Raw genomic sequence first — 144,179 nt, 5'->3', positions numbered from 1 at the left:
CGATGGTCGCGACGTGTGGCCAGCCGTCGCGATCGGCCGCTAATACAAGTCTATGGGTACAAAACGCATCCCGCGAGCACATTTGCAGGATCCGTTTTTTTTCGCCGGATCTTTTTTTTTCCGCCGTATTTTTCTCATAGAGTTGTATTAGCGCCGGAGTATGCCTGATGGCCACACGTTTCATCCGTTTTTTGCTAGATCCGTCGCTGTGCATTTTTTCGACGTACCAAAAAACCGTTCCTCTCTATGTGTTTTCCGTCCACCGTATGACAGGTGAAGCAGGCCTTTTTATAGGGTCTCTATCACGACCTGGGCCCTATGTGTCACTGTGCCTCCCGGGTGTAAAGCGGACAGGTAACTTGCAGTTCAGCTGTCCTGCCGGTTTCTGCTGTGCCTATTAGGCCAGAGTCACACTAGCGAGTTTTACGGACGTATGAGCGCAGAAAATACGTCCAGAAAATACGCATTGCACACAGCCCAATGATTCTCTATGGGGCAGCTCCTATCTGCCATATATTACGCATCCGTAATATACGGTATTCTACGGGCGTAGAAAACCGCAGCATGCTGCGTTTGTCAGCGTATTGCGCAAAAAATATGCCAATGCAAGTCTATGGGTGCGCAAAAAATACGGAATGCATACGGACCATGCGTGTGACTTGCGAGAAATACGCTAGACTCTGGCAGGTGCCAGGAAATGTCCCAAGGCCTCAATCAGAAAGCTGAGACATGCTAATTAGCTGAAAAAAGCCAGACAGAGATCCCGGAAGTCTGCAGCGCGCCTCCACGGAGTCTGAATCAGCATGGCTATAATCATAAATGTAGACATGCTCATAATTTTGGTCCAGGAAAGTCCCAATATTTGGGACCAGAGAGATCCCAAATATGCCAACAGGGCACAAAAAGAGGCAGCATGGAAGAGTATATGTGGGTCCCTATTCACAAATTATGAACAGCGGCCACGTGAGGCAAACAGGCAAATAAGTAAGTACACTCATGTTTGTACATTGATCTTTATGTGAAACAGCAGAACCTAACTCCTTTAAAGTAATTTTAAAATTATTTATAAGTATTGCATATATTAATTTCTATAACAAAATTAATTCCATAGTGCTGTACATGATAAACGGGTTACATACAGGGTTATTCTAGATGTCCCTTACAGTGTACAACTGAAAAAAGACATACTGGGATAGAGGGGAGAGGACTCTGTCCTTGTGGCCTTACATTCTATGATGTTCATTTTTCTTGTGCAAATAATACAAAATTTATAGTAAACAAATGCAGCTTCCTAAGCTACACTACAATCTGTGTAGTCAATTACACCTTGTGTGACCACTGTGCATAATGGCGTAATACATTATTTTACTCTCTTTTGTTGCAGTGGATGATGTTATGAAAAGATGGTGGAGCATCCGCGATCAGTACAGAAGGGAGAGGGAGCAGCGGGACAGGAGTGGGTCAGGCGCACCACCTAAAAAGAAAAAATATATATCTATTTTGATAGATTGACCTTTTTAAATCCCAGTATGGATCTCAGACCGTAAGTACAAACATCACAACATATTATACACATATGTTTAGATTGGTCAGACATTTATAATTTTTTTTTTTTCAAACATACTTTCATAACAGAACCGCAACCTCACAGAGAGGGAGACAGGATCCGAATCTGAGGTGGTCATAGACTCAGTTGGGGAAGGAGAAGAGGTGGCTGGCCCATCTTATGATCCGTCATGCTCCATCCCTCCAGGATCCTCGTCACCTGGGCATCCAGCTCCAGCAGCACCTGGCCAAGATGAGGCCCCACCACCAACAGCAGCAGCAGCATAAGCAAGCCAGGATGATCCTGACAACAGCAGCAGCCCTACTGTTCCCCTGGAGACCTCACTACACGCTGCTGTGATGTCACGGCGTGCTCGCCGAAGGAGATAGCTTCTCCAAAGTAGGAGGAATGTGGATGCTGGGGTCCTGAACTATCTTGCATGGGTTACTGCGGATGATGGGGAGGAGGGCTATTCGAGGAGCCTGGCCCGGTACTTACGTCCCCTAGCCCGTGAGGTGAGGCTACGTGTGAGCGGGTGTTTTCAAATCCTTATTGATACATGCACCCCCCCAAATGACCCATATGAGCTGATGGAGTTTATTGAGAGTTGGCAGCTGTCATCATGTAACATCCTGCGGCTGCCAAGGTCTCAACAGGTGCATGCTCAACAGGGAATTGAAGCACCTCCTTCACGTGAGCCTACTCCTCAACCCCTACCCACACAAAACCCACCATGGCAACCTCAGTACCATATGCCAGACTACCATCAACCTTCCCAATATGGCCACTTGTCCAGACCCAGTGCTGGAAGCGGGTCCCCACCAGGGTTTGGATGACATGGCCATATTGTGGGTGGATATGAGTCAAGGCCATATTTTCAATAACATGAGGGCTACAGTCAGATTCCTTATGGCCAATACACAACTGGCCCATATGATCAAAGGCTGAATATTCCTCTGGCCCACACAGCATCCACACAGGGTGAAGGACAATTGGCCCAACAAAGGCCACCTGAGCAGGACCCTGAGCTTCCCCCATCACCTCCACCTACTTACAGAAACCTGTAATTTTTTTTTATGTTGTTTTGGGGTTTGTGAGACATAAACATGTGTTCTATATGTGTGTGCTGTCATAGCACTTTGTTATGCTGTTCATGTTGTAAAAAAACTTTGCCAAGTTGAATTGGCTGAAAAAACCATATTGAAAAAATATGGATTTGAGTTAAACACAAAAGGCTTTTTCGTTAAGTAAAAAATATAAAAAGCCAAATTACGTTTGTGGGACAATCATTGTTACATCACACACATATGCTCTGTTCATAACCATATGTGAATTAAGTAAATACAACACACAGAGTTCAGAATATAATTTTTTGGGGGGTAAACTTTGAATATAGTTTGAAAGTAAAAAATCACAAATGAGAAACATCATAATCTTGCCAGGGAGTCGCACCCTGAATAGAAACAAAATAATTGGGGAAAACATCCCTAACTTTAATGCCAGAAAGGGGACGGCCCGGAGGATGGCCATGTGGTGTAGACCTAATCACATTGCTCAACATGTGTTCAGCAATATCAGCTGAGGAGCAATCATGTATGCTGGTAAAATTGTGCAAAATAACACAGGCTTTTATGACTTCATTGATTGTAGCCTCACTAAGCTAAATGGCAGACTGGAGGACACGCCATTTGGCTGCCAGAATACCAAATGCGCACTCCACCAGTCTCCGTGCCCTGGAAAGCCACAAATTAAAGACCCTCCGCCGGTGGTCCAGGTTGTGCCGGGGATATAGCCTCATGACGAGCCTCGTCAGTTGGAACGCCTCATCTCCAACAAGAGCAAAAGGCACTGCTTCCGCATTGGAGCCTGGGAGTTGTTGTGGTGGTGGGAGGTCTAACTGGTTGTCACGTAGCCGCCGACCCATAATGAACGAATTGAAGACCCTAGAGTCTCCAGTTTGGCCATAGGCCCCAATGTCTACAATTATAAACCTGTAGTTACTGTCAACTACAGCTAACAGAACTAAAGAGAAAAACTGCTTATAATTGTAGAATTGGGAGCCAGAATTCGGCGGCTTACGCATCCATGGCTCCAATGCAGTTTGGGAAGTCACAAGTGTTCTGGAAACCAAGGGCTACTTTGAGCCAATCAGCCTGTTTTGGCTCAGGCATCACAAGTTCCTGGAGTTTAGCCCATATTTGACTACAGGTTGACCGCACAATGCCCGAAATTGTCGACCGCCCAATCAGAAACTCCAGGTGTAGTCCTACATACGACAAGCCAGTGGACAGGAAGCTGAAAGTGAAAAAAAAGTAATATTAGGTAGGTAACAAGAGTTCACACAAAACATGAAGAAAAAAAAAAAAAAAAGAGCATGAACCGCACATCCCAAAATCATACGTTGATCTAAAGCCGCTAGGCAAAAAATAATATAACTGAATATGAGGTTTTCAGTTTAACATTCTGATCAGACTGTATGAAGCCCACTGCCCCTTCACGGCAAACCTCGTAGTGGGTCCTATCGCCCTAACGGAGCGGAGCCGTGCGGCGCCCACCGCCACAGCGGTCATGCACCAGCCTCATATTCAGTTATATTAATTTTTGCCTAGCGGCTTTAGATCAACGTATGATTGTGGGATGTGCGGTTCATGCTCTTTTTTTTTCTTTTTTGCAAAGCATGTTCTAGACTTCTTCTTGGACCAGCACTCCTCCCATTTGGCTCAGGTGATTTTAATTAGCAGGAGACTGCAAAGTAAGGGGTGTAGCCCATTTTGGCTCTCACTGAAGAGCTGTAGGAAGGTGAGTTTAAGTGCTCCTTTCATTTTGGTGTTGGTGCTGTGTGGCGGCCATTGTTGCTGTGGCTTTGTGCTGGTGGGGCGGCGCGGTCTGGAGTCTTGGGGACTCAGTCTTGCAGCATGGGTGCTGTGGGGCAACAGGCCGTCCGCCCTGCTGGTGCATGGCCGCTGTGGCGGTGGGCGCCGCACGGCTGCGCTCCGTTAGGGCGATAGGACCCACTACGAGGTTTGCCGTGAAGGGGCAGTGGGCTTCATACAGTCTGATCAGAATGTTAAACTGAAAACCTCATATTCAGTTATATAAATTTTTGCCTAGCGGCTTTAGATCAACGTATGATTTTGGGATGTGCGGTTCATGCTCTTTTTTTTTCTTTTTTGCAAAGCAAAACATGAAGAAGCACAAGTAGATTGTATATTTTCAAAAACATGATTAACGCTGTAAAATGAAAAATTTACCTAGGGTACTTAACTATAACATTAGACACACTTTTTTGGATTTGCTTGTGCCCTAATGTACACATATACTTGAAAAAAGCTGCTAGAACACAACACATTAAAAAAAAAGATGATCATCATACAGTATGTGAGGATGTGGAATACATACTATAAGGTAAGGAGAAGACGTTCCTCTGCGGATATGTCTTTGCGCATCCTTGTGTCCTGATAGGTGATACCTGGACGTAATATCTCCAACAATATATCAAAGATTCTGATGATCGTGCGACAGTGCTGATAGAACTTGTCAGGATGTGCCCTCAGAGCTGTATAGAGCCTCTCAAAATGTCCTTTAGTGAGGCGTTTGGTCAAAAGAGGATGCACCCACAATCTTCGTCTCCTCCTTCGCGGATCAACAATAACGGGATATGGCAGCCCAAATCGACGCGACAAGACCCAGTAAAACAACACCCGCTGAGTTGGGGTTAAATACAGTAGGTGAGACATGGTTTTAAGGTAATACCAACACACCCAAGAGATGCACACCAACTAAATGGCCAGATGGGAGGGTCTCACCTGCTATAGAGGGCTTAAATAGGGTTGATGATGATGATTTAAATTAATTTCAGGCCAGAAAACCGTTAAATGTCCATTTTGTGATGTTGCGTGTAAAATACGCATTACGGATTACATACGGATCACATACGCAACATTACATGCGCAAAATACGCGGCCACACTTTTGCAACGGATTACCTACGGAACACTATTTCTGAGACATTTCTGAGTATTACGCGCCTATTACGGCTGTAAAAAATGGTCCGTATTGTCTGCTCTCTTATCTGTCTGTCCCAGACTGCTGTCTGGCACTAATTGAACTGAACTGAGCTCCTTCCCTTCAGCACCACAATGATAATAAAGTGTCGAGGTAACGTTTCGACCCCGTGATGGGTCTTTATCAAACCTCACTTAAAGGAAGAGAGAAACAAGAGGAGGAGAAGATGCCACGCCATAGATAATTATAGAGGTTCCTGGAAAGAACTAAGTGTAGAATTCAGGGGTCCAGTAATGCACAGAAGGGGAACACGATCCCAAAGGCGGCTGCGGGTCCAGAGCGTGGAGCTGACTGTGGATACACGCACAGGCAGGAAAATGATGCTCTCCAGATACATGCACAGGTAGGAAAGTGATGCTCTGCAGATATACGCACACGTAGGGAAGTGATGCTCTGCAGATACATGCACAGGTAGGGAAATGATGCTCTGCAGATACACACACAGGTAGGAAAGTGATGCTCTGCAGATACATGCACCATAGCTCCCAACCGTTCCTCATACTGCGGGACTGTTTCCCATTTTGAGGCTGTGCACCACAGTCCCGCATGGGACTCTACTTCTCCCGCACAGCCAGCAGGAGAAGATGCCAACATGTCCCCTTGTATTAGGCCACGCCCCTCCGCATCTTCTTCCTGTGCAGTGGTTCAGAAAGGGAGAGAGGACATTCTGAGGTACGTGTGTGTGTGGTGTGTGTACTGCACACATACATGCAGCTGGCCCTGATGTGCTTAAAGTACAAGGCATTATAAACAGGAGTAGTGGCAGCAGTTAGAGCAATCCAGTGCAGCCTGTTAGTCATAGGCACAGTAAAAATATATATATGTATCCTTTATATACTACAACAGTTCTGGATTGGAACCAGTAGATAGTGGTGTTGTCTGAGTGCATGCAGAGCTTGCAGAGCTGGGCTACATTGCAATGTGCAGTGTCTGTGAGGCAGCAGTGTGGACAGCGACAGGTGGTGAAATCTTTGCCTGCATTGTAAGCAGAGCTGCTGGGACACATCTACAGACCGACTGTACACTGGCATCATCATGTGGGGCCATTATACTGTATGCAGCATCATGTGGGGCCATTACACAGTATGGAGCATCATGTATGGCCATTATACAGTATTGAGCATCATGTGGGGCCATTATACAGTATGGAGCACTGTGTGGCCATTATACAGTATGGAACACTGTGGCCATTATACAGTATTGAACATCATGTTAGGCCATGATACTGTGCGCAGCATCACGTGGGGCAATTATACAGTACGCAGCATCATGTGGGGCCATTATACAGTATGGAGCATCATGTGTGGCCCTTATACTGTATGCAGCATCATGTGGGGCCATTATACAGTATGAAGCACACTGTGGCCATTATACAGTATTGAGCATCATGTGTGGCCATTACATAGTATGGAGCACTGTGTGGTCATTATACAGTATTGAGCATCGTGCATGGTCATTATACAGTATGGAGCACTGTGTGGCCATTATACAGGATGGAGCATCCTGTGTGGCCAATATACTGTACGCAGCATAATGTGGTGCTATTATACAGTATGGAGCACTGTGTGACCATTATACAGTATTGAGCATCATATGTGGCCATTATACAATATGGAGCACTGTGTGGCCATTATACAGTATTGAGGATCATGTGTGGTCATTATACAGTATGGAGCATTGTGTGATCATTATACAGTATGTTGCACTGTGTGGCCATTATACAGTATGGAGCATCATGTGTGGTCATTATACTGTACACAGCATCATGTGGAGCCATTATACAGTATGGAGCACTGTGTGACCATTATTGTTGTGAATTCTGTTGTCGAACTCCCTCCTGTGGTCGTGAATGGTACTTCGGCGAGTTCTGTCCATGGACTCCCTCTGGTGGCTGTGAGTGGAGCTGCTGCTTCTGAGGTTCCTTCCACAGGTGACGTGATTTATCCTTTGGTTGGCTGCTCTATTTAACTCCACTCAGATCGTTACTCCATGCCAGCTGTCAATGTTCCTGCATTTGTTCAGTTCGCTCTTGGATCTTTCTGGTGACCTGTCTACTTCAGCAGAAGCTAAGTTCCTACCAGTTATTATTTGTTCATTGTTGCCTTGTCCAGATGGATATCATGATTTTGCCTTACTAGCTGGAAGCTCTGGGATGCAGAGTGGCATCTCCGCACCGTTAGTCGGTGCGGAGGTCTTTTTGCACACTCTGCGTGGTCTTTTATAGTTTTTTGTGCTGACCGCAAAGATACCTTTCCTATCCTCTGTCTGTTTAGTAAGTCTGGCCTCCCTTTGCTGAAACCTGTTTCATTTCTGCGTTTGTGACTTTCATCTTTACTCACAGTCAATATATGTGGGGGGCTGCCTTTTCCTTTGGGGAATTTCTCTGAGGCAAGGTAGGCTTTATTTTCTATCTCTAGGGCTAGCTAGCTCTTAGGTTGTGAAGAGGCATCTAGGGAGAGTCAGGAACGCTCCACGGCTATTTCTAGTTGTTGTGATAGGATTAGGGGTTGCGGTCAGCAGAGCTCCCACATCCCAGAGATTGTCCTGTGTCAGTTTAACTATCAGGTCGTGCCGGGTGCTCCTAACCACCAGGTCCATAACACATTATACAGTATTGAGCATCATGTGTGGCCATTATACAGTATGGAGCACTGTGTGGCCTTTATACAGTATGGAACACTGTGTGGCCATTATATAGTATACTTCACTGTGTGGCCATTATACAGTATTGAGCATCATGTGTGGCCATTATACTGTATGGAGCACTGTGTGGCCATTATACAGTATTGAACATCATGTGTGGCCATTATACAGTATGGAACACTGTGTGGCCATTATACAGTATTGAGCATCATGTGAGGCCATTATATTGTGTGCAGCATCACGTGGGGCAATTATACAGTACGCAGCATCATGTGGGGCCATTATACAGTATGGAGCATCATGTGTGGCCATTATACTGTACGCAGCATCATGTGGGGCCATTATACAGTATGGAGCACACTGTGGCCACTATGCATTATTGAGCATCATGTGTGACCATTACACAGTATGGAGCACTGTGTGGCCATTATACAGTATTGAGCATCCTGTGTGGCCATTATACTGAACACAACATTATGTAGGGCTATTATACAGTATGGAGCACTGTGTGACCATTATACAGTATTGAGCATCATGTGTGGCCATTATACAGGATGGAGCATCCTGTGTGGCCATTATACTGAATGCAACATTATGTAGGGCTATTATACAGTATGAAGCACTGTGTGACCATTATACAGTATTGAGCATCATGTGTGGCCATTATACTGTACGCTGCATCATGTGGGGCCAGTATACAGTATGGAGCACTGTGTGACCATTATACAGTATTGAGTATCATGTGTGGTCATTATACAGTATGGAGCACTGTGTGGCCATTATACAGTATGGAGCATCATGTCTGGCCATTATACTGTACCCTGCATCATGTGGGGCCAATATACAGTATGGAGCACTGTGTGACCATTACACAGTATTGAGGATCATGTGTGGTCATTATACAGTATGGAGCACTGTGTGACCATTATACAGTATTTTGCACTGTGTGGCCATTATACAGTATGGAGCATCATGTGTGTCTATTATACTGTACGCAGCATCATGTGAGGCCCTTATACAGTATTGAGCACTGTGTGACCATTATACAGTATTGAGCATCATGTGTGGCCATTATACAGTATGGAGCACTGTGTGGCCATTATACAGGTTTGAGCATCATGTGTGGCCATTATACAGTATGGAGCACTGTGTGGCCATATTGTTTTCTGTTTTATAATTATTGTTTATGAAACATTGTGATCAGCAGTGCTAAATGGGTGTGGTTTGGGCATGGATATGGGTGTGACTAGTAGTGAAAAGGGTGTGGTCAGAGCTGTGTCATAAAATTTGCTGCGGCACGATGCGCGCACCGCTACCTTTGTCCCTCTTTGCCTTCTTCAAAGGTTGGGAGGTATGCATGCACAGGTAGGAAAGTGATGCTCTGCAGTTGCATGCACACGTAGGGAAGTGATGCTCTGCAGATACATGCACAGGTAGGTAAGTGATGCTTTGAAGACTTTGCAGATACATGCACAGGTAGGGAAGTAATGCTCTGCAGATACATTTACAGGTAGGGAAGTGATGTGCTGCAGATACACGTAGGGAAGTGATGCTCTGCATATATATGCACATGTAGGGAAGTGATGCTCTGCAGATAAATGCACAGGTAGTGAATTGATGCCCTGCAGATACATGCACATGTAGGGAAGTGATGCTCTGCAGATACATGCACAGGTAGTGAAGTGATGCTTTGCAGACTTTGCAGATACATTCACAGGTAGGGAAGTGATGCTCTGCAGATATATGCACTGGTAGGTAAGTGATGCTCTGCAGATACATGCACACGTAGGATGTAATGCTCTGCAGATACATGCATAGGTAGGGAAGTGATGCTCTGCAGATACATGGACAAGTAGAGAAGCAATGCTCTGCAGACTGTCACCCTGCATGTCCCTGTGTGCAGTGAGGAGTGCAATGCTCTGCAGGAGCTGTCCACACATACCCCTACTCCCCTGATGACCCCTCACACTGTGGGTGCAGGACCTGCCATGGTGAGAGGAGAGAGGTCCTGGCGGCTCTCCTCCCTCCCTATTAGGCTGGCTCTTTCCCAGGGACACAATGATATCCCGGGTTCGAGCTCTCTGGTTACAGTATAGAGCTTACGTTGTGTACTTACTGACTGAATGTGCTCCTGAATGCGCGCCTTGCACCTTATAAGCCCGCCCCACCCTGCCCTGATGTACCAATCAGCATCAGACCAATTGCAGCCGGGCAGTCAATCAAAGCACTGAGCTGCACAGCCAATGAGCGGCTGCAGCTCCAAGAGACTGCCACTCCCCTGACACGCCCACTACTACAACCTCGCGGGCCCGCACTGAGTTTGCTGTGCATATCCATTAGGTGGCCGGCCCTGTACAGCTGATGGGGGAGCAGCCCGGGGGCATTTGCCTCACTGCCACCCGGCCCAGCCTGCCGCTGACATGGCTCCTGCAGCATGTTATGAAGGGGTTAACGTGCGTCACTCTCAATACTAGCCCTATCACCGTTGTATTCTCTTTTAGCACCTTTGAATATTACTCTGGCCTTAACGGATATGGTTCATCGATATTTCCTGCTAGGTCACAAATCCTAAATATGTGAGTGCCAAAACTGTAGAAAAAAAAGACAGACCACACATCCAAAAACTCATAAGTTGATTTAATTCTGCTAGGCACAGATTTAGAAAACTAAACAGGAGGTTCTTAGTTTAACATTCTGATCAGACTTTATGAAGCCCACTACCATGTCACAGTGAACCTCTCAGTGGGTCCCTAGACTAAAAGGTGCAGCATGGTGTTCAAACCATCATCGCAGCGATGATACACCAGCAGGGCGGGCGACCTGGTGCCTCACAGCACCCATGCTGTGAGGCTGAGTCCCCATGGCTTCAGGTCACAACACCCCACAAGCACAACACCACAGCAACAATGGCCACCACACAGCACAAACACCAGTGATAAATTGTAAAAAACTCACGTTCCACAAGCTCTCAGACTGTGGACTGAGAGCAAAAATAGGAGGAACTCCTCAGTCTCCTGCTAATATAAAAACACCTACACTTTTGGCCTAAATATGTGAGTCACTTTGTACACAGCCCACTCCTCGCACTGGCCATCTTTCTTCCATTATGCATGGCCCCTGCTCACACCCTGCACCATATGTCTAAACTGGAAGTAACGTCTCAGTTCACTCAGGGTCTTCTTTTAGGAATGACAGGTTTTTTTCTATGGCCGGTGATCAACATCTGACTTTTATGGCTTGATCTGCGAAGTCGGTCTTCAATGTTTTACCTAAAAACTCCGTCTTTGGTGCTTGAACTACGTAGATGAGACGTCCCCAGGATCAGACTGCTCTGAGGTACAATGAGAACAATGTCTTCCACAAGCCCGTCCTTTTGCCCTGACTTGTGCTTCACCGTCCCAGCCTTTTATATTTAGCGACTGTGCCACAGATGTCACTTGACCCAATGTCCCCCTCAAATTATTTCCTCTAGGGAACACACTCTCCATCCTTCAGTTCCTGTCTATCCAGTGCAATCAGCAGATGGTGGCATTTACTTGCAGGTGCTGTGCAATGTTGACTGAATGCAGCTTCCATTTGCCAACCCTTTACAACTGAATACAGATTTGATAGAATTTTGATTGAATTGAGATTGAAAGGTCAGTCCAGGGGAAGAAGCACATTTCACTGATAAGATATATTGCATTTTCATTTGTACTATTGATTAACAAAATTAAAATGACGGTTACTCTTTGAATACTGTGCAATTTATATTCTAGCAACATTGAAGTATATAATGCCACCTAGACTGATATACAACCAGTTCCACATTTTGTGTGCCACTTTTAAATCGTCTTTAATCATCTTCATTTTTTAACACAACACAAATGTACCCCAATGTACTTCTTTGTAAGGAAATATGCTTATAAGCAGCCATGTGTTCAGTGACTATAGAAATAATCCCTCCGCACAATGAAATGTATATTCTGTGTTATAAAGATCCATAGAGGCTCAGATACACTGCTACATATTATTCACTGACTTCTTTATTTGTTTTTTCAAGGTGTTCAATGTAAAAGTTCTCATAGAAGCCAAAGTAATAAATGTTTGAAATGTGGCCCTTATGATGATGACAAAGGGCCCTTGACTCACAAAGAGTCAACCTTCAGCAGGAAAGGAAAACCCCCAATGGAGGAAATCTCTCTAGCAAACCATGGCTGAAGGATTGCCTTTCATTTAGGCTTTAAGTGTTTTCAGTGGTGGAGAACAGAGACCGAGCCCGGAATCTGCCTCGTTCTGCAGTAGGAAACTCACTGTGTTTGTGAGTGCATCTAGATGCGGAATGTCCGGTTATGTCGTATCAAATGGTGGAGAACAGAGACCGATCCCCGAATCTGCCTCGTTCTGCAGTAGAAAACTCACTGTTTTTGTGAGTGCATCTAGCTGCGGAATGTCCGGTTATGTTGTATCCAATGGTGGAGAACAGAGACCGAGCCCGGAATCTGCCTCGTTCTGCAGTAGGAAACTCACTGTTTTTGTGAGTGCATCTAGCTGCGGAATGTCCGGTTATGTCGTATCCAATGGTGGAGAACAGAGACCGAGCTCGGAATCTGCCTCGTTCTGCAGTAGGAAACTCACTTGTTTTGTGCGTGCATCTAGCTGCGGAATGTCCGGTTATGTCATATCCAATGGTGGAGAACAGAGACCGAGCCCGGAATCTGCCTCATTCTGCAGTAGGAAACTCACTGGTTTTGTGAGTGCATCTAGCTGCTGAATGTCCAGTAATGTCATATTCAGTGGTGGAGAACAGAGACCGAGCCCGGAATCTGCCTTGTTCTGCAGTAGGAAACTCACAGGTTATGTGAGTGCGTCTAGCTGCTGAATGTCCAGTAATGTCATATTCAGTGGTGGAGAACAGAGACCGAGCCCGGAATCTGCCTCGTTCTGCAGTAGGAAACTCACTGGTTTTGTGAGTGCGTCTAGCTGCTGAATGTCCAGTAATGTCATATCCAGTGGTGGAGAACAGAGACCGAGCCCGGAATCTGCCTCGTTCTGCAGTAGGAAACTCACTTTTTTTGTGAGTGCGTCTAGCTGCTGAATGTCCAGTAATGTCATATCCAATGGTGGAGAACAGAGACCGAGCCCGGAATCTGCCTCGTTCTGCAGTAGGAAACTCACTTGTTTTGTGAGTGCATCTAGCTGCGGAATGTCCGGTTATGTCATATCCAATGGTGGAGAACAGAGACCGAGCCCGGAATCTGCCTCATTCTGCAGTAGGAAACTCACTGGTTTTATGAGTGCATCTAGCTGCTGAATGTCCAGTAATGTCATATTCAGTGGTGGAGAACAGAGACCGAGCCCGGAATCTGCCTCGTTCTGCAGTAGGAAACTCACAGGTTTTGTGAGTGCGTCTAGCTGCTGAATGTCCAGTAATGTCATATTCAGTGGTGGAGAACAGAGACCGAGCCCGGAATCTGCCTCGTTCTGCAGTAGGAAACTCACTGGTTTTGTGAGTGCGTCTAGCTGCTGAATGTCCAGTAATGTCATATCCAGTGGTGGAGAACAGAGACCGAGCCCGGAATCTGCCTCGTTCTGCAGTAGGAAACTCACTGGTTTTGTGAGTGCGTCTAGCTGCTGAATGTCCAGTAATGTCATATCCAGTGGTGGAGAACAGAGACCGAGCCCGGAATCTGCCTCGTCCTGCAGTAGGAAACTCACTGTTTTTGTGAGTGCGTCTAGCTGCTGAATGTCCAGTAATGTCATATCCAGTGGAGGAGAACAGAGACCGAGCCCGGAATCTGCCTCGTTCTGCAGTAGGAAACTCACTGGTTTTGTGAGTGCATCTAGCTGCTGAATGTCCAGTAATGTCATATCCAGTGGTGGAGAACAGAGACCGAGCCCGGAATCTGCCTCGTTCTGCAGTAGGAAACTCACTGGTTTTGTAAGTGCATCTAGCTGCTGAATGTCCAGTCAGTAATGTCGTATCCAATGGTGGAGAACAGAGACCGATCCCGGAATCTGCCTCGTTCTGCAGTAGGAAACTCATTGGTTTTGTGAGTGCATCTAGCTGCTGAATGTCTAGTAATGTCATATCCAGTGGTGGAGAACAGAGCCCGGAATCTGCCTCGTTCTGCAGTAGGAAACTCACTGGTTTTGTGAGTGCATCCAGCTGCTGAATGTCCAGTAATGTCATAGTAATGTCATATCCAGTGGTGTAGAATGTCCAGTAATGTCATATCCAGTGGTGGAGAACAGAGACCGAGCCCGGAATCTGCCTCGTTCTGCAGTAGGAAACTCACTGGTTTTGTAAGTGCGTCTAGCTGCGGAATGTCCAGTCAGTAATGTCGTATCCAATGGTGGAGAACAGAGACCGATCCCGGAATCTGCCTCGTTCTGCAGTAGGAAACTCATTGGTTTTGTGAGTGCATCTAGCTGCTGAATGTCTAGTAATGTCATATCCAGTGGTGGAGAACAGAGACCGAGCCCGGAATCTGCCTCTCTTTGCTGATGTAAAATCGTCTCCCTCTATTTGCTGATGTAAAGTTGTCTCCAGCTGGATCCCATGTTCATAGTGGGTTCACAGCGAGACCCCGCCCTGCCTCACCTGCAATAGAAATGTCACAACATTAGCAAAACAGTAAAGATGATTATATGGATATGGAGACAGATTTTAACGAGCAAGACAGATGGAAAAGTTTATATGTCATTCATTATTTCCAGATTATATTGCTTGTGGAGAAAAACAAGTTGGCATATGGAGACTTAAAGGCCAGGCAATGCTTCCCAGGCAATTTGAATAATAGCCTCTTCTGAGAGGAAGAGGACGAGAACTCTCTCAAATTCCCACGGAAGAATTGTCTACAAGGAGAAAACTAAACCCTTAAACCCCATGTCAGACGTCTCTTACGCAGAAAAATCAGATCTCCTGCTTTACACTGATAAGAAGCAAACACCCCGAAACACATATCGGCGATGGGAATTTCTGCTTTGGCTTCTTATCCTAGGTTATGTGGCAAGGTTTTTTAAAGAGTCGATATTGACTTTTAAGATTGCTACTTGGAATAGGTGTTCATGTCCTCTGCCTCTCTGAAGCGGCTTCTTACATTATATTACAGCACTAGTCTTTACACGCAATGAACTGATCCTAGCCTTACAGGCCATCCTCTGACAGATTGACTACTAGATTATTGATTAGTCTCTTATTGAAAGGAAATAGATTTTAGAAACATTAATAGAACCAGTCTGGAAACTCCCCTCGGTATCAGTCTGTCATTGTTAGTTTCAGTTTGCTTACTGTATGTGATAGCTGTAATTTGTATATAACCCCTTCTCATGTACAGCACCATGGAATCAATGGTGCTATATAAATAATAATAATAATAATAATAATATGTTGCTGGTACCAGCTAGACTCCATAGGCTAAGTTCACATTTGCGTTGTTGGGCGCAGCGTCGGCGACGTAACCAACGCATGTACACAGCGCAGCGTTTTGCGATGCATGCGTTGTCATAAGATCGTACAGAGCAGGAATTTCGGCGCAGGGAAAACGCTACCAGTAGCGTCCTCTGCGCCCTGTCTATGCATCAATATGATGCATGCGTCGTAAAACGCAATACAACGCATACCGGCGCATGTCCGTGCGCCCCCCATGTTAAAGATAGGGGCGCATGACGCATGCGTCGGTATGCGTCGCAGACGCTGCGCCCAACAACACAAATGTGAACGTAGCCTTACAAAGACCTGTTTTGGCTCCCAGTCTGAAGCTTTAGCTTGCACAAATAAAAATATTGCTATCAACATTTAGGTCTCGAGTGATCAATTTCTAACTACTTATCCGACTGCATGTTAATGCTAGAACATAACATACTGTATATCATTAAACATATATTTAAGTCTTAAGAACTTACTGTCGGTTTTGGCTGAGGCGGGCTTTATGTCCCGTGAAGCAATTAGGATGTTCAGATGTTTTTCTTAAAACAGGCAGAGAAGGTGGAATATGTCTTTCGTGCTCTTGATGTTCTGTAAAATACACTGTTAGTGAGACTAGTTGATCATAAAAGGACGTTGATTCTACTCTACAGTCATCCTGGGATTGGAGACCCCCAGCAGACTAGGAAATTACTAAAAGGGAAACTGTCACTATGAATACACAGTTCAATCTGCAGACATCATATAATAGATCTGGGGGATGAGTAGATTGATATATAATGTAGTTGTGTGAGAAAACATTTAGTATTACCTGTGTTTTAATAATTGATTCCTTTGCTTTTTCACCAGTTGGCGGTACTATCACTAACTGACACATTTCTTTGTACAAGTATGTATACAGAGGTAGCTGTCAACCACGGATAGGACTGCCCACTGGACCACAAATTCCAGAAAGGGCAGAAGTTTGACCTATGATATATATATATGTCATAGTTTGTGCCCTGCATTACATGCAGGCTACTATTCTGAGCCCTCATGTTTTTAGGAACATGAGAGCTGATCTGATCAGCTGTCATGTGCCCCTAACAGCCGTGAGTGTAATCACGATCCACCCATAGCTGTTAACCTGTTAAATGCTGCTGTCAATCTTTAAAATGGAGGCATTTATCATGGTCACGGCAGAAGCGCATCACTAATCTCGCCCATCGTCATGCCCGTCACATAAATATGAGGTGCTAATGGGATAGCATGACAACCCGAGGTCTGCAAGAGACCCCTGTGGTTGTGATTGCTGATCTGCTATGAGCGCCGCCCTAAGGCCAGTGCTTATAGCAAATGATCAATTCTGCTACAGGTAGCAGGGCTGAAGCAAACAGATGATTGCAGCTTCAAGTCTCCTAAATAGACTATTGAAGCAAGTAAAAGTAGAAACAAAAAGGTTTTAAAATATGAAGAGAATTAAAAAAATAAAAATTCAAATCACGCTCTTTTGCCCCGTTCAAAATAAAGTGATAAAACAAAAAAATAAAATACACACATATTTGGTATTGATGAATTCAGAAACGCCTGAGCTATCAAAATATAAAAATAATTAATTTGATCAGTATACGGCGTAATGAGAAAAAAAAAATCTAAATTTCAGAATTAAGTTTCTTTGGTCGCCGCAACATTGCAATAACAGGCAATCAAAAGATCTTATCTGCATTAATATGGCATCAATAAAAACGTCAGCTTGGTGCGCAAAAAATAAGCCCTCACCCGGCCCAAGGTCCTAAAAATTGGAGACGTTACTGGTCTAGGAAAATGGTGCCATTGGTTTTTTCTTTTTTTTTTTTTTACAAACTTTAGATTTTTTTTTACCACTTACTGTGAATAAAAAAAAAAATAGACATATTTGGCGTAAGAGAACTCATAATGAGCTGGAGAATCATAATGGCAGGTCAGTTTTAGAATTTAGTGAACATGGTAAAAAAACACAGTTGTGGAATTGCACATTTTTTTTGCCATTTCACCGCACTTTTAATTTTTGTCCTGTTTTACAGTACACAATATGGTGTCCTTTTGTTGTTGATCCAAAGGAAAAATTGTCCCACACAAAAAAAGCCCTCAGATGACCATATTGACTAAAAGATAAAAAAAATTACAGCTCTGGGTAGAAAGGGAGATAAAACAGAAACGCAAAAACAGAAAGTCCAATGTTTTAAACAGATTAAAAAATGTTTTTTTTCTGAATCTTTCCTCACAAAACTATAAATCAATCTACTCCGCCTCCACTCCTGTATTTTCTTGGTGACAGGTTCTCTTTAAAGGGAACCTGTCTCCCCCAAAGCTAAGCCCACCGGAATCAGGGGCTTATCTACAGCATTCTGTTATGCTGTAGCTGAATAGGCCCCCACTGTATCCTGAAAGATGAAAAAATGAGGTTAGATTATACTCACCTGGGTGGGCGGTCCCATCCGATGGGCGTTGCAGTCCACTCCTGGGCCTCCCATCTTCATAGGATGACGTCCTCTTCTGGTCTTCACGCTACGTCTCTGTCGCAGGCGTACTTTGTCTGTCCTGTTGAGGGCAGAGCAAAGTACTGCAGTGCGCAGGCGCCGGGAAAGGTCAGAGAGGTCCGGCACCTGCGCATTGCAGTACTTTGCTCTGCCCTCAACAGGACAGACAAAGTATACCGGAGCTGGAGCCGCAGCGTGAAGACCAGAAGAGGACGTCATCTGATGAAGATAGGAGGCGCCGGAGAGCGACGCCCATTGGACCGGACCGGGACCACCCCCCTGGGTGAGTATAATCTAACCTCTTTTTCTCATCTTTTATGTTACATTGGGGGCTTATCTACAGCATTCCAGAATGCTATAGATAAGCCACTGATGCTGATGGGCTTACCTCACCCTCGATTTTGGGGGTGACAGGTTCCCTTTAAAGAAGACTATTCACCAAAAATATTTTATGTTGAACTGGACTCCAGATCTGTCAAGTTTCGGCAATGGTGGACAGGTTGGAGTGTGATTGATTGAGTGTGTGGACAGGTGTCTTTTATACAGATAACAAGTTCAGACAGGTGCAGTTAATACAGGTAATGAGTGTAGAGTAGGAAAAATTCTTAAAGAAAAAACAGTTCTCCGAGAGCCAGAATTCCTGCTGGTTGGTAGGTGATCAAATACTTATTTCATGCAATAAAATGCAAATCAATGATGTAAAAATCATGAATTAAATCCAGAAAATCCCATTGTAAGAATCTGTCTCTCACAGGTGAAGTGTACCTATGATAAAAATGACAGACCTCTCCATTCTTTGTAGGTGAGAAAACGTGCAAAATAGTCATTGCATCAAATACTTATATTCCCCACTGTAAGTGAGATAAATATATAAAATAAACATCATATAAATGTTATAACCTCTAATTGGTGCAGTGATGTATAAAAAAGATGGACCAAACCACTAGAGTTACCTCTGTGTCTAGGGTTTATTCACTGACATTTTCCTTTAAGAGACTTTTTTATGAGGGCGTTTTGCCATTAAATTTATGTCATAAATGCCCTGAGTACTTACTGTCAGAGTTGACGATCGCGTTTTGATGTGACTTGAATTTGATGATTACATCACCAATCACAATGGGAGAGAATGTGATGTTTTTGAGGTTGTCCCTTTTTTCAGCCAGGGGTCCTCGAGGAGCTCCATGATCTCCAATATTCAGTTTATTCTCATGTTTTCCTGTAACAGAAACCACAGAAATCAGTATTTTGATAACAAACACTTCTCTATGTTGTTTCCCATAGATTATTAACTCTACGTCTAGGGATCTTTTACCGACAAGATTCTTTAAGAGACGATTTTTACAAGGTTGTTTTTCTTTTCATTGTGTTTCTAATATATTTTCAGAAGGGGAGAAAAAACAGAAATGCAAAAAGAGAAAACCTCAATGTCGTGACGGGATTAAAAAATGGGTTTTACTCAATCTTTCCTCACAAAACTATATTTCAATGTGCTCCTCTTCCTCTGCTCTATAATATGGAACCTGCATTTTACACTGTATTTTCTCGATGACAGGTTCTCTTTAAAGAAGACTATTCACCACAAATGTTTCTTGTTGAACTGGACACATGATGGAATATTGGCAGTAAAGTGGAATAAAACTTTTTTTAAAAAATTGCCTCAGTTAAGTAGAATTTAATAATTAAAATACTTGTCGTTACTAAGGTAACTTTTGTGAAATCAGAGTGGGAATTGCCAGAGAGTTTTCACTGGGGGTGTACTTCTTTTCCCTCTATGATGCTGGCCACATCTAGATTATGGGATCCAGTTTAAGGCTGCACATTTAAAAAAGGATATTCAGAAATTAGAGTCAGTTCAAAGGTTGGAAACTAGATTATTACATGAGATGGAAGGCCACTCATAGGATGAGATGTGGAAAAGTTGGGCTTCTTACATGAGATCTCATTAACATATATAAATATATGTGTCGTCAATACAAAGGTTTAGTACATTACTTATAAATATATGTGTTGTCAATACAAAGGTTTAGCACATGACTTATAAATATATGTGTCGTCAATACAAAGGTTTAGTACATTACTTATAAATATATGTGTCGTCAATACAAAGGTTTAGTACATTACTTATCCCTTGCAAGGACCATACTTAGGACTAGGGGGCACTTATTACTGATGGAAGAAAGACGATAACTGCAGCTAATTAGGAAAGTGTTCTTTACAGTTAGAGCAGTCAGACTTTGGAATGCCGACCACAAGAGGTAGTAATAGCAGACACTATTACCACTTTTAAAAAAGGGCTGGATGATTTCCTCAATACACATAACATTGTGGGTTATAGTTAATTTAGTGACAAAATGCACAATTGGTGGAGAAAGGTTGAACTTGATGGACCTAAGTCTTTTTCAACCTATGAAAGAAAAAGCATAAGCAACAAGCAACACATCAGAAAAAGAACACAGCCCCACAATAGCTTAGAGCAAGTTTCTCAAAGTGTGAGGTGTGAGGATACAGCCCTAATCTCCTGGTCTAACCTTCTGCATGAGTCAGTGTGGAGGCAGAGGCAGCACAACTGAGTTTATCTGTGTCACATTACAAACCCTTCTATCAGCTTTCATCCTTCTTTGATAGCACAGTCACCATCTCTGCTGTCCTGCCTCTTCTCCACACTGTCTGTCCAGAGATCCATCATTCATCACACTAATGTCTAATGTAAAATAAAAAAAATAGCAAAATCATTTAATTTCACTTTGCAGTCACTCATCATATGACCAGTTCAACCACAAAACTTTGGTGAAAAGTCCTCTTTAAACTGCAAATTAATAACATATTGCTATAAAAGCCAAATGTTTATTTTATGCAAGCAAAAAAAATTAGAATAACAGCTGTTTTGGGATTTTTGGTTGGTGATGTCAGCAATCTTTTCTATCAGGGTCAAGGCAAAATTAACGTACTGTCAGGGGCGGTGACGGCGTCCTCATCTGGGCCCATGTTGATTACTTCATCACCTGTATCAGGCATAGGGATCATGGTGCTTTTGAGGATTTCTCTCTTTTCCACCATGGGTCTGTGAGAAGCGACATCAGTCACAATATTTGTTTTGTCCTCATGTTTTCCTGTAAAGTAGAATATAGAAATTAGGTTAAAATCTCACCAAGAACAACATTTGCAAGGAGTTTGTGTGGGTTTCCTCCGGGTTCCTCCCACACTCCAAAGACATACTGAGGGGGAATTTTGATCGTAAGCCCCAATAGGGACAGTGATAACAATGTAAGTAAAATGTTGTGGAAATAATGGCGCTACATACAGTGGGGAAAGTAAGCTTTTGACACACTGCCAATTCTACAACTTTACCCACGTACAAAGAATGGAGAGGTCTGTAATTTGTATTGTAAGTACACTTCAACTGTGAGAGATAGAATTTTTTAAAAATCCAGAAAATCACATTGTATGGTTCTTGCACAATTAATTTGCATTTTAATGTATGAAAAAAGTATTTGATACAATAGAAAAACAGTAATTAATATTTGGTACAGAAACCTTTATTTGCAATTACAGAGGTCACATGTAGTAGTTCTTTCCCAAGTTTTCACACACTGCAGCAGGGATGTTGGCCCACTCCTCCATACAGATCTTCTCCAGATCTGTCAAGTTTCGGCAATGGTGGACAGGTTGGAGTGTGATTGATTGAGTGTGTGGACAGGTCTCTTTTATACAGATAACAAGTTCAAACAGGTGCAGTTAATACAGGTAATGAGTGTAGAGTAGGAGAAATTCTTAAAGAAAAAACAGTTCTCCGAGAGCCGGAATTCCTGCTGGTTGGTAGGTGATCAAATACTTATTTCATGCAATAAAATGCAAATCAGTGATGTGAAAATCATAAACTAAATCCAGAAACTCACATTATAAGAATCTGTCTCTCACAGGTGAAGTGTACCTATGATAAAAATTACAGACCTCTCAATTCTTTGTAGGTGAGAAAACGTGCAAAATAGTCATTGCATCAAATACTTATATTCCCCACTATAAGTGAGATAAATATATAAAATAATCATCATATAAATGTTATAACCTCTAATTGGTGCAGTGATGTATAAAAAAGATGGACCAAACCACTAGAGTTACCTCTGTGTCTAGGGTTTATTCACTGACATTTTCCTTTAAGAGACTTTTTTATGAGGGCGTTTTCCCATTAAATTTATGTCATAAAAGCCCTGAGTACTTACTGTCAGAGTTGACGATCGCGTTCTGTTGTGCCTTGAATTTGGCGACTATATCACAAACCAGAACGGGAGGGAGGATTTTGATGTTTTTGAAATTGTCACTTTTTTCAGCCAGGGGTCCTCGAGGAGCTTCATCATTTCCAATATTCAGTTTATTATCATGTTTTTCTGTAACAGAAACCACAGAAATCAGTATTTTGATAACAAACACTTCTCTATGTTGTTTCCCATAGATTATTAACTCTACGTCTAGGGATCTTTTACCGACAAGATTCTTTAAGAGACGATTTTTACAAGGTTGTTTTTCTTTTCATTGTGTTTCTAATATATTTTCAGAAAGGGAGAAAAAAACAGAAACGCAAAAAGAGAAAACCTCAATGTCGTGACGGGATTAAAAAATGGGTTTTACTGAATCTTTCCTCACAAAACTATATTTCAATGTACTCCTCTTCCTCTGCTCTATAATATGGAACCTGCATTTTACACTGTATTTTCTCGATGACAGGTTCTCTTTAAAGAAGACTATTCACCACTAATGTTTCTTGTTGAACTGGACACATGATGGAATATTGGCAGTAAAGTGGAATAAAACTTTTTTTTTAAATTTGCCTCAGTTCAGTAGAATTTATTAATTAAAATACTTGTCGTTCCTAAGGTAACTTTTGTGAAATCAGAGTGGGAATTGCCAGAGAGTTTTCACTGGGGGTGTACTTCTTTTCCCTCTATGATGCTGGCCACATCTAGATTATGGGATCCAGTTTAAGGCTGCACATTTAAAAAAGGATATTCAGAAATTATAGTCAGTTCAAAGGTTGGTAACTAGATTATTACATGAGATGGAAGGCCACTCATAGGATGAGATGTGGAAAAGTTGGGCTTCTTACCTAAGATCTCATTAACATATATAAATATATGTGTGGTCAATACTGAGGTTTAGCACATGAGTTATTCATTGCAAGGACCATATTTGGGACAAGGAGGCACACATTACTAATGGAAGACAGACGATAACTGCAGCTAATTAGGAAAGGGTTCTTTACAGTTAGAGCAGTCAGACTTTGGAATGCTGAGACCACAAGTGGTAGTAATGGCAGACACTATAGCAGCTTTTAAAAAAGATCTGGAGGATTTCCTCAATACACATAACATTGTGGGTTATAGTTAATTTAGTGACAGAATGCACAATTGGTGGAGAAAGGTTGAACTTGATGGACCTAAGTCTTTTTCAACCTATGAAAGAAAAAGCATAAGCAACAAGCAACACATCAGAAAAAGAACACAGCCCCACAATAGCTTAGAGCAAGTTTCTCAATGTGTGAGATGTGAGAATACAGCCCTAATATCCTGGTCTAATCTTCTGCGTGAGTCAGTGTGGAGGCAGAGGCAGCACAACTGAGTTTATCTGTGTCACATTACAAACCCTTCTATCAGCTTTCATCCTTCTTTGATAGCACAGTCACCATCTCTGCTGTCCTGCCTCTTCCCCACACTGTCTGTCCAGAGATGTATCAGTCATCACACTAATGTCTAATGCAAAATAAAAAAATAACAAAATCATTTTATTTCACTCTGCAGTCACTATTACATCATGTGACCAGTTCAACCAGAAACAATTTGTGAAACGTCTTCTTTAAACTGCAAGTCAATAACATATTGTTATAAATTGTTTATTTATGCAAGCAAAAAAAAGTTAGAATAACAGCTGTTTTGGTGTATTTTGGGTGGGTGATGTCAGCAATCTTTTCTATCAGGGTTAAGACAAAATTAACTTACTGTCAGAGGTGGTGACCGCGTCCCCATCTGGGCCCATATTGATTACTTCATCAGGCATAGGGATCATGGTGCTGTTGAGGATATCTCTCTTTTCCACCATGGGTCCTTGTGGAGCGATATCAGTCACAATTTTTGTATGTTCCTCATGCTTTCCTGTAATGTACAATATTGAACATAGTATTAAAAGCTTCCGAAACAAAAGCTTCCAAATGTTTATTGAAAAAAAAAATTTAAACATTGGCTCAGTGGTTGGCACTACAGCCTTGCAGCAATGAGATCCTTCGTTAAAATCCCACCAAGGACATCATTTGGAAGGGGTTTGTGTGGGTTTCCTCTGGGTTCTTCCCACACTCCAAAGACATACTGATGGGGAATCTTGATTGTAAGCCACAATGGGGACAGTGATGGCATTGTAAGTAAATAGGTAATACTGTTTTTATTAAGCTTTTTTTACCGTATATACTCGAGTATAAGCCGAGATTCTCAGCCCACTTTTTTGGGCTGAAAGTCCCCCTCTCAGCTTATACTCGAGTCATACCCAGGGGTCGGCAGGGAGGGGGGCGGGGGCTGTGAAATTATACTCACCTACTCCTGGTGCGGTCCCTGTATGTCCCTGCTTCCACGGCGCCGGCAGCAGCTGCAGATTCTTCCTGTACTGAGCGGTCATATGGTACTGCTCATTACAGTAATGAATATGCGGCTCCACCTCCCATAGAGGTGGAGCCGCATATTCATTACTGTAATGAGCGGTAATGGTGACTGCTCAGTACAGGATGAAGCTGCAGTGTCGGGGAAGCAGGGACCTGCACAGCGCCAGGAGCAGGTAAGTATACGGGGAGGGGGAGCGCTGTGCGATAGTCACCTTTCCTCGTTCCGGGCGTCACTCTGTCTTCAGCAGTGACGCTCAGGTCAGAGGGCGCGGTGATGTGGTCAGTGCGCACCCTCTGCTGAACATCAGTGCTGAAGATGGAGTGGCGCCAGAACAAGGAGCAGGTAACTATTGAAAGTGCTGGGGGCCTGAGCGACGGAGAGGTGAGTATGTGATTTATTTATTTTTATTGCAGCAACAGCAAATGGGGCAAGTGTCTGTATGGAGCATCTATGGGGCCATAAGGTTTGTGCAGCACTATAAGGGGCCATAACGTTTGTGCAGCACTATATGGGGCCATAATATTTGTGCAGCACTATATGGGGCCATAACATTTGTGCAGCACTATATGAGGCCATAACATTTGTGTAGCACTATATGGGGCCATAACATTTGTGCAGCACTATATGGGGCCATAACATTTGTGCAGCACTATATGGGGCCATAACGTTTGTGCAGCACTATATGGGGCCATAACGTTTGTGCAGCACTATATGGGGCCTTAACGTTTGTGCAGCACTATATGGGGCCATAACATTTGTGCAGCACTATATGGGGCCATAACATTTGTGCAGCACTATATGGGGCCATAACATTTGTGCAGCACTATATGGGGCCATAACATTTGTGCAGCACTATATGGGGCCATAACATTTGTGCAGCACTATATGGGGCCATAACATTTATGCAGCACTATATGGGGCCATAACGTTTGTGCAGCACTATATGGGGCCATAACGATTGTGCAGCACTGTAAGGGGCCATAACGTTTGTGCAGCACTATATGGAGCCATAACATTTGTGCAGCACTATACGGGGCCATAATATTTGTGAAGTACTATATGGGCCATAACGTTTGTGCAGCACTATATGGGGCCATAACATTTGTGCAGCACTATATGGGGCCATAACATTTGTGCAGCACTATATGGGGCCATAACGTTTGTGCAGCACTATATGGGCAAGTGTCTGCATGGGGCCATAATTAACGTTTGTGGAGCATTACGGTATATGGGGCAAGTGTCTGTATGGAGCATCTTATGGGGCCATAATCAAGGTTTGTGCAGCACTATATGGGGCAAATATCTTTATGGAGCATCTTATGGGGCCATAATCAGCATTTGTGCAGCATTATATTGGGCAAATGTGTCTATGTAGCATCTTATGGGGCCATTATTAATCTTTATGCAGGATTATATGGGGCATATTTTAATATGGAGCATCTTATGGGGCCCATCATAAACTTTATGGAGCATTATATTAGGCTCCTGATTCAATATGGATATTCAAAAACACTTAACCTAATGACGTCTCAATTAATTTTACTTTTATTGGTACTTATTTTTAGTTTTGACATTTACCGGTAGCTGCTGCATTTTCCACCCTAGGCTTATACTCGAGTCATTAAGTTTTCCCAGTTTTTTGTGGCAAAATTAGGGGGTCGGCTTATACTCGGGTCGGCTTACACTCGAGTATATACGGTATATTAAAAATATGTCATAAAAGCCCTGAGAACTTACTGTCAGAGGAAATGGCCACATCCTTATCTGTTTCAATATTGATGACAACATCAACTGGACCTGGAGTAGAGATGTTGGCGTTCTCAAGGACATCTCTCTCTTTGACCATTGGTCCATCCTCATGTTTTCCTGTTAAAGAAATCAAAGAAATCATAACTTTTTGAAATAAAAGTTTCTCCATGTTTCTTATTACATCTACTGTTAGTGCTTATCTTTGACAAGTTTGAGACAGATGTCTATGCTGGAGATGCCTGTCTGTGGTGGCATCTTGGTACTTTTATTCCTAAGATTCGTAAAGGGACCCAATCCCTCCCTTGTGTTGTTTTCTGCCAACAAGCCAGCCAAGGCCCTATAGCCCTCAATTTCATCATCCTGTAATCCCAATCTTTCACATTCAATTTGATCATTACGTGCAAAAACTGTTTCCATTTAAGCTTCCTACAGAAGAGATTGATGTCTTTAGTCCAACCAAAGCAATCATATTTATTGGTAGGAACATAATTTAGGCCTTTTTTCAAAACACTATAATCCTAAGTGGATAGGGTGTAGGTGGACAAATTAATTATCTGACCCTGATTTAAACCACTTTGGGTCTCAGATAATACCAGGCCCTGGAATTCCTCTCTAAAAAAAAGGAAGAGGAGGCTGAGAATAAAGTATTGTCTCCAACAATGGGTCCCATCGTATTCTGTTGTGATAAACCACCTCTTTGGGGTCCTGTTGTGTTGTATTTCCCTCTGCCTCCCCCTTATCTATGATTCTCCCACCACCTAAGGCAAATGCCCGGATTATTGCGTTCAGTATCAGATGTCTCAATATCTGATGAAGAGATATCAGAAACACTGTGTGGCTGAAAATTATAAGCCTGATTGTCCCCAAAGGTTTTAAGGTCCCTCTGGAACTGTGGCTGTTTCCTATCTTTTATAAAGGACTGGTATTTCTCAATTGAGGTTTGTAAAAGGCCCTCCCTTCTATTGAAATCAGGATCTGCCTTATGTTTCAAGATGTTATCTAAATCTATTGACTTATTTAGTTGTTTTACAGATAAGTCAAAAAGCTTTCTTTCTTCCTCCAACAGTGTCTACATAAACCTCAATGATGAGTCTACTGACTAACCCCTTAGTAAGCAACTCTGGAGATGCAGTTCTGGGTGATGGATTAAGATTAACCCTGAGACCTCTGGGCACCACTCTGTTTTTATGTTATTTTCCAGTGCCTTTATTTCCCACCAGGATTTGATATGTTCTTTATAATCAATATATAAATCACCAAAGAGAGACTTAAGGGACCGATTGGTATTAACAGTTCATAAACAGTTTGTATAAATGGGTGGGTGACGTCAGCAATATTTTCTATCAGGGTTAAGACAAAATTAACTTACTGTCAGGAGTGGTGACAGCATACTCATCTGGGCCCATGTTGATTACTTCATCACCGTCATCAGGCATAGGGATCATGGTGCTGTTGAGAATATCTCTCTTTTCCACCATGGGTCCGTGAGGAGCGACATCAGTCACAATTTTTGTTTGTTCCTCATGCTTTCCTGTAAAGTAGAATATTGAAATTAGTATTAAAATATTCCCAAACAAAAGCTTCCATATGTTTATTGAAAAAAAACATTGAAACATTGGCTCAGTGGTTGGCACTACAGCCTTGCAGCACTGAGATCCTTGGTTAAAATCTCACCAAGGACAACATTTGCAAGGAGTTTGTGTGGGTTTCCTCTGGGTTCTTCACACACTCCAAAGACATACTAATGGGGAATCTTGATTGTGAGCCACAATGGGGACAGTGATGGCATTGTAAGTAAATCGTTAATACTGTTTTTATTAAAGGGAACCTGTCACCCCGTTTTTTCAGATTGAGATATAAATACTGTTAAATAGGGCCTGCGCTGTGCGTTACTATAGTGTATGTAATGTACCCTGATTCCCCACCTATGCTGAGAAATACATTACCAAAGTCGCCGTTTTCGCCTGTTAATCAGGCTGGTCTGGTCAGGTGGGCGTGGTGACATCGCTCTTTTCTTCCCCAGCTTTCCGTTGGTGGCGTAGTGGTGTGCGCATGTCCAAGTTCCGAATTCCCTGCGCGCACGTGAAGAAACAGCGCGCGATCTGCGCTGTTATCCCTTTCATCGGTGGGGATGGAGTGCTCTGCTGCACGGGGCTTCAGGAAAATGGCCGCGGGATGCCGCGCGTGCGCAGAAGAGATCGCGGTGGCCATTTTCCCAAAGCCGAGATGCAAACTCAGCATAGGTGGGGAATCAGGGTACACTACATACACTATAGTAACGCACAGCGCAGGCCCTATTTAACAGTATTTATATCTCAATCTGAAAAAACGGGGTGACAGGTTCCCTTTAAGCTCTTTTTTATATCAAAAATATGTCATAAAAGCCCTGAGAACTTACTGTCAGTCGAAATGGGCACATCCTTATCTGTTTCAATATTGATGACGTCAACTGGACCTGGAGTAGAGATGTTGGCGTTCTCAAGGACATCTCTCTCATTGACCATTGGTCCATCCTCATGTTTTCCTGTTAAAGAGATCAAAGAAATCATAATTTTGTTTAAATAAAATTTTCTCCATGTTTCTTATAGATTATTACGTTTTCTGTTTGTGCTTATCTTTGACAAGATACTTTAACAGTTTCACAACCGCCCACTGTAGATAAACGTTGGCGCTTGCTGGGCTCTGTGCAGCACCAACGTTTGTAAAGACATAGTCGGTGGTCCCGCAGCACTCATGACCCCCAGGATCCTGCAAGCACTGTAATTCCAGTGCAGAGTGATAGCTGTGACAGGTATCATCATTCCTGTGAAACACCTGAAGGGTTGATAAACTTTTTGAATTTGGTTTTGAGCATTTTGAGGGGTGCAGTTTTTAGAATGGTGTCACTTTGGGGTATTTTCTGTATTAAAATCTCCCCAAAGTAACTTCAAATGTGATGTGGTCCCTAAAATAATTGTTTTTGCAAATTTAGTTGGAAAAATGAGAAATCGCTGATCAACTTTTAACCCCTTTAACTTCCTAAGAAAAAAGATTATGTTTCAAAAATTGTGCTGATGATAGACGTGTGGGAAATGTTATTTATTATCTATTTTGTGTGACAACACTCTGGTTTAAGGACTTAAAAATTAAAAAATTGCAACATTTTCAGAATTTTCTTCACATTTTGAATATTTTCAGACATAAAAGCAATTTATATTGATCAAATTTTACCATTATAATGGAGTACAATATGTACCTAAAAAACTCTCTCAGAATCGGTGGGACCCGTTGAAGCGTTCAAGAGTTATTACCACATAAAGTGACACAGGTCAGAAGAATGAAAAAAATTGGCCTGGTCATGAAGGCAAAAAAAGGCTCTGGCGCAAAAGGGTTAAGAGACCATTTTTAAAAAGATGTTCTTCTATTAATTACATATCAAATGTCCCCAGAGTAAGTCATCCACGTCATAAAGCTGTTACCAAGTTGTAAAAAAGCAAAACAATAACTATTTGCATATAGATTTTATAGTCTTGTCCAGGGTTAGAAAAATATAATTGGTTTGTTTGAAAAATACGACCACCCCTGTCTCCAGGTTGTGCCTGGTACTGTAGCTCAGATCCAGTGAAGGGAATGCTACAGAGCTGCAATACCATGAACAAGCTGAAGATTTTGAAAGCACAGGGGTTTTTTTGTTCGTTTTATGGCAGCCATGTTTTTCTTATCCTGGAGAACGGCTTTAGTGTCAGATTGGTTAGGCTGTACTTACCAAGAGGTTTAGCTGTAGTCTCTCTATCGTCATCAGTAGAACATTGAGACTCATCATTTCTCCTGGATTTATCCTTTTTCAGATGTCTTTAAAATAGTAAAATGTAAGGTATATTGTGAATTACAAAGTAACATATCTTTATTCTGCAGAATGAAATATAGACTCATATGTTTCTTCAGTCATTTTGTCTGTTACATTCTGCAGAAACATTGGAAATGAGTAAAATTTTGGTATTTATCAACCATTTTTCATGTACATGAAAGTTCAATATGTGTGGATCATACTGGATTGTAAGGTCATATGAAGATTAGACATGAGTGGATTTATTTGCGTGGAACTGAATTCTGCTCATATTTACAAAACTCAGAATTTTGGAGAACACAGATTTTTTCTAATTCACTCCACGCGAATAAGGTAAAGTGGAAGCTATCTGCAGCCGCCAGCTTGCGGAACAGTAGAGCGCTGCTCTCCTCTCTGACCGACTTCTGCGCTTTATTCTCGATGGCCAGTTTTCCACACCACCATTGTACCGCGCCTCTGGCCAAGTGTTCCCTTTGGATTGGAACTTTGGCTACAAGCTGGCCCAAAAGGTCTTTGCAATAGAAAGTCCCAACCAAGAGTCAACAATGGGCCAGAGTTGTGTGCAGAGAGCAGTGGGGACTTCCGGAGAGGGGCTTGGTGATGTATGAACTTTATTTTCTTCTTACATCCTTCATTTATTATGATCTGGGACTGGGGAGACCCCAGAGCATAATAGGGAACAATCAATTTGTGAAGAATAATTTTGCTGTGAATCGAATCTCTAAATAAAATCTGCATGATTTGGCAGAATTTTGTCAGAGCCTCTCATCTGTAATAAAGATGTAATTTTTTTTACAGACTCCCATGTACAATATAAATCATCCTCTACAATACTCACCTATATATGATACTACAGATGACACCAATGAATATTCCAAGGAGGAATATGCTGATGGAAACTACAATATAAATGATGTATTTATTATTCCAATCGATCTTTGTAGGAACAATACCATCCACTGAAAAAGAAGAAAGAATATGTATGTTATATATATTCAATAACTTGTCTGTATTACACTATGCCATTATTATCAAAGCAGTCCTACAAAGGGAATCTGTCACCAGGTTTTTGCCATGTTATCTGAGAGAACCATAATGTGGAAGCATAGACCTTTATTATAGCGATGTGTCAATTACTGGACTGTTTCAATAGAATCACTGTTTAACCAGCAATTGATTATCACCGCAGGACAACTGGTCTTGCGCCTCCTAGTCCAGCCAGGCCTCCAGCACTGATTAGCCACTTTCTGTCAATATACAATGTAAACACAAAACTGTGGCGGGGTTATACATAGCTCAAAAACTGAGATCTGCTCAATCTGCAGCAGAGAAATCTGTGACTCTATCATATATTCTATTGGACTGTAGGACCCGGCAAGACGATTAAAAATATGGGACTTTAGTTTTGCAAAACTATGTCTCAGGGATGATGCCATATTAATATATAATAGACTAGCTGAAGAGCCTGGCGTTGCCTGGGCATAGTAAATATCTGTGGTTAGTTATAGCACCTCACTTCTCTTATTTTCCCATCACGCCTCTCATTTTCCCAATCACATCTTTCATTTTCCCCCTCACATCTCTCATTTTCTCCCTCACACCTCTCATTTTCTCCCTCACTCCTCTCATTCCCCCCTAACACTTGTCATTTCAACCTCACATCTGTCATTTTCTGATCACTCCACTATTTTTCCTCACTCCTCTCATTTTGCACTCACACCTTTTCATTTTCACCTCACACCTCTCATTTTCACGTCATCACCTCAGTATAAACATGTTTGTCATCTCCCTTATATATAGTATACATCTGTATGTCATCTCCTGTATATAGTATATACCTGTATGTCATCTCCCCTGTATATAGTATATACCTGCTGTGTGTCATCTCCCCTATATATAGTATATACCTGGATGTCATCTCCTTCTATATATAGTATATACCTGTATGTCATCTCCTCCTGCATATAGTATATACCTGTGTGTCATCTCCCCTGTATATAGTATATATCTGTGTGTCACCTCCTCCTGTATATAGTATATACCTGCATGTCATCTTCTATATATAGCATATACCTGTATGTCATCTCCTCCTGTATATAGTATATACCTGTAGGTCATCTGCTCCTGTATATAGTATATACCTGTGTGTCATCTCCTCCTGTATATAGTATATACCTGTGTGTCATCTCCTCCTGTATATAGTATATACCTGAAGGTCATCTGCTCCTGTATACAGTATATACCTGTGTGTCATCTCCTCCTGTATATAGTATATACCTGTATGTCATCTCCTCCTGTATATAGTATATACCTGTATGTCATCTCCTCCTCTATATAGTATATACCTGTGTGTCATCTCTCCTGTATATAGTATATATCTGTGTGTCATCTCCCCTGTATATAGTATATACCTGTGTGTCATCTCCTCCTGTATTAGACCTCATTCACACGTTATTTGCTCAGTATTTTTACCTCAGTATTTGTAAGCTAAATTGGCAGCCTGATAAATCCCCAGCCAACAGGAAGCTCTCCCCCTGGCAGTATAAATTAGCTCACACATACACATAATAGACAGGTCATGTGACTGACAGCTGCCGTATTTCCTATATGGTACATTTGTTGTAGTTTGTCTGCTTATTAATCAGATTTTTATTTTTGAAGGATAGTACCAGACTTGTGTGTGTTTTAGGGCGAGTTTCGTTTGTCAAGTTGTGTGTGTTGAGTTGCGTGTGGCGACATGCATATAGCGACTTTTGTGAGATGAGTTTTGTGTGGCAACATGCGTGTAGAAACTTTTTGTGTGTCGAGTTGCATGTGACAGGTTAGTGTAGCAAGTTGTGTGCAGCAAGTTTTGCGCATGGCGAGTTTTGCGTGTGGCGAGTTTTATGTGTGGTGCCTTTTGAGTATGTGCAAGTTTTGTGTGAGGCAACTTTTGCATGTGTTGCAACTTTTGTGCATGTGGCAATTTTTCCGCATGTGCAAGTTTTGCGTGTGGCGAGTTTTCCATGAGGTGAGTTTTGCACTTGTGGCGAGTTTTGCAAGAGCCTAGTTTTTGCATGTGGCGAGTTCTGCGCGTGGCGAGTTTTGAGCGGCGACTTTTGTGTTTTGACTTTTATGTGGCGAGGTTGGTGTATTTGTGGTGAAATGTGTGCTGAGGGTAATATGTGTTCAAGCACGTGGTAGTGTGTGGCGCATTTTGTGTGTGTGTTCATATCCCCGTGTGTGGTGAGTATCCCATGTCGGGGTCCCGCCTTAGCAACTGTACGGTATATACTCTTTGGTGCCATCGCTCTCATTCTTTAAGTCCCCCTTGTTCACATCTGGCAGCTGTCAATTTGCCTCCTACACTTTTCCTTTCATTTTTTCCCATTATGTAGATAGGGGCAAAATTGTTTGGTGAATTGGAAAGCGCGGGGTTAAAATTTCACCTCACAACATAGCCTATGACGCTCTCGGGGTCCAGAAGTGTGACTGTGCAAAATTTTGTGGCTGTAGCTGCGACGCCTCCAACACTTTTCCTTTTGCTTTTTCCCCATTATGTAGATAGGGGCAAAATTGTTTGGTGAATTGGAAAGCACGGGGTTAAAATTTCACCTCACAACATAGCCTATGACGCTCTCAGGGTCCAGACGTGTGACTGTGCAAAATTTTGTGGCTGTAGCTACGACGCCTCCAACACTTTTCCTTTCACTTTTTTCCCCATTATGTACATAGGGGCAAAATTGTTTGGCGAATTGGAACGCGCGGGGTTAAAATTTCGCCTCACAACATAGCCTATGACGCTCTCGGGGTCCAGACGTGTGACTGTGCAAAATTTTGTGGCTGTAGCTGCGACGGTGCAGATGCCAATCCCGGACATACACACATACACACACACACACACATACACACATTCAGCTTTATATATTAGATATAATGGACAATATAGAGATCTATCCAGTTGCTTAGGTAGAGGCCGATGAGTCCCGGTGAAAAAATTTGACCTGGGCCCCCACCTGCATATTTGTCAGATGTATGGTCCCTTGTAGCATTCCAGATCCTGTGAAGACATATGTGTTTGCCCCCTCATGTACAGTGTCCCCATCTTGTAATAAAGTCCCCAATTCTTCATATAATAATAGCACCCATCCTGGCCCCTTACCGTAATAATGTCCCCATTCTAACCCATTCCTGTAATAATGTTCTCCATCCTTGACCTCATTCAGTAATAATATCCATCATCTTGATATAAAGTCTATATCCTTGGCCTCTTCCAGGTATAATGTCTTCCATCCTGGGCCCTTTCCTGGTAAAATGTCTCCCTTTCCCGGTATAATGTCCTCAATCTTTTGCCTCTTCCTGGTATAATGTCATCCATCCTGGGCCCTTTCCTGATATAATGTCTCCCTTTCCTGGTATAATGTCCTCAATCCTTTGACTCTTCCTGGTATAATGTCCTAAACCATTCCTGTAATAATGTTCCTCATCCTAGACCTCATTCAGTAATAATATCCACCATCTTGATATAAAGTCTTTATCCTTGGCCCCTTCCTGGTATAATGTCCTCCATCCTGGGCTTCCTCCAGGTATAATGGTCTTCCATCCTGGGCCTTTTCCTTGTATAATGTCCCCGATCCTTTGCTTCTTCCTGGTATAATGTCCTCCATCCTGGGCCTTTCCTGTTATAATGTCTCCCTTTCCTGGTATAATGTCCCCGACCCTTTGCTTCTTCCTGGTATAATGTCCCCGATCCTTTGCCTCTTCCTGGTATAATGCCCCCCATTCTGGGCTCCTTCCAGTAATTTATATCCCCCATCCCGGCATATTTTTCCAGTAATAATGTCCCTGTTCTACAGCTCTTCTCTAACAAAAGTAAAAAATGAAATAATTCTATTTAAATTCCCCCACTCCCACTACTTGTGACATCTTCTTCCATAGCCGGAGCAGAAGGCGGCAGCTGACTTTAGCGTGAAAGTGACGGGAAGTGCATGCCATCACTAGTATGCGTCACTCGGTGAAGATTTGTGCCGCAGTGAATCTCAGCTCAATGTATGTCTGCAGGGCCCACCTACCCAGGCCTGGTCGCACTCACTGTGACCTCGATCGTTAGGCCCTTGATCTATCTTTCTATATCCAGGCATGTAAACATATCAAAAGGACCTGTCTGTCTAGAGGAAAAAAGTTTAAAAGACATCTGGAGGCTTTTCCATAAATAGATAATATTACTAGATATCTGCTCTTGATTACTGGAGAAGAGGGATGGATCCAGGAGTGGAGTCTAATTGCAGTATTTATTAGGAAGGAACATTGGCTACAGAACATTGGGTTTACTACAAATAGATAATAGATAACCTATCCACGTAACTATGTGACTTACATCCACAATCCTCAGGTCCTTTGCACTGTTCCGTGCGGAGAAAACACTTGTCCTGTCCGTTTTGGCAGCCTCTGGTGTTATAGACCACCCTGGTACCAATGCCTGAAAAGAATGAGACATGAATTAGTTGTAGGAAAACACTGTAGGAACTTTTCTCAGTAGTCTTCTAGTGGAGGAGAACATCAGATGTCTACAGCTACTAATATATACATTATTCACTGCACCTAATTTACGTATCCAGACCTAGGACCATTTCTTATAAGTAACTCTAGGACTGCACAGATCACAATTATAGGAAACCCCAACATGTTGGACAAATTAGTCCCCACTAGTCATAAAACTGTGTTATTTCCCTTGTGGTAATGATGAAATCACACGACTGACGATCACAGACACAAGTGACTCCATTATTCCATACGGGAAGATCTACATTTACTCTTACAATTAGTTTGAGAGCCAAGAATAGGGAATACAGGATGGGAGGGGGTAACACATGAAGACTCCGCCATGAAATGTATCATGTGACTTAATAACAATCTCAGCCACTCAATAAAAGTTATATAAGAGCAAATATTCGGTATCTCTAATGAAGCAGAGTCCGACACCCATCAGATTACACTGGGTCCTATTAGGGATTGTCAGAAGGTTCTGGTGCCAGATGTGAAATGTTGTATGTGAAGGTTAGATCTTAATTGTGAGTTACTTACCGCATGTTTTTGAGCACGGACCAAAGATCAGGTGATTAGTGTTGCCTAGAAATGAAAAGTAGACATTAAAGAAGATATCTGCTGACAAAATCAGAAGTGAGATGTATTTCCTATACCTCCCTTTTATTACATGTAGAAGTTATTGTATCCAGCCCGCAGTATTACACCTCTATATCTTATCTATGTATTATTTGATTAAACGCTTGTATCAGTCCTGGCCATGTATTTAGCATTTGTTCCCTTATGACCTTTGACGTACATGTACGTCATAGGTCGTGTCCTTGTCTTTAATGCCCTTCCCATGTCAAGCCTGCATGTCTCCCAGTAGTTAATGGCTGATTCATGTGATTTTAACAGTTGTGGGTGGAGTAGTGCTCCGCCGATGGGTGTTAACCTGTTTAATGCCGCTATGAATCTCTGATATTTGCATTTCACATGTGCCGTGGGGGGGTCATATCAGAAGCTGATCGGAATACCCGTGACATGATTGTGGGGTGACGATGGGTTGCCATGACAGCCGAGGGTCTGCTGAAGATGCCGTGCTTGTTGTGAGGATCCTCTTGTGAAAGTCAGCCTGTAGCTGGCGTTCATAGGAGAACGTGGTTTGGGCTATACATGGCAGTGTTTATCCACTGTTATGTATAGCACAATCAACCAGACAATCGCAGCTTCAAGTCCCTAAAGAGGACTATTGAGTAGAGTAAAAATGCAGTAAAAAATGAAAAAAGGTCATTAAAAATTAAACACTTAAAAAAAATAATTCTAAATACACTTTTGTTATCGCTGCATTTTTAAAAGTTCAATCTATCAAAATCTAAAATAAATTTTATGCTGTAAACAGCATAAATGAGAAAAAAAATTCGAAATTACCAGAATAAAATTTTTTGGCAACCGCAACATTGCAATAAAAAGTGACCAAAACATTGAATCAACCCCAAAAGGGTCTCTGCAAAAATGTCAACTCAGGGGGGCAAAAACTAAGCCTTCACCCAGCCTAATGGGGTAAAAGCACTTACCTGCTGGGATCGTATGCTTGGGCCAGGAATCATGGCGGCGGATGATGACAGGCGCGCCTTCCACAGATGCTAATAGCACACTCACGATTAAAAGAAATCGAAAGAGCATTTCAGCCTGGAGAAATATCGCTTAATGTGTAATACACAGTGAGCTTCTCCAGACAAAGCCTCTTCCTGCAGCGTCGCTGCCTTATAACCACACATTCCGTGATGTCACATTGGACAACACAAGAAGCGGAACACGAGGAGCGGAACACGGGTCAGATAACTGCAACCACTAAACATGGAGCAGCTCCATCAATCTATATAATTAGTATAATATTAATGGACAAGGACCAAGCCGCGTTAGAGGGAATTATGAATGTATGGGGGCCGCATAGAGAGACATTATTCATGTGTTGGGGCACAGGGAGACATTACTACTACTGGGCCACATAGGGTGACAATATTAACTCATGATGAACACATGGGGCACAGATTTACCAGATGAGTGCCACATAGGGGCCAATATTAATGTATGGGGGCAGCATAGGGGGACATTATTACTATATGGGGGCCAGAAAAAGGGACAAAATTACTGTATATGGGTCACATAGGAGGAAATGATTAAAAATTAAAATCGCCAAAGTAAAATTTTTGGCAGCCGCAACCTTACAATAAAAGGCGATCAAAACATTGAATCGACCCCAAAATGGTAACAGTAAGGCTATGTGCAAAAGTTCAGGATTTCTCGCAGAAAATTCCTGAGAAAAACCTGACATTTTCTGCAAGAAATCCGCATGCGCTTTTGCCACGTTTTCGGTGCGTTTTTGATGCGTTTTTTACTGGACATTTCCCAATGCATTTTGTAGTGGGAAATCCGCAAAAAAAACGCAAAATTAATGAACATGCTGCGTTTTTTACCGCGATGCATTTTTTTTGCGGAAAAAAACGCATCTTGTGCACAAAACATGCGGAATTCATTCTAAATGATGGGATGCTTATTGTATGCTGTTTTTTGCAGTTTTATAGCGTTTTTATCGGGAAAAAATACAAAAAAACAGCAACGTGTGCACACAGCCTAACAATGTCAACTCAGGGCGCAAAAAGTAAGCCTTGACCCAGCCTAATGAGGTTTACCCCATAATATGTGAATATTTGGAAAAGTACTTACCTGCTGGGATTGTAGGCTTTGGCCAGGAATCATGGCGGCGGATGATGACAGGCGCGCCTTCCACAGATGCTAATAGCACACTCGCGATTAAAAGAAATCGAAAGAGCATTTCAGCCTGGAGAAATATCGCTTAATGTGTAATACACAGTGAGCTTCTTCAGACAAAGCCTCTTCCTGCAGCGTCGCTGCCTTATAACCACACATTCCGTGATGTCACAATGGACAACACAAGGAGCGGATGATGTCATCAATCTATATATGATTAATATAATATTAATGGACAAGGACCAAGCCGCGTTAGAGGGAATTATGAATGTATGGGGGCCGCATAGAGAGACATTATTCATGTGTTGGGGCACAGGGAGACATTACTACTACTGGGCCACATAGGGTGACAATATTAACTCATGATGAACACATGGGGCACAGATTTACCAGATGAGTGCCACATAGGGGCCAATATTAATGTATGGGGGCAGCATAGGGGGACATTATTACTATATGGGGGCCAGAAAAAGGGACAAAATTACTGTATATGGGTCACATAGGAGGAAATGATTAAAAATTAAAATCGCCAAAGTAAAATTTTTGGCAGCCGCAACCTTACAATAAAAGGCGATCAAAACATTGAATCGACCCCAAAATGGTAACAGTAAGGCTATGTGCAAAAGTTCAGGATTTCTCGCAGAAAATTCCTGAGAAAAACCTGACATTTTCTGCAAGAAATCCGCATGCGCTTTTGCCACGTTTTCGGTGCGTTTTTGATGCGTTTTTTACTGGACATTTCCCAATGCATTTTGTAGTGGGAAATCCGCAAAAAAAACGCAAAATTAATGAACATGCTGCGTTTTTTACCGCGATGCATTTTTTTTGCGGAAAAAAACGCATCTTGTGCACAAAACATGCGGAATTCATTCTAAATGATGGGATGCTTATTGTATGCTGTTTTTTGCAGTTTTATAGCGTTTTTATCGGGAAAAAATACAAAAAAACAGCAACGTGTGCACACAGCCTAACAATGTCAACTCAGGGCGCAAAAAGTAAGCCTTGACCCAGCCTAATGAGGTTTACCCCATAATATGTGAATATTTGGAAAAGTACTTACCTGCTGGGATTGTAGGCTTTGGCCAGGAATCATGGCGGCGGATGATGACAGGCGCGCCTTCCACAGATGCTAATAGCACACTCGCGATTAAAAGAAATCGAAAGAGCATTTCAGCCTGGAGAAATATCGCTTAATGTGTAATACACAGTGAGCTTCTTCAGACAAAGCCTCTTCCTGCAGCGTCGCTGCCTTATAACCACACATTCCGTGATGTCACAATGGACAACACAAGGAGCGGATGATGTCATCAATCTATATATGATTAATATAATATTAATGGACAAGGACCAAGCCGCGTTAGAGGATATTATGAATGTATGGGGGCCGCATAGAGAGACATTATTCATGTGTTGGGGCACAGGGAGACATTACTACTACTGGGCCACCTAGGGTGACAATATTAACTCATGATGAACACATGGGGGACAGTTTTACCAGATGAGTGCCACATAGGGGCCAATATTAATGTATGGGGGCAGCATAGGGGGACATTATTACTATATGGGAGCCAGATAAGGGGACAATATTACGGAATATGGGTCACATAGGAGGAAATGATTAATATATTAGAGGCACATAGAGGGACATTATTTTTTTTTTATTTAATTGTTTCTTGTATGTGGTAGTATTGGTACACTGTGTGCAAAACTATTAAAGGGGTTGTCAGGGACTTTAACACTGATGGGATATCCTTACATAGTAACATAGTTATTAAGGTTGAAGGAAGACTTTAAGTACATCTAGTTCAACCCATAGCCTAACCTTACATGCTTTAACATGTTGACCCAAAGGAAGGCAAAAAAATCCCATGTGGCAAAGAGTAAGATCCACATTGGGGAAAAAAATTCCTTCCCAACTCCACATACAGCAATTCATAGTTTCACTGTTCTTACAGTAAAGAATCCGCGTCTGTTATTATGCTTAAACCTTCTTTCCTCCAGACGCAGAGGATGCCCCCTTGTCCCTGTCTCAGGTCTATGATTAAAAAGATCATCAGAAAGGTCTTTGAACTGTCCCCTCATATATTTATACATTAAAATAAGATCACCACTTAGCCTTCGTTTTTCCAAACTAAATAGCCCCAAGTGTAATAACCTATCTTGGTATTGCAGACCCCCGAGTCCTCTAATAACCTTGATCGCTCTTCTCTGCACCCGCTCCAGTTCAGCTATGTCTTTCTTATACACAGGAGGCCAGAACAGTACACAATATTCTAAGTGTGGTCGCACTAGTGACTTGTATACAGGTAAAATGATGTTCTCCTCATGAGCATCTATGCCTCTTTTAATGCTTCCCATTATTTTATTTGCCTTTGTAGCAGCTGCCTGACACTGGCCACTAATTGTGAGTTTGTCATCCACCCATACACCCAGGTCTTTTTCATTGACAGTTTTGCCCTGAGGTTTAGAATTAAGCACATAATTATACATCTTATTACTTCTACCCAAGTGCATGATCCTAAATTTATCCCCATTAAAGCTCATTTGCCATTTATCAGCCCAAGCTTCCAGTTTACATAAATCATCCTGTAATATAAAATTGTCCTCCTCTGTATTGATTACCCTGAAGAGTTTAGTGACATCTGCAAATATTGAAATTCTGCTCTGTATGCCCCCTACAAGGTCATTAATAAATATGCTAAAAAGAAGAGGTCCCAATACTGACCCCTGTTGTACTCCACTGCTAACCGTGACCCAGTCCGAGTGTGCTCCATTATTAACCACCCTGTTGTGAATTCTGTTGTCGAACTCCCTCCTGTGGTCGTGAATGGTACTTCGGCGACTTCTGTCTATGGGCTCCCTCTGGTGGCTTTGAGTGAAGCTGCTGCTTCTGAGGTTCTTTACACAGGTGACGTGGGTTATCCTTTGGTTGGCTGCTCTATTTAACTCCTCTCAGATCGTTACTCCATGCCAGCTGTCAATGTTTTTACATTCGTTCAGTTCGCTCCTGGATCTCTCTGGTGACCTGCCTTCTCCTGCAGAAGCTAAGTTCCTTATAGTCTTATTTTGTTCTCTGTTTTCTTGTCCAGCAGGTTTTCATGATTTTCTCTTGCTAGCTGGAAGCTCTGGCCCCTCCACACTGTGAGTCGGTGTGGAGGTCTTTTTTGCACACTCTGCGTGGTCTTTTGTAGGTTTTTGTGCTGATCGCAAAGTTACCTTTCCTATCCTCTGTCTATTTAGTAAGTCTGGCCTCCCTTTGCTGAAACCTGTTTCATCTCTGCGTTTGTGACTTTCATCTTACTCACAGTCAATATATGTGGGGGGCTTCCTTTACCTTTGGGGAATTTCTCTGAGGCAAGGTAGGCTTTATTTTCTATCTCTAGGGCTAGATAGTTCTTAGGCTGTGACGAGGCGCCTAGGTCTGGTCAGGAGCGCTCCACGGCTATTTTTAGTGTGTGATAGGATTAGGGCTTGCGGTCAGCAGAGCTCCCACATCCCAGAGCTCGTCCTGTATGAGGTTTAATTATCAGGTCAATCCGGGTGCTCCTAACCACCAGGTCATAACAGTACAGCTGGCCCAAAGTATTAATGCATCTCAATAGAGGGATAAGAGAACTTCTGAGACCATTTTTTTTTCTTTGCACTGTGTTTTGTCTTTCTTTTCCCCTAGACCTTTGGGTGGTTCAGGACACAGGTGTAGATATGGACATTCAAGGTCTGTCCTCTTGTGTGGATCATCTCACTGCAAGGGTACAAAACATTCAAGATTTTGTGGTTCAGACTCCTATGTTAGAGCCTAGAATTCCTATTCCTGACTTATTTTCTGGGGATAGATCTAGGTTCTTGAATTTCAAAAATAATTGTAAACTGTTTCTAGCTTTGAAACCCCGCTCCTCTGGTGACCCCGTTCAACAGGTAAAAATTATTATTTCTTTGTTACGTGGTGACCCTCAAGACTGGGCATTTTCCCGTGCGCCAGGAGATCCTGCATTGCGTGATGTTGATGCGTTTTTTCTGGCGCTTGGATTGCTTTATGATGAACCAAATTCAGTGGATCAGGCAGAGAAAATCTTGCTGGCTTTGTGTCAGGGAAGGGATGAAGCGGAGGTGTACTGTCAGAAGTTTAGAAAGTGGTCTGTGCTTACTCAGTGGAATGAATGTGCCCTGGTGGCAATTTTCAGAAAGGGTCTTTCTGAAGCCCTTAAGGATGTCATGGTGGGATTTCCCACGCCTGCTGGTCTGAATGAGTCTATGTCTTTGGCCATTCAGATCGATCGGCGCATGCGTGAGCGCAAAGCTGTGCACCATATGGCGTTATTCTCTGAGCATAGGCCTGAGCCTATGCAGTGTGATAGGACTTTGACCAGAGCTGAACATGTTGTGAGTTCTGTTTTTGGGCTCCCTCTGGTGGTTACTGATGGTACTGGGTGACTTGTCTTTCCTGGGTTTCTGGGTTCCACCTGTTCCATCAGCATATGGGAGTTTCCTATTTAACCTGGCTTTGCTGGCATTTCCTCGCCGGTTATCAATGTATCCAGTGTGTCTTGTTACCTCTGCTCCCTGCTCCTAGAACCTTCTGGACAAGCTAAGTTTGGATTTTCCTGTTTTGTGTTTTGCTTAATTTGGTTTTTAGTCCAGCCTGCAGATATGTGATTCTCTGCTGCTGGTTGCTCTAGTGGGCTGAAATTGCTTTTCATGTACCATGAGTTGGCACATGAGTTCAAGTAATTTCAGGATGGTTTTTTGAAGGGTTTTTCGCTGACCGCGCAGTTCACTTTTGTATCCTCTGCTATCTAGCTTTAGCGGGCCTCATTTTGCTGAAACTTTTTTCATACTACGTATGTGCTTTCCTCTCATTTCACCGTCATTATATGTGGGGGGCTGCTATTTGCTGTGGGGTATTTCTCTGGAGGCAAGAGAGGTCTGTGTTTCTTCTGATAGGGGAAGTTAGATCTTCGGCTGGAGCGAGACGTCTAGGATCATCGTAGGCACGTTCCCCGGCTACTTTTATTTGTGTGTTAGGTTCAGGGTCGCGGTCAGCTCAGGTTCCATCGCCCTAGAGCTTGTTTGTATCTGTGCTTGTCCTTTTTGTGATCCCCTGCCATTGGGATCATGACAGTATAACCGGCCCACAAAGTGTTAATTGTATTGGCTGAAGTAGGAGGATAAGTAGTCTGAGGAAGTTTTTTTTTTTTTTTTTTCCCCTCAGAGTTTGCTGCCTAGCCTTATAGCAGCCTGGCTACTTCCTCCTCCTCTTAATCTTTGAATGGCTCTGATCTCAGCTGTTTATCATGGACGTCCAGAGTTTGGCTTCCAGCCTGAATAATCTTGCCACTAAGGTTCAAAATATACAGGATTTTGTTGTACATGCTCCTATGTCTGAACCTAGAATTCCTGTCCCAGAGTTTTTTTCTGGAGATAGATCTCGTTTTCTGAATTTTAGGAACAATTGCAAGTTGTTTCTTTCTTTGAAATCTCGCTCCTCTGGAGACCCTGCTCAGCAAGTCAAGATAATTATATCTTTCCTGCGGGGTGACCCTCAGGATTGGGCATTTGCATTGGCACCAGGGGACCCTGCGTTGCTTAATGCAGATGCGTTTTTTCTGGCATTGGGTTTGCTCTATGAGGAACCTAACCAAGAGATTCAGGCTGAAAAAGCTTTGTTGGCCCTCTCTCAGGGGCAAGATGAAGCAGAAATTTATTGTCAAAAATTTCGGAGGTGGTCGGTACTTACTCAGTGGAATGAGTGCGCTCTGGCTGCAAAGTTTAGAGATGGCCTTTCTGAGGCCATTAAAGATGTTATGGTGGGGTTCCCTGCGCCTGCTGGTCTGAATGAGTCTATGACTATGGCTGTTCAGATTGATCGGCGTTTACGGGAGCGCAAACCTGTGCATCATTTGGCGGTGTCGTCTGAACCGTCACCTGAGATAATGCAATGTGATAGAATTCAGTCCAGAAGTGAACGGCAAAAGTATAGGCGGAAAAAAGGGTTGTGCTTTTATTGTGGTGATTCAGCTCATGTTATATCAGCATGCTCTAAACGCACAAAAAAGGTTGATAAGTCTGTTGCCATTAGTACTTTACAGTCTAAGTTCATTCTGTCTGTGACTCTGATTTGTTCATTATCATCCATTTCCGTCGATGCCTATGTGGATTCAGGCGCTGCCCTGAGTCTTATGGATTGGTCATTTGCCAATCGCTGTGGGTTTAGTCTGGAGCCTCTGGAAGTCCCTATTCCTTTGAAGGGAATTGACTCTACACCTTTGGCTATGAATAAACCTCAGTACTGGACACAAGTGACCATGCGTATGACTCCCGTTCATCAGGAGGTGATTCGCTTCCTGGTACTGTATAATTTGCATGATGTTCTAGTACTTGGTCTGCCATGGTTACAAACTCATAATCCAGTCCTTGACTGGAAATCAGTGTCTGTGTTAAGCTGGGGTTGTCAGGGGGTTCATGATGATGCACCTCCGATTTCTATCGCTTCATCTACTCCTTCTGAGATTCCTGTGTTTTTGTCTGACTATCGGGATGTTTTTGAGGAGCCTAAGCTCAGTTCGCTTCCTCCTCACAGGGATTGCGATTGTGCTATAAATTTAATTCCGGGCAGTAAATTTCCTAAAGGTCGTTTGTTCAATCTGTCAGTGCCAGAGCATACTGCTATGCGGGATTATGTTAAGGAGTCCTTGGAAAAGGGACATATCCGTCCATCTTTGTCCCCTTTGGGAGCAGGTTTTTTTTTCGTGGCCAAGAAAGATGGTTCCTTGAGGCCTTGTATAGATTATCGTCTTTTGAATAAGATTACCGTAAAATATCAGTATCCTTTGCCATTGTTGACTGATTTGTTTGCTCGCATTAAGGGGGCTAAATGGTTCACTAAGATTGATCTTCGGGGTGCGTATAATCTTATACGAATAAAGCAAGGTGATGAGTGGAAAACCGCATTTAATACGCCTGAGGGCCATTTTGAGTATTTGGTAATGCCTTTTGGACTTTCTAATGCTCCTTCAGTCTTCCAGTCCTTTATGCACGATATTTTCCGTGAATATCTGGATAAATTTATGATTGTGTATTTGGATGATATTTTGGTTTTTTCTGATGACTGGGAGTCTCATGTTCAGCAGGTCAGGAAGGTGTTTCAGGTCCTGCGGGCCAATTCCTTGTTTGTAAAAGGCTCAAAGTGTCTCTTTGGAGTTCAGAAGATTTCTTTCTTGGGGTATATTTTTTCCCCTTCTACTATTGAGATGGATCCCGTCAAGGTTCAGGCTATTTGTGACTGGACGCAGCCTACATCTCTTAAGAGTCTACAGAAGTTCTTGGGCTTTGCTAATTTCTATCGTCGTTTTATAACTAATTTTTCTAGTGTTGTTAAGCCTTTGACGGATTTGACTAAGAAGGGTGCTGATGTTGCTAATTGGTCTCCTGCGGCTGTGGAGGCCTTTCAGGAACTTAAGCGCCGGTTTTCTTCTGCTCCTGTGTTGCGTCAGCCAGATGTTTCGCTCCCTTTTCAGGTTGAGGTTGATGCTTCCGAGATTGGAGCGGGGGCGGTTTTGTCACAGAGAAGCTCCGATGGCTCAGTGATGAAGCCATGCGCGTTTTTTTCTAGAAAGTTTTCGCCGGCTGAGCGGAATTATGATGTTGGTAATCGGGAACTTTTGGCCATGAAGTGGGCATTTGAGGAGTGGCGTCATTGGCTAGAGGGTGCTAGACATCGTGTGGTGGTCTTGACTGATCACAAAAATTTGATTTACCTTGAGTCTGCCAGGCGTCTGAATCCTAGACAGGCTCGTTGGTCACTGTTTTTCTCTCGTTTCAATTTTGTGGTTTCATACCTGCCAGGTTCAAAGAATGTGAAGGCGGATGCTCTTTCTAGGAGTTTTGTGCCTGACTCCCTTGGAAATTCTGAGCCTTCTGGTATCCTTAGGGATGGGGTGATTTTGTCTGCTGTCTCCCCAGACTTGCGACGTGCTTTGCAGGAGTTTCAGGTGGCTAAACCTGATCGTTGTCCGCCTGAGAGACTGTTTGTTCCGGATAATTGGACCAGTAGAGTCATCTCCGAGGTCCATTCTTCTGCGTTGGCAGGTCATCCTGGAATATTTGGTACTAGAGACTTGGTGGCCAGGTCTTTTTGGTGGCCTTCCTTGTCGAGGGATGTGCGTTCTTTTGTGCAGTCTTGTGAGGTTTGTGCTCGGGCTAAGCCTTGCTGTTCTCGGGCCAGTGGATTGTTGTCACCTTTGCCTATCCCGAAGAGGCCTTGGACGCACATTTCCATGGACTTTATTTCGGATCTCCCTGTCTCTCAAAAAATGTCCGTCATCTGGGTTGTGTGTGATCGCTTTTCTAAAATGGTTCATCTGGTACCCTTGCCTAAGTTGCCTTCCTCCTCTGAGTTGGTCCTTCTGTTTTTTCAGAATGTGGTTCGTTTGCATGGGATTCCTGAGAACATCGTTTCTGACAGGGGATCCCAGTTTGTGTCTAGATTTTGGCGGACTTTCTGTGCTAAGATGGGCATTGATTTGTCCTTTTCGTCTGCATTCCATCCTCAGACGAATGGCCAGACTGAACGAACTAATCAGACCTTGGAAACTTATTTAAGGTGTTTTGTTTCTGCTGATCAGGATGACTGGGTTACCTTTTTGCCGCTGGCCGAGTTTGCGCTTAATAATCAGGCTAGTTCTGCTACCTTGGTTTCTCCTTTCTTTTGTAATTCGGGGTTTCATCCTCGTTTTTCCTCTGGTCAGGTGGAACCTTCTGATTGTCCTGGAGTGGACATGGTGGTGGATAGGTTGCATCGGATTTGGAGTCATGTGGTGGACAATTTGAAGTTGTCCCAGGAGAAGGCTCAGCAGTTTGCTAATCGCCGTCGCCGCGTGGGTCCTCGACTTCTTGTTGGTGACTTGGTGTGGTTGTCTTCTCGTTTTGTTCCTATGAAGGTCTCTTCTCCTAAGTTCAAGCCTCAGTTCATCGGTCCCTATAGGATCTTGGAAATTCTTAACCCTGTGTCGTTTTGTTTGGATCTCCCGGCATCGTTTGCTATTCATAATGTGTTTCATCGGTCGTTGTTGCGGAAGTATGAGGTACCTGTTGTTCCTTCTCTTGAGCCTCCTGCTCCAGTGCTGGTGGAGGGAGAATTGGAGTATGTTGTGGAGAAGATCTTGGATTCTCGTGTTTCCAGACGGAAACTCCAGTATTTGGTCAAGTGGAAGGGTTATGGTCAGGAGGATAATTCTTGGGTGGTTGCCTCGGATGTTCATGCTGATGATTTGGTTCGCGCTTTTCATAGGGCTCATCCTGGTCGCCCTGGTGGTTCTCGTGAGGGTTCGGTGACCCCTCCTCAAGGGGGGGGTACTGTTGTGAGTTCTGTTTTTGGGCTCCCTCTGGTGGTTACTGATGGTACTGGGTGACTTGTCTTTCCTGGGTTTCTGGGTTCCACCTGTTCCATCAGCATATGGGAGTTTCCTATTTAACCTGGCTTTGCTGGCATTTCCTCGCCGGTTATCAATGTATCCAGTGTGTCTTGTTACCTCTGCTCCCTGCTCCTAGAACCTTCTGGACAAGCTAAGTTTGGATTTTCCTGTTTTGTGTTTTGCTTAATTTGGTTTTTAGTCCAGCCTGCAGATATGTGATTCTCTGCTGCTGGTTGCTCTAGTGGGCTGAAATTGCTTTTCATGTACCATGAGTTGGCACATGAGTTCAAGTAATTTCAGGATGGTTTTTTGAAGGGTTTTTCGCTGACCGCGCAGTTCACTTTTGTATCCTCTGCTATCTAGCTTTAGCGGGCCTCATTTTGCTGAAACTGTTTTCATACTACGTATGTGCTTTCCTCTCATTTCACCGTCATTATATGTGGGGGGCTGCTATTTGCTGTGGGGTATTTCTCTGGAGGCAAGAGAGGTCTGTGTTTCTTCTGATAGGGGAAGTTAGATCTTCGGCTGGAGCGAGACGTCTAGGATCATCGTAGGCACGTTCCCCGGCTACTTTTATTTGTGTGTTAGGTTCAGGGTCGCGGTCAGCTCAGGTTCCATCGCCCTAGAGCTTGTTTGTATCTGTGCTTGTCCTTTTTGTGATCCCCTGCCATTGGGATCATGACATGAACAGCAAGAACACAGACGTCGGAATGGGCTGTGTTTTTACTGTGGTGAATCCACTCATGCTATCTCCGATTGTCCTAAGCGCACTAAGCGGTTCGCTAGGTCTGCCACCATTGGTACGGTACAGTCTAAATTTCTTTTGTCCGTTACTCTGATTTGCTCTCTGTCGTCCTATTCTGTAATGGCATTTGTGGATTCAGGTGCTGCCCTGAATTTGATGGACTTGGAGTTTGCCAGGCGCTGTGATTTTTTCTTGGAGCCCATGCAGTATCCTATTCCATTGAGAGGAATTGATGCTACGCCTTTGGCCAAGAATAAGCCTCAGTACTGGACTCAATTGACCATGTGCATGGCTCCTGCACATTAGGAGGATATTCGCTTTTTGGTGTTGCATAATCTGCATGATGTGGTCGTTTTGGGTTTGCCATGGCTACAGGTCCATAATCCAGTGTTGGATTGGAAATCTATGTCTGTGTCCAGCTGGGGTTGTCAGGGGGTACATGGTGATGTTCCATTGCTGTCAATTTCGCCTTCCACTCCTTCTGAAGTCCCTGAGTTTTTATCAGATTACCGGGATGTATTTGAAGAGCCCAAATCTGGTGCCCTACCTCCTCATAGGGATTGCGACTGTGCTATTAATGTGATTCCTGGTAGTAAGTTTCCTAAGGGCCGTCTGTTTAATTTATCTGTGCCAGAGCACGCCGCTATGCGGAGTTATATAAAGGAATCCTTGGAGAAGGGTCATATTCGTCCGTCATCGTCACCATTGGGAGCAGGGTTCTTTTTTGTGGCCAAGAAGGATGGTTCTTTGAGACCTTGTATTGATTACCGCCTTCTTAATGAGAACACAGTCAAATTTCAGTATCCTTTGCCGCTGCTGTCTGATTTATTTGCTCGGATTAAGGGGGCTAGTTGGTTCACCAAGATAGATCTTCGTGGTGCGTATTATCTTGTGCGAATTAAACAGGGTGATGAATGGAAAACGGCATTTAATTCGCCCGAGGGCCATTTTGAGTACCTGGTTATGCCATTCGGGCTTTCTAATGCTCCATCTGTGTTTCAGTCCTTTATGCATGACATCTTCCGAGAGTACCTGGATAGATTCATGATTGTATATTTGGATGACATTTTGGTCTTTTCGGATGATTGGGAGTCTCATGTGAAGCAGGTCAGAATGGTGTTCCAGGTCCTTCGTGCGAATTCCTTGTTTGTGAAGGGGTCAAAGTGTCTCTTTGGAGTTCAGAAGGTTTCATTTTTGGGTTTCATTTTTTCCCCTTCTACTATCGAGATGGACCCTGTTAAAGTTCAGGCCATTTACGATTGGACTCAGCCGACATCTGTGAAGAGCTTACAGAAGTTCCTGGGCTTTGCTAATTTTTATCGTCGCTTCATCGCTAATTTTTCCAGTATTGCTAAACCGTTGACTGATTTGACCAAGAAAGGTGCTGATGTGGTCAATTGGTCCTCTGCGGCTGTAGAGGCTTTTCAGGAGTTGAAGCGTTGTTTTGCTTTTGCCCCTGTGTTTTGCTGCTGTTTTTTCTAATTTTTGGAGGATCTCTGAATCCTCTTTTTGTGCTTTTGCTGTTTAGAGATAGGACTCATAAGCGTGAGGACCCTTGACGTGGGTTATGAGCTTGCGTATTTTGGCCAGAATATAAACCAATACCTCACATAATATTTTTTTTATGTGTTTTTTGCACTTTTTTTCGGGGTGCAGTTGGGCCCATTTTCTGCTTGTAAACTGTGGTGTCTGTGCACATGGGGTGCATTTGGATAGCGCTGGGCAGGCCCGCCTGATCTAATAGAAGGGTGTCACTACTAGGCCTGCCTGGATGCTGTGCATCTCCATTGTGTGAACAGCGCCACATACAAGTTTTTATGTGCAGCTATGTGCCAAGCAGCCACCCCCTCCATTAGTTTGGTAGCTGGTGAGTGGCTGCGTCATCGGTTATGCTGCACCTGTGTTTCTATTTTACCACATGGGTCCACTGCATCCTGTTAGTGCATTTGTTTGGAGGCCTAGGCAGGTAAGAACCTCTGCCGTGTTTTGCTGGTGTTTTTTCTAATTTTTGGAGGTTCTCTGAATCCTCTTTTTGTGCTTTTGCTGTTTAGAGATAGGACTCATAAGCGTGAGGACCCTTGACGTGGGTTATGAGCTTGCGTATTTTGGCCAGAATATAAACCAATACCTCACATAATATTTTTTTTATGTGTTTTTTGCACTTTTTTTCGGGGTGCAGTTGGGCCCATTTTCTGCTTGTAAACTGTGGTGTCTGTGCACATGGGGTGCATTTGGATAGCGCTGGGCAGGCCCGCCTGATCTAATAGAAGGGTGTCACTACTAGGCCTGCCTGGATGCTGTGCATCTCCATTGTGTGAACAGCGCCACATACAAGTTTTTATGTGCAGCTATGTGCCAAGCAGCCACCCCCTCCATTAGTTTGGTAGCTGGTGAGTGGCTGCGTCATCGGTTATGCTGCACCTGTGTTTCTATTTTACCACATGGGTCCACTGCATCCTGTTAGTGCATTTGTTTGGAGGCCTAGGCAGGTAAGAACCTCTGCCGTGTTTTGCTGCTGTTTTTTCTAATTTTTGGAGGATCTCTGAATCCTCTTTTTGTGCTTTTGCTGTTTAGAGATAGGACTCATAAACGTGAGGACCCTTGACGTGGGTTATGAGCTTGCGTATTTTGGCCAGAATATAAACCAATACCTCACATAATATTTTTTTTATGTGTTTTTTGCACTTTTTTTCGGGGTGCAGTTGGGCCCATTTTCTGCTTGTAAACTGTGGTGTCTGTGCACATGGGGTGCATTTGGATAGCGCTGGGCAGGCCCGCCTGATCTAATAGAAGGGTGTCACTACTAGGCCTGCCTGGATGCTGTGCATCTCCATTGTGTGAACAGCGCCACATACAAGTTTTTATGTGCAGCTATGTGCCAAGCAGCCACCCCCTCCATTAGTTTGGTAGCTGGTGAGTGGCTGCGTCATCGGTTATGCTGCACCTGTGTTTCTATTTTACCACATGGGTCCACTGCATCCTGTTAGTGCATTTGTTTGGAGGCCTAGGCAGGTAAGAACCTCTGCCGTGTTTTGCTGCTGTTTTTTCTAATTTTTGGAGGATCTCTGAATCCTCTTTTTGTGCTTTTGCTGTTTAGAGATAGGACTCATAAGCGTGAGGACCCTTGACGTGGGTTATGAGCTTGCGTATTTTGGCCAGAATATAAACCAATACCTCACATAATATTTTTTTTATGTGTTTTTTGCACTTTTTTTCGGGGTGCAGTTGGGCCCATTTTCTGCTTGTAAACTGTGGTGTCTGTGCACATGGGGTGCATTTGGATAGCGCTGGGCAGGCCCGCCTGATCTAATAGAAGGGTGTCGCTACTAGGCCTGCCTGGATGCTGTGCATCTCCATTGTGTGAACAGCGCCACATACAAGTTTTTATGTGCAGCTATGTGCCAAGCAGCCACCCCCTCCATTAGTTTGGTAGCTGGTGAGTGGCTGCGTCATCGGTTATGCTGCACCTGTGTTTCGATTTTACCACATGGGTCCACTGCATCCTGTTAGTGCATTTGTTTGGAGGCCTAGGCAGGTAAGAACCTCTGCCGTGTTTTGCTGCTGTTTTTTCTAATTTTTGGAGGATCTCTGAATCCTCTTTTTGTGCTTTTGCTGTTTAGAGATAGGACTCATAAGCGTGAGGACCCTTGACGTGGGTTATGAGCTTGCGTATTTTGGCCAGAATATAAACCAATACCTCACATAATATTTTTTTTATGTGTTTTTTGCACTTTTTTTCGGGGTGCAGTTGGGCCCATTTTCTGCTTGTAAACTGTGGTGTCTGTGCACATGGGGTGCATTTGGATAGCGCTGGGCAGGCCCGCCTGATCTAATAGAAGGGTGTCGCTACTAGGCCTGCCTGGATGCTGTGCATCTCCATTGTGTGAACAGCGCCACATACAAGTTTTTATGTGCAGCTATGTGCCAAGCAGCCACCCCCTCCATTAGTTTGGTAGCTGGTGAGTGGCTGCGTCATCGGTTATGCTGCACCTGTGTTTCTATTTTACCACATGGGTCCACTGCATCCTGTTAGTGCATTTGTTTGGAGGCCTAGGCAGGTAAGAACCTCTGCCGTGTTTTGCTGCTGTTTTTTCTAATTTTTGGAGGATCTCTGAATCCTCTTTTTGTGCTTTTGCTGTTTAGAGACCCTGTGTTGTGCCAGCCAGATGTTTCGCTCCCTTTTCAGGTTGAGGTTGATGCTTCTGAAATTGGAGCAGGGGCTGTTTTGTCGCAAAGAAGTTCTGATGGCTCGGTGATGAAACCCTGTGCCTTCTTTTCTAGAAAATTCTCGCCTGCTGAGCGTAATTATGATGTGGGCAATCGGGAGTTGTTGGCCATGAAGTGGGCATTCGAGGAGTGGCGACATTGGCTTGAAGGAGCTAAACATCGTGTGGTGGTCTTGACGGATCACAAGAATTTGATCTGCCAAACGGTTGAATCCTAGACAGGCTCGATGGTCGCTCTTTTTCTCCCGTTTTGATTTTGTGGTTTCATACCTTCCGGGATCTAAGAATGTGAAGGCTGACGCCCTGTCAAGGAGTTTTGTGCCTGACTCTCCGGGTGTTCCGGAGCCGGCAGGTATTCTTAAAGAAGGGGTAATTTTGTCTGCCATTTCCCCTGATTTGCGGCGTGTGCTGCAAAAGTTTCAGGCTGATAGACCTGACCGTTGTCCTATGGAGAAACTGTTTGTTCCTGATAGATGGACTAGTAGAGTTATCTCTGAGATTCATTGTTCAGTGTTGGCTGGTCATCCTGGAATCTTTGGTACCAGAGATTTGGTGGCTAAATCCTTTTGGTGGCCTTCTTTGTCACGGGATGTGCGTTCTTTTGTGCAGTCCTGTGGGACTTGTGCTCGGGCTAAACCCTGCTGTTCTCGTGCCAGTGGGTTGCTTTTGCCCTTGCCGATCCCGAAGAGGCCCTGGACGCATATTTCCATGGATTTTATTTCTGATCTCCCTGTTTCTCAAAAGATGTCGGTCATTTGGGTGGTTTGTGATCACTTCTCTAAGATGGTCCATTTAGTACCCTTGTCTAAATTGCCTTCCTCCTCTAATTTGGTGCCATTGTTTTTCCAGCATGTGGTTCGTTTGCATGGCATTCCAGAAAACATCGTCTCGGACAGAGGTTCCCAGATTGTTTCGAGGTTTTGGCGGTCCTTTTGCGCTAAGATGGGCATTGATTTGTCTTTTTCTTCGGCTTTCCATCCTCAGACTAATGGCCAAACCGAACGAACTAATCAGACTTTGGAGACATATCTGAGATGCTTTGTTTCTGCTGATCAGGATGATTGTGTGTCCTTCTTGCCTTTGGCTGAGTTCGCCCTTAATAATAGGGCCAGCTCGGCTACTTTAGTTTCTCCTTTTTTCTGTAATTCTGGTTTCCATCCTCGTTTCTCTTCAGGGCAGGTTGAGCCTTCGGACTGTCCTGGTGTGGATGCGGTGGTGGACAGGTTGCAGCAGATTTGGACTCATGTGGTGGACAATTTGACATTGTCCCAGGAGAAGGCTCAACGTTTCGCTAACCCCCGGCGTTGTGTTGGTCCCCGACTTCGTGTTGGGGATTTGGTTTGGTTGTCATCTCGTCACGTTCCTATGAAGGTTTCCTCTCCTAAGTTTAAGCCTCGATTCATTGGACCATATAAGATTTCTTAAGTTCTTAATCCTGTGTCATTTCGTTTGGATCTTCCAGCTTCTTTTGCCATCCATAATGTGTTCCATAGGTCGTTGTTGCGGAGATACGTGGCGCCTATGGTTCCCTCCGTTGATCCTCCTGCGCCGGTGTTGGTCGAGGGGGAGTTGGAGTATGTGGTGGAGAAGATTTTGGATTCTCGTGTTTTGAGACGGAAACTCCAGTACCTGGTCAAGTGGAAGGGTTATGGTCAGGAAGATAATTCCTGGGTTTTTACCTCTGATGTTCATGCTGCCGATCTGGTTCATGCCTTTCATTTGGCTCATCCTGATCGGCCTGGGGGCTCTGGTGAGGGTTCGGTGACCCCTCCTCAAGGGGGGGGTACTGTTGTGAATTCTGTTGTCGAACTCCCTCCTGTGGTCGTGAATGGTACTTCGGCGACTTCTGTCTATGGGCTCCCTCTGGTGGCTTTGAGTGAAGCTGCTGCTTCTGAGGTTCTTTACACAGGTGACGTGGGTTATCCTTTGGTTGGCTTCTCTATTTAACTCCTCTCAGATCGTTACTCCATGCCAGCTGTCAATGTTTTTGCATTCGTTCAGTTCGCTCCTGGATCTCTCTGGTGACCTGCCTTCTCCTGCAGAAGCTAAGTTCCTTATAGTCTTATTTTGTTCTCTGTTTTCTTGTCCAGCTGGTTTTCATGATTTTGTCTTGCTAGCTGGAAGCTCTGGGATGCAGAGTGGCCCCTCCGCACTGTGAGTCGGTGTGGAGGTCTTTTTTGCACACTCTGCGTGGTCTTTTGTAGGGTTTTGTGCTGATCGCAAAGTTACCTTTCCTATCCTCTGTCTATTTAGTAAGTCTGGCCTCCCTTTGCTGAAACCTGTTTCATCTCTGCGTTTGTGACTTTCATCTTACTCACAGTCAATATATGTGGGGGGCTTCCTTTACCTTTGGGGAATTTGTCTGAGGCAAGGTAGGCTTTATTTTCCATCTCTAGGGCTAGATAGTTCTTAGGCTGTGACGAGGTGCCTAGGTCTGGTCAGGAGCGCTCCACGGCTATTTTTAGTGTGTGTGATAGGATTAGGGCTTGCGGTCAGCAGAGCTCCCACATCCCAGAGCTCGTCCTGTATGAGGTTTAATTATCAGGTCATTTCGGGTGCTCATAACCACCAGGTCATAACACCACCCTTTGTTTCCTATCCCTGAGCCAGCTCTTAATCCACTTACACATATTTTCCCCTATCCCCATTATTCTCATTTTATGTATCAACCTTTTGTGTGGCACCGTATCAAAAGCTTTTGAAAAGTCCATATACACTACGTCCACTGGGTTCCCTTGGTCTAATCCGGAACTTACCTCTTCATGGAAGCTGATCAGATTAGTCTGACATGAATGGTCCCTAGTAAACCCGTGCTGATACTGGGTCATGAGGTTATTCCTCTTCAGATACTCCAGCATAGCATCCCTTAGAATGCCCTCCAGGATTTTACCCACAGTAGAGGTTAAGCTTACTGGCCTATAGTTACCGAGTTCAGTTTTTGTCCCCTTTTTGAATATTGGCACCACATTTGCTATACGCCAGTCCTGTGGTACAGACCCTGTTATTATGGAATCTTTAAAGATTAAAAATAATGGTCTATCAATGACTGTACTTAGTTCCTACAGTACTAGGGGGTGTATCCCATCTGGGCCCGGAGATTTGTCAATTTTAGTGATTTTTAGACGCTGCCGTACTTCCTGCTGGGTTAAGCAGGTGACATTTAATTGGGAATTTTCGTTATCACTAGTCATTTTGTCTGCCATGGGATTTTCTTGTGTAAATACTAATGAAAAAAAGTCATTTAGCATATTGGCCTTTTCCTCATCCTTATCCACCATTTCACCCAGACTATTTTTAAGGGGGCCAACACTATCATTTTTTAGTTTCTTACTATTTATGCAGTTAAAAAATATTTTGGGATTATTTTTACTCTCTCTGGCAATGAGTCTCTCTGTCTCAGTTTTTGCTGCCTTGACTTGCGTTTTACAGAATTTATTTAGTTTTCTGTCTTTATTTAATGCCTCATCACCACCTACTTCCTTTAATTCCCTAATGCTTTCTTTTTGTCACTTATTGCGCCCCTTACAGCTCTATTTAGCCATATTGGTTTCCTCCTATTTCTAGTATGTGTATTCCCATATGGTATATACTGTGCACAGGTCCTATCCAGGATGCTAATAAACGTCTCCCATTTTCCCCTATTGGACAAACAATCAGTAGATTTGGTTTCCAGTACCATCTCTATGCTGATGACACCCAATTATACACTTCTTCTCCTGATATCACGCCGGCCTTTTTAGAAAACACCAGTGATTGTCTTACCGCTGTCTCTAACATCATGTCCTCCCTCTATCTGAAACTGAACCTGTCAAAAACTGAACTCCTTGTGTTTTATTCCTCTACTAACCTACCTTTGCCTGACATTGCCATCTCCGTGTGTGGTTCCACCATTACTCCAAAGCAACATGCCCGCTGCCTTTGGGGTCATACTTGATTCCGAGCTTTCATTCACTCCCCACATCCGATCACTGCCTCATTCTTCTTATCTGTATCTCAAAAACATTTCTAGAATTCGCCCTTTTCTTACTTTCGACTCTGCAAAAACTCTCACTGTTTCATTCATTCATTCTCATCTGGACTATTGTAACTCTATACTATTCGGCCTCCCTCTTACCAAACTCTCCCCTCTCCAATCTGTCCTGAATGCTGCTGCTGCCAGGATCATATTCCTCACCAACCGTTACACCGATGCCTCTACCTTGTGCCAATCATTACACTGGATACCCATCCACTCCAGAATCCAGTACAAAACTACTACCCTCATCCACAAAGCACTCCATGGCTCAGCACCACTCTACATATCCTCTCTGGTCTCAGTCTACCACCCTACCCGTGCCCTCTGCTCCACTAATGACCTGAGGTTAGCATCCTTAATAATCAAAACCTCCCATTCCCGTCTCCAAGACTTTACACGTGCTGCGCCGATTCTTTGGAATGCACTACCCAGGTTAACACGATTAATCCCCAATCCCCACAGTTTTAAGCATGCCCTAAAAACTCATTTGTTCAGATTGGCCTACCGCCTCAACGCATTAACCTAACTATCCCTGTGTGGCCCATTCAAAAAAAAAAAACTTAAACCATAATCAGGTTCCTCGCATCATGTTCTCATACACTTTATGCAGTTAATAGCCTCTGTGCCTGTACTGCTACATACTTAGGCAGTGAACTGTTTCATGAAGCTTTACATGAACACCTGAGTCTTAGGGTATGTTCACACGTTCAGGATTTCCATCCTTTTTTTTTCAGGACAGTTTTTTTAAAAAACTGCAGCTCTTGGCAGAAAACGCAGGTCCTTTTTTTGTCCTTTTTTGATGCGTTTTTGATGCGTTTTTTGATGCGTTTTTTGATGCGTTTTTTGATGCGTTTTTTTATCCTTTTTTTACTGTGTGTTTCCTAGGAAGCTTTTTAGGGCTAAAATGGCTGAAAATACCCTAACCCTACCCCTAACCCTAACCCTACCCCTAACCCTACCCCTACCCCTAACCCTACCCCTAACCCTACCCCTAACCCTAACCCTAACCCTACCCCTAACCCTACCCCTAACCCTAACCCTAACCCTACCCCTAACCCTACCCCTAACCCTAACCCTACCCCTAACCCTACCCCTAACCCTACCCCTACCCCTAACCCTAACCCTATTCTAACCTTAGTGGAAAAAAAAAAAAAAATTCTTAATTTTTTTATTGTCCCTACCAATGGGGGTGACAAAGTGGGGGGGGGTGTCATTTACTATTTTTTTATTTTGATCACTGAGATAGGTTATATCTCAGTGATCAAAATGCACTTTGGAGCGAATCTGCCGGCCGGCAGATTCGGCGGGCGCACTGCGCATGCGCCCGCCATTTTGCAAGATGGCGGCGCCCAGGGAGAAGACGGCCGGACGGACACCGGGACGCCGGGTAAGTATAAGGGGGGGAGATTAGGGCACGGGGGGGGGGCATCGGAGCACTGGGGGGGGCATCGGAGCACGGGGGGGGGGCATCGGAGCACGGGGGGGCGGGATCGGAGCACGGGGGGGCAGCCACACTCCGCCCACGCACTTCCGCCCGCTCCCCCGCACTTCCTGCTGCAGCGGTTCTGCACATCAAATCGCAGTAAAACCCGCAGATATATTTTTGATCTGCGGGTTTTACTGCGATTTTGACCTCACAATGGAGGTCTATGGGTGCAGAACCGCTGCGGTTCAGGAAAAAGAATTGACATGCTCCTTCTTTTTTACCGCGGCTATTCAGCGCGGCTTTTTACACTAAATTCCGGATCATGTGCACAGCAGTGACTGTTTTCCATAGGGTTACATTGTTATGTACCCTGCATGGAAAACAGCTGCGGAACCGCAGCGGCAATACCGCTGCGGTTCCGCAGTAAAAAACGCACTGTGTGAACATGGCCTTACACTATGGCTGGTCCGAATAACTAAAGCAATTGTTACCATCCACCTCTCCTGTCTCCCCTTTTTCCTCATAGTTTGGAAGCTTACGAGCAGGGCCCTCATTCCTCTTGGTATCTATTTTGAACTGTGATTTCTGTTATGCTGTAATGTCTATTGTCTGTACAAGTCCCCTCTATAATGTGTAAAGCACTGCGGAATATGTTGGCGCTATATGAATAAAATAATTATTTTTATTTGTGTATTTTTATGTCTCAGGATATCGTCCCAGTTAATTGCACTAAGATCATCTCTCATCCATTGGAAATTTGTCCTCCTGAAGTTTAGTGACCTTGTAACCCCTCTACTGCACATCTTATTAAAGGATGCATGAAAACTTATTATTTTGTGATCACTATTCCCCAAGTGACCTCCAAGCCTTATATTTGCTATGCGGTCTGGCCTGTTGGTTAATATTAGGTCTAGCAGTGCCCACCTTCTTGTTGGGTCCTGAACCAGCTGTGAAAGGTAATTGTCTCTCATAGTTGTCAAAAACCTTTTCTGGAACTGCAGGTTTCTGTTCCCTTATCTATTTCAGGGTAGTTGAAGTTCCCCATAATAATGACTTCTCCTGAGTCGCAGTTTCAATTATTTGCTTTACAAAGATATTCTTTGTTGCTTCTATGATTTTTGGAGACTTATAACTAACCCCTTTCAGTAATTTATTATTTTTTCCCCCTTCCCTTATCTCCACCCACAGGGACTCTACATTTTCATTAGATTCACCTATATTATCACGCAGGATGGGTTTTAAGGATGATTTTACATATAAACACACACCTCCTCCTCTCTTATCCGTTAGGATGAGTCATCAATGTCTGATCCTTGGGGGTGCGTCACCTGGTACACCTGCAGATCAGCTGTTCCTCGCGTCAGTTAAGGAGCCAAGGGGTAACGCTTCTCCTTGTGGAGAGTGACATGTTCAGCATGCCAAGATGAGGAGACTGTTAAGCCGCAATGTTCCTCTGGGAAATATGCAAATTGTCTCTTCAGAGAGGAAGAGAACTAGAACTTTAGTGCCATTTATAGAAAGTAGCCATCCTAAAAGTCCATGTTGACCCTTTGGGAACTGCACAGCTCCATGAACTGTATAGTGGCCACAGCAGAGTACTGCACATCCACCAGCAATTCAAGGACAGATGTGCAGTACCCGGCCGTGACCACTTTTCCATCAACAGAGCTGTGCAGCTCCGAAATGAGTACCGTAGTTCCAGTTGCCAAGCTGTAATGTGACTAAAAGTAGATGACATGCACATCCGGCCACATCAACATAAAAAATGTAGATACTTTATTGATATACACAGAACAACACAGAATAATTTAAAAGACATTTAAAAGTCAAAAAGACACAAATGCTCGCAAAGGGGCTGTGACTTGCCTTTCCTTCTACCACAAAAAATAAAGATGGAAAATACTAGAGGCTCTTGTCCAGAGATTTGTGAAAATAACACTATGATCAGCACCAAACTGTATGTACTCTATAAGCTTAACAAAGTAGTACACCCCTCATAAACTAAAATATAGATATAGGTGTGACATGTAATCATGCAGATTCTCACTTATAATCCATCAAAATAAAGGTGATGGGCTCAGTGTCTCCTATGTGGTAAATGTAAACTCAAGCCATTAAATCATCCAGACATTTAAAAGGCAACATGAGGCCCGACACATAAGATATTTCCACTTGCAGGACTGAATCATAAATTAATCCTTCAGGCCAGAGGCGTAGCTAGGATTTTGGTTCAGGGGGGCTAAATTTCTGAGGGCCCCTAACCAGGTAACCTTGATTAAAACTGGGTGATGTACCCTAACAGTGGAGGAGAACCTCAGCAGATGACAGCGGTGTTACTGAAGATAATCTCTATATTAAGACCAATATTGATATTACAGCCATAGGGTCAGTGGTAGATACCAGTCCTACAGAACATATAAGACATCACAGCTAGTGTTGAGCGATACCGTCCGATACTTGAAAGTATCGGTATCGGATAGTATCGGCCGATACCCGAAAAATATCGGATATCGCCGATACCGATATCCGATACCAATACAAGTCAATGGGACATCAAGTATCGGAAGGTATCCTCATGGATCCCAGGGTCTGAAGGAGAGGAAACTCTCCTTCAGGCCCTGGGATCCATATTAAAGTGTAAAATAAAGAATTAAAATAAAAAATATTGTTATATTCACCTCTCCGGCGGCCCCTGGACATCAGCGGGAGGATCCGGCGTCCGGCACGGCTTCTTTCTTCAAAATGCGCGCCTTCAGGACCTGTGGAATGACGTCCCGGCTTCTGATTGGTCGCGTGCCGCCCATGTGACCGCCACGCGACCAATCAGAAGCCGCGACGTCATTCCTCAGGTCCTAGAAGGCGCTCATTCTAGGACTTTAGCTGAGGAATGACATCGCGGCTTCTGATTGGTCGCGTGGCGGTCACATGGGCGGCACGCGACCAATCAGAAGCCGGGACGTCATTCCACAGGTCCTGAAGGCGCGCATTTTGAAGAAAGAAGCCGTGCCGGACGCCGGATCCTCCCGCTGATGTCCAGGGGCCGCCGGAGAGGTGAATATAACAATATTTTTTATTTTAATTCTTTATTTTACACTTCCGATACCGATACCCGATATCACAAAAATATCGGATCTCGGTATCGGAATTCCGATACCGCAAGTATCGGCCGATACCCGATACTTGCGGTATCGGAATGCTCAACACTAATCACAGCACAATTACAGATAATGACTTACCGCTGGAATCGTTCATTTTTCCCATCTGGCCCAGACCGACATGATAACTTCTTCCAGCCACGACTCGGCTGTAGAGAATACAACAAAGACACATTTCACTTCTCACATTCCAGCCCCACCACCATCTATTCCCAACCTGCACAAACTCCTCATCCTGCTGATACCCCAATATTGAGCCGCTGCGGTATGTGTCCCTATTACTGCCCCTGCTGTGTGGTTCTCTGTGCCTTCTAAATTCTAAAGCACCCCTCTATAATATAGTAATGCCGGATGCAAGTACCCTAGAAAACAGTGCCCACATTTTGCCCCCTAAAAAGTAATAATGCCATGTGTGCCCCTTTGATAGTTACAGTAACCTGAGTTCCCCTATAACCATAAGTGCCCACTTTACATTTAATGATGTCCCGAGTCTCCCCCTTGTACAGCTTCCCTATACACAGTATGATGCTCTCTTATACACAGTATAATTCCCGTATAGTACCACCCCCACAGTATACTGACCCCTTAGTAGCCCCCAAATTGTTTGATGGCTCCAACACTGTATGATGGCCCCCTCACTGTAACCTGCACACTGTATGAAGGCCCCTCACTGTAATCTCCACACTGTGTGATGGCCCCTTACTGTAATCTCCACACTGTATGATGGCCCCTAGATCACCTCTATATAGTATAATGCACCAGATAGTCCTAAATATAGTAAAATGCACTCCCCATAGGCCTACTCTATGTTGTATAATGCACCCCCATAAGCAGACTCTAGAGCACAAGGCAGCACCCCCATAGGCAGACCTTGTAGTATAAGACAGCACCCCAGAGGCAGACCTTGCAGTATAAGGCAGCAACCTCCATAGGCAGACCATGTAGTATAAGGCAGAACCCATAGGCAGACTTTAATATAAGGCAGCACCCCCATAAGCATTCCCTTCTCACCATCTAGAGAGCGTCTGTGCTGTTATGATCCGGTGACCTTGGAGCCGCATGGAACTTTCTCTGGAGTTGGTGGAAACTATACTGACCGCATATCCTGAACTTATCACAGCAACTAGAAGTAGCCGTGGGGTGTGCCTAACAAATCCTAGACACCTCGACACAGCCGGAGGACTAAATACCCCTATAGATGAAAATAGGAACACTACCTTGCCTCAGAGCAGAACCCCAAAGGATAGGCAGCCCCCACAAATATTGACTGTGAGTAGTAGAGGAAAGACACACGCAGGCAGGAAACAGGATTTAGCAAAAGAGGCCACTCTAGCTAAAATAGGAAAGGATAGGATAGTATACTAAGCGGTCAGTATTAAAACCCTTCCAAAAATATCCACAGCGGAAAATACAAAAAACTCCACCATCTAACTAAAGATGTGGAGCGTAGATCTGCAACTCAAGAGAATCCAGCAAGACAGAGAAAAACACTGACTCAATCTAAGCTGGACAAGAGAAAACAAATGAATAGCACAGAATTATTAAGCACACAGCATGTGTGCCACAGAAACAAACACCAGACACTTATCTTTGCTGAAATGGCAGCAAGGCTGGAGGAACCAGACAAAGATCCAAAACCTCCCAGAACCATGGACAACTGGCAAGGACTAATGAATCCTGCACACCTAAATATCCCAGTCAGAACTGCAATCAGCAGACACACCTGGCCAGGACTGCGACTCAGGGACAACTGCATTCCCACCTACAACCACTGGAGGGAACCCAAAAGCAGAATTCACAACACTGTGCACACAGCGGTAAGCTTTGCGGATACTATCTCAGTACGCGCCTTGTGTTATTTTCTCATATCTGCTCTGCAGCACTTCATAGCATGGCATAGTGTGTCTTTTTTATTTCCCATTTGGGCTGCACCTGGCTTTGTGCCGGATCTTACTTGTTACTCTTGCCGCTCTTCGCAGATTACAGCCATAACTATAAGCATATTTCACTGGCGATGTGGATATTGTTGTAAGCGCTCTCTATATGTCAACTTATATGCACTATTTATTATATAGAGCCCTGTAGCATAGTACAGCGTGTATTGAGTTTACGCCCACCTGGGCTGTATCCAGCTATATATTGGAATTACCTGCCTCTCTTGCCGCTGTTTACAAACTATAGCCACAACCATAATATTTAACCCCTGTGTCAGCGTTTTATACATAACTGCTATGACATAACATTGTGCTGTGGTTATTAAGGCTGGGCTCTATATTACTGCATGACGTGCACTTATTTTTATATGTATCCGCCGCACTATTTATGTTGCTCTTAAAGGGCTGAAGTTATATGATAATTACGGTATATCTTGATATATAACTACTGTTAAAACTTTGTTATTGGCCTGCTGTGTGCACATTACCATATACTGCATATCCTGAAACCTTATCATATCTTATGTGTTTTTAAAAAAATATTTGTTTAAATAAATTTCTAATTTTTTCTATATAATATGATTCGAGTCACTCCTCTATTTTGCTCCTGAGTCCTATAGTATCTATGGGGTCTGAATCGCTCTTCATGTGTTGGGCTACTACTTAGTACCCCCAATATTATGCACCTGGATTCGTTTGTATATCTGTAGTATAAGGCAGCACCCCCCATAGGCAGACTCTGCAGTATAAGGCAGCACCCCCAATAGGCAGACTTTTCAGTATAAGGCAGCACCCCATAGGCAGACCCTGTAGTATAAGGCAGCACCCAACAGCACCCTCATAGGCAGACACTGTAGTATAAGGCAGCACCCCCATAGGCAGACCCTGTGGTATAAGGCAGCACCCTCATAGGCAGACCCTGTAGTATAAGTGCCGTTAAAGAAAAAAACAATAAATAAAGACTTCTCTTTGTCCTTGTTTCCACGGTGCTCTGAGCACTTACTCATCTCTTGACGGCGGGTGCAAGGTAGTGACATGATCGTGCCCGCTGTCAGTGTCGACAACGTCAGACAATAACATGGGAATCATTTTAGAAGGCGCGTAGCGCTCCTTATCTCATCAATGCGGTCGGCTGTATTGGCTAAATGCCGATACAGCTGACCTTGCTATGACGGGTGGGGGCCCACTGCTGGCATCGGGCCTTCCCCCTCGCCTGCTCAGGGGCCCCACAGTGGCCAGCGGTAGAGCATGGAGATCGATTCTCCCTGCTCTGCCGCAGAATTCAACTGTATTGGCACGTTACGGTTATAGTAGCGTAGCTCAGGGTGGGCCCCCTCAGAGCATGGGGCCTGGGGCGATGGCCCCCTCTGCCCCCCAGTAGCTACGCTACTGCTTCAGATGCTTCACAAGAACTGAAGCAATGTGGAAGGAAAAAATTAACATTTAACTTTTTCACAAAAATTTTTACTTTAGACCCAAACCTTTTTTTACTTTCACAAGGGCATCAGGACAAATGGACCCCAAAATCTGTTTTGCAATTTCTCCTGAGTATGTTGATACCCCATATGTGGGGGAATACTACAGGGTGGCCCATTTATATGGATACACCTAAATAAAATGGGAGTGGTTGGTGATATCAACTTCCTGTTTGTGGCACATTAGTATATGGGAGGGGGAAAACTTTTCAAGATGGGTGGTGGCCATGGCGGCTATTTTCAAGTCGGCCATTTTGGATCCAACTTGGGACACATCAAACTTATTGAGAATTTCACAAGAAAAACAATAGTGTGCTTGGTTTTAATGTAACTTTATTCTTTCATGGGTTATTTACAAGTTTATGACCACTTATAAAATGTGTTCAAAGCGCTGCCCATTGTGTTGGATTGCCAATGCAACCCTCTTCTCCCACACTTGACACACTGATAGCAACACCATAGAAGAAATGCTAGCACAGGCTTCCAATATCCGTTGTTACAGATGCTGCACATCTCGTATCTTCACAGCATAGACAATTGCCTTCAGGTGACCCCAAAGATAAAAGTCTAAGGGGGTCAGATTGGGAGACCTTGGTGGCCATTCAACTGTCCCATGACGACCAATCCATATTCCAGGAAACTGTTCATGTAGGAATTTTCAGACCTGACACCCATAATGTGGTGGTGCACCATCTTGCTGGAAAAACTCAGGGAACCTGCCATCTTCAGTGCATGAAGAGGGCAACACATCATCATGTTGCAATTTAAGATATCCAGTGGCATTGGGGTTTCCATTGATGAAGAATGGCCCCAATATCTTTGTACCCCATATACCACACCATACCATCAATTTTTGTATTATAACATTCTTGGAGGGATCTATCCACTGTGGGTTAGTGTCAGGCCAATAGGGATGGTTTTGTTTGTTAACTTCAACATTCGCAAAAATGTTTGCCTCATCACTAGTGTTGAGCATTCCGATACCGCAAGTATCGGGTATCGGCCGATATTTGCGGTATCGGAATTCCGATACCGAATTCCGATACTTCCCGCGTATCGGATACCGGAATCGGAAGTTCCCAGAATTCAAACTGAACGCAGCAGCCAATGAGGAATGATTGGAAGTGTGGGCACATCCTGTTTAGCATGGTGGGCATGTAAGTACTGGCAAGGCTTGGATTGGCTGCTGAAATGATGTCACTCTGCACTATAAAAAACGCTGCCGCCATTTTGCGCTCACTCTGCTGTGATTTCAGTTAGGGACAGGACGCTGTGTTCTAACTGAGGGCCAGTCGAGCTAGCTAATTGCTTTATTTTCCTTTCCAAAGGCTAATTTAGCAAAACGCTGTGTGTTCTTCACTGTTCACCTTGCTCTTGCCTTGCAGCGCTGTTTTAACAGCGTTCTGCAAGGTCTCTGTGTGTGTGTGTGTGCAGCTCACTCTGTAGTCTGTGTGCAGCCATATACCCGGTTGTATTCAGCTCAGGGGGGGTTCACACTGCCTCACACAGTTGTCCTTTTTTGCTCTTAGTGCAGCCTGCTGCACATTTTTTCTCAAATTTCCTATTAGTGTTTTTCCACCAGTCTCCAGCTCTATTGTGGAAAAACACTACATAGGATAACCTAGAGGGGAGTTTTTGGGCCTTGCAGCGCCGTTTACGGCTGTCTGCACAGTCTCCATGTGAGCCCAGCTCGCCCTGTAGTCTGTGTGCAGCCATAGCCGGTTGGATTCAGCTCAGGGTTCGTTACTGGCTCATACCTTGAGAAAATTTTTACTTTTTTTCAAATAGTGCAGCCAGTTTAAAATTTGAAAAAAAAAATTCCTATTAGTGTCTTTCCACTCGTATCCAGCTAAATAGTGGAAAAACACTATATAGGATAACCTAGAGGAGGGTTTTTTGGCCTTGCAGCGCCGTTTACGGCTGTCTGCACGGTCTCCGTGTGAGCCCAGCTCGCCCTGTAGTCTGTGTGCAGCCATAGCCGGATGGATTCAGCTCAGGGTTCGTTACTGGCTCATACCTAGAGAAAAATTTTACTTTTTTTCAAATAGTGCAGCCTGTTTAAAATTTGAAAAACAAAAATTCCTATTAGTGTCTTTCCACTCGTATCCAGCTAAATAGTGGAAAAACACTATATAGGATAACCTAGAGGAGGGTTTTTTGGCCTTGCAGCGCCGTTTACGGCTGTCTGCACGGTCTCTGTGTGAGCGCAGCTCGCCCTGTAGTCTGTGTGCAGCCATAGCCGGTTGGATTCAGCTCAGGGTGCGTTACTGCCTCATACCTTGAAAAACAATTTCCTTTTTTTCAAATAGTGCAGCCAGTTTAAAATTTGAAAAAAAAAATTCCTATTAGTGTCTTTCCATTCGTATCCAGCTAAATAGTGGAAAAACACTATATAGGATAACCTAGAGGAGGTTTTTTTGGCCTTGCAGCGCCGTTTACGGCTGTCTGCGCGGTCTCCGTGTGAGCCCAGCTCGCCCTGTAGTCTGTGTGCAGCCATAGCCGGTTGGATTCAGCTCAGGGTTCGTTACTGCCTCATACCTTGAGAAAAATTTTACTTTTTTTCAAATAGTGCAGCCTGTTTAAAATTTGAAAAAAAAAATTCCTATTAGTGTCTTTCCACTCGTATCCAGCTAAATAGTGGAAAAACACTATATAGGATAACCTAGAGGAGGGTTTGTTGGCCTTGCAGCGCCGTTTACGGCTGTCTGCACGGTCTCTGTGTGAGCGCAGCTCGCCCTGTAGTCTGTGTGCAGCCATAGCCGGTTGGATTCAGCTCAGGGTGCGTTACTGCCTCATACCTTGAAAAACAATTTCCTTTTTTTCAAATAGTGCAGCCAGTTTAAAATTTGAAAAAAAAAATTCCTATTAGTGTCTTTCCACTCGTATCCAGCTAAATAGTGGAAAAACACTATATAGGATAACCGAGAGGAGGGTTTTTTGGCCTTGCAGCGCCGTTTACGGCTGTCTACACGGTCTCCGTGTGATTTAAACTAGCTCTGTAGCCCGATCTGCACCAAAAAAAAAGTTAAGTTCACCAAACACAACTTAACACTTGTGTAGGCCACATTTGAAAAATAATAAAGTTTAGTCCACAATTTACAACATTAGTGTTTCTTACACCTGTTAGGAGGAGCATTTCAGGAATAAGCACACTAAGGCCTTAGTACTTTTCTGCTTATCTTTATCTGTCAACCAAGATGAAGAGGGCAGGGAGTAAGGCACGTGGGCGTGGGCGCGGAGCAGGGAGAGGAGCAGGGAGAGGACGTGGTGATTCTGTGCCTGCTGCGGGCGCCGGTGACTCGTCGTCACTCAGTTTCAGCAGGGAACAGTCCTTCATGCGCAGCTTTGTCGGAGAGCGCCGTGCACCGCTGCTACGTGAAGACCAAATTGAAGCCGTTGTCGGGTGGATGGCAGCTAACGCCTCGGCATCGACTTCAGTTAGTGCCACATCCTCTCAGGCATAGAGCACTGGAGAGCAGCCATCTGTCTCTTCACCACCTGCCAAATTGGCCAGGCAGTCAGAGAGCCCAGGACAGGAGCCGTCTCTACTTCTGTTCTCTGAATCTCTTGGCTTGGAAACAGGGGGCCAGCCAAGCAGCATTGGAGAAATGGAAGAAGAGGCAGTGTGCAGTGATGCCCAAAAGCTTTATCTCTCTGACTCTGAAGAGGCAGGTGGGCCAGTGCCTCCGGTGACCACAGCGCAGTACGCATCTGATGATGAAACTCAGGTGCCGCTTTCTGATGCGTACTGTGCTGCCGAGACTACCCAGGAGGAGCAGTTGGTGGCAGAGGGTAGTGGAGATGATGAGGTCCTTGACCCATCGTGCCGTGAGGAACAGAAAGGTGGTGGGAGCAGCTCTGAGGAAGAGCTTCCCCTTACGGGCCAAAGAGGGAGAGGGAGGGGGAAGACTGCGGAGCCTGTAGCCTCCACTTTGGCACCCGTTAGGAGCCTGTCTCTTTCCAAAGCCAAAAAGGGCGCTCCCAAGACTTGCAGTGCCTGGTCCTTTTTTGACACAGTTGCAGATGACATTTGTTTTGTCAAATGCAAGCTGTGTCATCAGAAAGTAAAAAGAGGTAAAAGTGTCAGCAACCTCAATACCACAAATATGTGGAAACATGTGCGGAACAGGCACGCGGTGGAGTTACAGAAACACAGTGAAGACGTAGGCCAACCAACAGCGGCAGCTACCACCTCTTCATCTCGTGTTGCCTCTTCCTCCACTGTTGTCCAGAGACCTAGTGTAATTCCACCCACAGCACCACCTTCCCAGTCATCCTCACACTCCCAGTCTACTCTACAGCCATCGGTAGTCCAGGCATGGGAGAAAAGGCGGGCATTCTCGGCCAACCACCCCCGAGCACAGGCTCTGAATGCAGGCATTGCCAAACTGTTGTCCCTGGAAATGCTCTCGTTCAGGCTGGTGGAGACTGACAGCTTCTGTGACTTGATGGCATTGGCAGTCCCACAGTACAAGGTGCCCAGCCGCTTTTACTTCAGCAGGCAGGCTGTCCCTGCCCTGCACAGGCATGTTGAGGCAAACATAAAACATGCGCTACTGAACGCCGTCAGTAGCAAGGTCCACCTCACCACCGATGCGTGGACCAGTCAGCATGGACAGGGGCGATATGTTTCCCTCACTGCCCATTGGGTTAATGTTGTTGAGCCAGGTACAGATCGTGCGAGTGGCGCAGGACGTGTCCTGCCCACTCCAAGGATTGCAGGAATCCAGTCTGTACGCATCGACTCCTCCTCTTACACCAGTTCCTCTGATTCCTCTCTGCAGGATCCGTCACAGTCCACCTCCACATGGACCCGTGAACGTTTACCTATGACCGACATGAGCACAGCCGTGGCCAAACGTCAGCAGGCCGTCTTGAAACTAGTTTCATTGGGGCATCGAAGCCACACAGCGCAGGAGCTCTGGAATGCCATCAAGCAGGAGAGCGATGTGTGGTTACTGCCAGCGAATCTCCAGCCAGGCATGGTAGTGTGTGACAATGGCCGAAATCTGGTGGCAGCTTTGGCCCTTGGCAACCTCACTCACATCCCATGTCTGGCACATGTGCTCAATTTGGTTGTGCAGAGTTTTCTGAGGGACTATCCGGATCTTGATGCCCTGCTGCACAAGGTCCGCCTAGAGTGTGCTCACTTGCGGCGTTCCAGCTTGGCCAGATCCCGCATTGCTGCTCTGCAGCGCCGATTCCGCCTTCCGGAACACCGCATCATATGTGACCTACCTACCCGGTGGAATTCCACGTTACATATGTTGGAGCGGTTGTGTGAGCAGCAGCAAGCAGTTATGGAGTACCAGCTGCATCAGGCGCAAAGAAGTCGCAGTCAGCGCCGATCAGACTTCACAACCACAGAGTGGGCCACTATGAAGGACGTCTGCCAGGTTTTGCGTCCTTTTGATTATTCCACGCGGATGGCAAGTGCAGATGATGCACTAGTCAGCATGACTGTCCCCCTTATCTGCCTGCTTCAGCAAACTTTGCAAGGGTTAAGGGATGATGTGGTGGAAGAGGTGGAGGATGAGGAGTCACCTTTTCCATCAGCTTCTGGAGAGTCAGCGCCACGTGGTTCCTCACAAAGGGGTACGCAGGGGCCAATTTGTGAGGAGGATGAGGAGGAGTCAATGGAGGAGGAAGAGCTCCGTCCAGAGGAGGGAGCGACACAATTGTCCAGTGGTCAGTGTGTACAGCGAGGGTGGGGTGATGACGAGCGGGCAGAGATCATGTCTCAAGCAGGGGACAGCGTTTCTGGGCCAGTTGGCACTCTGCAGCACATGGTGGATTTCATGCTGCAGTGCCTGAGAAACGACCGCCGCATCGACCACATTCTCAACATGCCTGATTATTGGGTGTTCACCCTCCTCGATCCTCGCTACCGGGACAACGTCCAAAACCTCATCCCTGCGTTGACCCGGGAGCGTAAATTGCGGGAGTACCACGACACACTGGTGAATTCCATCATCTTCTCCTGTCCAACTGAGAGGAGTGCTGCTAGTGCTTTACAAAGCAGCTCAGTGCGTCGAGGCAGTGGGGGAGGCTCTGCCCAAAGAGGGAGCAGAAGCAGTGCCTCTCCCCAAGGCAAGCCCAGTATGGCACAACTCTGGCACACTTTTGTGTGCCCGCCCCAAATGTCTACACCATCACCGGTGGCTCCAGTCAGCAAGAGGCAACGGTTCCGTCAGATGGTGACAGACTACATGGCTTGCCCTCTTACTGTACTCCCAGACGGCTCTTCCCCGTTCAAGTTTTGGGTCTCTAAGCTGGATACATGGCCAGAGCTAAGCCAGTATGCATTGGAGGTGCTGGCTTGCCCTGCGGCTAGTGTCTTATCGGAACGTGTCTTTAGTGCCGCAGGTGGTGTACTAACAGACCATCGCATGCGACTATCCTCCGATAACGTTGACCGGCTTACTTTCCTGAAAATGAACCAGGCCTGGATCTCGCAGGAATTTGCCACTCCTCTGCCTGATTAAGTAATTGGGTGTCATCCAGGTCTCCTGCTGTGTTCATCTTTCTACCACCTGAACTGCTATTCCTGGGCTCCAACACCGCCAGTTGCGGCTCAGAAGTGCAGGCTGCACAGTAAAAACATACGACCCAGTGTTATTGGGTTTCAGTAACGTCAGCTGATCCCCAGCTGTGTAGCCGGCAATGTGTCCTGCGACCGCCACGCTGGCACAACAACCTAAATGTAAGGGAACCTGTCCTGCCCCCCCCCCCCCCCCCCGTCGTTTGTTACTGAAAGAGCCATCTTGTGCAGCAGTAATGCTGCACAAGGAAAAGGTAGCTCTTTTTTTTTAGCTCTTTGCACACGCAGAACTTAACACTTATAAAATGTGTTCACTGATACCGTTATACCGTCCCGGAGCTGGGACTTTCCTTCGTAATGTGACGCAGCACAGCCGTCATTCCTACCCCCTTGGTGCCATGCGCTGCCTCCTCAGCGTTGTTTTAAGCTGTCACGGAGCCTGCGCTGTTCTGTTATCCCTTGGGCATGCCCTATTTGCGCTGCCTGTCTTCTGACATAATTTGGTGTCAGGCTGGCTGCGCCTGTGCGGCCGCGCTGCCCGAGATCCCGCCTCGCAGTGTCTTCTGATTGAGTCACACTGCGGGCCTGGGATCCATGGGCATGCGCAGTGCATATCTTCCCCTCGGGCTCTCGCTCATTTCCCTCCGCCTTCTTTAGACTGTGCGCCCTCAGCTGATCCCTAGCATGCCACGGCCGTGACACCGCACAGTCTGAAGAAGAGGGAAGGAGGGGAGTGAGAGTCGAGGTTATGCACTGTGCATGCCCATGGTTCCAAGGCCCGCAGTGGGATTACGTTAGACGAGACTGCGAGGTGGGATCTGGAGCAGCGTGGACGCACAGGCACTGACAGCCTGACACCAAATTATGTCAGAAGACAGGCAGCGCTAATTGGGCATGGCCAAGGGCTAACAGAACAGCGCAGGCTCCGTGACAGCTTAAAACAACGCTGAGGAGGCAGCGCATGGCATCAAGGGGATAGGAATGACAGCTGTGCTGTGTCCCATTACGAAGGAAATTCGCACCTCCGGAACGGTTTAACGGTATAAAGGGACACATTTTTAGTGTTTACTTCGGTGTTTGCAAGGAGCATAATTAAAAGAGCAACCTTTTCCTTTTGCATCCTTAGTGCTGCACAAGATGGCTCTTTCAGCTACAAACGTCTTGGGGGGGGGGGGTTAAAGGTTTCCTTTCAACTTGCTCCAATCAGGCTTCGGCCTACACTCTGTTCCTCTGCTCCTCCTGCTGTCCCTGGGCTCTAACACCGCCAGTTGGTGCCTGGAAGTGCTGTGTGCACAGTCAACAGTCGCTCCTCTGTTATTGGGGTTCAGTAACGTCAGCTGATCCCCAGCTGTGTGTGCGGCAATACCTCCAATCTGCTCCTCCTGCTGTCCGTGGGCTCTAACACCGCCAGTTGGTGCCTGGAAGTGCTGTGTGCACAGTCAACAGTCGCTCCTCTGTTATTGGGGTTCAGTAACGTCAGCTGATCCCCAGCTGTGTATCCGGCAACGTGTCATGCGACCGCCACGCTGGCACAACTAAAATGTAAGGGGACCTGTCCCCCCCCCCCCTAGGCATTTGTTACTGAAAGAGTCACCATGTGCAGCACTAATACTGCACAAGGGAAAGGTCGCTCTTGAAATTATGCTCCTTGCAAACGCTGAACTACACACTCATGTAATGTGTCCCCTCACACCGTCCAACCGTCCCGGAGGTGGGACTTTCCTTTGTAATGTGACGCAGCACAGCCGTCATTGCTACCCCCTTGGCACCGTGCGCTGCCTCCTTAGCGTTGTTTGATTCCGTCATGGACCCTGCGCTGTTATGTTATCCCTTGGACATGCACAGTTTGCGCTGCCCGTCCTCTGACATCATTTGTTGTCGTCCTGGCTGCGCCTGTGCGTCCACGCTGCCCGAAATCACACCTCGCAGTGTCGTCTAATGTGATCCCACAGTGGGCCTGGTATCCATGGCCATGCGCAGTGCATATACTAGCCTCTCACTCCCCTTCTTCACGCTTCTTCAGACTAGGCGGCGTCAGCTGATCCCTAATAGCATGCCACGGCCGTGACGCCGCACAGTCTGAAGAAGCAGGAAGGAGGTGAGTGAGAGGCGATGATATGCACTGCGCATGCCCATGGATCCCTGGCCCGCAGTGGGACTACATTAGATGACACTGCAAGGTTGGATCTCGGGCAGCTTGGACGCACAGGCACTGCCAGCCTGACACCTACATGATGTCAGAAGACGGGCACCGCTAACTGTGCATGGCCAAGGGATAACATTACAGCGCGGGCTCCGTGACAGAACCAAACAACGTTGAGGAGGTGGCGCCCGGCACCAAGGGGGTTGGAATGACGGCTGTGCTGTGTCACATTACAAAGGAAAGTCCCACTTCCGGGATAGTTTGACGGTGTGAGGGGACACATTATATGAGTGTGTACTTCAGCGTTTGCAAGGAGCATAATTTTCGGAGCCACCATTTTCCATGTGCAGTATTACTGCTGTACAAGATGGCTCTTTCAGCAACAAATGCCTGGGGGGGGGGTTAAAGGTTCCCTTTCAACTTGCTCCACTGCAGGCTTCGGCCTACACTCTGCTCCTCTTTGATTCCCTGGGTTTCAACACTGTCAGTTGCCACCTGGAAGTGTTGTCTACACAGAAAAAACACTAGGTGATGTGTCAGTGGGGTTCAGCACCGCCAGCTGTTCCCCTGCTGTGTAGTCGGCAACGTGTCCAGCACAAGCCACGCTGGCACAACAGAACAAAAGCTGCCACCAGTGCAGGCTTCGGCCTACACTCTGCTCCTCTCCTCCTCCTGCTGACCATGGGCTCAAACACCGCTAGTTTTTGCCCGGAAGTGCTAGCTGCACAGAGAAAAACACCAGCCAATGTGTTAGTGGGGTTCAGCAACGCCAGCTGTTCCCCTGCTTTGTAGCCGGCAACGTGACCTGCAAACGCCACGCAGGCACATGAACTGAAATTGAAGGGAGCCTGCCCCCCACCCCCAGGTGTTTCTATGTAAAACAGCCACCTTGTACAGCAGTACTGCTGCATTTGTACAAGGTGGCTGACTTTTTCTCCTTGCCCACGTGGAACTCAACACGTACAAAATGTGTCTCATTGAGACCATTCCACTGTCCCTGAGGTGTGACTTTCCTTTCTAATGATACGCAGCACCCCCCTTGGTAGCGTTTCCCGTCTTTTGTCATCATGGTTAGTTGGCTGCGCCTGTGCATCCGCCCTGCTAGAAACAACGCCCCTCGTTGTCATATTTATTTTGTCAGCGAGGGTGTGGTTTATGGGCACGAGCAGTGCATATGTTCGCCTGTCTTAACTCATCTCCTTCCGCCTTCTTCAGACTGTGCGGCCTCCTGGCCGTGGTAGGCGATAAGGGATCAGCTGAGGCCGCCCAGTCTGGAGCAGGTGTAAGGACATGTGTAAGCGGCAAACCTATTTACTGCACAAGGCCACGAATCACAGCCACGCAGTGTGATTTTTTGAAAACACACTGTGGGTCTGGGATTCATGTCCATCGCTAACCGCAACGGCCGAAATGAAATGAGGTCAGAAGACAGGAAGCGCTCACAGCGCATGGCCAAGGGATCACAATAGCGCAGACTCCTGTACAGCAAATAACAACGCTCAGGAATCTGCGCCCAGTACCTAGGTGCAAATTTTGACACCTGTGCTGCGTCTCCTTAAAAAGACAAGTCACGCCTCCACAACTGTTTGACAGTATAATGGGCTAAATAGTGTACGTGTTTTAGTCAGCGTGTGCAAGGAGCAAAACAAATAGAGCAACCTTTTACTTGTGCAGCATTAATGCTGCACAAGGTGTGGCTCTTGTACCTTGCAACACCTGAGGGGGTTAAAGGTAACCTTTGAAATTGGTTCAACTAGGCTTCGGCCTACACTCTGCTCCTCTCCTGCTGACCCTGGGCTCAAACACCGCTAGTTTTTGCCCGGAACTGCTAGCTGCACAGAGAAAAACACCAGTCAATGTGTTAGTGAGGTTCAGCACCGCCAGCTGTTCCCCTGCTGTGTAGTCGGCATCGTGTCCAGCACAAGCCACGCTGGCACAACTGACCAAAAGCTGCCACCAGTGCAGGCTTCGGCCTACACTCTGCTCCTCTCCTCCTCCTGCTGACCCTGGGCTCAAACACCGCCAGTTTCTGCCCGGAAGTGCTAGCTGCACAGAGAAAAACACCAGCCAATGTGTTAGTGGGGTTCAGCACCGCCAGCTGTTCCCCCGCTGTGTAGCCGGCATCGTGTCCAGCACAAGCCACGCTGGCACAACTGACCAAAAGCTGCCACCAGTGCAGGCTTCGGCCTACACATTGCTCCTCTCCTCCTCCTGCTGACCCTGGGCTCTAACACCGCCAGTTTTTGCCCGGACATGCGAGCTGCACAGAGAAAAACACCAGTCAATGTGTCAGTGGGGTTCAGCACCGCCAGCTGTTCCCCTGCTGTGTAGCTTGCAACGTGACCTGCAAACGCCACGCAGGCACATGAACTGAAATTGAAGGGAGCCTGCCCCCCACCCCCAGGTGTTTCTATGTAAAACAGCCACCTTGTACAGCAGTACTGCTGCATTTGTACAAGGTGGCTGACTTTTTCTCCTTGCCCACGTGGAACTCAACACGTACAAAATGTGTCTCATTGAGACCATTCCACTGTCCCTGAGGTGTGACTTTCCTTTCTAATGATACGCAGCACCACCCTTGTTAGCGCTGCCCGTCTTTTGACATCATTGGTTAGCTGGCTGCGCCTGTGCGACTGCCCTGCTCGAAACAACGCCCCTCGGTGTCTTATTTTTTTGAACAGCGAGGGTGTGATTGATGGGCATGTGCAGTGCATATGTTTGCCTGTGTTCACTCATCTCCTTCCGCCTTCTTCAAACTGGGTGTCCTCATGGCCGCGGCAGGCGATAAGGGATCAGATGAGGCCGCCCAGTCTGAAGCAGGTGTAAGGACATGTGTGAGCGTCAAACATATTTACTGAACAAGGCCACGAATCCCATCCACGCAGTGTGATTTTTTGAAAACACACTGTGGGTCTGGGATTCATGTCCATCGCTAGCCGTAACGGCCGACATTAAATGAGGTCAGAAGACAGGAAGCGCTCACAGCGCATGGCCAAGGGATCCCAATAGCGCAGACTCCTGTACAGCAAATAACAACGCTCAGGAATCTGCGCACAGCAGCTAGGTGTAAATTTTGACACCTGTGCTGCATCTCCTTAAAAAGACTAGTAGTCACGCCTCCACTACTGTTTGACAGTATAATGGGCTAAATAGTGTACGTGTTTTAGTCAGCGTGTGCAAGGAGCAAAATTAAATAGAGCAACCTTTGACTTGTGCATCATTAATGCTGTTCAAGGTGTGGCTCTTGTACCTTGCAACACCTGAGGGGGGGTGAAAGGTAACCTTTGAAATTGGTTCAACTAGGCTTCGGCCTACACTCTGCTCCTCTACTCCTCCTGCTGACCCTGGGCTCAAACAACGCCAGTTTCTGCCCGGACATGCTAGCTGCACAGAGAAAAACACCAGCCAATGTGTTAGTGGGGTTCAGCACCGCCAGCTGTTCCCCTGCTGTGTAGTCGGCATCGTGTCCAGCACAAGCCACGCTGGCACAACTGACCAAAAGCTGCCACCAGTGCAGGCTTCGGCCTACACTTTGCTCCTCTCCTCCTCCTGCTGACCCTGGGCTCAAACAACGCCAGTTTCTGCCCGGACATGCTAGCTGCACAGAGAAAAACACCAGCCAATGTGTTAGTGGGGTTCAGCACCGCCAGCTGTTCCCCTGCTGTGTAGCTGGCAACGTGTCCTGCAAACGCCACGCAGGCACATGAACTGAAATTGAAGGGAGCCTGCCCCCCACCCCCCCAGGTGTTTCTATGTATAACAGCCACCTTGTACAGCAGTACTGCTGCATTTGTACAAGGTGGCTGACTTTTTCTCCTTGCACACGTGGAACTCAACAAGTACAAAATGTGTCTCATTACAGACCATTACAATGTCCCTGAGGTGTGACTTTCCTTTTTAATGACACGCAGCACCCCCATTGTTAGCGCTGCCCGTCTCCTGACATCATTGGTTGGCTGGCTGTGCCTGTGCGTCCCCCCTGCCCGACACCACGCCCCCCGTTGTCTCATATATTTTGACTGCGAGGGTGTGATTGATGGGCACGAGCAGTGCATATGTTCCCCTGTCTTCACTCCCCTCCTTCCGCCTTCTTCTGACTGTGCGGCCTCATGGCCGCGGCATGCGATAAGGGATCAGCTGAGGCCGCCCAGTCTGAAGCAGGTGTAAGGACATGTGTGAGCGGCGAACATATTTACTGCACAAGGCCACGAATCCCAGCACTGCAGTGTGACTTTAGGAAAAGCCACTGTGGGTCTGGGATTTATGGCCATCGTTAACCGCACCGGCCAACATGAAATGAGGTCATGAGACGGCCTGCACTAACAGGGTATTGCCAAGGGATAACACAAGAGCGCAGTTTCCTGTACTGCAAATAACAACGGTAAGGAATCTGCGCACAGCACCTAGGTGTAAATTTGTACACCTGTGCTGCGTCTCCTTAAAAAGACTAGTAGACTAGTCACGCCTCCACTACTGTTTGACAGTATAATGGGCTAAATAGTGTACGTGTTTAATTCAGCGTGTGCAAGGAGCAAAATTAAATAGAGCAACCTTTGACTTGTGCATCATTAATGCTGTTCAAGGTGTGGCTCTTGTACCTTGCAACACCTGAGGGGGGGGGGTTAAAGGTAACCTTTGAAATTGGTTCAACTAGGCTTCGGCCTACACTCTGCTCCTCTACTCCTCCTGCTGACCCTGGGCTTAAACACCGCTAGTTTCTGCCCGGAACTGCTAGCTGCACAGAGAAAAACACCAGTCAATGTGTTCGTGGGGTTCAGCACCGCCAGCTGTTCCCCTGCTGTGTAGTTGGCATCGTATCCAGCACAAGCCACGCTGGCACAACCGACCAAAAGCTGCCACCAGTGCAGGCTTCGGCCTACACTCTGCTCCTCTCCTCCTCCTGCTGACCCCGGGCTCAAACACCGCCAGTTTCTGCCCGGACATGCTAGCTGCACAGAGAAAAACACCAGTCAATGTGTTAGTGGGGTTCAGCACCGCCAGCTGTTCCCCTGCTGTGTAGTCGGCATCGTGTCCAGCACAAGCCACGCTGGCACAACTGAACAAAAGCTGACACCAGTGCAGGCTTCGGCCTACACTTTGCTCCTCTCCTCCTCCTGCTGACCCTGGGCTCAAACAACGCCAGCTTCTGCCCGGACATGCTAGCTGCACAGAGAAAAACACCAGCCAATGTGTTAGTGGGGTTCAGCACCACCAGCTGTTCCCCTGCTGTGTAGCTGGCACCGTGTCCTGCAAACGCCACGCAGGCACATGAACTGAAATTGAAGGGAGCCTGCCCCCCACCCCCCCAGGTGTTTCTATGTATAACAGCCACCTTGTACAGCAGTACTGCTGCATTTGTACAAGGTGGCTGACTTTTTCTCCTTGCACACGTGGAACTCAACAAGTACAAAATGTGTCTCATTACAGACCATTACAATGTCCCTGAGGTGTGACTTTCCTTTTTAATGACACGCAGCACCCCCATTGTTAGCGCTGCCCGTCTCCTGACATCATTGGTTGGCTGGCTGTGCCTGTGCGTCCCCCCTGCCCGACACAACGCCCCCCGTTGTCTCATATATTTTGACTGCGAGGGTGTGATTGATGGGCACGAGCAGTGCATATGTTCCCCTGTCTTCACTCCCCTCCTTCCGCCTTCTTCTGACTGTGCGGCCTCATGGCCGCGGCATGCGATAAGGGATCAGCTGAGGCCGCCCAGTCTGAAGCAGGTGTAAGGACATGTGTGAGCGGCGAACATATTTACTGCACAAGGCCACGAATCCCAGCACCGCAGTGTGACTTTAGGAAAAGCCACTGTGGGTCTGGGATTTATGGCCATCGTTAACCGCACCGGCCAACATGAAATGAGGTCATGAGACGGCCTGCACTAACAGGGTATTGCCAAGGGATAACACAAGAGCGCAGTTTCCTGTACTGCAAATAACAACGGTAAGGAATCTGCGCACAGCACCTAGGTGTAAATTTGTACACCTGTGCTGCGTCTCCTTAAAAAGACTAGTAGACTAGTCACGCCTCCACTACTGTTTGACAGTATAATGGGCTAAATAGTGTACGTGTTTAATTCAGCGTGTGCAAGGAGCAAAATTAAATAGAGCAACCTTTGACTTGTGCATCATTAATGCTGTTCAAGGTGTGGCTCTTGTACCTTGCAACACCTGAGGGGGGGGTTAAAGGTAACCTTTGAAATTGGTTCAACTAGGCTTCGGCCTACACTCTGCTCCTCTACTCCTCCTGCTGACCCTGGGCTCAAACACCGCTAGTTTCTGCCCGGAACTGCTAGCTGCACAGAGAAAAACACCAGTCAATGTGTTCGTGGGGTTCAGCACCGCCAGCTGTTCCCCTGCTGTGTAGTTGGCATCGTGTCCAGCACAAGCCACGCTGGCACAACCGACCAAAAGCTGCCACCAGTGCAGGCTTCGGCCTACACTCTGCTCCTCTACTCCTCCTGCTGACCCTGGGCTCAAACACCGCTAGTTTTTGCCCGGAACTGCTAGCTGCACAGAGAAAAACACCAGTCAATGTGTTAGTGGGGTTCAGCAACGCCAGCTGTTCCCCTGCTGTGTAGTCGGCAACGTGTCCAGCACAAGCCACGCTGGCACAACAGAACAAAAGCTGACACCAGTGCAGGCTTCGGCCTACACTTTGCTCCTCTCCTCCTCCTGCTGACCCTGGGCTCAAACAACGCCAGTTTCTGCCCGGACATGCTAGCTGCACAGAGAAAAACACCAGCCAATGTGTTAGTGGGGTTCAGCACCGCCAGCTGTTCCCCTGCTGTGTAGCTGGCAACGTGTCCTGCAAACGCCACGCAGGCACATGAACTGAAATTGAAGGGAGCCTGCCCCCCACCCCCCCAGGTGTTTCTATGTATAACAGCCACCTTGTACAGCAGTACTGCTGCATTTGTACAAGGTGGCTGACTTTTTCTCCTTGCACACGTGGAACTCAAAACGTACAAAATGTGTCTCATTGAGACCATTCCACTGTCCCTGAGGTGTGACTTTCCTTTCTAATGATACGCAGCACCCCCCTTGGTAGCGCTTCCCGTCTTCTGACATCATTGGTTGGCTTGTTGCGCCTGTGCGTCCGCCCTGCCTGAAACAATGCTCCTCGTTGTCTTATTTTGACTGCGAGGGTGTGATTGATGGGCACGAGCAGTGCATATCTTCACCTGTCTTAACTCATCTCCTTCCGCCTTCTTCAGACTGTGCAGCCTCATGGCCGCGGCATGCGAGAAGGGATCAGCAGAGGCCGCCCAGTCTGAAGCAGGTGTAAGGACGTGTGTGAGCGGCCAAAATATTTACTGCTCAAGGCCACGAATCACAGCACCGCAGTGTGACTTTATGAAAAGGCACTGTGGGTCTGGGATTTATGGCCATCGTTAACCGCACCGGCCAACATGAAATGAGGTCATAAGACGGGCAGCTCTAACAGGGCATTGCCAAGGGATAACACAAGAGCGCAGACTCCTGTACAGCAAATAACAACGCTCAGGAAGCTGCGCCAAGCACCAAGGCGTTATTTGGGACACCTGTGCTGCGTCTCCTTAAAAAGCCAAGTCACGCATCCACTACAGTTTGACTGTAGAATGGGCTAAATTGTGTACGTCTTTCATTCAGCGTGTGCAAGTAGACAAATTAATAGAGCAACCTTTCACTTGTGCAGCATTAATACTGCACAAGGTGTGTCTCTTGTACTTTGTAACACCTGAGGGGGGGTTAAAGGTTTCCTTTGAAATTGGTTCAAATAGGCTTCGGCCTACACTCTGCTCCTCTACTCCTCCTCCTGCTTCAACACGGGCTCTAACATCGCTAGTTTTTGACCGCAAGTGCTAGCTGCACAGAGAAAAACACACGCCATTGTGTTAGTGGGGTTCAGCAACGCCAGCTGTTCCCCCACTGTGTAGCCGGCAAAGTGTCCTGCAAACGCAACGCAGACACAAAGCTGCCTCCAGTGCAGGCTTCGGCCTACACTCTGCTCCCCCTGCTTACCCTTAGCTCCAACACCGCTAGTTGGGGCTCTAGGAAGACAATCTTTAATAGGCAACGCATCTGGGTTCCAGCACCGCCAGCTGGTTCTCGGCAGTGTTCTTGTCACAGGTACTCCCTCGTGCCAAGCCTGGTTTCAGCACCGTCAGCTGTTTCCGGGTTGTGTCAAGCTCACTGAGACGCCTATGCTTGCCCCGTCGTGGTGCGGTCGGGTTAGCCAACTCCAGGGTGCCTCCAGTTTAGGAGCTTCCTATGTGGGCTGCGTGAACTGGTAGTCAAGGCTGGTTCTGTAGTGCCAGTAGGCCCAGCTCCCCCTGTAGGACTGTTGGGGTTCGGTAACTGCGGCTGCCTCGCGGCCTAGCTGTTCTCTCCTCTCCTGTGGGCCTTGGGGTCCACCACCTGGTTCCAGCACCGTCAGCTGGTTCCGGGCCGAGCCTTTGGCTTAGGTGCCTCCTCCTGGGTATCCGAGTTCCGCCAACGTCAGGCGGTCCTTGGTAGTGCTTTTAAGCGCGGGCACCTACAGCTTAGTAACCGGGTTCCAGCACCGCCAGCTGGTCCTCGGTCGTGCCATTGGCTCTTGCACACTGGGGCAACGCATCTGGGTTCCAGCACCGCCAGCTGGTTCTCGGCAGTGTTCTTGACACAGGTACTCCCTCGTGCCAAGCCTGGTTTCAGCACCGCCAGCTGTTTCCGGGTTGTGTCAAGCTCACTGAGACGCCTATGCTTGCCCCGTCGTGGTGCGGTCGGGTTAGCCAACTCCAGGGTGCCTCCACTGTGTGGGCTGTGCTGTGTATATACCACTGTGTGGGTTGTGCTGTAAATACCACTGTGTGGGCTGTGCTGTGTATATACCACTGTGTGGGCTGTGCTGTGTATATACCACTGTGTGGGCTGTGCTGTGTATATACCACTGTGTGGGCTGTGCTGTGTATATACCACTGTGTGGGCTGTGCTGTGTATATACCACTGTGTGGGCTGTGCTGTGTATATACCACTGTGTGGGCTGTGCTGTGTATATACCACTGTGTGGGCTGTGCTGTGTATATACCACTGTGTGGGCTGTGCTGTGTATATACCACTGTGTGGGCTGTGCTGTGTATATACCACTGTGTGGGCTGTGCTGTGTATATACCACTGTGTGGGCTGTGCTGTGTATATACCACTGTGTGGGCTGTGCTGTGTATATACCACTGTGTGGGCTGTGCTGTGTATATACCACTGTGTGGGCTGTGCTGTGTGTATACCACTGTGTGGGCTGTGCTGTGTATATACCACTGTGTGGGCTGTGCTGTGTATATACCACTGTTAACAAGAATCCCAGAGTCATAGCGATAGTCTGGACCCAGGCACACACATATTAGGTGCTCCCAGACAAATCAAATAAGCTCCATAGAATTCATGTATAATCAAGAGGAATAAGGAGCATATAATGCTATTTTATATATAAACAATTATCTTTATTAGTACAAAATGTTAAAACAAGCAGTAATACATTTCAGTAATAGGCGTTCCTAGTCAAGCACAGAAAGGGAATAACCCCCCCAAAAATTACCCCCATATGGAAATGCATAAGTAGCTATAAAAAAGTGGGGCAAAAAAGGCCCCATATAGAAGGTAAAGTTGGGCAAACCTAGATGTGTACAAAGTGGTGCGGTAGCAAACACAAGGCTACAGTCATAATGGTAAGTAGTGCATAATAGCGCAGTAAGTATCACAACATAGGCTTACCGATAAGGTGGCAGAGGGGGGGTTTTCCACTGGAAAAAAGCGCCCCGACGCGCGTTTCGCGGCACCGCCACGCCACTTTCTCAAGTATACTACTACGCGGGCTGTGCTGCATATACTACTACATGGGCTGTGCTGTATATACTACTACGCGGGCTGTGCTGTATATACTACTATGCGGGCTGTGCTGTATATACTACGACCCGGGCTGTGCTGTATACTACTACACGGGCTGTGCTGTATACTACTACGCGGGCTGTGCTATATTATGCAGGCTGTGCTATATACTATGCAAGTTGTGCCATATTATATGCGGGCTTTGGCCGTGTTATATACTATGTGGCTGTGTTATATACTATTGCGGGGGTATATTCTATTCTATGGGGGAGGCTGTCTTATATACTATGGGGGGTATATTATATTCTATGGGGGAGGCTGTCTTATATACTATGGGGGGCTGCATTATATTCTATGGGGGCTACAGTACATATTATGGGGAGGTGGGCAGCATTATATTCTATGTGGGGCTGTATTAGATTTTATGAGGGATGATTGCATCATACTCTTTGATGGGGCTGCATTATATTCTATGGGGAGGTGGGCTGCATTCTATTCGGGGCTACATTTTATTCTATGGGGGGCTGTATTATATTTATATTCTATGAAGGGTGATTGCATCATTCTCTATGGGGGGCTGCATTATATTCTTTGGGGGGTTACATTATACTCTGGGGTGGCTGCATTATACTCAGCAAATTCAGATGTAAGGCTACTTTCACACTTGCGTCGATACGGGGCCGCTGCAAACCATCGGCCAGACGTACCAACGGACGTTATGCTAAATTTAGCACAACGTGGGCAGCGGATGCAGTTTTACAACGCATCCACTGCCCATTATGATGAGCGTGGAGGAGGGGGCGGAGTTCCAGCCACGCATGCGCGGTCGGAAATGGCAGACACGTCGCACAAAAAAGTTACATTGAACTTTTTTTTGTGCGTCGCGTCCACGAAAACACGACGGATCCGTTGCACGATGGTCGCGACGTGTGGCCAGCCGTCGCGATCGGCCGCTAATACAAGTCTATGGGTACAAAACGCATCCCGCGAGCACATTTGCAGGATCCGTTTTTTTTCGCCGGATCTTTTTTTTTCCGCCGTATTTTTCTCATAGAGTTGTATTAGCGCCGGAGTATGCCTGATGGCCACACGTTTCATCCGTTTTTTGCTAGATCCGTCGCTGTGCATTTTTTCGACGTACCAAAAAACCGTTCCTCTCTATGTGTTTTCCGTCCACCGTATGACAGGTGAAGCAGGCCTTTTTATAGGGTCTCTATCACGACCTGGGCCCTATGTGTCACTGTGCCTCCCGGGTGTAAAGCGGACAGGTAACTTGCAGTTCAGCTGTCCTGCCGGTTTCTGCTGTGCCTATTAGGCCAGAGTCACACTAGCGAGTTTTACGGACGTATGAGCGCAGAAAATACGTCCAGAAAATACGCATTGCACACAGCCCAATGATTCTCTATGGGGCAGCTCCTATCTGCCATATATTACGCATCCGTAATATACGGTATTCTACGGGCGTAGAAAACCGCAGCATGCTGCGTTTGTCAGCGTATTGCGCAAAAAATATGCCAATGCAAGTCTATGGGTGCGCAAAAAATACGGAATGCATACGGACCATGCGTGTGACTTGCGAGAAATACGCTAGACTCTGGCAGGTGCCAGGAAATGTCCCAAGGCCTCAATCAGAAAGCTGAGACATGCTAATTAGCTGAAAAAAGCCAGACAGAGATCCCGGAAGTCTGCAGCGCGCCTCCACGGAGTCTGAATCAGCATGGCTATAATCATAAATGTAGACATGCTCATAATTTTGGTCCAGGAAAGTCCCAATATTTGGGACCAGAGAGATCCCAAATATGCCAACAGGGCACAAAAAGAGGCAGCATGGAAGAGTATATGTGGGTCCCTATTCACAAATTATGAACAGCGGCCACGTGAGGCAAACAGGCAAATAAGTAAGTACACTCATGTTTGTACATTGATCTTTATGTGAAACAGCAGAACCTAACTCCTTTAAAGTAATTTTAAAATTATTTATAAGTATTGCATATATTAATTTCTATAACAAAATTAATTCCATAGTGCTGTACATGATAAACGGGTTACATACAGGGTTATTCTAGATGTCCCTTACAGTGTACAACTGAAAAAAGACATACTGGGATAGAGGGGAGAGGACTCTGTCCTTGTGGCCTTACATTCTATGATGTTCATTTTTCTTGTGCAAATAATACAAAATTTATAGTAAACAAATGCAGCTTCCTAAGCTACACTACAATCTGTGTAGTCAATTACACCTTGTGTGACCACTGTGCATAATGGCGTAATACATTATTTTACTCTCTTTTGTTGCAGTGGATGATGTTATGAAAAGATGGCGGAGCATCCGCGATCAGTACAGAAGGGAGAGGGAGCAGCGGGACAGGAGTGGGTCAGGCGCACCACCTAAAAAGAAAAAATATATATCTATTTTGATAGATTGACCTTTTTAAATCCCAGTATGGATCTCAGACCGTAAGTACAAACATCACAACATATTATACACATATGTTTAGATTGGTCAGACATTTATAATTTTTTTTTTTTTCAAACATACTTTCATAACAGAACCTCAACCTCACAGAGAGGGAGACAGGATCCGAATCTGAGGTGGTCATAGACTCAGTTGGGGAAGGAGAAGAGGTGGCTGGCCCATCTTATGATCCGTCATGCTCCATCCCTCCAGGATCCTCGTCATCTGGGCATCCAGCTCCAGCAGCACCTGGCCAAGATGAGGCCCCACCACCAACAGCAGCAGCAGCATAAGCAAGCCAGGATGATCCTGACAACAGCAGCAGCCCTACTGTTCCCCTGGAGACCTCACTACACGCTGCTGTGATGTCACGGCGTGCTCGCCGAAGGAGATAGCTTCTCCAAAGTAGGAGGAATGTGGATGCTGGGGTCCTGAACTATCTTGCATGGGTTACTGCGGATGATGGGGAGGAGGGCTATTCGAGGAGCCTGGCCCGGTACTTACGTCCCCTAGCCCGTGAGGTGAGGCTACGTGTGAGCGGGTGTTTTCAAATCCTTATTGATACATGCACCCCCCCAAATGACCCATATGAGCTGATGGAGTTTATTGAGAGTTGGCAGCTGTCATCACGTAACATCCTGCGGCTGCCAAGGTCTCAACAGGTGCATGCTCAACAGGGAATTGAAGCACCTCCTTCACGTGAGCCTACTCCTCAACCCCTACCCACACAAAACCCACCATGGCAACCTCAGTACCATATGCCAGACTACCATCAACCTTCCCAATATGGCCACTTGTCCAGACCCAGTGCTGGAAGCGGGTCCCCACCAGGGTTTGGATGACATGGCCATATTGTGGGTGGATATGAGTCAAGGCCATATTTTCAATAACATGAGGGCTACAGTCAGATTCCTTATGGCCAATACACAACTGGCCCATATGATCAAAGGCTGAATATTCCTCTGGCCCACACAGCATCCACACAGGGTGAAGGACAATTGGCCCAACAAAGGCCACCTGAGCAGGACCCTGAGCTTCCCCCATCACCTCCACCTACTTACAGAAACCTGTAATTTTTTTTTATGTTGTTTTGGGGTTTGTGAGACATAAACATGTGTTCTATATGTGTGTGCTGTCATAGCACTTTGTTATGCTGTTCATGTTGTAAAAAAACTTTGCCAAGTTGAATTGGCTGAAAAAACCATATTGAAAAAATATGGATTTGAGTTAAACACAAAAGGCTTTTTCGTTAAGTAAAAAATATAAAAAGCCAAATTACGTTTGTGGGACAATCATTGTTACATCACACACATATGCTCTGTTCATAACCATATGTGAATTAAGTAAATACAACACACAGAGTTCAGAATATAATTTTTTGGGGGGTAAACTTTGAATATAGTTTGAAAGTAAAAAATCACAAATGAGAAACATCATAATCTTGCCAGGGAGTCGCACCCTGAATAGAAACAAAATAATTGGGGAAAACATCCCTAACTTTAATGCCAGAAAGGGGACGGCCCGGAGGATGGCCATGTGGTGTAGACCTAATCACATTGCTCAACATGTGTTCAGCAATATCAGCTGAGGAGCAATCATGTATGCTGGTAAAATTGTGCAAAATAACACAGGCTTTTATGACTTCATTGATTGTAGCCTCACTAAGCTAAATGGCAGACTGGAGGACACGCCATTTGGCTGCCAGAATACCAAATGCGCACTCCACCAGTCTCCGCGCCCTGGAAAGCCACAAATTAAAGACCCTCCGCCGGTGGTCCAGGTTGTGCCGGGGATAAGGCCTCATGACGAGCCTCGTCAGTTGGAACGCCTCATCTCCAACAAGAGCAAAAGGCACTGCTTCCGCATTGGAGCCTGGGAGTTGTTGTGGTGGTGGGAGGTCTAACTGGTTGTCACGTAGCCGCCGACCCATAATGAACGAATTGAAGACCCTAGAGTCTCCAGTTTGGCCATAGGCCCCAATGTCTACAATTATAAACCTGTAGTTACTGTCAACTACAGCTAACAGAACTAAAGAGAAAAACTGCTTATAATTGTAGAATTGGGAGCCAGAATTCGGCGGCTTACGCATCCATGGCTCCAATGCAGTTTGGGAAGTCACAAGTGTTCTGGAAACCAAGGGCTACTTTGAGCCAATCAGCCTGTTTTGGCTCAGGCATCACAAGTTCCTGGAGTTTAGCCCATATTTGACTACAGGTTGACCGCACAATGCCCGAAATTGTCGACCGCCCAATCAGAAACTCCAGGTGTAGTCCTACATACGACAAGCCAGTGGACAGGAAGCTGAAAGTGAAAAAAAAGTAATATTAGGTAGGTAACAAGAGTTCACACAAAACATGAAGAAAAAAAAAAAAAAAAGAGCATGAACCGCACATCCCAAAATCATACGTTGATCTAAAGCCGCTAGGCAAAAAATAATATAACTGAATATGAGGTTTTCAGTTTAACATTCTGATCAGACTGTATGAAGCCCACTGCCCCTTCACGGCAAACCTCGTAGTGGGTCCTATCGCCCTAACGGAGCGGAGCCGTGCGGCGCCCACCGCCACAGCGGCCATGCACCAGCCTCATATTCAGTTATATTAATTTTTGCCTAGCGGCTTTAGATCAACGTATGATTGTGGGATGTGCGGTTCATGCTCTTTTTTTTTCTTTTTTGCAAAGCATGTTCTAGACTTCTTCTTGGACCAGCACTCCTCCCATTTGGCTCAGGTGATTTTAATTAGCAGGAGACTGCAAAGTAAGGGGTGTAGCCCATTTTGGCTCTCACTGAAGAGCTGTAGGAAGGTGAGTTTAAGTGCTCCTTTCATTTTGGTGTTGGTGCTGTGTGGCGGCCATTGTTGCTGTGGCTTTGTGCTGGTGGGGCGGCGCGGTCTGGAGTCTTGGGGACTCAGTCTTGCAGCATGGGTGCTGTGGGGCAACAGGCCGTCCGCCCTGCTGGTGCATGGCCGCTGTGGCGGTGGGCGCCGCACGGCTGCGCTCCGTTAGGGCGATAGGACCCACTACGAGGTTTGCCGTGAAGGGGCAGTGGGCTTCATACAGTCTGATCAGAATGTTAAACTGAAAACCTCATATTCAGTTATATAAATTTTTGCCTAGCGGCTTTAGATCAACGTATGATTTTGGGATGTGCGGTTCATGCTCTTTTTTTTTCTTTTTTGCAAAGCAAAACATGAAGAAGCACAAGTAGATTGTATATTTTCAAAAACATGATTAACGCTGTAAAATGAAAAATTTACCTAGGGTACTTAACTATAACATTAGACACACTTTTTTGGATTTGCTTGTGCCCTAATGTACACATATACTTGAAAAAAGCTGCTAGAACACAACACATTAAAAAAAAAGATGATCATCATACAGTATGTGAGGATGTGGAATACATACTATAAGGTAAGGAGAAGACGTTCCTCTGCGGATATGTCTTTGCGCATCCTTGTGTCCTGATAGGTGATACCTGGACGTAATATCTCCAACAATATATCAAAGATTCTGATGATCGTGCGACAGTGCTGATAGAACTTGTCAGGATGTGCCCTCAGAGCTGTATAGAGCCTCTCAAAATGTCCTTTAGTGAGGCGTTTGGTCAAAAGAGGATGCACCCACAATCTTCGTCTCCTCCTTCGCGGATCAACAATAACGGGATATGGCAGCCCAAATCGACGCGACAAGACCCAGTAAAACAACACCCGCTGAGTTGGGGTTAAATACAGTAGGTGAGACATGGTTTAAGGTAATACCAACACACCCATGAGATGCACACCAACTAAATGGCCAGATGGGAGGGTCTCACCTGCTATAGAGGGCTTAAATAGGGTTGATGATGATGATTTAAATTAATTTCAGGCCAGAAAACCGTTAAATGTCCATTTTGTGATGTTGCGTGTAAAATACGCATTACGGATTACATACGGATCACATACGCAACATTACATGCGCAAAATACGCGGCCACACTTTTGCAACGGATTACCTAAGGAACACTATTTCTGAGACATTTCTGAGTATTACGCGCGTATTACGGCTGTAAAAAATGGTCCGTATTGTCCTACGCGTAGTGTGATGCCGGCCTTAGAGTTCAACTCGGCCTCGGCCTTCTGGCTATCGGAATCTGTGATAGCCAGGGAGGTAGCTACAGTAATTCACTGCTCTGCTCTGCTGGTATCACTCTCCTGTGCCTTTTCTCTCCTTCACACTTTCCACAAGTTGTTCTTTCCTTCTGTTCTCTCTCCAGGGGCTGTAGTACCTCAGACTACAGGGCTCCTTCAGACCTTCTGACACTCTATGTCTGTCTGCTCTCTTATCTGTCTGTCCCAGACTGCTGTCTGGCACTAATTGAACTGAACTGAGCTCCTTCCCTTCAGCACCACAATGATAATAAAGTGTCGAGGTAACGTTTCGACCCCGTGATGGGTCTTTATCAAACCTCACTTAAAGGAAGAGAGAAACAAGAGGAGGAGAAGATGCCACGCCATAGATAATTATAGAGGTTCCTGGAAAGAACTAAGTGTAGAATTCAGGGGTCCAGTAATGCACAGAAGGGGAACACGATCCCAAAGGCGGCTGCGGGTCCAGAGCGTGGAGCTGACTGTGGATACATGCACAGGCAGGAAAATGATGCTCTCCAGATACATGCACAGGTAGGAAAGTGATGCTCTGCAGATATACGCACACGTAGGGAAGTGATGCTCTGCAGATACATGCACAGGTAGGGAAATGATGCTCTGCAGATACACACACAGGTAGGAAAGTGATGCTCTGCAGATACATGCACCATAGCTCCCAACCGTTCCTCATACTGCGGGACTGTTTCCCATTTTGAGGCTGTGCACCACAGTCCCGCATGGGACTCTACTTCTCCCGCACAGCCAGCAGGAGAAGATGCCAACATGTCCCCTTGTATTAGGCCACGCCCCTCCGCATCTTCTTCCTGTGCAGTGGTTCAGAAAGGGAGAGAGGACATTCTGAGGTACGTGTGTGTGTGGTGTGTGTACTGCACACATACATGCAGCTGGCCCTGATGTGCTTAAAGTACAAGGCATTATAAACAGGAGTAGTGGCAGCAGTTAGAGCAATCCAGTGCAGCCTGTTAGTCATAGGCACAGTAAAAATATATATATGTATCCTTTATATACTACAACAGTTCTGGATTGGAACCAGTAGATAGTGGTGTTGTCTGAGTGCATGCAGAGCTTGCAGAGCTGGGCTACATTGCAATGTGCAGTGTCTGTGAGGCAGCAGTGTGGACAGCGACAGGTGGTGAAATCTTTGCCTGCATTGTAAGCAGAGCTGCTGGGACACATCTACAGACCGACTGTACACTGGCATCATCATGTGGGGCCATTATACTGTATGCAGCATCATGTGGGGCCATTACACAGTATGGAGCATCATGTATGGCCATTATACAGTATTGAGCATCATGTGGGGCCATTATACAGTATGGAGCACTGTGTGGCCATTATACAGTATGGAACACTGTGGCCATTATACAGTATTGAACATCATGTTAGGCCATGATACTGTGCGCAGCATCACGTGGGGCAATTATACAGTACGCAGCATCATGTGGGGCCATTATACAGTATGGAGCATCATGTGTGGCCCTTATACTGTATGCAGCATCATGTGGGGCCATTATACAGTATGAAGCACACTGTGGCCATTATACAGTATTGAGCATCATGTGTGGCCATTACGTAGTATGGAGCACTGTGTGGTCATTATACAGTATTGAGCATCGTGCATGGTCATTATACAGTATGGAGCACTGTGTGGCCATTATACAGGATGGAGCATCCTGTGTGGCCAATATACTTTACGCAGCATAATGTGGGGCTATTATACAGTATGGAGCACTGTGTGACCATTATACAGTATTGAGCATCATATGTGGCCATTATACAATATGGAGCACTGTGTGGCCATTATACAGTATTGAGGATCATGTGTGGTCATTATACAGTATGGAGCATTGTGTGATCATTATACAGTATGTTGCACTGTGTGGCCATTATACAGTATGGAGCATCATGTGTGGTCATTATACTGTACACAGCATCATGTGGAGCCATTATACAGTATGGAGCACTGTGTGACCATTATTGTTGTGAATTCTGTTGTCGAACTCCCTCCTGTGGTCGTGAATGGTACTTCGGCGAGTTCTGTCCATGGACTCCCTCTGGTGGCTGTGAGTGGAGCTGCTGCTTCTGAGGTTCCTTCCACAGGTGACGTGATTTATCCTTTGGTTGGCTGCTCTATTTAACTCCACTCAGATCGTTACTCCATGCCAGCTGTCAATGTTCCTGCATTTGTTCAGTTCGCTCTTGGATCTTTCTGGTGACCTGTCTACTTCAGCAGAAGCTAAGTTCCTACCAGTTATTATTTGTTCATTGTTGCCTTGTCCAGATGGATATCATGATTTTGCCTTACTAGCTGGAAGCTCTGGGATGCAGAGTGGCATCTCCGCACCGTTAGTCGGTGCGGAGGTCTTTTTGCACACTCTGCGTGGTCTTTTATAGTTTTTTGTGCTGACCGCAAAGATACCTTTCCTATCCTCTGTCTGTTTAGTAAGTCTGGCCTCCCTTTGCTGAAACCTGTTTCATTTCTGCGTTTGTGACTTTCATCTTTACTCACAGTCAATATATGTGGGGGGCTGCCTTTTCCTTTGGGGAATTTCTCTGAGGCAAGGTAGGCTTTATTTTCTATCTCTAGGGCTAGCTAGCTCTTAGGTTGTGAAGAGGCATCTAGGGAGAGTCAGGAACGCTCCACGGCTATTTCTAGTTGTTGTGATAGGATTAGGGGTTGCGGTCAGCAGAGCTCCCACATTCCAGAGATTGTCCTGTGTCAGTTTAACTATCAGGTCGTGCCGGGTGCTCCTAACCACCAGGTCCATAACACATTATACAGTATTGAGCATCATGTGTGGCCATTATACAGTATGGAGCACTGTGTGGCCTTTATACAGTATGGAACACTGTGTGGCCATTATATAGTATACTTCACTGTGTGGCCATTATACAGTATTGAGCATCATGTGTGGCCATTATACTGTATGGAGCACTGTGTGGCCATTATACAGTATTGAACATCATGTGTGGCCATTATACAGTATGGAACACTGTGTGGCCATTATACAGTATTGAGCATCATGTGAGGCCATTATATTGTGTGCAGCATCACGTGGGGCAATTATACAGTACGCAGCATCATGTGGGGCCATTATACAGTATGGAGCATCATGTGTGGCCATTATACTGTACGCAGCATCATGTGGGGCCATTATACAGTATGGAGCACACTGTGGCCACTATGCATTATTGAGCATCATGTGTGACCATTACACAGTATGGAGCACTGTGTGGCCATTATACAGTATTGAGCATCCTGTGTGGCCATTATACTGAACACAACATTATGTAGGGCTATTATACAGTATGGAGCACTGTGTGACCATTATACAGTATTGAGCATCATGTGTGGCCATTATACAGGATGGAGCATCCTGTGTGGCCATTATACTGAATGCAACATTATGTAGGGCTATTATACAGTATGAAGCACTGTGTGACCATTATACAGTATTGAGCATCATGTGTGGCCATTATACTGTACGCTGCATCATGTGGGGCCAGTATACAGTATGGAGCACTGTGTGACCATTATACAGTATTGAGTATCATGTGTGGTCATTATACAGTATGGAGCACTGTGTGGCCATTATACAGTATGGAGCATCATGTCTGGCCATTATACTGTACCCTGCATCATGTGGGGCCAATATACAGTATGGAGCACTGTGTGACCATTACACAGTATTGAGGATCATGTGTGGTCATTATACAGTATGGAGCACTGTGTGACCATTATACAGTATTTTGCACTGTGTGGCCATTATACAGTATGGAGCATCATGTGTGTCTATTATACTGTACGCAGCATCATGTGAGGCCCTTATACAGTATTGAGCACTGTGTGACCATTATACAGTATTGAGCATCATGTGTGGCCATTATACAGTATGGAGCACTGTGTGGCCATTATACAGGTTTGAGCATCATGTGTGGCCATTATACAGTATGGAGCACTGTGTGGCCATAATGTTTTCTGTTTTATAATTATTGTTTATGAAACATTGTGATCAGCAGTGCTAAATGGGTGTGGTTTGGGCATGGATATGGGTGTGACTAGTAGTGAAAAGGGTGTGGTCAGAGCTGTGTCATAAAATTTGCTGCGGCACGATGCGCGCACCGCTACCTTTGTCCCTCTTTGCCTTCTTCAAAGGTTGGGAGGTATGCATGCACAGGTAGGAAAGTGATGCTCTGCAGTTGCATGCACACGTAGGGAAGTGATGCTCTGCAGATACATGCACAGGTAGGTAAGTGATGCTTTGAAGACTTTGCAGATACATGCACAGGTAGGGAAGTAATGCTCTGCAGATACATTTACAGGTAGGGAAGTGATGTGCTGCAGATACACGTAGGGAAGTGATGCTCTGCATATATATGCACATGTAGGGAAGTGATGCTCTGCAGATAAATGCACAGGTAGTGAATTGATGCCCTGCAGATACATGCACATGTAGGGAAGTGATGCTCTGCAGATACATGCACAGGTAGTGAAGTGATGCTTTGCAGACTTTGCAGATACATTCACAGGTAGGGAAGTGATGCTCTGCAGATATATGCACTGGTAGGTAAGTGATGCTCTGCAGATACATGCACACGTAGGATGTAATGCTCTGCAGATACATGCATAGGTAGGGAAGTGATGCTCTGCAGATACATGGACAAGTAGAGAAGCAATGCTCTGCAGACTGTCACCCTGCATGTCCCTGTGTGCAGTGAGGAGTGCAATGCTCTGCAGGAGCTGTCCACACATACCCCCACTCCCCTGATGACCCCTCACACTGTGGGTGCAGGACCTGCCATGGTGAGAGGAGAGAGGTCCTGGCGGCTCTCCTCCCTCCCTATTAGGCTGGCTCTTTCCCAGGGACACAATGATATCCCGGGTTCGAGCTCTCTGGTTACAGTATAGAGCTTACGTTGTGTACTTACTGACTGAGTGTGCTCCTGAATGCGCGCCTTGCACCTTATAAGCCCGCCCCACCCTGCCCTGATGTACCAATCAGCATCAGACCAATTGCAGCCGGGCAGTCAATCAAAGCACTGAGCTGCACAGCCAATGAGCGGCTGCAGCTCCATGAGACTGCCACTCCCCTGACACGCCCACTACTACAACCTCGCGGGCCCGCACTGAGTTTGCTGTGCATATCCATTAGGTGGCCGGCCCTGTACAGCTGATGGGGGAGCAGCCCGGGGGCATTTGCCTCACTGCCACCCGGCCCAGCCTGCCGCTGACATGGCTCCTGCAGCATGTTATGAAGGGGTTAACGTGCGTCACTCTCAATACTAGCCCTATCACCGTTGTATTCTCTTTTAGCACCTTTGAATATTACTCTGGCCTTAACGGATATGGTTCATCGATATTTCCTGTTAGGTCACAAATCCTAAATATGTGAGTGCCAAAACTGTAGAAAAAAAAGACATAGACCACACATCCAAAAACTCATAAGTTGATTTAATTCTGCTAGGCACAGATTTAGAAAACTAAACAGGAGGTTCTTAGTTTAACATTCTGATCAGACTTTATGAAGCCCACTACCATGTCACAGTGAACCTCTCAGTGGGTCCCTAGACTAAAAGGTGCAGCATGGTGTTCAAACCATCATCGCAGCGATGATACACCAGCAGGGCGGGCGACCTGGTGCCTCACAGCACCCATGCTGCGAGGCTGAGTCCCCATGGCTTCAGGTCACAACACCCCACAAGCACAACACCACAGCAACAATGGCCACCACACAGCACAAACACCAGTGATAAATTGTAAAAAACTCACGTTCCACAAGCTCTCAGACTGTGGACTGAGAGCAAAAATAGGAGGAAGTCCTCAGTCTCCTGCTAATATAAAAACACCTACACTTTTGGCCTAAATATGTGAGTCACTTTGTACACAGCCCACTCCTAGCACTGGCCATCTTTCTTCCATTATGCATGGCCCCTGCTCACACCCTGCACCATATGTCTAAACTGGAAATAACATCTCAGTTCACTCAGGGTCTTCTTTTAGGAATGACAGGTTTTTTTCTATGGCCGGTGATCAACATCTGACTTTTATGGCTTGATCTGCGAAGTCGGTCTTCAATGTTTTACCTAAAAACTCCGTCTTTGGTGCTTGAACTACGTAGACGAGACGTCCCCAGGATCAGACTGCTCTGAGGTACAATGAGCGCAATGTCTTCCACAAGCCCGTCCTTTTGCCCTGACTTGTGCTTCACCGTCCCAGCCTTTTATATTTAGCGACTGTGCCACAGATGTCACTTGACCCAATGTCCCCCTCAAATTATTTCCTCTAGGGAACACACTCTCCATCCTTCAGTTCCTGTCTATCCAGTGCAATCAGCAGATGGTGGCATTTACTTGCAGGTGCTGTGCAATGTTGACTGAATGCAGCTTCCATTTGCCAACCCTTTACAACTGAATACAGATTTGATAGAATTTTGATTGAATTGAGATTGAAAGGTCAGTCCAGGGGAAGAAGCACATTTCTCTGATAAGATATATTGCATTTTCATTTGTACTATTGATTAACAAAATTAAAATGACGGTTACTCTTTGAATACTGTGCAATTTATATTCTAGCAACATTGAAGTATATAATGCCACCTAGACTGATATACAACCAGTTCCACATTTTGTGTGCCACTTTTAAATCGTCTTTAATCATCTTCATTTTTTAACACAACACAAATGTACCCCAATGTACTTCTTTGTAAGGAAATATGCTTATAAGCAGCCATGTGTTCAGTGACTATAGAAATAATCCCTCCGCACAATGAAATGTATATTCTGTGTTATAAAGATCCATAGAGGCTCAGATGCACTGCTACATATTATTCACTGACTTCTTTATTTGTTTTTTCAAGGTGTTCAATGTAAAAGTTCTCATAGAAGCCAACGTAATAAATGTTTGAAATGTGGCCCTTTTGATGATGACAAAGGGCCCTTGACTCACAAAGAGTCAACCTTCAGCAGGAAAGGAAAACCCCCAATGGAGGAAATCTCTCTAGCAAACCATGGCTGAAGGATTGCCTTTCATTTAGGCTTTAAGTGTTTTCAGTGGTGGAGAACAGAGACCGAGCCCGGAATCTGCCTCGTTCTGCAGTAGGAAACTCACTGTGTTTGTGAGTGCATCTAGATGCGGAATGTCCGGTTATGTCGTATCAAATGGTGGAGAACAGAGACCGATCCCCGAATCTGCCTCGTTCTGCAGTAGAAAACTCACTGTTTTTGTGAGTGCATCTAGCTGCGGAATGTCCGGTTATGTTGTATCCAATGGTGGAGAACAGAGACCGAGCCCGGAATCTGCCTCGTTCTGCAGTAGGAAACTCACTGTTTTTGTGAGTGCATCTAGCTGCGGAATGTCCGGTTATGTCGTATCCAATGGTGGAGAACAGAGACCGAGCCCGGAATCTGCCTCGTTCTGCAGTAGGAAACTCACTTGTTTTGTGCGTGCATCTAGCTGCGGAATGTCCGGTTATGTCATATCCAATGGTGGAGAACAGAGACCGAGCCCGGAATCTGCCTCATTCTGCAGTAGGAAACTCACTGGTTTTGTGAGTGCATCTAGCTGCTGAATGTCCAGTAATGTCATATTCAGTGGTGGAGAACAGAGACCGAGCCCGGAATCTGCCTTGTTCTGCAGTAGGAAACTCACAGGTTATGTGAGTGCGTCTAGCTGCTGAATGTCCAGTAATGTCATATTCAGTGGTGGAGAACAGAGACCGAGCCCGGAATCTGCCTCGTTCTGCAGTAGGAAACTCACTGGTTTTGTGAGTGCGTCTAGCTGCTGAATGTCCAGTAATGTCATATCCAGTGGTGGAGAACAGAGACCGAGCCCGGAATCTGCCTCGTTCTGCAGTAGGAAACTCACTTTTTTTGTGAGTGCGTCTAGCTGCTGAATGTCCAGTAATGTCATATCCAATGGTGGAGAACAGAGACCGAGCCCGGAATCTGCCTCGTTCTGCAGTAGGAAACTCACTTGTTTTGTGAGTGCATCTAGCTGCGGAATGTCCGGTTATGTCATATCCAATGGTGGAGAACAGAGACCGAGCCCGGAATCTGCCTCATTCTGCAGTAGGAAACTCACTGGTTTTATGAGTGCATCTAGCTGCTGAATGTCCAGTAATGTCATATTCAGTGGTGGAGAACAGAGACCGAGCCCGGAATCTGCCTCGTTCTGCAGTAGGAAACTCACAGGTTTTGTGAGTGCGTCTAGCTGCTGAATGTCCAGTAATGTCATATTCAGTGGTGGAGAACAGAGACCGAGCCCGGAATCTGCCTCGTTCTGCAGTAGGAAACTCACTGGTTTTGTGAGTGCGTCTAGCTGCTGAATGTCCAGTAATGTCATATCCAGTGGTGGAGAACAGAGACCGAGCCCGGAATCTGCCTCGTCCTGCAGTAGGAAACTCACTGTTTTTGTGAGTGCGTCTAGCTGCTGAATGTCCAGTAATGTCATATCCAGTGGAGGAGAACAGAGACCGAACCCGGAATCTGCCTCGTTCTGCAGTAGGAAACTCACTGGTTTTGTGAGTGCATCTAGCTGCTGAATGTCCAGTAATGTCATATCCAGTGGTGGAGAACAGAGACCGAGCCCGGAATCTGCCTCGTTCTGCAGTAGGAAACTCACTGGTTTTGTAAGTGCGTCTAGCTGCGGAATGTCCAGTCAGTAATGTCGTATCCAATGGTGGAGAACAGAGACCGATCCCGGAATCTGCCTCGTTCTGCAGTAGGAAACTCATTGGTTTTGTGAGTGCATCTAGCTGCTGAATGTCTAGTAATGTCATATCCAGTGGTGGAGAACAGAGACCGAGCCCGGAATCTGCCTCTCTTTGCTGATGTAAAATCGTCTCCCTCTATTTGCTGATGTAAAGTCGTCTCCAGCTGGATCCCATGTTCATAGTGGGTTCACAGCGAGACCGCGCCCTGCCTCACCTGCAATAGAAATGTCACAACATTGGCAAAACAGTAAAGATGATTATATGGATATGGAGACAGATTTTAACGAGCAAGACAGATGGAAAAGTTTATATGTCATTCATTATTTCCAGATTATATTGCTTGTGGAGAAAAACAAGTTGGCATATGGAGACTTAAAGGCCATGCAATGCTTCCCAGGCAATTTGAATAATAGCCTCTTCTGAGAGGAAGAGGACGAGAACTCTCTCAAATTCCCACGGAAGAATTGTCTACAAGGAGAAAACTAAACCCTTAAACCCCATGTCAGACGTCTCTTACGCAGAAAAATCAGATCTCCTGCTTTACACTGATAAGAAGCAAACACCCCGAAACACATATCTGCGATGGGAATTTCTGCTTTGGCTTCTTATCCTAGGTTATGTGGCAAGGTTTTTTAAAGAGTCGATATTGACTTTTAAGATTGCTACTTGGAATAGGTGTTCATGTCCTCTGCCTCTCTGAAGCGGCTTCTTACATTATATTACAGCACTAGTCTTTACACGCAATGAACTGATCCTAGCCTTACAGGCCATCCTCTGACAGATTGACTACTAGATTATTGATTAGTCTCTTATTGAAAGGAAATAGATTTTAGAAACATTAATAGAACCAGTCTGGAAACTCCCCTCGGTATCAGTCTGTCATTGTTAGTTTCAGTTTGCTTACTGTATGTGATAGCTGTAATTTGTATATAACCCCTTCTCATGTACAGCACCATGGAATCAATGGTGCTATATAAATAATAATAATAATAATAATATGTTGCTGGTACCAGCTAGACTCCATAGGCTAAGTTCACATTTGCGTTGTTGGGCGCAGCGTCGGCGACGTAACCAACGCATGTACACAGCACAGCGTTTTGTGATGCATGCATTGTCATAAGATCGTACAGAGCAGGAATTTCGGCGCAGGGAAAACGCTACCAGTAGCGTCCTCTGCGCCCTGTCTATGCATCAATATGATGCATGCGTCGTAAAACGCAATACAACGCATACCGGCGCATGTCCGTGCGCCCCCCATGTTAAAGATAGGGGCGCATGACGCATGCGTCGGTATGCGTCGCAGACGCTGCGCCCAACAACACAAATGTGAACGTAGCCTTACAAAGACCTGTTTTGGCTCCCAGTCTGAAGCTTTAGCTTGCACAAATAAAAATATTGCTATCAACATTTAGGTCTCGAGTGATCAATTTCTAACTACTTATCCGACTGCATGTTAATGCTAGAACATAACATACTGTATATCATTAAACATATATTTAAGTCTTAAGAACTTACTGTTGGTTTTGGCTGAGGCGGGCTTTATGTCCCGTGAAGCAATTAGGATGTTCAGATGTTTTTCTTAAAACAGGCAGAGAAGGTGGAATATGTCTTTCGTGCTCTTGATGTTCTGTAAAATACACTGTTAGTGAGACTAGTTGATCATAAAAATGACGTTGATTCTACTCTACAGTCATCCTGGGATTGGAGACCCCCAGCAGACTAGGAAATTACTAAAAGGGAAACTGTCACTATGAATACACAGTTCAATCTGCAGACATCATATAATAGATCTGGGGGATGAGTAGATTGATATATAATGTAGTTGTGTGAGAAAACATTTAGTATTACCTGTGTTTTAATAATTGATTCCTTTGCTTTTTCACCAGTTGGCGGTACTATCACTAACTGACACATTTCTTTGTACAAGTATGTATACAGAGGTAGCTGTCAACCACGGATAGGACTGCCCACTGGACCACAAATTCCAGAAAGGGCCGAAGTTTGACCTATGATATATATATATGTCATAGTTTGTGCCCTGCATTACATGCAGGCTACTATTCTGAGCCCTCATGTTTTTAGGCACATGAGAGCTGATCTGATCAGCTGTCATGTGCCCATAACAGCCGTGAGTGTAATCACGATCCACCCATAGCTGTTAACCTGTTAAATGCTGCTGTCAATCTTTAAAATGGCGGCATTTATCATGGTCACGGCAGAAGCGCATCACTAATCTCGCCCATCGTCATGCCCGTCACATAAATATGAGGTGCTAATGGGATAGCATGACAACCCGAGGTCTGCAAGAGACCCCTGTGGTTGTGATTGCTGATCTGCTATGAGCGCCGCCCTAAGGCCAGTGCTTATAGCAAATGATCAATTCTGCTACAGGTAGCAGGGCTGAAGCGAACAGATGATTGCAGCTTCAAGTCTCCTAAATAGACTATTGAAGCAAGTAAAAGTAGAAACAAAAAGGTTTTAAAATATGAAGAGAATTAAAAAAATAAAAATTCAAATCACGCTCTTTTGCCCCGTTCAAAATAAAGTGATAAAACAAAAAAATAAAATACACACATATTTGGTATTGATGAATTCAGAAACGCCTGAGCTATCAAAATATAAAAATAATTAATTTGATCAGTATACGGCGTAATGAGAAAAAAAAAATCTAAATTTCAGAATTAAGTTTCTTTGGTCGCCGCAACATTGCAATAACAGGCAATCAAAAGATCTTATCTGCATTAATATGGCATCAATAAAAACGTCAGCTTGGTGCGCAAAAAATAAGCCCTCACCCGGCCCAAGGTCCTAAAAATTGGAGACGTTACTGGTCTAGGAAAATGGTGCCATTGGTTTTTTCTTTTTTTTTTTTTTACAAACTTTAGATTTTTTTTTACCACTTACTGTGAATAAAAAAAAAAATAGACATATTTGGCGTAAGAGAACTCATAATGAGCTGGAGAATCATAATGGCAGGTCAGTTTTAGAATTTAGTGAACATGGTAAAAAAACACAGTTGTGGAATTGCACTTTTTTTTTGCCATTTCACCGCACTTTTAATTTTTGTCCTGTTTTACAGTACACAATATGGTGTCCTTTTGTTGTTGATCCAAAGGAAAAATTGTCCCACACAAAAAAAGCCCTCAGATGACCACATTGACTAAAAGATAAAAAAAATTACAGCTCTGGGTAGAAAGGGAGATAAAACAGAAACGCAAAAACAGAAAGTCCAATGTTTTAAACAGATTAAAAAATGTTTTTTTTCTGAATCTTTCCTCACAAAACTATAAATCAATCTACTCCGCCTCCACTCCTGTATTTTCTTGGTGACAGGTTCTCTTTAAAGGGAACCTGTCTCCCCCAAAGCTAAGCCCACCGGAATCAGGGGCTTATCTACAGCATTCTGTTATGCTGTAGCTGAATAGGCCCCCACTGTATCCTGAAAGATGAAAAAATGAGGTTAGATTATACTCACCTGGGTGGGCGGTCCGATCCGATGGGCGTTGCAGTCCACTCCTGGGCCTCCCATCTTCATAGGATGACGTCCTCTTCTGGTCTTCACGCTACGTCTCTGTCGCAGGCGTACTTTGTCTGTCCTGTTGAGGGCAGAGCAAAGTACTGCAGTGCGCAGGCGCCGGGAAAGGTCAGAGAGGTCCGGCACCTGCGCATTGCAGTACTTTGCTCTGCCCTCAACAGGACAGACAAAGTATACCGGAGCTGGAGCCGCAGCGTGAAGACCAGAAGAGGACGTCATCTGATGAAGATAGGAGGCGCCGGAGAGCGACGCCCATTGGACCGGACCGGGACCACCCCTGGGTGAGTATAATCTAACCTCTTTTTCTCATCTTTTACGTTACATTGGGGGCTTATCTACAGCATTCCAGAATGCTATAGATAAGCCACTGATGCTGATGGGCTTACCTCACCCTCGATTTTGGGGGTGACAGGTTCCCTTTAAAGAAGACTATTCACCAAAAATATTTTATGTTGAACTGGACTCCAGATCTGTCAAGTTTCGGCAATGGTGGACAGGTTGGAGTGTGATTGATTGAGTGTGTGGACAGGTGTCTTTGATAAGGATAACAAGTTCAGACAGGTGCAGTTAATACAGGTAATGAGTGTAGAGTAGGAAAAATTCTTAAAGAAAAAACAGTTCTCCGAGAGCCAGAATTCCTGCTGGTTGGTAGGTGATCAAATACTTATTTCATGCAATAAAATGCAAATCAATGATGTAAAAATCATGAATTAAATCCAGAAAATCCCATTATAAGAATCTGTCTCTCACAGGTGAAGTGTACCTATGATAAAAATGACAGACCTCTCCATTCTTTGTAGGTGAGAAAACGTGCAAAATAGTCATTGCATCAAATACTTATATTCCCCACTGTAAGTGAGATAAATATATAAAATAAACATCATATAAATGTTATAACCTCTAATTGGTGCAGTGATGTATAAAAAAGATGGACCAAACCACTAGAGTTACCTCTATGTCTAGGGTTTATTCACTGACATTTTCCTTTAAGAGACTTTTTTATGAGGGCGTTTTGCCATTAAATTTATGTCATAAATGCCCTGAGTACTTACTGTCAGAGTTGACGATCGCGTTGTGATGTGACTTGAATTTGATGATTACATCACCAATCACAATGGGAGAGAATGTGATGTTTTTGAGGTTGTCCCTTTTTTCAGCCAGGGGTCCTCGAGGAGCTCCATGATCTCCAATATTCAGTTTATTCTCATGTTTTCCTGTAACAGAAACCACAGAAATCAGTATTTTGATAACAAACACTTCTCTATGTTGTTTCCCATAGATTATTAACTCTACGTCTAGGGATCTTTTACCGACAAGATTCTTTAAGAGACGATTTTTACAAGGTTGTTTTTCTTTTCATTGTGTTTCTAATATATTTTCAGAAGGGGAGAAAAAACAGAAACGCAAAAAGAGAAAACCTCAATGTCGTGACGGGATTAAAAAATGGGTTTTACTCAATCTTTCCTCACAAAACTATATTTCAATGTACTCCTCTTCCTCTGCTCTATAATATGGAACCTGCATTTTACACTGTATTTTCTCGATGACAGGTTCTCTTTAAAGAAGACTATTCACCACAAATGTTTCTTGTTGAACTGGACACATGATGGAATATTGGCAGTAAAGTGGAATAAAACTTTTTTTTAAAAATTGCCTCAGTTAAGTAGAATTTAATAATTAAAATACTTGTCGTTACTAAGGTAACTTTTGTGAAATCAGAGTGGGAATTGCCAGAGAGTTTTCACTGGGGGTGTACTTCTTTTCCCTCTATGATGCTGGCCACATCTAGATTATGGGATCCAGTTTAAGGCTGCACATTTAAAAAAGGATATTCAGAAATTAGAGTCAGTTCAAAGGTTGGAAACTAGATTATTACATGAGATGGAAGGCCACTCATAGGATGAGATGTGGAAAAGTTGGGCTTCTTACATGAGATCTCATTAACATATATAAATATATGTGTCGTCAATACAAAGGTTTAGTACATTACTTATAAATATATGTGTTGTGAATACAAAGGTTTAGCACATGACTTATAAATATATGTGTCGTCAATACAAAGGTTTAGTACATTACTTATAAATATATGTGTCGTCAATACAAAGGTTTAGTACATTACTTATCCCTTGCAAGGACCATACTTAGGACTAGGGGGCACTTATTACTGATGGAAGAAAGACGATAACTGCAGCTAATTAGGAAAGTGTTCTTTACAGTTATTGCAGTCAGACTTTGGAATGCCGACCACAAGAGGTAGTAATAGCAGACACTATTACCACTTTTAAAAAAGGGCTGGATGATTTCCTCAATACACATAACATTGTGGGTTATAGTTAATTTAGTGACAAAATGCACAATTGGTGGAGAAAGGTTGAACTTGATGGACCGAAGTCTTTTTCAACCTATGAAAGAAAAAGCATAAGCAACAAGCAACACATCAGAAAAAGAACACAGCCCCACAATAGCTTAGAGCAAGTTTCTCAAAGTGTGAGGTGTGAGGATACAGCCCTAATCTCCTGGTCTAACCTTCTGCATGAGTCAGTGTGGAGGCAGAGGCAGCACAACTGAGTTTATCTGTGTCACATTACAAACCCTTCTATCAGCTTTCATCCTTCTTTGAGAGCACAGTCACCATCTCTGCTGTCCTGCCTCTTCTCCACACTGTCTGTCCAGAGATCCATCATTCATCACACTAATGTCTAATGTAAAATAAAAAAAATAGCAAAATCATTTAATTTCACTTTGCAGTCACTCATCATATGACCAGTTCAACCACAAAACTTTGGTGAAAAGTCCTCTTTAAACTGCAAATTAATAACATATTGCTATAAAAGCCAAATGTTTATTTTATGCAAGCAAAAAAAATTAGAATAACAGCTGTTTTGGGATTTTTGGTTGGTGATGTCAGCAATCTTTTCTATCAGGGTCAAGGCAAAATTAACGTACTGTCAGGGGCGGTGACAGCGTCCTCATCTGGGCCCATGTTGATTACTTCATCACCTGTATCAGGCATAGGGATCATGGTGCTTTTGAGGATTTCTCTCTTTTCCACCATGGGTCTGTGAGAAGCGACATCAGTCACAATATTTGTTTTGTCCTCATGTTTTCCTGTAAAGTAGAATATAGAAATTAGGTTAAAATCTCACCAAGAACAACATTTGCAAGGAGTTTGTGTGGGTTTCCTCCGGGTTCCTCCCACACTCCAAAGACATACTGAGGGGGAATTTTGATCGTAAGCCCCAATAGGGACAGAGATAACAATGTAAGTAAAATGTTGTGGAAATAATGGCGCTACATACAGTGGGGAAAGTAAGCTTTTGACACACTGCCAATTCTACAATTTTACCCACGTACAAAGAATGGAGAGGTCTGTAATTTGTATTGTAAGTACACTTCAACTGTGAGAGATAGAATTTTTTAAAAATCCAGAAAATCACATTGTATGGTTCTTGCACAATTAATTTGCATTTTAATGTATGAAAAAAGTATTTGATACAATAGAAAAACAGTAATTAATATTTGGTACAGACACCTTTGTTTGCAATTACAGAGGTCACATGTAGTAGTTCTTTCCCAAGTTTTCACACACTGCAGCAGGGATGTTGGCCCACTCCTCCATACAGATCTTCTCCAGATCTGTCAAGTTTCGGCAATGGTGGACAGGTTGGAGTGTGATTGATTGAGTGTGTGGACAGGTGTCTTTCATACAGATAACAAGTTCAAACAGGTGCAGTTAATACAGGTAATGAGTGTAGAGTAGGAGAAATTCTTAAAGAAAAAACAGTTCTCCGAGAGCCGGAATTCCTGCTGGTTGGTAGGTGATCAAATACTTATTTCATGCAATAAAATGCAAATCAGTGATGTGAAAATCATAAACTAAATCCAGAAACTCACATTATAAGAATCTGTCTCTCACAGGTGAAGTGTACCTATGATAAAAATTACAGACCTCTCCATTCTTTGTAGGTGAGAAAACGTGCAAAATAGTCATTGCATCAAATACTTATATTCCCCACTATAAGTGAGATAAATATATAAAATAATCATCATATAAATGTTATAACCTCTAATTGGTGCAGTGATATATAAAAAAGATGGACCAAACCACTAGAGTTACCTCTGTGTCTAGGGTTTATTCACTGACATTTTCCTTTAAGAGACTTTTTTATAAGGGCGTTTTCCCATTAAATTTATGTCATAAAAGCCCTGAGTACTTACTGTCAGAGTTGACGATCGCGTTCTGTTGTGCCTTGAATTTGGCGACTATATCACAAACCAGAACGGGAGGGAGGATTTTGATGTTTTTGAAATTGTCACTTTTTTCAGCCAGGGGTCCTCGAGGAGCTTCATCATTTCCAATATTCAGTTTATTATCATGTTTTTCTGTAACAGAAACCACAGAAATCAGTATTTTGATAACAAACACTTCTCTATGTTGTTTCCCATAGATTATTAACTCTACGTCTAGGGATCTTTTACCGACAAGATTCTTTAAGAGACGATTTTTACAAGGTTGTTTTTCTTTTCATTGTGTTTCTAATATATTTTCAGAAAGGGAGAAAAAAACAGAAACGCAAAAAGAGAAAACCTCAATGTCGTGACGGGATTAAAAAATGGGTTTTACTAAATCTTTCCTCACAAAACTATATTTCAATGTACTCCTCTTCCTCTGCTCTATAATATGGAACCTGCATTTTACACTGTATTTTCTCGATGACAGGTTCTCTTTAAAGAAGACTATTCACCACTAATGTTTCTTGTTGAACTGGACACATGATGGAATATTGGCAGTAAAGTGGAATAAAACTTTTTTTTAAATTTGCCTCAGTTCAGTAGAATTTATTAATTAAAATACTTGTCGTTCCTAAGGTAACTTTTGTGAAATCAGAGTGGGAATTGCCAGAGAGTTTTCACTGGGGGTGTACTTCTTTTCCCTCTATGATGCTGGCCACATCTAGATTATGGGATCCAGTTTAAGGCTGCACATTTAAAAAAGGATATTCAGAAATTATAGTCAGTTCAAAGGTTGGTAACTAGATTATTACATGAGATGGAAGGCCACTCATAGGATGAGATGTGGAAAAGTTGGGCTTCTTACCTAAGATCTCATTAACATATATAAATATATGTGTGGTCAATACTGAGGTTTAGCACATGAGTTATTCATTGCAAGGACCATATTTGGGACAAGGAGGCACACATTACTAATGGAAGACAGACGATAACTGCAGCTAATTAGGAAAGGGTTCTTTACAGTTAGAGCAGTCAGACTTTGGAATGCTGAGACCACAAGTGGTAGTAATGGCAGACACTATAGCAGCTTTTAAAAAAGATCTGGAGGATTTCCTCAATACACATAACATTGTGGGTTATAGTTAATTTAGTGACAAAATGCACAATTGGTGGAGAAAGGTTGAACTTGATGGACCTAAGTCTTTTTCAACCTATGAAAGAAAAAGCATAAGCAACAAGCAACACATCAGAAAAAGAACACAGCCCCACAATAGCTTAGAGCAAGTTTCTCAATGTGTGAGATGTGAGAATACAGCCCTAATATCCTGGTCTAATCTTCTGCGTGAGTCAGTGTGGAGGCAGAGGCAGCACAACTGAGTTTATCTGTGTCACATTACAAACCCTTCTATCAGCTTTCATCCTTCTTTGATAGCACAGTCACCATCTCTGCTGTCCTGACTCTTCCCCACACTGTCTGTCCAGAGATGTATCAGTCATCACACTAATGTCTAATGCAAAATAAAAAAATAACAAAATCATTTTATTTCACTCTGCAGTCACTATTACATCATGTGACCAGTTCAACCAGAAACAATTTGTGAAACGTCTTCTTTAAACTGCAAGTCAATAACATATTGTTATAAATTGTTTATTTATGCAAGCAAAAAAAAGTTAGAATAACAGCTGTTTTGGTGTATTTTGGGTGGGTGATGTCAGCAATCTTTTCTATCAGGGTTAAGACAAAATTAACTTACTGTCAGAGGTGGTGACCGCGTCCCCATCTGGGCCCATATTGATTACTTCATCAGGCATAGGGATCATGGTGCTGTTGAGGATATCTCTCTTTTCCACCATGGGTCCTTGTGGAGCGATATCAGTCACAATTTTTGTATGTTCCTCATGCTTTCCTGTAATGTACAATATTGAACATAGTATTAAAAGCTTCCGAAACAAAAGCTTCCAAATGTTTATTGAAAAAAAAAATTTAAACATTGGCTCAGTGGTTGGCACTACAGCCTTGCAGCAATGAGATCCTTCGTTAAAATCCCACCAAGGACATCATTTGGAAGGGGTTTGTGTGGGTTTCCTCTGGGTTCTTCCCACACTCCAAAGACATACTGATGGGGAATCTTGATTGTAAGCCACAATGGGGACAGTGATGGCATTGTAAGTAAATAGGTAATACTGTTTTTATTAAGCTTTTTTTACCGTATATACTCGAGTATAAGCCGAGATTCTCAGCCCACTTTTTTGGGCTGAAAGTCCCCCTCTCAGCTTATACTCGAGTCATACCCAGGGGTCGGCAGGGAGGGGGGCGGGGGCTGTGAAATTATACTCACCTACTCCTGGTGCGGTCCCTGTATGTCCCTGCTTCCACGGCGCCGGCAGCAGCTGCAGATTCTTCCTGTACTGAGCGGTCATATGGTACTGCTCATTACAGTAATGAATATGCGGCTCCACCTCCCATAGAGGTGGAGCCGCATATTCATTACTGTAATGAGCGGTAATGGTGACTGCTCAGTACAGGATGAAGCTGCAGTGTCGGGGAAGCAGGGACCTGCACAGCGCCAGGAGCAGGTAAGTATACGGGGAGGGGGAGCGCTGTGCGATAGTCACCTTTCCTCGTTCCGGGCGTCACTCTGTCTTCAGCAGTGACGCTCAGGTCAGAGGGCGCGGTGATGTGGTCAGTGCGCACCCTCTGCTGAACATCAGTGCTGAAGATGGAGTGGCGCCAGAACAAGGAGCAGGTAACTATTGAAAGTGCTGGGGGCCTGAGCGACGGAGAGGTGAGTATGTGATTTATTTATTTTTATTGCAGCAACAGCAAATGGGGCAAGTGTCTGTATGGAGCATCTATGGGGCCATAAGGTTTGTGCAGCACTATAAGGGGCCATAACGTTTGTGCAGCACTATATGGGGCCATAATATTTGTGCAGCACTATATGGGGCCATAACATTTGTGCAGCACTATATGAGGCCATAACATTTGTGTAGCACTATATGGGGCCATAACATTTGTGCAGCACTATATGGGGCCATAACATTTGTGCAGCACTATATGGGGCCATAACGTTTGTGCAGCACTATATGGGGCCATAACGTTTGTGCAGCACTATATGGGGCCATAACATTTGTGCAGCACTATATGGGGCCATAACATTTGTGCAGCACTATATGGGGCCATAACATTTGTGCAGCACTATATGGGGCCATAACATTTATGCAGCACTATATGGGGCCATAACGTTTGTGCAGCACTATATGGGGCCATAACGATTGTGCAGCACTGTAAGGGGCCATAACGTTTGTGCAGCACTATATGGAGCCATAACATTTGTGCAGCACTATACGGGGCCATAATATTTGTGAAGTACTATATGGGCCATAACGTTTGTGCAGCACTATATGGGGCCATAACATTTGTGCAGCACTATATGGGGCCATAACATTTGTGCAGCACTATATGGGGCCATAACGTTTGTGCAGCACTATATGGGCAAGTGTCTGCATGGGGCCATAATTAACGTTTGTGGAGCATTACGGTATATGGGGCAAGTGTCTGTATGGAGCATCTTATGGGGCCATAATCAAGGTTTGTGCAGCACTATATGGGGCAAATATCTTTATGGAGCATCTTATGGGGCCATAATCAGCATTTGTGCAGCATTATATTGGGCAAATGTGTCTATGTAGCATCTTATGGGGCCATTATTAATCTTTATGCAGGATTATATGGGGCATATTTTAATATGGAGCATCTTATGGAGCCCATCATAAACTTTATGGAGCATTATATTAGGCTCCTGATTCAATATGGATATTCAAAAACACTTAACCTAATGACGTCTCAATTAATTTTACTTTTATTGGTACTTATTTTTAGTTTTGACATTTACCGGTAGCTGCTGCATTTTCCACCCTAGGCTTATACTCGAGTCATTAAGTTTTCCCAGTTTTTTGTGGCAAAATTAGGGGGTCGGCTTATACTCGGGTCGGCTTACACTCGAGTATATACGGTATATTAAAAATATGTCATAAAAGCCCTGAGAACTTACTGTCAGAGGAAATGGCCACATCCTTATCTGTTTCAATATTGATGACAACATCAACTGGACCTGGAGTAGAGATGTTGGCGTTCTCAAGGACATCTCTCTCTTTGACCATTGGTCCATCCTCATGTTTTCCTGTTAAAGAAATCAAAGAAATCATAACTTTTTGAAATAAAAGTTTCTCCATGTTTCTTATTACATCTACTGTTAGTGCTTATCTTTGACAAGTTTGAGACAGATGTCTATGCTGGAGATGCCTGTCTGTGGTGGCATCTTGGTACTTTTATTCCTAAGATTCGTAAAGGGACCCAATCCCTCCCTTGTGTTGTTTTCTGCCAACAAGCCAGCCAAGGCCCTATAGCCCTCAATTTCATCATCCTGTAATCCCAATCTTTCACATTCAATTTGATCATTACGTGCAAAAACTGTTTCCATTTAAGCTTCCTACAGAAGAGATTGATGTCTTTAGTCCAACCAAAGCAATCATATTTATTGGTAGGAACATAATTTAGGCCTTTTTTCAAAACACTATAATCCTAAGTGGATAGGGTGTAGGTGGACAAATTAATTATCTGACCCTGATTTAAACCACTTTGGGTCTCAGATAATACCAGGCCCTGGAATTCCTCTCTAAAAAAAAGGAAGAGGAGGCTGAGAATAAAGTATTGTCTCCAACAATGGGTCCCATCGTATTCTGTTGTGATAAACCACCTCTTTGGGGTCCTGTTGTGTTGTATTTCCCTCTGCCTCCCCCTTATCTATGATTCTCCCACCACCTAAGGCAAATGCCCGGATTATTGCGTTCAGTATCAGATGTCTCAATATCTGATGAAGAGATATCAGAAACACTGTGTGGCTGAAAATTATAAGCCTGATTGTCCCCAAAGGTTTTAAGGTCCCTCTGGAACTGTGGCTGTTTCCTATCTTTTATAAAGGACTGGTATTTCTCAATTGAGGTTTGTAAAAGGCCCTCCCTTCTATTGAAATCAGGATCTGCCTTATGTTTCAAGATGTTATCTAAATCTATTGACTTATTTAGTTGTTTTACAGATAAGTCAAAAAGCTTTCTTTCTTCCTCCAACAGTGTCTACATAAACCTCAATGATGAGTCTACTGACTAACCCCTTAGTAAGCAACTCTGGAGATGCAGTTCTGGGTGATGGATTAAGATTAACCCTGAGACCTCTGGGCACCACTCTGTTTTTATGTTATTTTCCAGTACCTTTATTTCCCACCAGGATTTGATATGTTCTTTATAATCAATATATAAATCACCAAAGAGAGACTTAAGGGACCGATTGGTATTAACAGTTCATAAACAGTTTGTATAAATGGGTGGGTGACGTCAGCAATATTTTCTATCAGGGTTAAGACAAAATTAACTTACTGTCAGGAGTGGTGACAGCATACTCATCTGGGCCCATGTTGATTACTTCATCACCGTCATCAGGCATAGGGATCATGGTGCTGTTGAGAATATCTCTCTTTTCCACCATGGGTCCGTGAGGAGCGACATCAGTCACAATTTTTGTTTGTTCCTCATGCTTTCCTGTAAAGTAGAATATTGAAATTAGTATTAAAATATTCCCAAACAAAAGCTTCCATATGTTTATTGAAAAAAAACATTGAAACATTGGCTCAGTGGTTGGCACTACAGCCTTGCAGCACTGAGATCCTTGGTTAAAATCTCACCAAGGACAACATTTGCAAGGAGTTTGTGTGGGTTTCCTCTGGGTTCTTCACACACTCCAAAGACATACTAATGGGGAATCTTGATTGTGAGCCACAATGGGGACAGTGATGGCATTGTAAGTAAATCGTTAATACTGTTTTTATTAAAGGGAACCTGTCACCCCGTTTTTTCAGATTGAGATATAAATACTGTTAAATAGGGCCTGCGGTGTGCGTTACTATAGTGTATGTAATGTACCCTGATTCCCCACCTATGCTGAGAAATACATTACCAAAGTCGCCGTTTTCGCCTGTTAATCAGGCTGGTCTGGTCAGGTGGGCGTGGTGACATCGCTCTTTTCTTCCCCAGCTTTCCGTTGGTGGCGTAGTGGTGTGCGCATGTCCAAGTTCCGAATTCCCTGCGCGCACGTGAAGAAACAGCGCGCGATCTGCGCTGTTATCCCTTTCATCGGTGGGGATGGAGTGCTCTGCTGCACGGGGCTTCAGGAAAATGGCCGCGGGATGCCGCGCGTGCGCAGAAGAGATCGCGGTGGCCATTTTCCCAAAGCCGAGATGCAAACTCAGCATAGGTGGGGAATCAGGGTACACTACATACACTATAGTAACGCACAGCGCAGGCCCTATTTAACAGTATTTATATCTCAATCTGAAAAAACGGGGTGACAGGTTCCCTTTAAGCTCTTTTTTATATCAAAAATATGTCATAAAAGCCCTGAGAACTTACTGTCAGTCGAAATGGGCACATCCTTATCTGTTTCAATATTGATGACGTCAACTGGACCTGGAGTAGAGATGTTGGCGTTCTCAAGGACATCTCTCTCATTGACCATTGGTCCATCCTCATGTTTTCCTGTTAAAGAGATCAAAGAAATCATAATTTTGTTTAAATAAAATTTTCTCCATGTTTCTTATAGATTATTACGTCTACTGTTTGTGCTTATCTTTGACAAGATACTTTAACAGTTTCACAACCGCCCACTGTAGATAAACGTTGGCGCTTGCTGGGCTCTGTGCAGCACCAACGTTTGTAAAGACATAGTCGGTGGTCCCGCAGCACTCATGACCCCCAGGATCCTGCAAGCACTGTAATTCCAGTGCAGAGTGATAGCTCTGACAGGTATCATCATTCCTGTGAAACACCTGAAGGGTTGATAAACTTTTTGAATTTGGTTTTGAGCATTTTGAGGGGTGCAGTTTTTAGAATGGTGTCACTTTGGGGTATTTTCTGTATTAAAATCTCCCCAAAGTAACTTCAAATGTGATGTGGTCCCTAAAATAATTGTTTTTGCAAATTTAGTTGGAAAAATGAGAAATCGCTGATCAACTTTTAACCCCTTTAACTTCCTAAGAAAAAAGATTATGTTTCAAAAATTGTGCTGATGATAGACGTGTGGGAAATGTTATTTATTATCTATTTTGTGTGACAACACTCTGGTTTAAGGACTTAAAAATTAAAAAATTGCAACATTTTCAGAATTTTCTTCACATTTTGAATATTTTCAGACATAAAAGCAATTTATATTGATCAAATTTTACCATTATAATGGAGTACAATATGTACCTAAAAAACTCTCTCAGAATCGGTGGGACCCGTTGAAGCGTTCAAGAGTTATTAACACATAAAGTGACACAGGTCAGAAGAATGAAAAAAATTGGCCTGGTCATGAAGGCAAAAAAAGGCTCTGGCGCAAAAGGGTTAAGAGACCATTTTTAAAAAGATGTTCTTCTATTAATTACATATCAAATGTCCCCAGAGTAAGTCATCCACGTCATAAAGCTGTTACCAAGTTGTAAAAAAGCAAAACAATAACTATTTGCATATAGATTTTATAGTCTTGTCCAGGGTTAGAAAAATATAATTGGTTTGTTTGAAAAATACGACCACCCCTGTCTCCAGGTTGTGCCTGGTACTGTAGCTCAGATCCAGTGAAGGGAATGCTACAGAGCTGCAATACCATGAACAAGCTGAAGATTTTGAAAGCACAGGGGTTTTTTTGTTCTTTTTATGGCAGCCATGTTTTTCTTATCCTGGAGAACGGCTTTAGTGTCAGATTGGTTAGGCTGTACTTACCAAGAGGTTTAGCAGTAGTCTCTCTATCGTCATCAGTAGAACATTGAGACTCATCATTTCTCCTGGATTTATCCTTTTTCAGATGTCTTTAAAATAGTAAAATATAAGGTATATTGTGAATTACAAAGTAACATATCTTTATTCTGCAGAATGAAATATAGACTCATGTTTCTTCAGTCATTTTGTCTGTTACATTCTGCAGAAACATTGGAAATGAGTAAAATTTTGGTATTTATCAACCATTTTTCATGTACATGAAAGTTCAATATGTGTGGATCATACTGGATTGTAAGGTCATATGAAGATTAGACATGAGTGGATTTATTTGCGTGGAACTGAATTCTGCTCATATTTACAAAACTCAGAATTTTGGAGAACACAGATTTTTTCTAATTCACTCCACGCGAATAAGGTAAAGTGGAAGCTATCTGCAGCCGCCAGCTTGCGGAACAGTAGAGCGCTGCTCTCCTCTCTGACAGACTTCTGCGCTTTATTCTCGATGGCCAGTTTTCCACACCACCATTGTACCGCGCCTCTGGCCAAGTGTTCCCTTTGGATTGGAACTTTGGCTACAAGCGGGCCCCGAAAGGTCTTTGCAATAGAAAGTCCCAACCAAGAGTCAACAATGGGCCAGAGTTGTGTGCAGAGAGCAGTGGGGACTTCCGGAGAGGGGCTTGGTGATGTATGAACTTCATTTTCTTCTTACATCCTTCATTTATTATGATCTGGGACTGGGGAGACCCCAGAGCATAATAGGGAACAATCAATTTGTGAAGAATAATTTTGCTCTGAATCGAATCTCTAAATAAAATCTGCATGATTTGGCAGAATTTTGTCAGAGCCTCTCATCTGTAATAAAGATGTAATTTTTTTTACAGACTCCCATGTACAATATAAATCATCCTCTACAATACTCACCTATATATGATACTACAGATGACACCAATGAATATTCCAAGGAGGAATATGCTGATGGAAACTACAATATAAATGATGTATTTATTATTCCAATCGATCTTTGTAGGAACAATACCATCCACTGAAAAAGAAGAAAGAATATGTATGTTATATATTTTCAATAACTTGTCTGTATTACACTATGCCATTATTATCAAAGCAGTCCTACAAAGGGAATCTGTCACCAGGCTTTTGCCATGTTATCTGAGAGAACCATAATGTGGAAGCATAGACCTTTATTATAGCGATGTGTCAATTACTGGACTGTTTCAATAGAATCACTGTTTAACCAGCAATTGATTATCACCGCAGGACAACTGGTCTTGCGCCTCCTAGTCCAGCCAGGCCTCCAGCACTGATTAGCCACTTTCTGTCAATATACAATGTAAACACAAAACTGTGGCGGGGTTATACACAGCTCAAAAACTGAGATCTGCTCAATCTGCAGCAGAGAAATCTGTGACTCTATCATATATTCTATTGGACTGTAGGACCCGGCAAGACGATTAAAAATATGGGACTTTAGTTTTGCAAAACTATGTCTCAGGGATGATGCCATATTAATATATAATAGACTAGCTGAAGAGCCTGGCGTTGCCTGGGCATAGTAAATATCTGTGGTTAGTTATAGCACCTCACTTCTCTTATTTTCCCATCACGCCTCTCATTTTCCCAATCACATCTTTCAGTTTCCCCCTCACATCTCTCATTTTCTCCCTCACACCTCTCATTTTCTCCCTCACTCCTCTCATTCCCCCCTAACACTTGTCATTTCAACCTCACATCTGTCATTTTCTGATCACTCCACTATTTTTCCTCACTCCTCTCATTTTGCACTCACACCTTTTCATTTTCACCTCACACCTCTCATTTTCACGTCATCACCTCAGTATAAACATGTTTGTCATCTCCCTTATATATAGTATACATCTGTATGTCATCTCCTGTATATAGTATATACCTGTATGTCATCTCCCCTGTATATAGTATATACCTGCTGTGTGTCATCTCCCCTATATATAGTATATACCTGGATGTCATCTCCTTCTATATATAGTATATACCTGTATGTCATCTCCTCCTGCATATAGTATATACCTGTGTGTCATCTCCCCTGTATATAGTATATATCTGTGTGTCACCTCCTCCTGTATATAGTATATACCTGCATGTCATCTTCTATATATAGCATATACCTGTATGTCATCTCCTCCTGTATATAGTATATACCTGTAGGTCATCTGCTCCTGTATATAGTATATACCTGTGTGTCATCTCCTCCTGTATATAGTATATACCTGTGTGTCATCTCCTCCTGTATATAGTATATACCTGAAGGTCATCTGCTCCTGTATACAGTATATACCTGTGTGTCATCTCCTCCTGTATATAGTATATACCTGTATGTCATCTCCTCCTCTATATAGTATATACCTGTGTGTCATCTCTCCTGTATATAGTATATATCTGTGTGACATCTCCCCTGTATATAGTATATACCTGTGTGTCATCTCCTCCTGTATTAGACCTCGTTCACACGTTATTTGCTCAGTATTTTTACCTCAGTATTTGTAAGCTAAATTGGCAGCCTGATAAATCCCCAGCCAACAGGAAGCTCTCCCCCTGGCAGTATATATTAGCTCACACATACACATAATAGACAGGTCATGTGACTGACAGCTGCCGTATTTCCTATATGGTAAATTTGTTGTAGTTTGTCTGCTTATTAATCAGATTTTTATTTTTGAAGGATAATACCAGACTTTTGTGTGTTTTAGGGCGAGTTTCGTTTGTCAAGTTGTGTGTGTTGAGTTGCGTGTGGCGACATGCATATAGCGACTTTTGTGAGATGAGTTTTGTGTGGCAACATGCGTGTAGAAACTTTTTGTGTGTCGAGTTGCATGTGACAGGTTAGTGTAGCAAGTTGTGTGCAGCAAGTTTTGCGCATGGCGAGTTTTGCGCGTGGCGAGTTTTATGTGTGGTGCCTTTTGAGTATGTGCAAGTTTTGTGTGAGGCAACTTTTGCATGTGTTGCAACTTTTGTGCATGTGGCAATTTTTCCGCATGTGCAAGTTTTGCGTGTGGCGAGTTTTCCATGAGGTGAGTTTTGCACTTGTGGCGAGTTTTGCAAGAGCCTAGTTTTTGCATGTGGCGAGTTCTGCGCGTGGCGAGTTTTGAGCGGCGACTTTTGTGTTTTGACTTTTATGTGGCGAGGTTGGTGTATTTGTGGTGAAAGTGTGCTGAGGGTAATATGTGTTCAAGCACGTGGTAGTGTGTGGCGCATTTTGTGTGTGTGTTCATATCCCCATGTGTGGTGAGTATCCCATGTCGGGGCCCCACCTTAGCAACTGTACGGTATATACTCTTTGGCGCCATCGCTCTCATTCTTTAAGTCCCCCTTGTTCACATCTGGCAGCTGTCAATTTGCCTCCTACACTTTTCCTTTCATTTTTTCCCATTATGTAGATAGGGGCAAAATTGTTTGGTGAATTGGAAAGCGCGGGGTTAAAATTTCACCTCACAACATAGCCTATGACGCTCTCGGGGTCCAGAAGTGTGACTGTGCAAAATTTTGTGGCTGTAGCTGCGACGCCTCCAACACTTTTCCTTTTGCTTTTTCCCCATTATGTAGATAGGGGCAAAATTGTTTGGTGAATTGGAAAGCACGGGGTTAAAATTTCACCTCACAACATAGCCTATGACGCTCTCAGGGTCCAGACGTGCGACTGTGCAAAATTTTGTGGCTGTAGCTACGACGCCTCCAACACTTTTCCTTTCACTTTTTTCCCCATTATGTACATAGGGGCAAAATTGTTTGGCGAATTGGAACGCGCGGGGTTAAAATTTCGCCTCACAACATAGCCTATAACGCTCTCGGGGTCCAGACGTGTGACTGTGCAAAATTTTGTGGCTGTAGCTGCGACGGTGCAAATGCCAGTCCCGGATATACACACATACACACACACACACACACACACACACACATACACACATTCAGCTTTATATATTAGATATAATGGACAATATAGAGATCTATCCAGTTGCTTAGGTAGAGGCCGATGAGTCCCGGTGAAAAAATTTGACCTGGGCCCCCACCTGCATATTTGTCAGATGTATGGTCCCTTGTAGCATTCCAAATCCTGTGAAGACATATGTGTTTGCCCCCTCATGTACAGTGTCCCCATCTTGTAATAAAGTCCCCAATTCTTCATATAATAATAGCACCCATCCTGGCCCCTTATCGTAATAATGTCCCCATTCTAACCCATTCCTGTAATAATGTTCTCCATCCTTGACCTCATTCAGTAATAATATCCATCATCTTGATATAAAGTCTATATCCTTGGCCTCTTCCAGGTATAATGTCTTCCATCCTGGGCCCTTTCCTGGTAAAATGTCTCCCTTTCCCGGTATAATGTCCTCAATCTTTTGCCTCTTCCTGGTATAATGTCATCCATCCTGGGCCCTTTCGTGACATAATGTCTCCCTTTCCTGGTATAATGTCCTCAATCCTTTGACTCTTCCTCGTATAATGTCCTAAACCATTCCTGTAATAATGTTCCTCATCCTAGACCTCATTCAGTAATAATATCCACCATCTTGATATAAAGTCTTTATCCTTGGCCCCTTCCTGGTATAATGTCCTCCATCCTGGGTCTCCTCCAGGTATAATGGTCCTCCATCCTGGGCCTTTTCCTTGTATAATGTCCCCGATCCTTTGCTTCTTCCTGGTATAATGTCCTCCATCCTGGGCCTTTCCTGTTATAATGTCTCCCTTTCCTGGTATAATGTCCCCGATCCTTTGCCTCTTCTTGGCATAATGCCCCCCATTCTGGGCTCCTTCCAGTAATTTATATCCCCCATCCCGGTATATTTTTCCAGTAATAATGTCCCTGTTCTACAGCTCTTCTCTAACAAAAGTAAAAAATGAAATAATTCTATTTAAATTCCCCCACTCCCACTACTTGTGACATCTTCTTCCATAGCCGGAGCAGAAGGCGGCAGCTGACTTTAGCGTGAAAGTGACGGGAAGTGCATGCCATCACTAGTATGCGTCACTCGGTGAAGATTTGTGCCGCAGTGAATCTCAGCTCAATGTATGTCTGCAGGGCCCACCTACCCAGGCCTGGTCGCACTCACTGTGACCTCGATCGTTAGGCCCTTGGATCTATCTTTCTATATCCAGGCATGTAAACATATCAAAAGGACCTGTCTGTCTAGAGGAAAAAAGTTTAAAAGACATCTGGAGGCTTTTCCATAAATAGATAATATTACTAGATATCTGCTCTTGATTACTGGAGAAGAGGGATGGATCCAGGAGTGGAGTCTAATTGCAGTATTTATTAGGAAGGAACATTGGCTGCAGAACATTGGGTTTACTACAAATAGATAATAGATAACCTATCCACGTAACTATGTGACTTACATCCACAATCCTCAGGTCCTTTGCACTGTTCCGTGCGGAGAAAACACTTGTCCTGTCCGTTTTGGCAGCCTCTGGTGTTATAGACCACCCTGGTACCAATGCCTGAAAAGAATGAGACATGAATTAGTTGTAGGAAAACACTGTAGGAACTTTTCTCAGTAGTCTTCTAGTGGAGGAGAACATCAGATGTCTACAGCTACTAATATATACATTATTCACTGCACCTAATTTACGTATCCAGACCTAGGACCATTTCTTATAAGTAACTCTAGGACTGCACAGATCACAATTATAGGAAACACCAACTTGTTGGACAAATTAGTCCCCGCTAGTCATAAAACTGTGTTATTTCCCTTGTGGTAATGATGAAATCACACGACTGACGATCACAGACACAAGTGACTCCATTATTCCATACGGGAAGATCTACATTTACTCTTACAATTAGTTTGAGAGCCAAGAATAGGGAATACAGGATGGGAGGGGGTAACACATGAAGACTCCGCCATGAAATGTATCATGTGACTTAATAACAATCTCAGCCACTCAATAAAAGTTATATAAGAGCAAATATTCGGTATCTCTAATGAAGCAGAGTCCGACACCCATCAGATTACACTGGGTCCTATTAGGGATTGTCAGAAGGTTCTGGTGCCAGATGTGAAATGATGTATGTGAAGGTTAGATCTTAATTGTGAGTTACTTACCGCATGTTTTTGAGCACGGACCAAAGATCAGGTGATTAGTGTTGCCTAGAAATGAAAAGTAGACATTAAAGAAGATATCTGCTGACAAAATCAGAAGTGAGATGTATTTCCTATACCTCCCTTTTATTACATGTAGAAGTTATTGTATCCAGCCCGCAGTATTACACCTCTATATCTTATCTATATATTATTTGATTAAACACTTGTATCAGTCCTGGCCATGTATTTAGCATTTGTTCCCTTATGACCTTTGACGTACATGTACGTCATAGGTCGTGTCCTTGTCTTTAATGCCCTTCCCATGTCAAGCCTGCATGTCTCCCAGTAGTTAATGGCTGATTCATGTGATTTTAACAGTTGTGGGTGGAGTAGTGCTCCGCCGATGGGTGTTAACCTGTTTAATGCCGCTATGAATCTCTGATATTTGCATTTAACATGTGCCGTGGGGGGGGTCATATCAGAAGCTGATCGGAATACCCGTGACATGATTGTGGGGTGACGATGGGTTGCCATGACAGCTGGGGGGTCTGCTGAAGATGCTTGTTGTGAGGATCCTCTTGTGAAAGTCAGCCTGTAGCTGGCGTTCATAGGAGAACGTGGTTTGGGCTATACATGGCAGTGTTTATCCACTGTTATGTATAGCACAATCAACCAGACAATCGCAGCTTCAAGTCCCTAAAGAGGACTATTGAGTAGAGTAAAAATGCAGTAAAAAATGAAAAAAGGTCATTAAAAATTAAACACTTAAAAAAAATAATTCTAAATACACTTTTGTTATCGCTGCATTTTTAAAAGTTCAATCTATCAAAATCTAAAATAAATTTTATGCTGTAAACAGCATAAATGAGAAAAAAAATTCGAAATTACCACAATAAAAATTTTTGGCAGCCGCAACATTGCAATAAAAAGTGACCAAAACATTGAATCAACCCCAAAAGGGTCTCTGCAAAAATGTCAACTCAGGGGGGCAAAAACTAAGCCTTCACCCAGCCTAATGGGGTAAAAGCACTTACCTGCTGGGATCGTATGCTTGGGCCAGGAATCATGGCGGCGGATGATGACAGGCGCGCCTTCCACAGATGCTAATAGCACACTCACGATTAAAAGAAATCGAAAGAGCATTTCAGCCTGGAGAAATATCGCTTAATGTGTAATACACAGTGAGCTTCTTCAGACAAAGCCTCTTCCTGCAGCGTCGCTGCCTTATAACCACACATTCCGTGATGTCACAATGGACAACACAAGGAGCGGAACACGAGGAGCGGAACACGGGTCAGATAACGGCAACCACTAAACATGGAGCAGCTCCATCAATCTATATATGATTAGTATAATATTAATGGACAAGGACCAAGCCGCGTTAGAGGGAATTATGAATGTATGGGGGCCGCATAGAGAGACATTATTCATGTGTTGGGGGACAGGGAGACATTACTACTACTGGGCCACCTAGGGTGACAATATTAACTCATGATGAAACCATGGGGCACAGATTTACCAGATGAGTGCCACATAGGGGCCAATATTAATGTATGGGGGCAGCATAGGGGGACATTATTACTATATGGGGGCCAGAAAAAGGGACAAAATTACTGTATGTGGGTCATATAGGAGGAAATGATTAAAAATTAAAATCGCCAAAGTAAAATTTTTGGCAGCCGCAACCTTACAATAAAAGGCGATCAAAACATTGAATCGACCCCAAAATGGTAACAGTAAGGCTATGTGCACAAGTTCAGGATTTCTCGCAGAAAATTCCTGAGAAAAACCTGACATTTTCTGCAAGAAATCCGCATGCGCTTTTGCCACGTTTTTGGTGCGTTTTTGATGCGTTTTTTACTGGACATTTCCCAATGCATTTTGTAGTGGGAAATCCGCAAAAAAAACGCAAAATTAATGAACATGCTGCGTTTTTTACCGCGATGCATTTTTTTTGCGGAAAAAAACGCATCTTGTGCACAAAACATGCGGAATTCATTCTAAATGATGGGATGCCTATTGTATGCTGTTTTTTGCAGTTTTATAGCGTTTTTATCGGGAAAAAATACAAAAAAACAGCAACGTGTGCACACAGCCTAACAATGTCAACTCAGGGCGCAAAAAGTAAGCCTTGACCCAGCCTAATGAGGTTTACCCCATAATATGTGAATATTTGGAAAAGTACTTACCTGCTGGGATTGTAGGCTTTGGCCAGGAATCATGGCGGCGGATGATGACAGGCGCACCTTCCACAGATGCTAATAGCACACTCGCGATTAAAAGAAATCGAAAGAGCATTTCAGCCTGGAGAAATATCGCTTAATGTGTAATACACAGTGAGCTTCTTCAGACAAAGCCTCTTCCTGCAGCGTCGCTGCCTTATAACCACACATTCCGTGATGTCACAATGGACAACACAAGGAGCGGATGATGTCATCAATCTATATATGATTAATATAATATTAATGGACAAGGACCAAGCCGCGTTAGAGGATATTATGAATGTATGGGGGCCACATAGAGAGACATTATTCATGTGTTGGGGCACAGGGAGACATTACTACTACTGGGCCACCTAGGGTGACAATATTAACTCATGATGAACACATGGGGGACAGTTTTACCAGATGAGTGCCACATAGGGGCCAATATTAATGTATGGGGGCAGCATAGGGGGACATTATTACTATATGGGAGCCAGATAAGGGGACAATATTACGGTATATGGGTCACATAGGAGGAAATGATTAATATATTAGAGGCACATAGAGGGACATTATTTTTTTTTAATTTAATTGTTTCTTGTATGTGGTAGTATTGGTACACTGTGTGCAAAACTATTAAAGGGGTTGTCAGGGACTTTAACACTGATGGGATATCCTTACATAGTAACATAGTTATTAAGGTTGAAGGAAGACTTTAAGTACATCTAGTTCAACCCATAGCCTAACCTTACATGCTTTAACATGTTGACCCAAAGGAAGGCAAAAAAATCCCATGTGGCAAAGAGTAAGATCCACATTGGGGAAAAAAATTCCTTCCCAACTCCACATACAGCAATTCATAGTTTCACTGTTCTTACAGTAAAGAATCCGCGTCTGTTATTATGCTTAAACCTTCTTTCCTCCAGACGCAGAGGATGCCCCCTTGTCCCTGTCTCAGGTCTATGATGAAAAAGATCATCAGAAAGGTCTTTGAACTGTCCCCTCATATATTTATACATTAAAATAAGATCACCACTTAGCCTTCGTTTTTCCAAACTAAATAGCCCCAAGTGTAATAACCTATCTTGGTATTGCAGACCCCCGAGTCCTCTAATAACCTTGATCGCTCTTCTCTGCACCCGCTCCAGTTCAGCTATGTCTTTCTTATACACAGGAGGCCAGAACAGTACACAATATTCTAAGTGTGGTCGCACTAGTGACTTGTATACAGGTAAAATGATGTTCTCCTCATGAGCATCTATGCCTCTTTTAATGCATCCCATTATTTTATTTGCCTTTGTAGCAGCTGCCTGACACTGGCCACTAATTGTGAGTTTGTCATCCACCCATACACCCAGGTCTTTTTCATTGACAGTTTTGCCCTGAGGTTTAGAATTAAGCACATAATTATACATCTTATTACTTCTACCCCAGTGCATGATCCTAAATTTATCCCCATTAAAGCTCATTTGCCATTTATCAGCCCAAGCTTCCAGTTTACATAAATCATCCTGTAATATAAAATTGTCCTCCTCTGTATTGATTACCCTGAAGAGTTTAGTGACATCTGCAAATATTGAAATTCTGCTCTGTATGCCCCCTACAAGGTCATTAATAAATATGCTAAAAAGAAGAGGTCCCAATACTGACCCCTGTTGTACTCCACTGCTAACCGTGACCCAGTCCGAGTGTGCTCCATTATTAACCACCCTGTTGTGAATTCTGTTGTCGAACTCCCTCCTGTGGTCGTGAATGGTACTTCGGCGACTTCTGTCTATGGGCTCCCTTTGGTGGCTTTGAGTGAAGCTGCTGCTTCTGAGGTTCTTTACACAGGTGACGTGGGTTATCCTTTGGTTGGCTGCTCTATTTAACTCCTCTCAGATCGTTACTCCATGCCAGCTGTCAATGTTTTTGCATTCGTTCAGTTCGCTCCTGGATCTCTCTGGTGACCTGCCTTCTCCTGCAGAAGCTAAGTTCCTTATAGTCTTATTTTGTTCTCTGTTTTCTTGTCCAGCAGGTTTTCATGATTTTCTCTTGCTAGCTGGAAGCTCTGGGATGCAGAGTGGCCCCTCCGCACTGTGAGTCGGTGTGGAGGTCTTTTTTGCACACTCTGCGTGGTCTTTTGTAGGTTTTTGTGCTGATCGCAAAGTTACCTTTCCTATCCTCTAGTAAGTCTGGCCTCCCTTTGCTGAAACCTGTTTCATCTCTGCGTTTGTGACTTTCATCTTACTCACAGTCAATATATGTGGGGGGCTTCCTTTACCTTTGGGGAATTTCTCTGAGGCAAGGTAGGCTTTATTTTCTATCTCTAGGGCTAGATAGTTCTTAGGCTGTGACGAGGAGCCTAGGTCTGGTCAGGAGCGCTCCACGGCTATTTTTAGTGTGTGATACGATTAGGGCTTGCGGTCAGCAGAGCTCCCACATCCCAGAGCTCGTCCTGTATGAGGTTTAATTATCAGGTCAATCCGGGTGCTCCTAACCACCAGGTCATAACAGTACAGCTGGCCCAAAGTATTAATGCATCTCAATAGAGGGATAAGAGAACTTCTGAGACCATTTTTTTTTCTTTGCACTGTGTTTTGTCTTTCTTTTCCCCTAGACCTTTGGGTGGTTCAGGACACAGGTTGTTAGGTTTGCTAATGACAGGTGTTATGAAGGCAATCCAGAAACACAGTGTGCTTAGCGATCAGAGTGCACACCGTGATCTGACAAATACCCAAAAATACAAGAACGAGCTCTGAGACGTGGAAACTCTGTAGACTGCACACCTGATCCTATCCTAAACACAACTAAAAGCGGCTGTGGATTGCGCCTAACAACTACCTAGGCAACTCGGCACAGCCTAAGAAACTAGCTAGCCTGAAGATAGAAAAATAGGCCTGACTTGCCCCAGAGAAATTCCCCAAAGGAAAAGGCAGCCCCCCACATATAATGACTGTGAGTAAGATGAAAAGACAAAACGTAGGGATGAAATAGATTCAGCAAAGTGGGGCCCGATATTCTAGGACAGAGCGAGGACAGTAAAGCGAACTTTGCAGTCTACAAAATACCCTAAAGCAAAACCACGCAAAGGGGGCAAAAAAAACCCACCGTGCCGAACTAACGGCACGGCGGTACACCCTTTGCGTCTCAGAGCTTCCAGCAAAACAAAAGACAAGCTGGACAGAAAAAAAGCAACAAAAAAGCAAAAAGCACTTAGCTATACAGAGCAGCAGGTCACAGGAACAATCAGGAGAAGCTCAGATCCAACACTGAAACATTGACAAGGAGCAAGGATAGCAGCATCAGGCGGAGTTAAGTAATGAAGCAGTTAACGAGCTCACCAGAACACCTGAGGGAGGAAGCTCAGAAGCTGCAGTACCACTTGTGACCACAGGAGTGAATTCAGCCACAGAATTCACAACAGTACCCCCCCCTTGAGGAGGGGTCACCGAACCCTCACCAGAGCCCCCAGGCCGACCAGGATGAGCCGCATGAAAGGCACGAACAAGATCGGAAGCATGAACATCAGAGGCAAAAACCCAGGAATTATCTTCCTGAGCATAACCCTTCCATTTAACCAGATACTGGAGTTTCCGTATAGAAACACGAGAATCCAAAATCTTCTCCACAATATACTCCAATTCCCCCTCCACCAAAACCGGGGCAGGAGGCTCAACAGATGGAACCATAGGTGCCACGTATCTCCGCAACAACGACCTATGGAATACATTATGTATGGAAAAGGAGTCTGGGAGGGTCAAACGAAAAGACACAGGATTGAGAACCTCAGAAATCCTATACGGACCAATAAAACCAGGTTTAAATTTAGGAGAGGAAACCTTCATAGGAATATGACGAGAAGATAACCAAACCAGATCCCCAACACGAAGTCGGGGACCCACACGGCGTCTGCGATTAGCGAAAAGTTGAGCTTTCTCCTGGGACAAGATCAAATTGTCCACTACCTGAGTCCAGATCTGCTGCAACCTATCCACCACAGAATCCACACCAGGACAGTCCGAAGACTCAACCTGTCCTGAAGAGAAACGAGGATGGAACCCAGAATTGCAAAAAAATGGAGAAACCAAGGTAGCCGAGCTGGCCCGATTATTAAGGGCGAACTCAGCCAACGGCAAAAAGGACACCCAATCATCCTGGTCTGCAGAAACAAAACATCTCAGATATGTTACCAAGGTCTGATTGGTTCGTTCGGTCTGGCCATTAGTCTGAGGATGGAAAGCCGAGGAAAAGGATAGGTCAATGCCCATCCTACCACAAAAGGCTCGCCAAAACCTTGAAACAAACTGGGAACCTCTGTCAGAAACAATATTCTCAGGAATGCCATGCAACCGAACCACATGCTGAAAGAACAAAGGTACCAAATCAGAGGAGGAAGGCAATTTAGCCAAGGGCACCAGATGGACCATTTTAGAAAAGCGATCACAGACCACCCAAATGACTGACATCTTTTGAGAAACGGGAAGGTCAGAAATGAAATCCATCGAAATATGTGTCCAAGGCCTCTTTGGGACCGGCAAGGGCAAAAGCAACCCACTGGCACGAGAACAGCAGGGCTTAGCCCTAGCACAAATCCCACAGGACTGCACAAAAGTACGTACATCCCGTGACAGAGATGGCCACCAGAAGGATCTAGCCACTAACTCTCTGGTACCAAAGATTCCAGGATGACCAGCCAACACCGAACAATGAAGTTCAGAGATAAGTTTATTAGTCCACCTATCAGGGACGAACAGTTTCTCTGCTGGACAACGATCAGGTTTATTCGCCTGAAATTTTTGCAGCACCCGCCGCAAATCAGGGGAGATGGCAGACACAATGACTCCTTCCTTGAGGATACCCGCTGGCTCAGATAAACCCGGAGAGTCGGGCACAAAACTCCTAGACAGAGCATCCGCCTTCACATTTTTAGAGCCCGGAAGGTACGAAATCACAAAGTCAAAGCGGGCAAAAAATAACGACCAACGGGCCTGTCTAGGATTCAAGCGCTTGGCAGACTCGAGATAAGTCAAGTTCTTATGATCAGTCAATACCACCACGCGATGCTTAGCTCCTTCAAGCCAATGACGCCACTCCTCGAATGCCCACTTCATGGCCAGCAACTCTCGATTGCCCACATCATAATTACGCTCAGCGGGCGAAAACTTCCTGGAAAAGAAAGCACATGGTTTCATCACTGAGCAATCAGAACCTCTCTGTGACAAAACCGCCCCTGCTCCAATCTCAGAAGCATCAACCTCGACCTGGAACGGAAGAGAAACATCTGGCTGACACAACACAGGGGCAGAACAAAAACGACGCTTCAACTCCTGAAAAGCTTCCACAGCAGCAGAAGACCAATTAACCAAATCAGCACCCTTCTTGGTCAAATCGGTCAATGGTTTGGCAATGCTAGAAAAATTACAGATGAAGCGACGATAAAAATTAGCAAAGCCCAGGAACTTTTGCAGACTTTTCAGAGATGTCGGCTGAATCCAATCCTGGATGGCTTGGACCTTAACTGGATCCATCTCGATAGTAGAAGGGGTAAAGATGAACCCCAAAAATGAAACTTTCTGCACACCGAAGAGACACTTTGATCCATTCACAAACAAAGAGTTAGCACGCAGGACCTGAAAAACCATTCTGACCTGCTTCACATGAGACTCCCAATCATCTGAGAAGATCAAAATGTCATCCAAGTAAACAATCAGGAATTTATCCAGATACTCACGGAAGATGTCATGCATAAAAGACTGAAACACAGATGGAGCATTGGCAAGTCCGAACGGCATCACTAGATACTCAAAATGACCCTCGGGCGTATTGAATGCAGTTTTCCATTCATCTCCTTGCCTGATTCTCACCAGATTATACGCACCACGAAGATCTATCTTAGTGAACCAACTAGCCCCCTTAATCCGAGCAAACAAGTCAGATAACAATGGCAAGGGATACTGAAATTTAACAGTGATCTTATTAAGAAGGCGGTAATCAATACACGGTCTCAGCGAACCATCCTTCTTGGCTACAAAGAAGAACCCTGCTCCCAGTGGTGATGACGATGGGCGAATATGTCCCTTCTCCAGGGATTCCTTCACATAACTGCGCATAGCAGCGTGTTCGGGCACGGATAAATTAAATAATCGACCTTTAGGGAATTTACTACCAGGAATCAAATTGATAGCACAATCACAATTCCTATGCGGAGGTAGAGCATCGGACTTGGGCTCTTCAAATACATCCTGATAATCAGACAAGAACTCTGGGACCTCAGAAGGGGTGGATGACGAAATCGACAAAAATGGAACATCACCATGTACCCCCTGACAACCCCAGCTGGATACCGACATAGAGTTCCAATCCAATACTGGATTATGGGTTTGTAGCCATGGCAACCCCAACACGACCACATCATGCAGATTATGCAACACCAGAAAGCGAATAACTTCCTGATGTGCAGGAGCCATGCACATGGTCAGCTGGGCCCAGTATTGAGGTTTATTCTTGGCCAAAGGTGTAGCATCAATTCCTCTCAATGGAATAGGACACCGCAAAGGCTCCAAGAAAAACCCACAACGTTTAGCATAATCCAAATCCATCAGATTCAGGGCAGCGCCCGAATCCACAAACGCCATGACAGAAAACGACGACAAAGAGCATATCAAGGTAATGGACAGAAGGAATTTGGACTGTACAGTACCAATGACGGCAGACCTAGCGGACCGCTTAGTGCGCTTAGGACAATCAGAAATAGCATGAGTGGAATCACCACAGTAGAAACACAGACCATTCAGACGTCTGTATTCCTGCCGTTCAACTCTGGTCAAGGTCCTATCACACTGCATAGGCTCAGGTTTAACCTCAGGCAGTACCGCCAAATGGTGCACAGATTTACGCTCGCGCAAGCGTCGACCGATCTGAATGGCCAAAGACAAAGACTCATTCAAACCAGCAGGCATAGGAAATCCCACCATGACATCCTTAAAAGCCTCAGAGAGACCCTTTCTGAACAAAGCTGCCAGCGCAGATTCATTCCACTGAGTGAGTACTGACCATTTCCTAAATTTCTGACAATATACTTCTATATCATCCTGACCCTGGCACAAAGCCAGCAAATTTTTCTCAGCCTGATCCACTGAATTAGGCTCATCGTACAGCAATCCGAGCGCCAGGAAAAACGCATCGACACTACTCAATGCAGGGTCTCCTGGCGCAAGAGAAAATGCCCAGTCTTGAGGGTCGCCGCGCAAAAAAGAAATAATAATCAAAACCTGTTGAATAGGATTACCAGAAGAATGAGGTTTCAAGGCCAGAAATAGCTTACAATTATTTTTGAAACTTAGAAACTTAGTTCTATCTCCAAAAAACAAATCAGGAATAGGAATTCTTGGTTCTAACATAGATTTCTGATCAATAGTATCTTGAATTTTTTGTACATTTATAACGAGATTATCCATTGAAGAGCACAGACCCTGAATATCCATGTCCACACCTGTGTCCAGAATCACCCAAATGTCTAGGGGAAAAAAAAAAAGTGAACACAGAGCAGAAAAAAAAAAAAAAAAATGATGTCAGAACTTTTTCTTTCCCTCTATTGAGAATCATTAGTTTGGCTCCTTGTACTGTTAGGTTTGCGAATGACAGGTGTTATGAAGGCAATCCAGAAACACAGTGTGCTTAGCGATCAGAGCGCACACCGTGATCTGACAAATACCCAAAAATACAAGAACGAGCTCTGAGACGTGGAAACTCTGTAGACTGCACACCTGATCCTATCCTAAACACAACTAAAAGCGGCTGTGGATTGCGCCTAACAACTACCTAGGCAACTCGGCACAGCCTAAGAAACTAGCTAGCCTGAAGATAGAAAAATAGGCCTGACTTGCCCCAGAGAAATTCCCCAAAGGAAAAGGCAGCCCCCCACATATAATGACTGTGAGTAAGATGAAAAGACAAAACGTAGGGATGAAATAGATTCAGCAAAGTGGGGCCCGATATTCTAGGACAGAGCGAGGACAGTAAAGCGAACTTTGCAGTCTACAAAAAACCCTAAAGCAAAACCACGCAAAGGGGGCAAAAAAAACCCACCGTGCCGAACTAACGGCACGGCGGTACACCCTTTGCGTCTCAGAGCTTCCAGCAAAACAAAAGACAAGCTGGACAGAAAAAAAGCAACAAAAAAGCAAAAAGCACTTAGCTATACAGAGCAGCAGGTCACAGGAACAATCAGGAGAAGCTCAGATCCAACACTGAAACATTGACAAGGAGCAAGGATAGCAGCATCAGGCGGAGTTAAGTAATGAAGCAGTTAACGAGCTCACCAGAACACCTGAGGGAGGAAGCTCAGAAGCTGCAGTACCACTTGTGACCACAGGAGTGAATTCAGCCACAGAATTCACAATAACAGGTGTAGATATGGACATTCAAGGTCTGTCCTCTTGTGTGGATCATCTCACTGCAAGGGTACAAAACATTCAAGATTTTGTGGTTCAGAATCCTATGTTAGAGCCTAGAATTCCTATTCCTGACTTATTTTCTGGGGATAGATCTAGGTTCTTGAATTTCAAAAATAATTGTAAACTGTTTCTAGCTTTGAAACCCCGCTCCTCTGGTGACCCCGTTCAACAGGTAAAAATCATTATTTCTTTGTTACGTGGTGACCCTCAAGACTGGGCATTTTCCCTTGCGCCAGGAGATCCTGCATTGCATGATGTTGATGCGTTTTTTCTGGCGCTTGGATTGCTTCATGATGAACCAAATTCAGTGGATCAGGCAGAGAAAATCTTGCTGGCTTTGTGTCAGGGAAGGGATGAAGCGGAGGTGTACTGTCAGAAGTTTAGAAAGTGGTCTGTGCTTACTCAGTGGAATGAATGTGCCCTGGCGGCAATTTTCAGAAAGGGTCTTTCTGAAGCCCTTAAGGATGTCATGGTGGGATTTCCCACGCCTGCTGGTCTGAATGAGTCTATGTCTTTGGCCATTCAGATCGATCGGCGCATGCGTGAGCGCAAAGCTGTGCACCATATGGCGGTATTCTCTGAGCATAGGCCTGAGCCTATGCAGTGTGATAGGACTTTGACCAGAGCTGAACGGCAAGAACACAGACGTCGGAATGGGCTGTGTTTTTACTGTGGTGAATCCACTCATGCTATCTCCGATTGTCCTAAGCGCACTAAGCGGTTCGCTAGGTCTGCCACCATTGGTACGGTACAGTCTAAATTTCTTTTGTCCGTTACTCTGATTTGCTCTCTGTCGTCCTATTCTGTAATGGCATTTGTGGATTCAGGCGCTGCCCTGAATTTGATGGACTTGGAGTTTGCCAGGCGCTGTGATTTTTTCTTGGAGCCCATGCAGTATCCTATTCCATTGAGAGGAATTGATGCTACGCCTTTGGCCAAGAATAAGCCTCAGTACTGGACTCAATTGACCATGTGCATGGCTCCTGCACATTAGGAGGATATTCGCTTTTTGGTGTTGCATAATCTGCATGATGTGGTCGTTTTGGGTTTGCCATGGCTACAGGTCCATAATCCAGTGTTGGATTGGAAATCTATGTCTGTGTCCAGCTGGGGTTGTCAGGGGGTACATGGTGATGTTCCATTGCTGTCAATTTCGCCTTCCACTCCTTCTGAAGTCCCTGAGTTTTTATCAGATTACCGGGATGTATTTGAAGAGCCCAAATCTGGTGCCCTACCTCCTCATAGGGATTGCGACTGTGCTATTAATTTGATTCCTGGTAGTAAGTTTCCCAAGGGCCGTCTGTTTAATTTATCTGTGCCAGAGCACGCCGCTATGCGGAGTTATATAAAGGAATCCTTGGAGAAGGGTCATATTCGTCCGTCGTCGTCACCATTGGGAGCAGGGTTCTTTTTTGTGGCCAAGAAGGATGGTTCTTTGAGACCTTGTATTGATTACCGCCTTCTTAATAAGAACACAGTCAAATTTCAGTATCCTTTGCCGCTGCTGTCTGATTTATTTGCTCGGATTAAGGGGGCTAGTTGGTTCACCAAGATAGATCTTCGTGGTGCGTATTATCTTGTGCGAATTAAACAGGGTGATGAATGGAAAACGGCATTTAATTCGCCCGAGGGCCATTTTGAGTACCTGGTTATGCCATTCGGGCTTTCTAATGCTCCATCTGTGTTTCAGTCCTTTATGCATGACATCTTCCGAGAGTACCTGGATAGATTCATGATTGTATATTTGGATGACATATTGGTCTTTTCGGATGATTGGGAGTCTCATGTGAAGCAGGTCAGAATGGTGTTCCAGGTCCTTCGTGCGAATTCCTTGTTTGTGAAGGAGTCAAAGTGTCTCTTTGGAGTTCAGAAGGTTTCATTTTTGGGTTTCATTTTTTCCCCTTCTGCTATCGAGATGGACCCTGTTAAAGTTCAGGCCATTTACGATTGGACTCAGCCGACATCTGTGAAGAGCTTACAGAAGTTCCTGGGCTTTGCTAATTTTTATCGTCGCTTCATCGCTAATTTTTCCAGTATTGCTAAACCGTTGACTGATTTGACCAAGAAAGGTGCTGATGTGGTCAATTGGTCCTCTGCTGCTGTAGAGGCTTTTCAGAAGTTGAAGCGTTGTTTTGCTTTTGCCCCTGTGTTTTGCTGCTGTTTTTTCTAATTTTTGGAGTATCTCTGAATCCTCTTTTTGTGCTTTTGCTGTTTAGAGATAGGACTCATAAGCGTGAGGACCCTTGACGTGGGTTATGAGCTTGCGTATTTTGGCCAGAACATAAACCAATACCTCACATAATATTTTTTAATGTGTTTTTTGCACTTTTTTTTGGGGTGCAGTTGGGCCCATTTTCTGCTTGTAAACTGTGGTGTCTGTGCACATGGGGTGCATTTGGATAGCGCTGGGCAGGCCCGCCTGATCTAATAGAAGGGTGTCACTACTAGGCCTGCCTGGATGCTGTGCATCTCCATTGTGTGAACAGCGCCACATACAAGTTTTTATCTGCAGCTATGTGCCAAGCAGCCACCCCCTCCATTAGTTTGGTAGCTGGTGAGTGGCTGCGTCATCGGTTATGCTGCACCTGTGTTTCTATTTTACCACATGGGTCCACTGCATCCTGTTAGTGCATTTGTTTGGAGGCCTAGGCAGGTAAGAACCTCTGCCGTGTTTTGCTGCTGTTTTTTCTAATTTTTGGAGGATCTCTGAATCCTCTTTTTGTGCTTTTGCTGTTTAGAGATAGGACTCATAAGCGTGAGGACCCTTGACGTGGGTTATGAGCTTGCGTATTTTGGCCAGAATATAAACCAATACCTCACATAATATTTTTTTTATGTGTTTTTTGCACTTTTTTTCGGGGTGCAGTTGGGCCCATTTTCTGCTTGTAAACTGTGGTGTCTGTGCACATGGGGTGCATTTGGATAGCGCTGGGCAGGCCCGCCTGATCTAATAGGAGGGTGTCGCTACTAGGCCTGCCTGGATGCTGTGCATCTCCATTGTGTAAACAGCGCCACATACAAGTTTTTATGTGCAGCTATGTGCCAAGCAGCCACCCCCTCCATTAGTTTGGTAGCTGGTGAGTGGCTGCGTCATCGGTTATGCTGCACCTGTGTTTCGATTTTACCACATGGGTCCACTGCATCCTGTTAGTGCATTTGTTTGGAGGCCTAGGCAGGTAAGAACCTCTGCCGTTTTTTGCTGCTGTTTTTTCTAATTTTTGGAGGATCTCTGAATCCTCTTTTTGTGCTTTTGCTGTTTAGAGACCCTGTGTTGTGCCAGCCAGATGTTTCGCTCCCTTTTCAGGTTGAGGTTGATGCTTCTGAAATTGGAGCAGGGGCTGTTTTGTCGCAAAGAAGTTCTGATGGCTCGGTGATGAAACCCTGTGCCTTCTTTTCTAGAAAATTCTCGCCTGCTGAGCGCAATTATGATGTGGGCAATCGGGAGTTGTTGGCCATGAAGTGGGCATTCGAGGAGTGGCGACATTGGCTTGAAGGAGCTAAACATCGTGTGGTCGTCTTGACGGATCACAAGAATTTGACTTATCTCGAGTCTGCCAAACGGTTGAATCCTAGACAGGCTCGATGGTCGCTCTTTTTCTCCCGTTTTGATTTTGTGGTTTCATACCTTCCGGGATCTAAGAATGTGAAGGCTGACGCCCTGTCAAGGAGTTTTGTGCCTGACTCTCCGGGTGTTCCGGAGCCGGCGGGTATTCTTAAAGAAGGGGTAATTTTGTCTGCCATTTCCCCTGATTTGCGGCGTGTGCTGCAAAACTTTCAGGCTGATAGACCTGACCGTTGTCCTACGCAGAAACTGTTTGTTCCTGATAGATGGACTAGTAGAGTTATCTCTGAGATTCATTGTTCAGTGTTGGCTGGTCATCCTGGAATCTTTGGTACCAGAGATTTGGTGGCTAAATCCTTTTGGTGGCCTTCTTTGTCACGGGATGTGCGTTCTTTTGTGCAGTCCTGTGGGACTTGTGCTCGGGCTAAACCCTGCTGTTCTCGTGCCAGTGGGTTGCTTTTGCCCTTGCCGATCCCGAAGAGGCCCTGGACGCATATTTCCATGGATTTTATTTCTGATCTCCCTGTTTCTCAAAAGATGTCGGTCATTTGGGTGGTTTGTGATCGCTTCTCTAAGATGGTCCATTTGGTACCCTTGTCTAAATTGCCTTCCTCCTCTAATTTGGTGCCATTGTTTTTCCAGCATGTGGTTCGTTTGCATGGCATTCCAGAAAACATCGTCTCGGACAGAGGTTCCCAGTTTGTTTCGAGGTTTTGGCGGTCCTTTTGCGCTAAGATGGGCATTGATTTGTCTTTTTCTTCGGCTTTCCATCCTCAGACTAATGGCCAAACCGAACGAACTAATCAGACTTTGGAGACATATCTGAGATGCTTTGTTTATGCTGATCAGGATGATTGTGTAGCTCGGCTACTTTAGTTTCTCCTTTTTTCTGTAATTCTGGTTTCCATCCTCGTTTCTCTTCAGGGCAGGTTGAGCCTTCGGACTGTCCTGGTGTGGATGCGGTGGTGGACAGGTTGCAGCAGATTTGGACTCATGTGGTGGACAATTTGACATTGTCCCAGGAGAAGGCTCAACGTTTCGCTAACCCCCGGCGTTGTGTTGGTCCCCGACTTCGTGTTGGGGATTTGGTTTGGTTGTCATCTCGTCACGTTCCTATGAAGGTTTCCTCTCCTAAGTTTAAGCCTCGTTTCATTGGACCATATAAGATTTCTTAAGTTCTTAATCCTGTGTCATTTCGTTTGGATCTTCCAGCTTCTTTTGCCATCCATAATGTGTTCCATAGGTCGTTGTTGCGGAGATACGTGGCGCCTATGGTTCCCTCCGTTGATCCTCCTGCCCCGGTGTTGGTCGAGGGGGAGTTGGAGTATTTGGTGGAGAAGATTTTGGATTCTCGTGTTTTGAGACGGAAACTCCAGTACCTGGTCAAGTGGAGGGGTTATGGTCAGGAAGATAATTCCTGGGTTTTTGCCTCTGATGTTCATGCTGCCGATCTGGTTCATGCCTTTCATTTGGCTCATCCTGATCGGCCTGGGGGCTCTGGTGAGGGTTCGGTGACCCCTCCTCAAAGGGGGGGGTACTGTTGTGAATTCTGTTGTCGAACTCCCTCCTGTGGTCGTGAATGGTACTTCGGCGAGTTCTGTCTATGGGCTCCCTCTGGTGGCTTTGAGTGAAGCTGCTGCTTCTGAGGTTCTTTACACAGGTGACGTGGGTTATCCTTTGGTTGGCTGCTCTATTTAACTCCTCTCAGATCGTTACTCCATGCCAGCTGTCAATGTTTTTGCATTCGTTCAGTTCGCTCCTGGATCTCTCTGGTGACCTGCCTTCTCCTGCAGAAGCTAAGTTCCTTATAGTCTTATTTTGTTCTCTGTTTTCTTGTCCAGCTGGTTTTCATGATTTTGTCTTGCTAGCTGGAAGCTCTGGGATGCAGAGTGGCCCCTCCGCACTGTGAGTCGGTGTGGAGGTCTTTTTTGCACACTCTGCGTGGTCTTTTGTAGGGTTTTGTGCTGATCGCAAAGTTACCTTTCCTATCCTCTGTCTATTTAGTAAGTCTGGCCTCCCTTTGCTGAAACCTGTTTCATCTCTGCGTTTGTGACTTTCATCTTACTCACAGTCAATATATGTGGGGGGCTTCCTTTACCTTTGGGGAATTTGTCTGAGGCAAGGTAGGCTTTATTTTCCATCTCTAGGGCTAGATAGTTCTTAGGCTGTGACGAGGTGCCTAGGTCTGGTCAGGAGCGCTCCACGGCTATTTTTAGTGTGTGTGATAGGATTAGGGCTTGCGGTCAGCAGAGCTCCCACATCCCAGAGCTCGTCCTGTATGAGGTTTAATTATCAGGTCATTTCGGGTGCTCATAACCACCAGGTCATAACACCACCCTTTGTTTCCTATCCCTGAGCCAGCTCTTAATCCACTTACACATATTTTCCCCTATCCCCATTATTCTCATTTTATGTATCAACCTTTTGTGTGGCACCGTATCAAAAGCTTTTGAAAAGTCCATATACACTACGTCCACTGGGTTCCCTTGGTCTAATCCGGAACTTACCTCTTCATGGAAGCTGATCAGATTAGTCTGACATGAATGGTCCCTAGTAAACCCGTGCTGATACTGGGTCATGAGGTTATTCCTCTTCAGATACTCCAGCATAGCATCCCTTAGAATGCCCTCCAGGATTTTACCCACAGTAGAGGTTAAGCTTACTGGCCTATAGTTACCGAGTTCAGTTTTTGTCCCCTTTTTGAATATTGGCACCACATTTGCTATACGCCAGTCCTGTGGTACAGACCCTGTTATTATGGAATCTTTAAAGATTAAAAATAATGGTCTATCAATGACTGTACTTAGTTCCTACAGTACTAGGGGGTGTATCCCATCTGGGCCCGGAGATTTGTCAATTTTTGTGATTTTTAGACGCTGCCGTACTTCCTGCTGGGTTAAGCAGGTGACATTTAATTGGGAATTTTCGTTATCACTAGTCATTTTGTCTGCCATGGGATTTTCTTGTGTAAATACTAATGAAAAAAAGTCATTTAGCATATTGGCCTTTTCCTCATCCTTATCCACCATTTCACCCAGACTATTTTTAAGGGGGCCAACACTATCATTTTTTAGTTTCTTACTATTTATGCAGTTAAAAAGTATTTTGGGATTATTTTTACTCTCTCTGGCAATGAGTCTCTCTGTCTCAGTTTTTGCTGCCTTGACTTGCGTTTTACAGAATTTATTTAGTTTTCTGTCTTTATTTAATGCCTCATCACCACCTACTTCCTTTAATTCCCTAATGCTTTCTTTTTGTCACTTATTGCGCCCCTTACAGCTCTATTTAGCCATATTGGTTTACTCCTATTTCTAGTATGTGTATTCCCATATGGTATATACTGTGCACAGGTCCTATCCAGGATGCTAATAAACGTCTCCCATTTTCCCCTATTGGACAAACAATCAGTAGATTTGGTTTCCAGTACCATCTCTATGCTGATGACACCCAATTATACACTTCTTCTCCTGATATCACGCCGGCCTTTTTAGAAAACACCAGTGATTGTCTTACCGCTGTCTCTAACATCATGTCCTCCCTCTATCTGAAACTGAACCTGTCAAAAACTGAACTCCTCGTGTTTTATTCCTCTACTAACCTACCTTTGCCTGACATTGCCATCTCCGTGTGTGGTTCCACCATTACTCCAAAGCAACATGCCCGCTGCCTTTGGGGTCATACTTGATTCTGAGCTTTCATTCACCCCCCACATCCGATCACTGCCTCATTCTTCTTATCTGTATCTCAAAAACATTTCTAGAATTCGCCCTTTTCTTACTTTCGACTCTGCAAAAACTCTCACTGTTTCATTCATTCATTCTCATCTGGACTATTGTAACTCTATACTATTCGGCCTCCCTCTTACCAAACTCTCCCCTCTCCAATCTGTCCTGAATGCTGCTGCTGCCAGGATCATATTCCTCACCAACCGTTACACCGATGCCTCTACCTTGTGCCAATCATTACACTGGATACCCATCCACTCCAGAATCCAGTACAAAACTATTACCCTCATCCACAAAGCACTCCATGGCTCAGCACCACTCTACATATCCTCTCTGGTCTCAGTCTACCACCCTACCCGTGCCCTCCGCTCCACTAATGACCTGAGGTTAGCATCCTTAATAATCAAAACCTCCCATTCCCGTCTCCAAGACTTTACATGTGCTGCGCCGATTCTTTGGAATGCACTACCCAGGTTAACACGATTAATCCCCAATCCCCACAGTTTTAAGCATGCCCTAAAAACTCATTTGTTCAGATTGGCCTACCGCCTCAACGCATTAACCTAACTATCCCTGTGTGGCCCATTCAAAAAAAAAAAAACTTAAACCATAATCAGGTTCCTCGCATCATGTTCTCATACACTTTATGCAGTTAATAGCCTCTGTGCCTGTACTGCTACATACTTAGGCAGTGAACTGTTTCATGAAGCTTTACATGAACACCCGATCCTTACACTATGGCTGGTCCGAATAACTAAAGCAATTGTTACCAACCACCTCTCGTGTCTCCCCTTTTTCCTCATAGTTTGGAAGCTTACGAGCAGGGCCCTCATTCCTCTTGGTATCTATTTTGAACTGTGATTTCTGTTATGCTGTAATGTCTATTGTCTGTACGAGTCCCCTCTATAATGTGTAAAGCACTGCGGAATATGTTGGCGCTATATGAATAAAATAATTATTTTTATTTGTGTATTTTTATGTCTCAGGATATCATCCCAGTTAATTGCACTAAGATCATCTCTCATCCATTGGAAATTTGTCCTCCTGAAGTTTAGTGACCTTGTAACCCCTCGACTGCACATCTTATTAAAGGATGCATGAAAACTTATTATTTTGTGATCACTATTCCCCAAGTGACCTCCAAGCCTTATATTTGCAATGCGGTCTGGCCTGTTGGTTAATATTAGGTCTAGCAGTGCCCACCTTCTTGTTGGGTCCTGAACCAGCTGTGAAAGGTAATTGTCTCTCATAGTTGTCAAAAACCTTTTCTGGAACTGCAGGTTTCTGTTCCCTTATCTATTTCAGGGTAGTTGAAGTCCCCATAATAATGACTTCTCCTGAGTCGCAGTTTCATCTATTTGCTTTACGAGGATATTCTTTGTTGCTTCTATGATTTTTGGAGACTTATAACTAACCCCTTTCAGTAATTTATTATTTTTTCCCCCTTCCCTTATCTCCACCCACAGGGACTCTACATTTTCATTAGATTCACCTATATTATCACGCAGGATGGGTTTTAAGGATGATTTTACATATAAACACACACCTCCTCCTCTCTTATCCGTTAGGATGAGTCATCAATGTCTTATCCTTGGGGGTGCGTCACCTGGTACACCCGCAGATCAGCTGTTCCTCGCGTCAGTTAAGGAGCCAAGGGGTAACGCTCCTCCTTGTGGAGAGTGACATGTTCAGCATGCCAAGATGAGGAGACTTTTAAGCCGCAATGTTCCTCTGGGAAATATGCAAATTGTCTCTTCAGAGAGGAAGAGAACTAGAACTTTAGTGCCATTTATAGAAAGTAGCCATCCTAAAAGTCCATGTTGACCCTTTGGGAACTGCACAGCTCCATGAACTGTATAGTGGCCAGAGCAGAGTACTGCACATCCACCAGCAATTCAAGGACAGATGTGCAGTACCCGGCCGTGACCACTTTTCCATCAACAGAGCTGTGCAGCTCCGAAATGAGTACCGTAGTTCCAGTTTCCGAGCTGTAATGTGACTAAAAGTAGATGACATGCACATCCGGCCACATCAACATAAAAAATGTAGATACTTTATTGATATACACAGAACAACACAGAATAATTTAAAAGACATTTAAAAGTCAAAAAGACACAAATGCTCGCAAAGGGGCTGTGACTTGCCTTTCCTTCTACCACAAAAAATAAAGATGGAAAATACTAGAGGCTCTTGTCCAGAGATTTGTGAAAATAACACTATGATCAGCACCAAACTGTATGTACTCTATAAGCTTAACAAAGTAGTACACCCCTCATAAACTAAAATATAGATATAGGTGTGACATGTAGTCATGCAGATTCTCACTTATAATCCATCAAAATAAAGGTGATGGGCTCAGTGTCTCCTATGTGGTAAATGTAAACTCAAGCCATTAATTCATCCAGACATTTAAAAGGCAACATGAGGCCCGACACATAAGATATTTCCACTTGCAGGACTGAATCATAAATTAATCCTTCAGGCCAGAGGCGTAGCTAGGATTTTGGTTCAGGGGGGCTAAATTTCTGAGGGCCCCTAACCAGGTAACCTTGATTAAAACTGGGTGATGTACCCTAACAGTGGAGGAGAACCTCAGCAGATGACAGCGCTGTTACTGAAGATAATCTCTATATTAAGACCAATATTGATATTACAGCCATAGGGTCAGTGGTAGATACCAGTCCTACAGAACATATAAGACATCACAGCACAATTACAGATAATGACTTACCGCTGGAATCGTTCATTTTTCCCATCTGGCCCAGACCGACATGATAACTTCTTCCAGCCACGACTCGGCTGTAGAGAATACAACAAAGACACATTTCACTTCTCACATTCCAGCCCCATCACCATCTATTCCCAACCTGCACAAACTCCTCATCCTGCTGATACCCCAATACTGAGCCGCTGCTGTATGTGTCCCTATTACTGCCCCTGCTGTGTGGTTCTCTGTGCCTTCTAAATTCTAAAGCACCCCTCTATAATATAGTAATGCCGGATGCAAGTACCCTAGAAAACAGTGCCCACATTTTGCCCCCTAAAAAGTAATAATGCCATGTGTGCCCCTTTGATAGTTACAGTAACCTGAGTTCCCCTATAACCATAAGTGCCCACTTTACATTTAATGATGTCCCGATTCTCCCCCTTGTACAGCTTCCCTATACACAGTATGATGCTCTCTTATACACAGTATAATTCCTGTATAGTACCACCCCCACAGTATACTGACCCCTTAGTAGCCCCCAAATTGTTTGATGGCTCCAACACTGTATGATGGCCCCCTCACTGTAACCTGCACACTGTATGAAGGCCCCTCACTGTAATCTCCACACTGTGTGATGGTCCCTTACTGTAATCTCCACACTGTATGATGGCCCCTAGATCACCTCTATATAGTATAATGCACCAGATAGTCCTAAATATAGTAAAATGCACTCCCCATAGGCCTACTCTATGTTGTATAATGCACCCCCATAAGCAGACTCTATAGCACAAGGCAGCACCCCCATAGGCAGACCTTGTAGTATAAGACAGCACCCCAGAGGCAGACCTTGCAGTATAAGGCAGCAACCTCCATAGGCAGACCATGTAGTATAAGGCAGAACCCATAGGCAGACTTTAATATAAGGCAGCACCCCCATAAGCATTCCCTTCTCACCATCTAGAGAGCGTCTGTGCTGTTATGATCCGGTGACCTTGGAGCCGCATGGAACTTTCTCTGGAGTTGGTGGAAACTATACTGACCGCATATCCTGAACTTATCACAGCAACTAGAAGTAGCCGTGGGGTGTGCCTAACAAATCCTAGACACCTCGACACAGCCGGAGGACTAAATACCCCTATAGATGAAAATAGGAACACTACCTTGCCTCAGAGCAGAACCCCAAAGGATAGGCAGCCCCCACAAATATTGACTGTGAGTAGTAGAGGAAAGACACACGCAGGCAGGAAACAGGATTTAGCAAAAGAGGCCACTCTAGCTAAAATAGGAAAGGATAGGATAGTATACTAAGCGGTCAGTATTAAAACCCTTCCAAAAATATCCACAGCAGAAAATACAAAAAACTCCACCATCTAACTAAAGATGTGGAGCGTAGATCTGCAACTCAAGAGAATCCAGCAAGACAGAGAAAAACACTGACTCAATCTAAGCTGGACAAGAGAAAACAAATGAATAGCACAGAATTATTAAGCACACAGCATGTGTGCCACAGAAACAAAAACCAGACACTTATCTTTGCTGAAATGGCAGCAAGGCTGGAGGAACCAGACAAAGATCCAAAACCTCCCAGAACCATGGACAACTGGCAAGGACTAATGAATCCTGCACACCTAAATATCCCAGTCAGAACTGCAATCAGCAGACACACCTGGCCAGGACTGCGACTCAGGGACAACTGCATTCCCACCTACAACCACTGGAGGGAACCCAAAAGCAGAATTCACAACACTGTGCACACAGCGGTAAGCATTGCGGATACTATCTCAGTACGCGCCTTGTGTTATTTTCTCATATCTGCTCTGCAGCACTTCATAGCATGGCATAGTGTGTCTTTTTTATTTCCCATTTGGGCTGCACCTGGCTTTGTGCCGGATCTTAGGCTACGTTCACATTGGCGTTCCGCCAATGTGCGTCGCTGTTGCGCCGGCGACGCAGCGGCGATGCGCCCCTATGTTTAACATAGGGGACGCGTGCGTTTTTTGGGTGGCGTTTTTCGACACTTGCGTCGTTTCCGACGCTAGCGTCGGACGCAAGAAAATGCAACAAGTTGCATTTTCTGTGCGTCCGATTTGGTCAAAAAACGACGCACGCGTCGCAAAACGCGCGCGTTTTTCCGGGCATCGCGCGTTGCGTCGCCGACGCAGGGCGGCGCAACGCTAGTGTGAACGTAGCCTTACTTGTTACTCTTGCCGCTCTTCGCAGATTACAGCCATAACTATAAGCATATTTCACTGGCGATGTGGATATTGTTGTAAGCGCTCTCTATATGTCAACTTACACGCACTATTTATTATATAGAGCCTTGTAGCATAGTACAGCGTGTATTGAGTTTACGCCCACCTGGGCTGTATCCAGCTATATATTGGAATTACCTGCCTCTCTTGCCGCTGTTTACAAACTATAGCCACAACCATAAAATTTAACCCCTGTGTCAGCATTTTATACATAACTGCTATGACATAACATTGTGCTGTGGTTATTAAGGCTGGGCTCTATATTACTGCATGACATGCACTTATTTTTATATGTATCCGCCGCACTATTTATGTTGCTCTTAAAGGGCTGAAGTTATATGATAATTATATCTTGATATATAACTACTGTTAAAACTTTGTTATTGGCCTGCTGTGTGCACATTACCATATACTGCATATCCTGAAACCTTATCATATCTTATGTGTTTTTAAAAAAATATTTGTTTAAATAAATTTCTACTTTTTTCTATATAATATGATTCGAGTCACTCCTCTATTTTGCTCCTGAGTCCTATAGTATCTATGGGGTCTGAATCGCTCTTCATGTGTTGGGCTACTACTTAGTACCCCCAATATTATGCACCTGGATTCGTTTGTATATCTGTAGTATAAGGCAGCACCCCCCATAGGCAGACTCTGCAGTATAAGGCAGCACCCCCAACAGGCAGACTTTGCAGTATAAGGCAGCACCCCATAGGCAGACCCTGTAGTATAAGGCAGCACCCAACAGCACCCTCATAGGCAG

The sequence above is a fragment of the Ranitomeya imitator genome, unplaced genomic scaffold (genome assembly GCF_032444005.1).
Source record: "Ranitomeya imitator isolate aRanImi1 unplaced genomic scaffold, aRanImi1.pri SCAFFOLD_3, whole genome shotgun sequence".
Classification (NCBI taxonomy): Eukaryota; Metazoa; Chordata; class Amphibia; order Anura; family Dendrobatidae; genus Ranitomeya; species Ranitomeya imitator.
This window is presented reverse-complemented; position numbering follows the sequence as displayed.